The sequence below is a fragment of the Amblyomma mixtum genome, chromosome 1 (assembly GCF_055824585.1).
Source record: "Amblyomma mixtum isolate Tamu chromosome 1, ASM5582458v1, whole genome shotgun sequence".
Lineage (NCBI taxonomy): Eukaryota > Metazoa > Arthropoda > Arachnida > Ixodida > Ixodidae > Amblyomma > Amblyomma mixtum.
In genome coordinates this window covers 166323120-166430674 of record NC_143012.1, presented here as the reverse complement: position 1 = coordinate 166430674, position 107555 = coordinate 166323120, and the positions used below count along the sequence as shown (strand labels likewise).

At 48.2% G+C, this 107555-nt stretch overlaps 1 protein-coding gene across 1 annotated transcript; it reads right to left on the bottom strand.

Moving 5' to 3' along the window:
• Positions 1-17926: 17926 nt before the first annotated feature.
• On the bottom strand, positions 17927-94315 carry LOC149369693 (uncharacterized). Its single transcript, XM_089559298.1, has 9 exons — positions 93854-94315; positions 78884-79180; positions 58929-58976; positions 58124-58507; positions 53005-53252; positions 38535-38872; positions 32653-32864; positions 28035-28229; positions 17927-18170 (listed from the first exon to the last, which is right to left on the bottom strand). Exons 1-9 carry the CDS (start codon positions 94202-94204, stop codon positions 17928-17930), a joined length of 2316 nt encoding a protein of 771 aa, XP_089415424.1. The 5' UTR covers positions 94205-94315; the 3' UTR covers position 17927.
• Between the last annotated feature and the right edge of the window lie 13240 nt (positions 94316-107555).

Below are 107555 nucleotides of genomic sequence, written 5' to 3'. Positions count from 1 at the left end.
GTTTACATCTAAGGCAGAGAGCACCATATTTGTAGAAGACGTGCTGTCGGACCCCGCGTTTTCGCGAAAGTACATTGAGTAGGTTAAGAGACTGTGAGGCCCTTTTGAGAGCATTTATGGCCGGTGTGAATGCGAGCTTTCTGTTAAATTTAATGCCTAGAAATTTAGGTTCATTGTTTACAGGCAGTTCGCTTTCGTTTAGGTGTAACGTGGGGTCGGCTTGTACGCCTCGTTTAGGAGAAAACAGAACAGCCGCTGTTTTTTGTGTGGAAAACTGCAAAACATTTCTATCTACCCACGTCATTAGTTTGTTTATTGTCAATTGTATTTGCCTCTCGTATGTTGCAACCTTTGAGGATGTGCAGGCGTATTCGAAGCTCGTCAGCGCAGACTAAGTACACAGTAGACTTCGGGATTATTTTACTTAAGGAGTGTATTTCTATAATAAAGAGTGTCGAGCTTAATATGCACCGCTGAGTTCCTGTTTTCCTAGATGAGGTTCCTTGAGAGGGTTGAGCCTAGACGTACATGAAAAGAACGGTTGGAAAGGAAGTCATTCAAGCAGTTACAATATTCTATCGCGGATGCCTAGGTCGCCTAGGTCGCGGAGAATCACAAACCTCAAGTTTCATTATATACTTTCTTATACTTTCTTACTTTAAAACACCATTCATGAACACCATTGATTGAGAATCATTAGAATACCGTATATTATTATTGAGGTAAAATTTTTGATTATTTGACCCCTACAATCACAACGTTCACTTCCCCAAAAAAGGAGAGCATTAAAATCCCTTACTATAAGATATGGCTTTCCAAGTTCATAGATCAGTTCTTGCAGATCCTGGACAGTTAATGTAAAGTGGGGAGGAAGATCTACAAAACAGATTTATTGTTTTGTACCTCACGATGCCGACCGCTATCGCCTCAAGTTTTGTTTTGAGTTTGATTTCTTGAGCACGGATGCCGCTTTCAGTGACAATTTCGGCGGGTCTCGAGAGTCTATATGTGCGCAATAACGGCGCCCTCATTTCTCTACCCTCATATCCACGACAGCCACACAGAAAGCTGCAGCTCTAACTTTCCTGCAGCTTCCAGTGGTTACCAGTCGCTTTTATCCATGGCATCCTTGACTCAGTTCTCACAAGTATGGGTGCCCGTTGTTGTAATTCAGCAATTTTCTTGTGCAAAATGCTTTCAACTGGCGTCTTACAGAATGAAGAGCAAGAGTGTTCAACAACAGCCTGGCAAAAACCAGACGCTTCGAATGTTGGCAACAAGTGGCGATTGGCAGAGTGTTTCCCCGCGCTTTTGGCGAGTAAATCGCTTATTAGTTTAGCTTAAAGATGTATCGTGAAGCTTAGCTTCAGAGAGATCACTCAGCGCGCTGCCTCTGAGTACATCAGACTGGTTAGCCCAGTCTGCATAATACATTAGCCATACATGTCCACCTGAATACAAAGCAGAATGGCGTTGCGATATATTGGCTTCATGCCGAGCGAAGAATTTACCGGCTACCCATTAGCGGAAGATTTCACTCCATTTCCAGCATAACACCCTTAGACAAAAACAGAGAGGGAGAGAAAGTAGACTAGAATGATCGCCTACAGCTTTCACATCGTCAGAGCCTCTGGCCCGTTTTCCAGTTTTCTAAAAAAGAACCGGCACTATCGGCTAACGCAAGATTGAATTTCGTCTGCGTAAAGACCTGTGGAAAGGGGGTGAACAGCAGAGACAACAACCGAGTATAGAAGAATAAACAATTGTCCAGACACCTTGAATGCAGACCCAGAATGCCGCCGCAGAAGCAGGTCCTTGCGGAGCGCCATGGACTCGCTTCCTGAATTTACTTGCCAGGTATAGCCCTCTAACGTAGGACATCTCGTGAAGCTACGTGCGTCACCAGAAACATTTACTCATTGCCACGGATCCCGGCACTGTGTTCGTTCACGCCGATGAAAGCAGCCGGTACGCGTTTTTATGTGATTGTGACGCGAGATGCCATTATCATGTGATTGTGGCGCGAGATGCCATTATCATGTGATTGTGACGAGAGATGCCATTATCATGTGATTGTGGCGCGATATGCGATTATCATGTGATTGTGACGCGAGATACGAGCAGAGTTATCTCAGCTCATCGCAGCCACAGGCAACTGCTTCCACTTTGTTCCAGAATACAAAATCTACTACTCGCCGTACTGTTACAACCAGTCATCTGCATCTTCGCCTGGGGTGCCGTTTAAAACTGGTGACGTTCAGAAAAGCTGGAGCATAACTGAAGCTGACGCTTTTGGCGGGGTCATTGCCGATGTCGAACCTTCGTTCCGTGTTCGAGTACGGTCGGGTAGAAGTCCGTATTCAGGTAGCAGCCTTTGAAGACCCCGGCTGCTACGCGGGTCATCTTCAGTCGGAGTGGCTTCGGTGGCTTTGCGCGTGTTTTCGCTTCTTGGACACGGATTGAGATACTTCGGCGGCTCCCAGGGGTAAGGTGCGAAGTAGATCGTTACACAGCATGTCCACCAGGTGTCAGATAGTAGTGACGGCAGTCCGACAGTCGGGAAAACGACGAAAAGGCTTCCAAAAGAAACTGTCTAATGGGCTCGCCTGCATCCACAAAAATCTGAATGTCTCGGCGGCGGCGTAGCAACAAGTGTTCTCAGAGGTCGTCGAACAGAACGCCTGCCACGCTCAGTTTCAAGATGCCAAGGAACCGTCGAGACAGGGTGCCGAGGCAACTACAACAGTCTGAAACGAAGTCGAAGCAGCTGTGCGTGGCTGCGATCATTTCATTAAGTATGGCCGCATCTCGCTTCAAAAGCAAAACACAAAACCGAGTTCCGGCGACATTTAGCAAGCCCATAAAACAGTACGAAGACACTTGGCAGTATCGCCACCCATGAGGCTTAGGGCTAATCAGTTCTCAGCGCACAGGGAATAATGATACAAACAACACACTAGACATTATCCACACTGTTTCATAGCGCATAGTAGGCGGTATCTGCTCTGATAACTGCTTTCGTACGGTTGCTGCGATGTTAAACGTGATGTTGAATACAAAAGCATGGTAACGCTGAAAGCCTATTTACTATGAACGGGAGCTTCAGAGGTCTGTTCAGCATTGTTTGACCTATCCCAGATCATTTACACTGATGTAGTACTGAAGCAGTACATGGAAAAAGAAGCCCCAGTCACAGTAAGCACCTGTGACCTCCAAAATATTATTTCCCACCCCTTTAAGCTACGAAAGGCTTTGGCAACAAACGTGTGAAAACCTGCTGAAAAATCAGCCATTGAAGATTGACGCCTGCATGGTCGCAAGCTGGTATGGCTGCGCATTATATGACTGCTGCTGTGGAACCACTCATGTTGACATCCTAGTTAGTGATGCAGTTGAGGATAGTTCATTTTCGTTTAAACCCACCCAGCCTTCAGTATAATGCTGCACTAAACTCACGCAAATAAAATCCTTGTAAAAATTATCCTCGTAGAAAGTGCCACGCTCTAATGGTTAAGAAGAATGGTGAGCTGGACTGTTCAGTATGGATCGGTATTGAAGAAAAACCAGCACACAAACCGGGACGTAGAAAAGGAGCGCTGACAGCGCTGTGTGTGTCACGCCTTTTGTTCGTCCCATCTTGCGCTGTGGTGTTCCTTGCACGGTTAAATTTTTTTCCTCACGTCACTACCCATAAGCACAGAGGTAAAACGAGTTTGAACTTGCACCCCCGCAACCAGCAGAGAACGAAACATATTACGGGGTACTAGTATTTTCAATGTAGTGTCAGCCTCAGCCCTAGGCGCCACTCTCTTCAAGATGGTGTTGGCAGCGTATAGTTTTGCTTCGAAGATTAGTGCCCTCAAGATGGGCACGTCGGAAGGTTGCCACCAAAGCGGTAGTGAAATATGAATTGCACTGCCACACCTGTGCGCGAAGACAACAATTCGCTAATTCAGGAAGGACTTGAAGTCGAGCGAGGCTTACCTTCCAAGTAGATGCGCCAAGGACTGAAATTTAAAATCGTAACGTGAGCTGCGTTGAACGGCGCGGATATGTTCACTCGTCGCTGAAAGCGCGGCGGTGTGGCACAGCTCAAGATAAGCGGACGCCTAGAAAGGCTCGGATTGCCTCGGCTTTCCGACCATAGAGCAATATAAAAGTAAAGAGCGGACACTCGGGCCCTTTCGCGGCCGAGTTCGGCACTTCCCCGTTTCCGCCAGATGGCACTGAACGTGCAAATAAAAAAAAAGAAAAAGATTATGGTCTTGGCATGTCTTGGCTTCCTTCTGCGGAGTGACTGATGCGCTCATTGTCACCCTGACAGAATGCACGTAGTAGGTTCACTGCCGCTTGTCAAGCGCACGCGATGCGTGGCATAACGCCTTTGCGGCTTGTGGGTGACGTGTTCGCCGCGGCGCCCAGGCAAGCGATCAAAGCCAAACGCTTTTGACGAGCGTTGCACGTCGAAACCTGGATAATCTTTGCGTGCTCCGTAATCGTCACGCTGGTGGCCGGCTGCTCAGCTGGGCAATGTGACACCGCCTCCTCCGGGAGAGTGGAGAACGAACAAAACGCAATGAAAGTAGAGCCTCCAAGATTCCTGTTATGTCTATCATCTCTGAGGCCAGTGCGTTTCCCCGGGTCCGCTAGGTGCGCTGTGCACAAAAGTCGGCCGCTGGGGTCTACGGGAGTGTCCGCTCTTTACTTCTATATAGGGAGCGTGCGCTGCCCAGGTGGCACTGCAGTTATTCCACTGTTCGACTAAAAACTGCTGCCGTCAGTCGCTTGGGCCGCTACAAACGCGAGGGCACATTCTGAACGATTAGAAGCCCGCGTTTGGTTGATAGCACTATCTGCCTCGCTTCTGTAGACATAACCCCGATAACTGACACGCACCACGTGTGGCTTGGACAGCGCGCAGAAGCTCACGCCAATAAGCTCAGGAAGGTGGCGTGGAATAGCACCAAGAGCGCCCCCAGAACTGCTTGCTTCTCTCGCTATGCTGTGTGTTAAGGCGCTGCAGTCGACACGGCAAACTTGAGCTGCGGTTCCCTATTACTCTATGTTCCGACTGTGCACAAGGTTTGCTTCTTGCTGTTCTTCCTATCTGCACATTAACTTGGGTGTCCTTCAAGTTCAAGGTTCCAGCCTCCGGAAATGCTGAGCTACGCCGTTATCACAACATTTCAGAGAGCAGACTATTGTCACTGAAATACTAACGCTAAATGCGTCGGTCTCGAGAACCGGCGGCAGGATACGACCTATCGCTTCAAATAAAATATCAACAGGTGCACTCTTAACGCCATGCACCCCGCATTCTTGCATCAAGAAATGACAACATACAATTTTTTTTATATATTTATGAAGCATCCAGATGTGAAGTGAAAATGACCGCTTGTCGGATGGAAATCGGCATCTGTCATAAAAATGAAGTAGTACGCATATATTCCAGGTGTTTCATGGAAGGTGATCAGTAATTTTTAAAAATAGGGTTTCTGAGATGAAGGAAAGCTATTTGGGGCATAGTAATTGCAGTGCTGGCGGACGTTAAAAAACAGGCGAATCATGTTAACTAGTAAAGTTTTGAATTAAATTCTGTTAACTTTTCAAGTATTGTCTATAGGCGGCCGCTTGCAATTAGTGATTAGTAGCCGACTGTTAGTAATAACCATATCCGTTTTTAGAATATTGAAAATGCGAAGCTGCTTGTCGCTACGCGGCATAGTATTCTCGGTCTTCGCGGCGCGTGAAATCGAAACCGCGTGGCCGATGCGGGCACACAGCCACACCCACAAGCTCGCGTCACTCAAAGGGGCAGTCACGTGGCTTACTGTGTCCCGCCTGTCGCTTGCTGCCTTGCTTTCTAAGCGAAGCTGAGTCACTGGCTGCCGCACGTGGCGAAACGAGTTTCTTGGCCTAAACGCCCGGCTTATAGCTTGGACTAGTTACAGTGCTGAACTGTTTGCATCTTGCGATTTTTGTTTATCTGTGCATCAGTTTTATCCTGCCCATTCCAATATACCAAGAGCATGAACTGGCATCACCGACCTTTCTTCTAGCAAAGCACCGGCAGGTGAAGTTCTTGCCTTTCGGGCAGATGTAAAATGAAGTTACGCACGTTCTTATTTTATTTTTCATTTTTTCCGTGCAGATAATTTTTAGGCAAGAAATGCGCCCTCAGCGGTTGTTTTCCTTGCGCTGTCACATTAAACGGAGTAAATTATCTGCACATTCTTTCATTTCACGGGACGTTTCGTTTTTTTTCGGGTCGAAAATTGATGGTTTGATAATGCCTTTTGCTCGAAAGGTTTTTCCTGCGCCACCTGCCCTTCGTTGCCTTCGCTCTTCTTTCCCGTTTATTCCTTGAATTTTTTTATAGTTTTTCACAGGCTTTGAAATTTGTTAAAGCCTCCGGCGCGATTGCTCAATAACTATGGCGTTCACAACAATGGGATTAGTATCTAAGGAATTAGCAGGGTTAATTGGTTTCGAATTATAATTAACAAGGCAGTGACTCGTTCGTATTCAGCAAAACGTGAGCCATGCAACGGCACGTATAAAGTGTTCTGTGGTGATGTCTTTTTCCAAGCGATCATTTGTAAATTAAAAAGAAAAGAAAACGCAGGACCTGATAGTATGCCGACATGGGTTTATGGATTCTGTTTCCAAGCTATGCAGGTCACATTTACAAGGCTGAAGTACAAAAACATATGTTGTACCCCTGTCACACTAGCAAATATAATGTCATTCGAACCTAATGTCATTCGATGCATCGAATGTCATTTGGTCTCTTTCGGTGCTGCACGGAAAAAAATAATGTCATTCGAAAATGATGGCATCGACGATCAGTGAACAAAAAATAGTCCAACTGAACGACATCAGCGCGCATAAAAGATGTTTGAAATTGTTGTGAGTGTTTCAAAAGCGGGTGAGAACATTTGTGTGCCGTATTATAAGCTTAAAATGTTATTTGTGGCCATTTTTGCACCACTTTAGCCATCAAAAGTACAAAGCCAAGTACAAAGTCAACCACAAATCCGATAAATGTAAACAAATAAAATGGCTGACATGGCGGAGCGCGGAGCTTGGAAATGACTTCCAAAGGTGAACTGCTCAGTTACGTCTTTAAGTACCTTCGAGCTTAACGAACATGGCACGCCAACCGGCATGAACACGCATCCAGAAATGACCGACGGTCGCGGGAAAGACGCTGCTTCACGCTGATCCGCTGCTGTAGGCTGCTGAGACCGAAAGTAATAGCTATCCACGACAGCCTCTATAGTGTGAATAGATTCACTCCAACATTAACTTTTTTTAGCCTAACTAAATAAATGCACTTTCTAGGTTTGGCAGCGTGCACATTATTTTTTCGCGTCGCTTGTTCCTGCTGCGTATCAGGTGTCGAGCACGCATTCGGTTCGAGATTGAATGCGAATGAGTTCCCCTAACTCATTCGATTGCGAATGTCATTCGAACCTGATGGCATTACATGTTCCCGTGTAGCCGTCGATTAATTACATTAGGTGCTAATGTCATTCGATTCGAATGACATTAAATTTGCTATTGTGACAGGGGTATTAGTGACACTTAAGCGGACGGTAATGACGCTCAAGGGAACTAAATTAACCCGGAGCCTTTAAAAACTGTCCGACATATTCGACAGTGCAACCATGAGGAATAGAAATATCTATAAACATCTCTTTATTACACGGCCATAAAATTTTCAAGACTGGAAGAAAAATATGTGTCGCAGTCAGCAATTACGCTTTGTATACTATCGCGATGGAAAGAAACGCGGACAACGCGACGCCTATGCTCTCCGGGGTTCAAATTTCTTTACACGGCGATTTTACCTGGGTGGTAAGAAAAGGACCTTAGAGAGCGAAGAAATGAAATACGAATAACGAAGCGCCTAGGCTCTGCTTTGTTGGCATTTCTTTCCATCACTCCTGTACATTACAAAAGCATTACTTCACGTGATCGAAAAGCTGTCCTTCCACGGCGATGCACAGCAAAAAACGACCTTTCATCGTGCGGACAGAGCGCTCAATTGTGTCCTCGTCAAGGCCACAGTATTTATATGCTTCAGGTCATCAAGGCTGGAGGTCTGCGTCGTATAAACCTTATTCTTCACGTATCCCCAGAGAAAAAAGTGCAGGGGAGGTAAGTCTGGTGACCTCGGAGGCCAAGCAGTCGGTCCACCGCCTGGGAAAGTGTGTCCAAAACGTCCACAGCACGAGAGAATGAGTGTGGTGGAGCACTGTCATACTGAAACCACATCAACTTCAGCACGTTAAGCGGAAGTTCTGAGGCGAAGTTCATGACCACGCCATTTAAGATGCGCTCGGTGTAGCTCCTGCCCGTGAAGTTCCCGTCAATAAAGTAGGGACCTACAATGCGTCCTTGAAATATCCCGCATCATACATTTGCGGACCACCGAACCTGACGTCTTTGTTCTCGTACCCAATGTGGGTTGGCGGCCGACCAATAATGGGCATTGTGCAGATTTACCATGGAATCTCTGAAGAAGTACGCTTATCGGTCCACATCACGTTGTCTAAAAAATTTAGGGCTCTCCTCGGATTTGATTAGGCACTAGTTGCAGAAATCCAGCAGGCGCTGAAAATCAGACCCTCCCAGTGCTTCCTGCAGGCATGCCTTGCACGGATACATGTTGTGCTTTTTGAGAACTCTCCAAACAAAGGAGAAACTGCATCCCAATGCATCGCCTCACGCTGACCAGTGGGTTGACGATAACATAGGCCAAGACGCCAATTACAAACTCTTCGCTCAAAATTGGGCCACTTCTTAGACATTGAGGGTGCACCGACCTTGTTCTCGCAAAACGACCGAAGAACCTTGTGAAAGCGCAGCGAGAGTACACACGGTAATCAGGATGCGCATCTTCGTACAAACTTGCTGCTATAGTGGCACTCTTCTGCGCGCTCACGTAGGCGGTATCAATGTCAACCATTTCAGTGGTCGAAAAGTGGCCTCCAACAGTTGCGGCCATGTCAGCGCTCAACTGACGCGAAGGCAGTCTGCTTACAAGGTGACCACTCCAAGACATTTCCTAAGCTGTCTCTGCTGCTTTCATTCCTGTTTTATTTCTGAATACTTTGCGCCACATTATGCTGCGTTGCACGTGCTGTCGGTGTTCCTACGTTATCACTCTCGCCACTCATCAGCAAAGCATACGAAAACATACGAGGGCGCCGTCGGAGCACCTTATCACTTTTCATCGCCGCAGCGCGAGCGGACGCGCGCATTGTCACGGCGTTCCAGCCTGGGCGGGACAGTGCAGGCCACGTGACAAAGTGACTCGTTTGACTGACGTCGCTTTTAGTCCTGCCGCCGGCGCGTGGTTTTCGAATGGTGCTAGAAATGGCCCAAAATAGTTTAGCCACAGCAGCGAGGGTAATCGGGTTTTCCAAATTCTAAAAGTTGATATAAAAAATCCGTGATAAAAGCCGAGACTAACACCACTAACACACTCAGCGTCCCAAATAGAGAAATAAAAGCTGATATGGTTATTATTAACGGCCGGCTACAAATCACTAATTGCAAGTAGGCGCCTATCAGCAATAGTTAAAGAGATAACTACCGTAGTTTAAGTAAAAACTTTACTAGTTAACATTATACGCCTGTTTTTGACGTCCGCCAACACTGATATTACTATGCCATAAAAAGTGGTTCTTTACCTCAAAAACCCTATTTTTAAAAATCACTCATCACCTTCCCTGAAACACCTGGTATAGTACTTTATTGCCACAGGCCCATGAGGATGGCCATCACTGCACTGTGCAGCGTTTTTGTATGCGCACGGCATGTACCGTGCGTGCACTGCGTTCCTAAAGGGTGAAGTGTGGCTTCATCGTATTGGCTGCAGCGGTACATGTCATCTCACGGGTTCCAAGGGGACGAACGAGCTTGGATGTCGAGCTCAATCAGCCTCGAATGAATACTTTTCATTATCTATAAAGAAAGCAGTAGAAGATGTTTGGTACAAATTCAGTGAAACTTTTCTCGACCTTAGTTGCAAGCTGCCCGGAGCGGCTTATACGCGTTGTGGCCTTAATGATGCTGCTTGCAAAGCCGTTTCTCCTTTTGTTCTTCTCTTCCGATGTGGAATCTCTCGCAAGTCATTGTTAAGCTGAAGGCGTTCCCGCCGATCGCCTGTGATAGTAGCGGAAGCGAACCCGTATGTTGCACACTCGACTGCGCCAATACACGTGCAATCTTCACCAATACTAAGAATGTTTGTTATATCGAGACTTATGGCGTTAAAAGCGATACCTATAGTCCGTTTAAATATTGGCTTCCCCAATCAAATTAAAACGCTTGAGAAATCAACAAGTGCTTCATCACCTATATGCAACATGGGGTGTAATCAGCTGCATTCGTTGCAAAATGCTGTAAAACATATTTTCTTTGTCCTTCAAGTTTTATGCATGAAATTAAAATGTCGTTTGCAGTGAGTTTACTATCGGACAATTCTCATAAAAGTTTGTTTTTAGAAAAGGAAAGGCGCATGGGCTATTAGCCAAAACTGGTCTCGTGGGAAAAATAGCAGCCGTTGGTCCCCGCGAGCAGCGCCAAAGGAGCAACTGCGACTGCATGGGTACGCAAACTTCACGGAACAAGTAATTAGTCCTTGGCCTGAAAAGGACCAATTGAAGGACGCACGGCAAAGTTTGCTTCGCCGTTACTCCCCAAACAAACATGGCGCGGCCTCCAAAGCAGGACCCCTCGCTCGGACTGATTTTGTTACTGATTTTGTTACTGCCCTTTTCAGCGCATTCATTGGAGATAAATGGAGCAGTGGTCTTGCTTCGTCTCGCCTATAACAAAATATATGTGCGATAAAGTTGCTTTATTTTTCATTTAGAGTGACGATTCTGCCGCTTCTAGGCTTAAGAGATGCTTGATTTCTCGACAAAATAGTCCCCGTCGTAAGGCTGAACTTATCGTTGTGTCTGTCCTTGCTCACGCAGAACTAAAAGAGGCATTGTGAGCAATGGCGTAACGTCCCACAAAATACCTGCGTTTAGCGTAAGTAGGCGTGAATACGCTCATGGTACGCCGACGGCGTCGTTTAATACCCTTCCCTAACCATAGTGGGCACCATAGTGGGCACGGCGGACCTGGGCCGAACATGACACTTACGAGGACGCTCTTCTACGTTCTGCAGGTTATCCTGGGTTCCGCCGCGTTACGAACTGGACACGTGTGGCTCGATGACATCTGTGGCTGCGATGGAAATCAACTTCACATCGACAACGCATCAGACTCGGTGTCGTCATTTGATGACACTGTTCTTCCAGCGACTGCATTCATCCATCGAACTGTGACGTCATCAGAGCTCACGAGTATAAAAGCAGCGACACAAGAATTCACCTTCAGTGGGCACGGCTGACCTGGGCCGAACATGACACTTACGAGGACGCTCTTCTACGTTCTGCAGGTTATCCTGGGTTCCGCCGCGTTACGAACTGGACACGTGTGGCTCGATGACATCTGTGGCTGCGATGGAAATCAACTTCACATCGACAACGCATCAGAATTGGTGTCGTCATTTGATGACACTGTTCTTCCAGCGACTGCATTCATCCATCGAACTGTGACGTCATCAGAGCTCACGAGTATAAAATAGTATAAAGTATATATCTGTACGCCACGAGCGGCGACGTTTGGTTTGCTTTTGGTTTTGGGGGTTTGGCGTCCCAAAGCGACTCCGGCTATGAGAGACGCCGTAGTGAAGGGCTCCGAAAATTTCGACCACTTGGGGTTCTTTAACGTGCACTGGCATCGCACAGTAAACAGGCCTATAGAATTTCGCCTCCACCGAAATTCCACCCCCGTGGCCGGGATCATACCCGCGTCTTTCGGGCCAGCAGCAGCGCGCCGTAACTACTGAGCCAACGCGGCGGCACGCGAGCGGCGAGGTAGTGGCCGGGAAGTGTGAACGTGGCACCATTTCGGCGGTGGGGGATGTCGCTCACTGTTGCCGCCGAATGCCCAAGGGCGAACGAGCCATAATACCAGTGACAGCACTGCTCCCGTCAGTGCCGAAGCGGACAGACTGTTTTGCGTGAGGAAAATGCTTCGTCATCCGAAGCGACCGGCAACTGAGAAAGTGCATAAAGAAGCACTACGAGCTTCAATACGTGTAGAATGTGATTTAAAAGGCTTAGCGGTAAGCAAGTACAAGTAGTTTCATTTCGCTTCCGTTTGTTTACGAGCTTATGTGATGGTGTGTAAGCACTGGCGACAGCGAAACGGTGAGTGGCAAACATTTCATTCCTCGTCACCGTTGCCCGCAGTAACAAAAAAACTATGTGAACCATGGCCTCCTATAATTTTTTTCAACAGGCCGCGATGTGCAGCTGGCAGTTCCTACAAATACGACCGCGAAAAAAAAGTATACGAACAAGGATTTGAGGTCGGCAAGTACCGGCCGCAAGGCATACACGATTAGACGCTTGTTTTGGGGCCAGAAACGCAATCTAAACAGCTGCGCGTATGCTTTAAGGCTTTTCATAGGTTGTTGCAAAATCATATGACAGAAAAACCACTATACTTTGCTCTGAAGAGCAATGCGTTTTATAAAATAACGAGCATCAAACCAAAGCAATGCGCATGCTTCGTATATAAGGCGTGTATTTTGAACTACGCACCGCCTTCTGTAGTGGCCAGGTCATATAAGGGTTGGTTCCGAATCAAACGGTTGCTGGTTCGAATTTTGGTATACTAATTTGTGTTTATTTCTCTTTCCATTCTTTGTGTTACACGTCATAAGTGCTGCAGCCAAAACTATTTCCCTCTAAATTAGTCTAGAATTCACGCTTAGTTAGCATTTTTTCTTTACACGGCTGCTCCCGGGGACTAACTGTTCCACCCATATCCTAGGAGACCAACAGTTAGACCCTTTGCAATTGGCCCTAAAAACGACTAATGGTTGTGGCAAGTCAGTTAGCCCCCAAAAACACCAACCTCTAGACCCCTTTTAGTCCCTTTTGGCTTGGAGTGTAACAAGTTCACTCCGTCGGTGGACTCATTGAAGTCATCACATCACTGTCACGTGCTTATCGCATGACAGTGACGTTGGACTGAAACCTTCTATTGTTTGACCTTTGACCTTGGCTTCCATAGGGTAGTAAACCATAGCGGCACCACAAGCTCTTCATGGTTTGCCCTCTGGCTCACCTGAAGGTCAACCGGCTGTGCAGGGCGACCTTGGCTTTATATGGCGTAGTGAAGCTTTTGCTTGAAAAGAGCCCTTGTGGTGTTCGATGTCAGTGTGCGTTAAAGACCCCCAGGTGGTCGAAACTATTCCGGAGACCTCCACTACAGCCCCTCTTTCTTCCTTTCTTCTTTCCCTCTCTCCTTTAACTCTTCCCACGGCGCGGTTTCGGTGTCCACCGAGATACGTGAGACAGTTACTGCGTATTTTCCTCAAATTCAATTTTCTTTTTCAAGCCGGCCTAGGCTTCCGACTGCCTTCAGCGAAATCCGTGATTGCGGCTAGAAATGCTACACACTAAAAATCACCGATATATGGGCCATCCATGTCAAATCGTTTCATAAGGAGAAGCCTAAATATTTATGATGTGTAACCAGCGTAACTGAATTATTTCTCAGGCTGTATGAGAAGTAACCCAAATGTTTTACGCATGATTCTCAAAAGGACTGTTTTGTCTAAGTTAAATTAGGTATCCCATGTAATAGACGATTAAGAACCGCTAAAACAGAATTTTGTAAAATATAATGAACATTCTTTTTATTTATGGTCATAAGCAAAAAGCAGTCGCCTGCAAACAGCCTGCCACCGACATTCTCGGAAATAGCAGCCGGCAGATCATTAACATAAATTATAGAAAGCAGCGCCCCTAAAATGCCCCCTTCGAGTACACCTGACGTATCTGCAAGCGCCTTAGATTTGCGGCCATTATTCTCTACGTACTGTGTCCTGCATTGGGTAAGCAATTTTCCAATTAACAAGGCAAGTCCAACACATTCCTTACGAATGAGTTAACTGTGAGGATCTGTATCAAACGCGTCAAGAAAGTCTAAAATAACTATAACAATGTGCCCCGATTTTTCGAGTATAAGAGCAAATTTATTACCTCTCTTAACTGCATCAGAGTGGACATGCACATCCTTTCGAGGGCATGTTACACAGGTATATAATAATATCATCAGCCAGAAAGGAATTAAGAAAATCCGAAGCTATGTGTTCAAGTAATCTGCAGCAGAAGTGACAGGTCCCCTTTTCATGAACTGGTACGACGTAGGTCATCCCCCAATCCTCCGGTGTATCACATGAAACCAAACGAACTTACGCGACCTTGGTTCAGAACTCGGAAATAACTGCCCTGAAAACGTTTGAGAACGGCATTTGAGACAGACACGTACAAGCGCAAAAAAACACGGACAGAGAAAGAGACTTGGACAACACGAGCGCTTACTTCCAACTGAAGATTCATTGACACACAAGCACAATTATATACACCTTGCTGCATGACGTCAAACTGATAGCCCTGCCGACATCACGTGGCTGCTCCCAAAAACATTATTTCCTTTTTAGTTTTTAGTGTGACAGATGGTGCGCTGATGCAGGATGGACCGCCTTTTCTAATGAAATCTGTCTAATATTTCTGTAAGATCCTGACAACTATGTTTGGCCACAATCTTGCATGCGCTGAAGACAGGTTTACATGGTTTCTTATTAAGGCGGAAGCCTTTAATGTCTCATCGTTGTAAGCAGCAGTTGTCGACAGAAAATTTCACGCTTTTCAATTGGTGGAAACGGTCGTGACGTCACAGTGCGCGAATTTCAAACGGGGCCAATTGCACTTTGGCTAGAAACCATACAACCAATTGAAGGGATCGTATAGTGATGCTCCAAGTAAGTGAGACTGAGCTTAGTTAATTGCTTAATTACCCAATTAGCCTAATTAGCTTTACTAGTCAGGCCATATAAATAAATAAAACCGATTAAGAAATTGGTCGAGCTCAGGAATCGAACCCCGGTCTGCGGCGTGAGAGACGAGCACGCTATCCACTCCGCCATGCCAGCTCGATGGTTTGGAATGAACAAAGGCGCGTCTAGTGAATACGGTGTCTTCACTCACTCTCATCCTCCTCCATTCCCTTCCGGCGAGGTTTAGGTGTCCACCGACAAATGAGAGATAGATACATTTCCTTTCCTCAAAAACCAATTTACCGACGAGTGAGGCGTACAACCGAATGGGCGATGGCGTTCTATGGACTCCTTGGCAGCGTTGCAAGACGCTGTCGCGTTCCACTCTTAGGGGCGAAGCTTAACATCTTAACCACACATCAGTGACCACACTTTAGGTCAAAAAAATGCCCCCGAGATATGTGAGACAGTTACTGCGTAATTTCCTTTCCTCAAATACAATTTTCATTTTCTTCATTACGGCTTCTCTTTATCTATCTTCTTTCACTCCCACCTCCCTTTCTCTACGGTGCGGTTCAGGTATCCACCGAGATGACAGAGAATTACTGCGCCATTTCCTTTAATCAAAAAGCGTTGCGTTCAAAGGGCAAGGCATCGCGCCGAACGGGTGGTGGCGTTCCGTGGACTCCCTGGCAGCGCTACAACGCACTGTCGCGTCCCACTCCTAAAGGCGCAGCTTAAGCGTCATTAATTAACAGTTAATTAGTATTCAGGCATTAATCAGTAATTAACAATTAATTAGTGATTTGCAATCACTTAGTAATTAGTATTCAAATATATGTGACGCCACCAGTGCCACAGAACCACGAAGGTGGTGCGGAAAACGCTTCCGCCTCTACCCACTTTAGACAGTCAAAGTGCCCCCTGAATTTTTTCTTTTCAACACAGTCATGACAATGTTCAGAAAGATTACCGTGTCTATAATTGCCTACCTTGCTCCTGTGTTCAAGCAATCTTTCATTCAGACATCGGGCAGTTTGACCGATGTACCTAGAGCCACACGATAGAGGAATTTCATAAACCAAACCAGAAACACATGCTACAAAAGGATCTCGATGCTTGATACCGCATGGTTATTGAGGATTTTGAAAAGGATTCAGGATGAGGAAACAAGCTATAAAACTTGTTCACGCTTGTTGAGAAACCTCCGTATATTACTAAAGATTACTTAAAATGAAAAGTTTGGAAGGTTTTCTCGGGGTATTTTGGAAGGGCGGTTAGTTGCATAATGACGAGTCGATTACTATGAGATTTCCTGTACTATCTGTGATTATTCACCGAATGCACACCGTTTCCAAACAACATGCAATGTTTTATACCGCAAAGAAAATGTTGATTAGATTCGACCGAATGCAACGAGCTGCTTCAGCGCTGCCCGAAAAGGCGTGAAAAGTCCTCCCAATGCTATATTTTGCAGCCCTTTTCCTAAAAAACACCGCGAACTTGGACGACGACTATAAGAAGACACATAGACAGGAGCTGACTTGCAACCGAGATTTTTATTGCTTGGACCGGGAAAATGAATAGGTGCCGCCAAAAAACAAAGGAAAACACACTGAATCATGCACAGTCATCAATCGTACACATTTTAAAGATGGCACTCAATTAGCCAAACGATATATCACTTGCATGTCGTTAAAAAGTGCAATTTTTTAGATGAAAGTGCCAAAGAGGGGCTGCTGACAAGTTTCTGTTGACCGGGTGATTTGTTCGGCTTCGATGACTTCACGCGTTAGATGAATTTTGTGCTTACTGATCACCTTGGTTTTCTTGAAGTCTTGCTGGCAATTTCCGTTCTCACAATCTCTGCAATGAATGCCTAGATGCCCTTTCATGGTGTTATGTACTATCGGGGACAAAAGTGGTATACTCCACGCGACCGGAGCCGGAGCAACGGAAAACTGCGTTTCAACGCCATCTGAAGGCGGCATCTCGGACCCAGACAGCCAATCTGTGACCTTTATTATCAGCAGGCATGTCGCTTGACTCGTTTCTATGTTTCGTGCTTTTGCTCGCCAAAATGCCGAGCGGCGCCGCAGCAGTAGCAATCTGGTGGCCCTCTTTTCATTTCGTGTCTTCTTTTTTTCAACACGCGCTCGAAATACGTCGGAGCAATAGCGCAAACAGGACAAGGGACAAAAGAACGAGTAGACACACACAGCGCTAATGCGAGATACGGCTTGAGAGCCGGCGCGCGCACCGTCATGATCCGATCAAATGCCCGCGCGCGCGTGAGTAACTTCGTGTAAGCAGCGCATTTTTGAATCATTGAAACGAGCCAAGTGGCAGGCCTGCTTATAATAAAGATCACAGATTGGCTATCTGGGTCCGAGATGGCGTTGCAACGCAGTTTTCCGTTGCTCCGGCTCCCGCTGCGTGGAGTATACCACTTTTGTCCCCGATAGTACGTTGTTGCTTTGTTCCTTGAACCGTTCGTTTAGGCATATGCCCGTCCAGATGGGCCAGAAGGAAGTATGTGCAAATGCGGCTCAATTCCTCGGAATAAATCAGTTGTAAGTCCAGCAGCGTTGTGTGTGTGCTTCCCTGTTCTTGTCCTGTGCCTGTTTCACGGGTTCCACCTTTGCGCATTATGAGTAAACTAACCCAGCAATTTTCCCGCAAGTGTTCCCTAGAGTTCATCTTTTTCTTTCACAACTTGCCCTAGTATGGGCTATTGCCAGTACTTTAAGCGGGAAACAGTGTGGTCGCGCATTGCAAATCATTTCGCTGGGAATTGGTTCATTCATCAGATTTGCTTTAAGCATGCCTCAGTGTGAACCACTGTCAGCACATCAAAGCGGTGAAATGTCATCCTACACCGCAGTTCATTTTCGACTCCCAGAAGTTTTTGCTTGCAGATGCCAGCACCGGCGGTGTACATCTGCAAGTCCTTTCACCCTCACCCCCCCCCCCCCCCCCACCCTTCCTCGCGACCGCGCCGCTTTCAACTCTTCGTCTTGCTTCTGCGCCTCCGGGTAGGCATTACCCTTCTGACGGCAGCACTGGGGCTTGGCCGCGCTTCGTCCTCCTCGTCCAAGACGTCGCCGACCTTCAAAAAGGAGACGATGTGCTCCAGCACGTAATACCCAAGTCTGTCGAGCTGACGCCTTTCCGCGGCGCCCTCTTCTCCGTTTTCGGTTGGGTTGCACACCAACTCCGCTTTCACGATGCCGGATAACTGCCAGAACTGCGCCCAAGGAACAAACACGCAGGGCTGTCAGGTACACAAAGCTCAGTGGTCGGACGCAGTGAATGCACAGAATCATCACCATCATTATGGGCCTGATTACGCACCCTGCAGGACAAAGGCTGTTCCTATATCTCCCCAATTTACCCTGTGTCGTGCCTTCGGCGGCCACCTTATCCCCGAAAACTTACAATCTCACCGCCGCCTTAGCCAGTACCTCCGCAGCCGCTGGAGCTGAGGACCGAGGGTTTGTTTTATCGTTGAGGGCGGTTTAGCGTCCCAAAGCGACTCAGGCTATTAGGAAAACCGTAGTGAAGGGGTCCAGAAATCTCGACAACCTGTGGTTGTGCACTGATATTTATTAATTTGAACATACTGCTAATCCCACTTTGGATTCTTACAGGAGTGGGCTTCACATACTATAATATTAAACTGTACATCCGAGGCAAGTCTGGTAAACATACTCTGTCAGTGACGAAAGAACTGTGGAATCAGGTATAGAATCAAGCAAATTACAAAACCTTGTATTGGCCTATACATTAAGAAAAGAGTACACAGTCACCATCCACTGACCCGAAAGACACGGGTTAGATCCCCACTGTAGTGGACGTATTTAGATGGAGGCAGAATGCTACACGACTGTGTACAGTACGATCTAAGTGGAATTTATAGAGCTGCACGTGGTCAAAATTATCCGGAGCTCTCCACTACGGCGTCCCTCATAGCCTAAGGCGCTTTCGGACGCCAAACCCCTTAAACGATAAAGCAAACCGAAAGCAGAAATCAATACATCCTTAAGTTAACGGCGCGAAAATTCTATCACACCATAGGGGAATTTTGTGCGCTCCTGCTCACCTGACTTGTTCGGCGGGTGGCGAACTAACCGCTCTTCTTGCGGCCGTTGAGGATATCAATTAGCACCTTCCCCAGCAGCGGTCTACTTTCGCTGATACCAAAGTATCCTTCCAAGGCTTACAAAGTGCTGTTCGCCGTGGAACCCATAAACAACTCGTCGCGGAAATCTGAGAACTACATCATTTTTCCGTCAGTAAAGGACTCCACATTATGTACCAGTAGTTACCAGGGCACGGCGGCATAGCAGGCAGTCACCGCGCGGACGACGCAGTGCAAACTGCCAGCCACGACGACAGTTGCGTATCGATCCTCATTTTGAGAGCAGACGCTCCGGACAGGCTTCGCGCACTTGCGCGGAATATCACGCTCGCCGTGTGGACTTTTGGCTCCTTTTCGAAATCACGGGTAAAATACCTGGACCCTAAGCTACGGCTTCCACTGTGAATCAACTTTGCTGCGTCGCCTGTGGCTTGCTGAGGGTTTCACAAACCAATACTTCTTTGTAATCGGTATAGCTAATAGCTATGCATGTGCTTTAATTCTGCGGGTGCGACGAGACTATAGCCCACATTCTTCGTGAATGCCCTATATACAGTGCCGAAAGGCAGTCTCAGCCGGGCGCTGGACCGTCTAGGTCCACGCCCACTGACGGAAATTAAGATTCGCGGACACTGGCCACCGCGATCGCCGGCGGTACAGACCTCCCAGGCATTGATCCGATTCTTGAGAACTTGGTGCCTGCACGATAGGCTGTGATTGTACCGCATGCTTCCTGGGTTCACATACCAACTTCATTTTCCTGCTACTACCATTTCCCCATTTTTATATCCCTCATCTTTTTCCTCAGTGCAGCATAGCGAACCAGTACCTTCGTACCTGCTTCTCTCTTGCACCAACAAACTCCTTTGTATGCCTGATTTCAGAACCCATTTTATGTGATGGCATGGAGGCCTAGCAGGAGAAAAAAACCGGCGTCCGCTGGAGCGTCGCCATTTGTTAGTTAGTTAGTTATATTGATTTTTATGGCGCAAAAGCAACTGAGGCTATGCTGCGCCAACCTCAAGGTTAGAGTTTTTGTTAATGGTGAAGCTTTTTAAAAATACTTAGAGTTTGTTTAAAACGTTGGCTTCCTTGAGAAACCTAAAAATACATGAAATGTCAACCAGTGCTCGATCACCTAAGAGTAGCATGGGGTGTAATGGGATGCTTTCCCTGTAAAATGTTGTGAAATATTTCTTTCTTAGTTCTTCTAATTTTATGCATGAGATTAAAATGTGGTTCACTGTGAGTTCAGCACCACACATTTCACAGACAGGTTTGTTTTGTTTGGCTAGCAGAAAGTTGTGCGTGAGGTGGGTGTGTCCAATGCGGAGCCGACATAAAATAACTTCGGTAAAACGTTCTTGATGCCTACATGATTGCCATTCCCCTAAAATTGGTTTCACAGAATGTAATTTGTTGTTTACGTGATCTTGCCATGCGGCCTGCCACTTATTTCTGAGTTTACTGTTGATAAACTTTAAGCAATCCCTGTGCGGTATGCTCACTTGTTTTATTTGGCCATTCCGGGCTTGTGCAGCGCATACATCTGCTTTTTCATTACCTACGATTCCAACATGGCTAGGAACCCAGCAGAATTTAATGTTACGTTTTTGTTTTGTGATTTTAACAATGTTATGTATGATGTTACCTATTATGGGTTCAGCAGCATTTCTGGAGTGCAGTGCTTTGAGCATACTCAGGGAATCGGTGTAAATGATGCTATTTTTGATATTCTCTCTTACTATTTTTTCCACAGCTACAAAGATGGCATAACACTCAGCAGTAAAAACCGATGCGCATTCTGGTAGTCGCATTATCTGTTTGTTTTTTCCTTGGATTACTGCACTTCCAACGTGATTTTCTGTTTTTGAGCCATCGGTATAAAATTCAATGTAAGTGTCATACTTTTCTTGTAGTGCAAAGAATTCCTGTAATATGTACTCATTTGGCGTTTGCTTTTTATCTAAATGTGTCATTGTGAGGTCACATACTGAAGGCAGGCTGTACCATGGTGGTAAATATTCATTCCTTTGTGCAATATTCGGTAGGGCATCTAGTACTGTTAGCTCTTCACATTTGTCTTCAAAGCGCAATAGTAATGGTCTGATAGAATGTGGTTTGTTGATGAATAATCTTTTAGATGGACACTTGGTGACAACTGGATGGCAGAGATGTTTCGGAAGAGAACGGATTTTTAAGACATATGAGCATGCAAGGGCGATTCTTCGGTCCTCAAGAGCGGGCTCATTAGTTTCAACGTATAGGCTGGCTACTGGTGATGTTCTGTATGCTCCAGATGATAGGCGGAGACCAAGATTATGAATGGGGTCTAATCTTTTCAAGTAGGATGCTCTTGCCGAGCCATATACTATGCACCCGTAGTCCAGCTTGGAGCGCACCAGAGAGCGATATATTTGTAAAAGGCTTGCTCTATCGGACCCCCACCGCTTCCGTGAGAGCACTTTTAAGACATTGAGGGCTTGAGAAGCTTTCTTTTTAAGGTTGTTAATGTGTGGTAGAAATGTGAGTTTCTTGTCGAAAGTTAGGCCTAAAAATTTGTGTTCTTGTTTAATTGGTAGCGCAGTGTGATTCAAGTATAGACTGGGATCGACCTGTAGGCCTCGTCGCAATGAAAAAAGAACAGCTACTGTTTTTTGAGGAGAAAATTTAAACCCATTTATGTCTGCCCAAGCACCTAGTTTATTTAGTGTGATTTGTATTTGTCTCTCACAGGTTGATATGCTAGAGGACGTGCATGCTATTTGTAGGTCATCTACATAGACTGAATACATTATGGACTTGGGTATTACTTTAGCTAAGGAATTCATTTTTACTATGAAGAGTGTCGTGCTTAGAATGCACCCCTGGGGTACGCCGTTCTCTTGGGTGAAAGTCATGGAGAGAGTTGCTCCTAGGCGGACTCGGAATGTGCGGTTAGCCAGGAAGTCGTTCAAGCAGTTCAACATCCTGCCGCGGATACCTAGCTCTGTTAGGTCACGGAGGATGCCGAACTTCCACGTAGTATCGTAGGCCTTCTCCAAGTCGAAGAAGACCCCAATACAGTGCTGCTTGTGGATGAACGCCTCCCGGATGGTGTTTTCTAGGCGGACAAGATGATCTGTGGTGGAGCATGTTTTCTTAAACCCACATTGGTGTTTATCTAGTAGTTGCCGAGATTCAAGTACGAAGGTTAGTCTAATGTTTATTACACTTTCGAAAGATTTAGCAATGCAGCTGGTGAGGGCTATTGGTCTGTAACTGCTAGGACTTGTTGGTGGTTTTCCGGGTTTGAGAAAAGGTATTATGACTGCTTTTTTCCACTCGTCAGGTATATTGCCAGTTATCTAGATTTTATTAAAGAATTTTAACAGTGCTTCTACAGCAGCCTCGGAGAGATGTGCAAGCATAGCGTAATGCACGTTGTCTGGTCCCGGTGCTGTCTTTTTGCCAGAAGATAGTACCTTATTTAATTCTTCTAGTGTGAGAGGCTGGTTATAATCCTCATGAACACCTGCTCCAGATGGGAATCTTTGTTTCTCAGCTATTGCTTTGTGTTTTTGAAATGTGTTTGTGTAGTTGGATGAGCTTGAGATCTCAGCAAAATGCTCGCCCAGTATGTTGGCCTGTTCTTCTAAAGATGTTTGTGTCCCGGGTGCTGTCAAGAGAGGAAGTGTGAAAGGGGTATGGTCACCAGTAAATTTACGCACTTTTTCCCACATTTTCTTTGATGTTGTTGAGCTGTTTATTGAGGAGACATATTTCTGCCAAGAGGTTTTTTCTGCATTTCTTCGGACATACCGCGCTCTGGCTTTTGCCTTCTTAAAGGTAAGTTCTCTGCAGTGGGATATCGACGCAGAGCGCTCCAGGCTTTGTTTTGTTGTTTTTTTGCTAATGTGCATTCTTTTGTCCACCATACTTTGTGTTTCTTTTGTGCAAGTCCTGTTGTTTGTGGTATAGCGAGTGTTGCGGCCGATATTATGCATTCAGTAAACTTCTGATTAATTTCATCTGTGCTAAGGTCGTCACAAAATTCCTTTTCCAGAGTGGCACTTTTTGTAAAGAGTGACCAGTCGGCAAGCTGAATTTTCCAGCGCCGTGGCCTTGTGGGGATGATTGGAGTGGATGATGAGAGCCTGATGACGGTAGGTAAGTGATCGCTGCCCATGGGGTCATTTAAAACATCCTATTTAAAATCGTTAAAAAGTAATGGTGATGCGAAGGCTAAATCGAGAGAGCTCATTTTTGCTGAGCTTGGGCAGCAATATGTGGCTTTTCCCGTATTTAAAAGACAGACATTATTCGAAAGTATAAAATCTTCGATTGTTTGGCCTCTAGAGTCGCAGCGTTCGCTTCCCCAAAAAGGGGAGTGAGCGTTAAAATCCCCGACTACTAGATATGGTTCTGGCAGTTCATTGATGAGTTCCTGTAGGTCACGGACTGTTAATGTTATATGTGGAGGAAGATATACAGAACAGATAGTTATAGTTTTGTAGCTGACAATGCTGACCGCAACTGCCTCCAGTTTTGTTGTGAGTCTGATCTCTTGAGCAGGGACGCCGCTTTGTACGACAATCGCGACGCCTCCCGAGAGTCTATTTGCCTGCTCACGATCTCGTCTAAAAGTTTTATAATGCTTCAGGATGTTTATATGTTGTGGACCTAGATTGGTTTCCTGGAGACATAAGGCTACGGGTGACATTGACCCTAAAATGTTTTTTATGTCATCGTAATTTCTCAACAATCCTCTACAGTTCCACTGAACTAGAAAAGCCATGTTTATGTTTGGGGTAGGGACAATAAAGTGTTTACTTATTTTCTGGGCCCGTTATGAGGGCCCTGTCCTTCTTCCGCTCAAGAGAGCTGTTCCGCCGCTGTAAAGCAGGCGGGCTGGGGGTTAGATCCATCACCTCGTCAGAGGTGCTGGAAGACCGCGGTGAAGCCGCGGGCGTGTGGGGTTCTGGCCTCCCCCGACGGGGGGAAGTCCTGCGGGATGCTGGCCCATGGGCCGGCATTCCCTGCTTTGGGGTTGGCAGAGCAGCTTTCGCTGTCTCTGCCTGGGGCGTGGGTGGCACTGCCACAGGCGCGGTGGAAGTGGCCGCGGCAGGTGCAGGAGTGCTGTGTGGTGCTACGCCCCTGCGCACCACATCAGCGAAGTTTGGTTTCGCTGTGAAAGAGAAAGTGTTTGTGACTGCGAATCGCTTTCTTGCTTCTCGAAATGATATATTCTCCTTTGTTTTTATGGTGATTATTTCCTTTTCCTTCTTCCAGGACGGACATGCCCTGGAGTACGCAGCATGGTCGCCTTCACAGTTAGCGCAGCGTAGAGCTGCGTCACATTCCTCAGAATGGTGGTCCTTTGACGCGCATTTCGCGCAAGTTTTGCGGCCTCGGCAACTCTGTGATCCGTGTCCAAACCGTTGACAATTAAAGCACCTTCGGGGGTTAGGGATATAGTGTCTAACATTTACTTTGAGGTATCCAACGTCGATGGTTTCTGGCAATGTGCATGTGTTGAAAGTCAGGACCAGGTGTTTGGTATCTACATCTTTGTTGTCCTTGCGGATTTTGATTCGGTACACATCAATGACGTTTTGATCGGAAAGGCCTTCCAGCATTTCTTTTTCTGTGAGATGTAGAAAATCATTTTCGGAGATGACGCCACGGACAGTGTTGAGGGATCGGTGTGCTGTGATGGAGACAGGTGTCTCCCCCATACACACTATGTTTGCGAGTTTGGAAGTTTGAACATTATCTCGGAGTTCCAGCAATAGATCGCCGCTGGCCATTTTTGATACTTTGTAGCCGGGGCCCAAAGCTTCTGTTAAGCATTTCGATACGATGAAGGGGGATAGAATTCTGGCCTGTTTATCTTGCACTTCACTGTGGACGACATGGAATTTGGCGAATGTGGGTTTCTTTTTGGAAAAAAAATACTCTGCTTCGTTCCGCACTCTTTTAAGAGAGCGATCAGGTTTGGAAAGGGGGGGAGCCATAAAAAATTGATGTTTTTCGGTCATGGTGCCAGCCACCCACCATGGAGCCCAACAAGGGGACGCGACAGGAACTTGAAAGAAAGTCCTGCCCACGCCAGCTGTACACCTTAACTATAACCTAATATGACTCAACTCAGGGTAGTTGGTCACACACGGTTAACCCTCGCCGCCAGGAAAAAGAGGAAAAAACGAAGAAAAGAGGAGTATACAGGAGAGTTGTAAGAAAGGAGATAGGAAAGCGAAAGATGGAGAGGAGAACAGGAAAAGGCGACTGCCGATTTCCCCCGGTCGGGTCAGGCCGGAGGTGCCGTCTACAGGAAGCTGGGGCCAAAGTGGTGTGTTGCCTCCGCCGAGGGGCCTTAAGGGTCCAAACGCTCGGCATCGGCTCAACCACCAGGATCCCCTTTTCCCCGGACACGGCGATGCCACGCACGGCTAAGCGCGGATGCTCGGGTCCGTGGTGACGCATTGTTCACCATCATCCCCTTGCGGGGATGTCCCTGCGGATGCTCGGGTTAACCCCGTGGTGTCGCCACTCACCAACGTCTGCATGCTGCAGACGCCTCCCTGCGGGGACGTCGCCATTTGGTTCGTCGTTTTAAAGGGCTTAATTACACAAAGCCATTCAGGCTATGAAAGATACCATAGCGGAGCGCACCGGATAATTTCGACCACCTGCGGTTTTTTAACGTGCAATGACATCGCACAGTACACGGTCCTCTAGCGTTTCGCCTGCACCGAAAGCTACCGCCTTGGCCGGGATCAAACCCGCCTCATTCGGGTGAGCAGTCGAGCACCATGACCACTTAGCCAACGCAGCGCAGCGGCTCTTTGGGTGACCCGGGGTGTGACGTCAAGAAGTCACGTCACGTGCCGCCGATGTGGATGCGAGAGTGGCGGCAGCTGTCCGCTTCGCCTGGGCTTCGGTTATTGATGGGCGCGGAGTGTTACGTCATGCATTACGTGGCCCGGTGTAGGCGGGCGGCGGCAATGGCGCTATTTTTTGTACGATGACGAGACCCTAACCTATCGCATTAAAACACGTAATGGAAGTAACACCCCCCCCCCCCCCCCATGTTTTTTGCCGAAACCAAGCTTAGAATCCTGAGACACATGCCCACAATTTTTACGGGAGGTGAGAAGCTGTCCTAACTGCTGTCAACCAAACAGTAGTAACAATACCAGGCGACTCGCTAAGTAGGCAGCTCTGCAATCTTTTTCCGGAGACACTCACTCCGCAAACTTTTGTTGCCGATAGTACAGAGAGGGAACAGCTTCATTTGAAAAGGTTTTTCACAAAACTGCGCTGTGAGTAATATCGCTAGATCGCTGTTTTTAGGCTAAGCACCTCGTTTGAGAAGCTGCCTCGGATCACGTCAGCGCGAGGTTTCGACAATGCCATTTGCAATCACGGGATAACGATACCCTGTTCGATGACGTTGTAGTGGCCCGACTCAATCAGGTCTGAAGGAATACGGCCATTTGAGATGACAATAGCTAAAAGGCAGGAAAACCTCGAAGAACGGCAATTTCTGAATGTATGGCGTTTCAGGGGTGTATTTTAAGCAGGGGCAGCTTTCGCCTAATGAGATAATGCTACCACGAGATGTCTGTGCAAGTCGAATGTGCTAACCAGACCAGGCTGTCCTTCCTGCATCTCAATACTTTTTTAGTTGAAATGTCAGTTTTATTGTTGTTTTTTTCCGTACGACAGCTTGTCGCTCATGACCCAAGGGACACTTTCCAAAATTAAACTGACTGTATGCTACAGGAGATTTTGACGCCCTAAAGGAGTGTCAACGCACGAAACTCGTGTATTGACACTTATCTGCTTTTAAGTTGTCAAGAATTAAAGCGCACCAAGACGGCACAAAGTAGGAGAAAAAACGACATTATAGGCGCTATCAGTGCCATTATCATGTGACCATGCATGTAACACACATCTAAGGCATATTTTTGCAGCAACACTCTAGGAACAACGTAGTGAAAATGCCAGTACACTAGTTACCCAACAGAGCGAACTACGCCGTTCCGCTGCCGATCTTTCCTAGACTACTTGGCGGCGCCGCCGTAGCGTGACGTCTATTTTGTGCAATTATCCAATACCTTGTAAGCTAACAGGCATTCCAGAAAGGGGACGGCATTGCTCCTAACACTAAAAAGCTTCGTTCATAGTCTCAAAAAAAGCTGCACTACACAGGAGCAAGATGTTTGGTTTTAGCTTGGTTTGGTGTTTTGGCGTTTAATGTCCAAAAGAGATTACTATGAGGAACGCCGTAGTTGAGGCTCCGGATAATTTCTACCGCCTGGTGTTAGCAAGGAGATAAAAGCGGCTAGTTGGTATAGCATTGCTCTGTTGCTTGACTGCGCTGAGTAGTTACAAGGACAAGAAAGCCAGACTGGACGTGGAGCAACTATCAATTGAATGTTTAATTGAAAAAAGGGCACACTGAGGGAAATGAAAGCCTTCACTGGAAATGCGTGGCGCTGGTTTCCATTGACAATTATCTGGGCTGTTTGCCAACACGAGCCATCTCAGCCTCTCCTACACACACGCCAACCTATGCGAAGGTTGCTTAAGCACGTTTCCAATACCAATATCACCGAGTGAGAGGGCGTTTGTTGTCATAGAGCTCAGACAGTTCTTAATGGGGAAAAACACCAACACGCATGCTCAGTCATGGCTCGCATTTCCTTTGATATAACCATTTCATATTTTCAAATAACACTTTCAGTCGACAGTTGCGCCACTTCCAGTCGTTGTCATGTTTTGTCCACTCAGTTACTCAACGCAGTCATGCGACAGAGCTCCTGGGGTTCTTTAACGTAGATTCACATCGCACAGTACACGGGCCTCTAGCATTTCGTCTTCATCGAAGTGCGACCTCCAGACCACGGTGTGTACCACACCGTATGCGACCGACGCGGCTTCTTTGCCTAGGATCAGCGATATGATCACTCTGCGCACGCTTACCTCGTCACGGAGACGCCTGGCGGCCTCTCGGATCCTCAGCGCGGCATCTGCCTCACCCAGAGACCCCATGCGCTGGACAGCCGTGGAGATCTGCGGATGCCACGATACCAGTTCGAAGGCCACCGCAGCGCGCTTCATTGAAGAGCCAAGGACGAACCCAGCCGCGCACTGGACGAGCCCGTAGTTGCGCCGAACCTGCGAGGGTACAAAGAGGAAGGTACTTTGCCGCACACACTCGCCTTGACGGAAATACCGTGCGGATGAAGGGCCAGGCATGCCCGACGGCGGAGAACAGCTGGTTGAGGGATGTAAAGCGGCATAGTGTCCCCGTTAGTGCGGAACGGCGCAGCCGCCATCTCCTGTGGCCGCCTGTCGGCGAGCTAGACGGTATGCGCATTAGGACGCTGTAACCTTGTGTTGTGTTGGAATTTATGGCATATAAGCAGCGCGGGCTATCCTGCGTCAAACCTCGTTAAACATAGGGTCAAATTTGAAACATTGTCGCGCTTCATCTTAGATAGCAGAAGATAGTCCTTTCGAGCACAACTAAAATACACCGCACTGTTTTTAAAGGGACAATTATTACAACTTTATCCAACTATTGCTCTCAGTAAAAAAATCTTTCGAACTCCGTAGATGTTCGTCCGGCAGCAAAAGACGTTTATTGCTCAGGAAACAGGGTTTTAGTTGATACCGCCAAGTGATTAAACCCGAGAGGTGTTCACCCAAAAGAACGAGCATCCACCGCGTTGGATAGAATGGCGGTGTAGCATAGCCTCTGGGATCAGCGCCTGAAGTCGGTGTCGACGCAGACACCTTAGCTGCAGAATCTGCCGGTGAGGGCGACTTTTATTCCTTTTCAAAGTCGTTTCTAGTTTATAAACGTTTCGATTACGGCGAGAGTGGAATGCTTGTGATTAGAACGCGCTACCAAATTGCCACAGCTCCAATTGTATTCTCCTCACTGCGTGCTTTAGGACGGCCAGTCTTCAAAGAATGCGCCCTGCAAGCAGCGTTGTCCAGGAGGGCATTGCAGTGGATCGCCTCAAAACACATTTAAATGTTAGCCAATCAGAATCTTTTTGAAGTACGCGAGAAGGGCAAGTCGTCAAGCGTGTTTTTGGTGAGGTCATGTGGCTAATGTAGATGTGGCTGGTGAGGGAACCGCAATGTCTGCTCTGCAAAGTGCTACGGTCTCCTCCATCGGACTGGTCCTCATGATCGAGGAAGGCCTGGCATTGGCAGGGCTTAGCACGGGCGTTTTATGGCACAGGCTCGAAGGGGGGAGGGGGCGGGCGATGCAGATACTACCCGTAAGCAGTGGTAGGCTGTGCCAACTGAATTTTTAAAGTTCTGGGACTTACTGCACGCTGTTACAACTCGTCAGCAGCCGAAGCGATCGTTGTCCTGTGAAGACAAGACTAACGAACAGTGTACAGCAGATAACAAAAAGCAGACATAAGGTCGACGAAAACAAATGCCTAACCGGTTCCTGTTTTCGAAACAGCCACCTGGCGGAGCAGCGGCGTATCACTTAAGAGCTGCTCCACTGCGCCAGTAGTATGAGGATTCCCGCAGTCGTAGAGAATGCCCAATGCAATATATATGGGAGTATAGTCACAATCTAGTTGACGGAGAAGGAGTACTTGCAAGGGAGGGATCTCTAATTCCATCCAAATGTACAGGAAAGGTTAGGTTAAGAAATATGTGGAGGCCAAAGAAAGAACAGTATCCTTGTCAGCGAAGCGATACTCATTGATAACCCCAGGCTGCTGAAGGGTTTCATTAAAGCTATCGCGTGATACCCTTAAAGCAGTGTGTGCCCTTAGTTTTGTTGATTCCGCTGGAATAGTTTTCCTCGTCTTTCATTTGATGGTGACAACACGTAAGGCTGTTTAACAAATAGGCACTCCTCGCACACATTTAGACCCAGTTTTCCTTTTTACGCACGCCTCCCTTTAATCAGCGTCCTTTCTGCGTGTCTCCAACCACCTGAAGGTTGCCTTGCGATACAGGTTAAGCGCTTGCACCAACATGGCGTCAGCGGTGATGATGCGCAAGTTCAGCTATGAATTGGAACACAACCAGCTGTACTGCGCCCACCGTGCCGACAAGACTGCCAGTCTGGAGATTATACGTAACCGCTTGACGTGGTGTTCCAGGCGAGAAACAGGCATCTAGAAATAGTACCGGCGCTGACAGCCACCATGCCCCTGACAGGGAGTCTCAGGCGATTCGACATAAGCTTCCCGGCACCACATTTCGGTGCGAACTCGATAACTACAGGTATCTCTCTGAACAACAGCATCTAGGAGAGCAGTTTGAACTGCAAGTAACCTAGGAAGAGAGAAAAGGGCGAGGGAGCGGGCTGCTCTCATCTACCAATTCATCTATCATCCGTGTTGACCGCCAGTTTTGTCCTGCATGACGCCCCTGAGGTTTACTCACTGGCGCATCTTGCATAAGCTGGCCCAAAACAGACGACGGCTTGAAATATTAGCTAGAAGCGAGCTGCCTGAAAATTTGCAAATTATGTCCTCCTTCGAGTGCAGTTGACTTAAACCGGAGACGACTCATCGCTTCCAGTCAATCTGCTCCTGCGCAGCATAAACATAACAAGTGCTTATTTTCTACACTTCGGTACCATCTGAATTGCTGGTATGTTGGTCAAGTTAGCCACAATCAGTCGTGCATGTCGAACTGCCTGTTCTTCACGTGCCTCAACACTGGGAACAGATGCTTTGTTTGGATCCTTGTTACGTATCGCTTTCATCGTGTGGGAAAACCGCCACGGCTGCAGCGGACTGCATGAGTCATTATAGGCGACGTGGGGTCAACTCCCCGTTTAGCCACGGAAGCGGCGACAGTAGGCCTGACCTGAAAGCAGCCAGAGCTGCTCTGCCAGTGCACCCTCAACAAGAGGACGAAGATAGCTGCCAAGACCTGCAGTAATCGACCATCCAGAGGGGACTCGAGGGTCAGCTGGGTCCAGTCACGATGCTTGACAGCAGCATCCGCCTTCAAAGGAGCAGCTGACGCCGAGCGTTTTCCCTACCCCGCGTGGCCTTGCACTGATGAGGAACACGTGCGACCTACTGCAAAGAATGGGAACGCCGCTCGCGGACCTTCCGGTGTCTGCGCCACGTAGGTGGCATCCTTCTCTCAAGCTAAACACGTGACGAGGGCGCGTTCCCTAAGGACAGAGTGTGTGCTAAGTGCCACAGTGAACTTTTCAGGGCACGCCTTCTTCGGCAGGCCCGGCCTCCATCTAGGGATTTCAAGGAAAGAAAACCCTATAAAACTCGGCACCGAGAACGGCGCAGTAGCTCCTCTCATCGTGGCTCTTTTACTGAGACACACTCTCAGCTGCTGTATGTGCATAATGTCATTTCCTGTATAAAGTTCTCCTTGCCCTTCTCGTAACCCCGTCTCCGATCTTGCTCATGCCCTCTACGGCCCGGCCATGCCACCTGAATCGCAACATCTGGCACTGCCACTGGTCCCTGTTTAGAAAGAACGTAAATGTTGGATGGTTTTTGTATTCAGTAAGTGTGCTAACGCGCAAGTGCTGCTTCTAGCTGACGCCAGGGGCTTGATATATCCTTTTCGTACTCGAATGTCTTTAATTTTTCGTTTGTCGGATCCTTGTGGTCGCATAAGGGGTCCGAGACTTCTCAGCCACAGCTGAATCGCGCTTTCTGCGCCAGTGGACAGAGCCAGTCACGATGTCGAGAGTTGCGTAACCTACGATCAGTTAAGACAGTCTAGACCAACATACCTGCCACCAAACACGAAATTGCGTAAGGAACAATCGGTATCATGGAGACAGTTGCCGACCAATGCCTCTCCTCACGAGAACCTCCTAAACAAAATCCACCTATCTGTGTACCGTAATAAATGCCCACTACACGGGAACCGCCCCTAGCTATACAACTGAGCACTGGCAGGCTCCAGGACACCGGCTGTCCCGATTAACCATATCTGTACTCTTGAGCACTGGGAGGCTGCGCTGACCAGCATGAACCTTTAAAACCAGCTCCGGCTTATCGACAGGGCGGGATGACCACGCCTGTCACACAATGAACAATCATTTTTCACTCGTTCGCTCACTCACTGGCTCGCTCACTCAGTCATTCGCCCACTCACTTCCTCACCAACTCACTTGCTCACCTCACTCACTAAGTGGTTCACAGGCACTGGTGGAAAATGCCAACAACGCTGCGCCTACGCCTCCGAATTTTTTTCATCACGGTTTATTTGGATAGCAGCAAAGACAACAGAGTGGTCCACGATACATTGCATGACGACCCTAACGTTTTTTTTCTTACCACTCAGATAAAAGTGTGATGACGAAAATTGGGACTGCGGTACGCGGCCGCGCCGTTGTTCTAATTCCATTTCATTACGATTGTACGTTGCACTAAACCTTATAAGCAAGTGCTTTTCAAGAAAGGCAAGAAAATCATGTGAAACGTGTGAGCCTCAAGTTACTGGACACGCGCCACAGGCGAACGTGCACCATCAAGAGCCCTGCTAAAGAATCGTAACGGCCATATCAAATTTAGCACGCATGCAAGAAATTTGGCAGACACCTGAACGACAAGCACAAGCTGCTTACCAGATTCATGGCATTCAGTCCAGCTTCATCACCTGGCCACTCCCTCACGCCTAAGAACGTAAGCGTGTAACTGCTATGCAGAAATCTGGAAAGCTTTTGCAAAACCAGTTTGTCTCCTTCGCCGAACAGTGCCAGCTGCAGGCTGTGCAGACGCCGGCTTCGGGCAATCCAGTCAGAAAGCACTTGCACATCTTCCTCGTTCACAGATAACCCTGCGAGGACGGGGACGAACTTTTTTCTGGCCGATTTTTGAAGCAGCACCAATAGACATTTCACCGTAATTAGCCTGCCACTCAGTACAAAGCTCAAGAAGTACTACAAGCTGGCACAAAAAGGCGGAAACTTCCAAACAAATGCGCTAATGAACGAAGACAAAAGGATTACAGAAGGAAATTCAACTACACACAGCGCACAGTTTAATATTTTAATTACAAAACGATGTGCTATGTATTCTCACATTAATGAGCAATCTGCGTCGCGCTAATACGGACCGGAACTGTGATTTCCTAATATGTTCATGCTTCATGCCTTCATGACGGAGCCAGCGTTTTGTAAAAGTTGACAATTTACCTCCGCTTTAAGCGTATTACGGGATAGCGTTATTGGGTCCCTTAAGCGACCTGGCAGCCTTTTTGCTTATCACCCTACTTTACGTTCATGAGTCGCGGGAAGTCCTCATGCCACTTCTGGCGGAATAGCACAGCGGTGAAGCGATGCACCACAGCCCCAGCAGGTGGTTGTTTCAAACTCGGCCACCGTTAGGGCTTGACAGAGTCAAGGTGCTCTTTGCGCGAAACCATTCGCGACCAAACATTAACGGCCACTTGCCACGGTAGGCAGGCGGTACAATCCGGATATTTCGCACACAACACCGAAACGGACGACTGAATTTTCTCTGGAACGGGAGAGGGAGGGGAAAACACTACCGCATTAGTGCACTCTTGTTTTGACAATGGAGAAGAGACTCCTGGCAAAGATCCAGCTTAGCAAGCAATAGATAAGAGCGGGAAGTCAAAAACAAAAATATCTAAGGTCCACGACAGAAAGCCTCAAGTTCTGCGGAGCGAATTAATTAGTGCCGGCTCACACTCCTGGTGGAGAACGGAGCCAGCGTGTGGTCGCTGGTGGCAGTCTCCCGTTTTGCATGCGTATCCTGACTAAATTTCTCCACATTTTCAGGCTGCATGCGGCTCTATCGAGTGAATGAGTGAGCGAGCAAAAAAGCCCATGAGCCAGTGAGCCAGTGTGAGCTAGTGAGCCAATGAATGAGTCAGCCAGTGAGTGAATGAGCCAGTGAGTGAGCGAGTGAGCCAGTGAGTGAACCGGTGAGTGAGCGAGCGAGCCGGTGAGTGAGCGAGCGAGCCGGCGAGTGGACGAGTGAGCCGGTGGGTGGACGAGTGAGCCGGTGAGTGGACGAGTGAGCCGGAGAGTGCGCGAGTGAGCAAGTGAACCGGTGAGTGAGCAAGTGAACCGGTGAGTGAGCGAGTGAACCGGTGAGTGAGCGAGTGAGCCGGTGAGTGAGCGAGTGATCTAGTGAGTGAGCGAGTGATCTAGTGAGTGAGCCGGTGAGCAGATGAGCCGCTGAGTGTGCAAGTGAGCCGCTGAGTGAGCAAGTGAGCCGGTGAGTGAGCAAGTGAGCCGGTGAGTGAGCAAGTGAGCCGGTGAGTGAGTGAGCTGATGAGTGGTGAGCCCGTGAGTGAGTGAGCCGATGAGTGGTGACCCGCGAGTGAGTGAGTGAGCCGGTGAGTGAGCGAATGAGCCACTGAGTGAGCGACTGAGCCCGTGAGTGAGCTAGTGACCCGGTGAGTGAACGAGTGATCCAGTGAGTGAGCCGGTGAGTGAGCGAGTGATCTAGTGAGTGAGCGAGTGATCTAGTGAGTGAGCGAGTGATCTAGTGAGTGAGCGAGTGATCTAGTGAGTGAGCGAGCGAGTGAGCCAGTGAGTGAGCAAGTGAACCGGTGAGCGGGTGAGCCGGTGAGTGAGCGAGAGAGCCAGTGAGTGAGCGAGAGAGCCAGTGAGTGAGCGAGAGAGCCAGTGAGTGAGCGAGAGAGCCAGTGAGTGAGCGAGAGAGCCAGTGAGTGAGCGAGTGAGCTGGTGAGTGAGCGAGTGAGCCGGTGAATGAGCGAGTGAGCCGGTGAATGAGCGAGTGAGCCGGTGAATGAGCGAGTGAGCCGGTGAATGAGCGAGTGAGCCGGTGAATGAGCGAGTGAGCCAGTGAGTGAGCCAGCGAGTAAGCGAGTGAGTCAGTGAGTGAGCCGGTGCGTGAGTCGGTGAGTGAGACAGTGTGTGAGACACTGTGTGAGACAATGAGTGAGACAGTGAGTGAGACAGTGAGTCAGACAGTGAGTGAGCCGGTCAGAGAGCGAGTGAACCAGTGAGTGAGAGAGTAAGGCGCTGAGTGAGCGTGTGAAAAGGTGAGTGCACGAGTGAGCAAGTCAGCCGGGGAATCAGCGAGTGACTGAGCAAGTGAGCCAGTGAGCCTGTGCGAGCCAGTGAATGAGAGAGTGAGCCAGTGAGCTAGTGAGTGAGCCAGGTAATGCGTGAGAAAGGCAATGATTGAGCAAGGCAATGATTGTGCAAGGCAATGATTGAGCAAGGACATAATTGAGCAAGGACATAATTGAGCAAGTCAATAATTGAGCAAGGCAATAATTGAGCAAGGCAATAATTGAGCAAGGCAATAATTGAGCAAGGCAATAATTGAGCAAGGCAATAATTGAGGCAGTGAACGAGTGAGGCAGTGAACGAGTGAGTCCAGGGGCATGAGCGAGCCGTGGGAATGAGCGAGAGCCGTGGGAATGAGCGAGAGCCGTGGGAATGAGAGAGAGCCGGGGGAATGAGAGAGAGCCGGGGGGATGAGAGAGAGCCGGAGGGATGAGAGAGAGCCGGAGGGATGAGAGAGAGCCGGGGGGATGAGAGAGAGCCGGGGGGATGAGAGAGAGCCGGGGGGATGAGAGAGAGCCGGGGGGATGAGAGAGAGCCGGGGGGATGAGAGAGCCGGGGGGATGAGAGAGAGCCGGGGGATGAGAGAGAGCCGGGGGGATGAGAGAGAGCCGGGGGGATGAGAGAGAGCCGGGGGGTTGAGAGAGAGCCAGAGGGATGAGAGAGAGCCGGGCGGACGAGAGAGAGCCGGGCGGACGAGAGAGAGCCGGGCGGCTGAGAGAGAGCCGGGGGGATGAGAGAGAGCCGGGGGAATGAGAGAGAGCCGGGGGAATGAGAGAGAGCCGGGGGAATGAGAGAGAGCCGGGGGAAGCTCGCTCATTCCGGGGGAGTGAGCGAGCCGGGGGAGTGAGCGAGCCGGGGGAGTGAGCGAGCCGGGGGAGTGAGCGAGCCGGGGGAGTGAGCGAGCCGGGGGAGTGAGCGAGTCGGGGGAGTGAGCGAGTCGGGGGAGTGAGCGAGTCGGGGGAGTGAGCGAGTCGGGGGAGTGAGCGAGTCGGGGGAGTGAGCGAGCCGGGGGAGTGAGCGAGCCGGGGGAGTGAGCGAGCCGGGGGAGTGAGCGAGCCGGGGCCATGGGCGAGCCGGGGGAGTGAGCGAGCCGGGGGAGTGAGCGAGCCGGGGGAGTGAGCGAGCCGGGGGCATGAGCGATGCCGGGGAATGAGCGATGCCGGGGAATGAGCGAGCGGGGGAATGAGCGATGCGGGGGAATGAGCGAGCCGGGGGAATGAGCGAGCCGGGGGCATGAGCGAGCCGGGGGCATGAGCGAGCCGGGGGCATGAGCGATGCCGGGGAATGAGCGATGCCGGGGAATGAGCGATGCCGGGGAATGAGCGATGCCGGGGAATGAGCGATGCCGGGGAATGAGCGATGCCGGGGAATGAACGATGCCGGGGAATGAGCGATGCCGGGGAATGAGCGATGCCGGGGAATGAGCGATGCCGGGGAATGAGCGATGCCGGGGAATGAGCGATGCCGGGGAATGAGCGATGCCGGGGAATGAGCGATGCCGGGGAATGAGCGATGCCGGGGAATGAGCGATGCCGGGGAATGAGCGATGCCGGGGAATGAGCGATGCCGGGGAATGAGCGATGCCGGGGAATGAGCGATGCCGGGGAATGAGCGATGCCGGGGAATGAGCGATGCCGGGGAATGAGCGATGCCGGGGAATGAGCGATGCCGGGGAATGAGCGATGCCGGGGAATGAGCGATGCCGGGGAATGAGCGATGCCGGGGAATGAGCGATGCCGGGGAATGAGCGATGCCGGGGAATGAGCGATGCCGGGGGATCGAGCGAGCCGGGGTAATGAGCGAGCCGGGGTAATGAGCGAGCCGGGGTAATGAGCGAGCCGGGGTAATGAGCGAGCCGGGGTAATGAGCGAGCCGGGGTAATGAGCGAGCCGGGGTAATGAGCGAGCCGGGGTAATGAGCGAGCCGGGGGAATGAGCGAGCCGGGGGAATGAGCGAGCCGGGGGAATGAGCGAGCCGGGGGAATGAGCGAGCCGGGGGAATGAGCGAGCCGGGGGAATGAGCGAGCCGGGGGAATGAGCGAGCCGGGGGAATGAGCGAGCCGGGGGAATGAGCGAGCCGGGGGAATGAGCGAGCCGGGGGAATGAGCGAGCCGGGGGAATGAGCGATGCGGGGGAATGAGCGATGCGGGGCAATGAGCGATGCGGGGGAAACAAGCTCGCTCATTCCGAGGGATTGAGCGAGCCGGGGGAGTGAGCGAGCCGGGGGAGTGAATGAGCCAGTGAGTGAATGAGTGAGCGAATGGGAGAGAGAGCGAGCGAGTGAAAAATGGTTCTTTCTGTGATTGGCGTAGAGCTCATTCCGGGCCCTAAGAGCATGGGCTGTCCGCTACGCTTTGTCTATAAGCCAGAGCTGGTTTTTAAGGTTCATGCTGGTCAGTGCAGCCTCACAGTGCTCAAAAGTACAGTTATGGTTAACCAGGGCAGCCCATGTTTTGGAGCATGCCAATGCCGTGCGGTATAGGGAGGGGCAGTTCCCGTGTAGTGGGCATTTATCAAAGTATACAGATAGGTGGATTTTGTTTGGAGGCTCTCGTGAGGAGAGGCATTGGTCGGGAACTGTCTGCATGTTACCGATTGTCTCTTGGGCAATTTCGTGTTTGGTGGGGGGTGTGTTCGTCTAGACTGCCTTCACTGATCGAGATTTACGCCTCTCGACATCGTGGCCGCATAGTGAAGAGTGAGGGCGGTTATACCAGTGACCACTACTGGCACCGTTCACTGGCGCAGAAAGCACGACGCAGCGAGGCTCAAAAGTCTCTGACACCTTACTCGACCACAAGAACACTACAAATGAACAATGAAAGCAATTCTGGTACGGAAGGAATATATCAAGCACCCGGCGGCAGCTAAAAGGAGGACATACGTGATAAGCTGATTTAATGAGTACAAAAAGAATCGAGCATTTGTGTTCATCTGAAAAAGGGGCCTGTGACAGTAGCGGTACCGGATCAAAACAAGCTATCCATTCGCTGCATAAAGGCCCCTGAAGAAAGGCAGGTCGACATCCACGACTGATTTTCGCTAACATGGCCAAAGTACCAGCAATTCATGACAATTCAGTCCGAAAAAATAAGCCCTTGTCATGCTTATGCTGGGGAAGAGCAGATTGGTCAGAAGCGATCAGTCATCTCTACTATCAGCCTCAATACACTCTAGTTACAAAAGCTTAATCGACAGGTGATCCGGTGCAAATCAACTGCACTGGAAGGAGCACATAACTTGCCAATTTTCAAGCAGCTCGCTGCTAGCTAATATTTCAAGCCCTCACTGCTGTGGGCCAGCTTATGCCATATGCACCAGTAAGCAAAAGTCAAGGGCGTCACACAGGCCCAAACTGGCGCAGGCAACTCTAACTACCACCTCTGAGCTTTGCGCATTAGTAGAAGATAGCCCCTCTCTATCTCTCAGGTTACTTACAGTTCAAACCGAGCTCCTCGATGTTGTTGTTCAGAGCAATGCCCTGAATAATCAAGTGCGCGCCGTAAGGTGTTGCCGGGAAGGTTATCTTGAAACGCCTCAGACTCTGTGTCAGGGGCAGGTAGGCTCTCAGCGCCGATACAATGCCTTCATGCACGTCTCTTGCCCGGAAAACCACCTCAAGCGATTGCAGATGATCTCCACAGTGGCCGTCGAGCCGGCACGGTGAGCGACGTGACTTATACAGCCGGTTGATCGATGCGCCAGGGTTGTGTTCCAGTTCATAGCTGAACTTGAGCATCATCACTGTCCACCAGACGTTGGTGCGAATTGTCAACCTGGAACCACAATTCAGCCTTAAAGCGGTTCGAATCTTGTAGAAAAGACACCGATTCAAGATAGATAAGTGTAGAAAGGAAGCCTGGGTCTAAACATATGCGAGGAGTGCTTATTTTTTTAAACAGCCAGATGTGTTGTCACCGTCATATGAAAGGCTAGGAAAATTATTCCAACGGAATCAACAAAACTCAGGGGACACGCTCTGCTTTAAGGGTATCACGCGATTGATTGCGCTGATGGGACCCTTCAGCAGACTGTGATCATAATTGCGTAGCACTTCGCTAACACGTATATTTTTCTTTCTTTGACCCCCCCACAATGTTTGACCTAGCCTTTTCTGTACAATTATATGGAATTAGAGATCCCTCCCTTGCAAGTACTCCTCCGTCAACTAGATTGTGACTACACACTCATATATATTGAATTGGTCATTCTCTGCTTTGCATGCATAGACTGCGGGTATCTTTATATTACTGGACCAGTGGTGCAGCGGTCAAGCGATGCACCACTGCTCCGCCAGGTGGCTTCTTCAAAAACAGGCACCGGTGGCTCTTGTGAGGCTCAGGTTGCTCTTCCCGATCAACCTCTCGCTACCACTTATTAATTTAACTGGCACCTACCAGCGTGGGATGATTGCTCACAATCCGGTGGATCTCACAAAATTCCCCGTATTGTCTGAAAAACCGGCGCCGCGCAATAGCAATCTCTTGAGCGCACGTCGCTAGAACAGGGGAGAAGGAACCCCCGAAGAGCGCCTAACCTTGTTTGTGCTGCTGCCCTCTCGACATCGCTCGACGACGCGGCGCCTACTAAATGACGCGTCGCTGTATCTTAGAGAATGTATGGATAATTTCTACTCAATGCTGGTGGACAGGGCGTAGCATTGGGCGTGCTAAGTGATGCCCTCTCCCCTTCACTCGTGCGCCGGCGGCAGCGCAACGCAAGATGGATCTGTGTGCTTCTCGAAGCCAGTCTCCGCGCCTGACCAATGGGGACGCGCGCCCGGCGCAAGAAAGAGAAGGGAATCGGACAGCTGGCACTGTGTTTACAAGCGTGCCTGCCTTGACGCGAAGAACGAAGAGACGCGGAACTCGCCTATACATGAAGGGTGTTGACCACTGTCTGTCAGCCCGAGCCACCGTTGAAACTTCAGAAAAGCGCACCCGCTTGACTCTCTGGTCAACACCACTCGGCCAGCCACGCACCAGCGATGCAGCGTGCGCCAACCTGTGGTGTTGTGTTGTGTTGGGTTTAATGGCGCATAAGCGACTAAGGCTATCATGCGCCAAGCACAAGGTATAGAATATTGATTTATATAGGATGTTATCAAAAAAGTCTAAAACAACGGTGGTGTAAAGGGCCTAAAATGTTCATTCGTGCAACCTGGTAAAAAATAAGACAAGATGTTAGAAGTGACTTATGGTAAAAGCTTTAAAGAAGGTCAGGTAACCTCTGCAACAACCCTTGGCTGCGCAAGGACGTCAAGGCTCCCGACAAATCGAATAAAGACCTCAGCCTTCTTCTCACGACGAGAGAGTGGCTGAGGTGTCGTTCAAAAAATTTGTTGTAAAAAGATCACCATTATTACCCCTACAATTTGTCTAAAACACCTGCTATGTTCAAACATTTAAAAACCTGCGAAATGTCAACAAGTGCATGTTCACCTACGAGCAATGTTGGGTGCAATGGTATGTGTTCATTATAAAAAACTGTAAAATGCTTCTTCCTCACTCTTTCTAGTTTTCTGCATGAGAATAAAATATGGTTTATTGTTAGCTCGTCTTGGCATAATTCACACTGTGGCTTGTCTTCTTTTGTTAGTAAGAAATTATGTGTGAGGTGCGCGTGCCCTATACGAAGACGACAGATAACCACTTCTTTGAAACGCTCCTGGTGGGTGCAGGACTGCCACTCACATAAAACTGGCTTTAGTAAATGTAGCTTGTTATTTACCTCATTGTTCCAAGATGACTGCCATTTTTCTCTCACTTTACGCTGTATTAAGTTCACGGAATCCATAAAGGGCATATTTACTTTCTTTATTTCCTTGCCACGAGCTTGAGCAACGCAGAAGTCTGCTCTCTCGTTTCCTTTTATTCCGACATGGCTCGGGACCCAGCAGAGTTTAATGTTCTGTCCTTGACCTGTGGCTATTACTGTGTTATGTATGATGTCACCAAGCATCGGAGTGGTTGCATTTTTGGAGTGGAGAGCTGTAAGTACACTGAGAGAGTCTGTATAAATAATACTGTTCCTGAGGTTCTCTGTTACTATCTTTCTTACGGCTATGCATACGGTATAACATTCTGCTGTGAAGATAGATGCACACTGTGGAAGTCTTATTATTTCCTTCTCATTTCCTCGTACCACTGCGCTTTCTACGTATGTATCCGTTTTTGAACCGTCAGTATAGAAGTGCGTGAAACCACTGTATTTTTCTTCCAGTGAAAGAAATTCTTGTATTATATGTTGCTGTGGAGTTTGTTTTTTGTGAAAGTGTGCGAGGGTAAAATCGCATATCGCAGGAAATTTGTACCACGGAGGCAGTGGATCTCGTCTTAGTGCAATGCTGGGTAATGTGTTCAGCACGCCGAGATTCTGGCAAATCTCTTCAAAACGCAATAGCAGTGGCCTGATGGTTTGCGGTTTGTTATTAAAGAGTGTTCTAGACGGACACTTTGTAACTATTTCGTAACAGATAGGTTTTGGTAGGGAACGGATTTTTAGAACGTATGAGCATGTAAGTACGAGGGGGTACCCAAAAGAAACCGGACTAAATTTTTTGGTCGGCACAGCTTCTGTGGTACCGCGCTTTGCCACTAGGAGCGCATAGAACGAACATTCCAGAGTCAGTAAGCCGAGTGCCGTCGTTGAAGGAGGTAAGACTAGTTTAGGCAGAGTTTTAGAGTGACGACTGTTTTGTGTGAATGTCGTTTTTGCAATGGCTGATTTTCGTGAACAGCGTGCTGAAATTCTGATTTTTGCTCAGAAAAAGTTGAATGGAAACGCTTGAAATATTAAGAAAGACGTACAAGGACGATGCTATGGGGACAACTCAAGTGTTCCTGAATCGAATCCTGAATCAAAGCAACAATCAAGCCAATGGAAAACTTCAAATTCACCTCGCCTCAAGAAAGCTCGTCAGGTGATACCAAACCTCAAAACAATGCTGATTTGTTTTTTCGACGTGAGAGGAGTCGTCCATTGATAATTTGTTCCGCAGGGTCAGACAGTTAGCCAGGCTTTCTACTTGGATGTTTTGAAAAGATTGGGCAACAGTGTGCGGTGGAAGCGGCCAGATTTGTGGCGGTCGGGTGACTGGTTTTCCATCATGGCAATGCCCCTGCTAACACAGCCCTGTCTCTACGACAATTTTGGACCAAAAAGGGCATGACCCCTATTCCTCAACCCTCATACTCTCCCGACCTTGCCCCGTGCTACTTTCTTTCTTTCCTAGAATGAAAAAATAGGTGAATGGAAAGCGTTTCGCTGATGTTGCTGAGGTGAAGAAAAAAACGACGGAGGCACTGTCAAGCATCACAAAAGATGAATTTAAACAATGTTTTTAAAAATGGAATGAAAGATTCGACAAGCGTATAATTTCAAGTGGGGAATACTTTGAAGGAGATTGAAGGTCTGTGCTTAAAATGTGAACAAATAAGTTCAAACAAAAATAAGTCCGGTTTCTTTTGGGTACCCCCTCGTATGCTTCTTCTATCGGTAAGAGATGGTTCGTTTGTTTCAACGTAAATACTTTTTATGGGTGACGTCCTGTAAGCGCCAGTGGAAAGACGCAAACCCAAATTATGCACTGGATCTAGTCGTTTCAGGTACGATGGCATTGCTGATCCATACACTATGCAACCATAACCTAAGCAGGATCGTACCACAGAGCGATAAATCTGTAAAAGGCTTGCCCTGTCCGAGCCCCAGTGTTTGTGCGAAAGGACTTTGAGTATATTCAGCGATCGAGAAGCTTTCTTTTTCATCGCATTTTTGTGAGGAAAGAAAGTTGGTTTTCGGTCAAACGTTATGCCTAAGAATTTGTGTTCAGTTCTTAAAGGTAACTCGGTTTCATTTAGGTGTAGTGCGGGTTCTGTCTGTAGGCCCCGTTTGAGTGAGAACAGAACGGCCACTGTTTTCTGTGGGGAGAACTGGAAACTATTCCTGTCTGCCCATGTTGCCAGTTTATTTATTGTTAGCTGGATTTGTCTTTCACATGTGGATATGTTGGAGGATGTGCGTGCTATCTGAAGATCGTCAACATAAACAGAATACATAATGGACCTTGGGATTATTTTCCTAATAGAATTCATTTTTACGACAAAGAGTGTTGTACTTAAGATACACCCCTGAGGTACTCCATTCTCCTGGGAAAAATTCTTTGAAATGGTTGACCCCAGGCGTACTTGAAATGGCGGTGAGATAGGAAGTCTTTTATGCAATTTAACATCCTGCCGCGGATGCCAAGCTCGGCAAGGTCTTGAAGAATCCCATGTTGTTTCATATGCCTTTTCTGTCAAAAAAGACTGCAAGACAGTGTTGTTTGTGTATAAAAGCATCTCTTACAGTATTTTTAAGGCGAACTACGTGATCTGTAGTGGAATGTCCTTTTTTAAAACCACATTGATGGCTGTCTAGAAGTTCACAGGATTGGCGGACAAAAGTTGGCCGTATATTCAGGACACTTTCGAAGGATTTGGCGAGGCAACTGGTAAGGGCTATGGGTCTATAACGGCTAAGAGAGGTTGGTGGTTTCCCGGGTTTAAGAAACGGTACAATAATAGCTTCTTTCCAGGCTTTCGGTACTTTCCCTGACACCCAAACTTTGTTAAAAAAACTTAAAAGTGCCTTTATGGCAGGTTCAGAAAGATGGGCTAGCATTTGGTAATGTATTTGGTCTGGGCCGAGTGCAGTATTTTTACCGGAAGAAATTACTGTTTTGATCTCTTGCATTGTAATTAAATCATTGTAGGGTTCATTTGTACCACAGCTTGTTAGCAGTCTTTGCTTCTCCGCTGTGTTTTTGTGTTTTAGAAAAGCTGCTGTGTAGTGTGATGAGCTGGAAATGATAGAAAGATATTCACCTAATATCTGCCTGTTCTTCTAAACTCGTCTGTACACCAGCAGCTCTCAGAAGGGGAACTGTGAACGGAGAGTAGTTGCCATTTAGCTTTTTGACCTTCTCCCAGATTTGTTTAGACGTGGTCGAGCTGTTTATTGACGAAACGTAATTTTTCCACGACGATTTTTCGGCACTGCGACGAATATATCGAGCTTTCGCTCTCGCCTTCTTAAATTTTATAAAGTTCTCCTGTGTAGCGTATCTCCGAAAAATGCCCCAGGCCTTGTTTTGCTTCTTTTTTGCTTCTTTACATTCTTTTGTGTACCAGTATTTGTGATTTCAGTTCACTATTCCAGAGGACTGAGGAATAGCTTGGCGTGCAGCGACAATAATACAGTTTGTGAACAATTCGTTAAGTTCGTCTATACTCATGTCGTCAGAAACTATTTTATCTAGGCTGGCTTTTTCACAGAACAGTGCCCAGTTGGCCAAGTGCAGTTTCCACTATTCAAGTTTAGTTGGGATTATTTCGGGTGAATGTGCTAAGCTAACTAGTATTGGTAAATGATCGCTTCCATATGGGTTATCTAAGACATCCCAATTAAAATCTGTAAAAATAGAGGACGAACTAAAAGATAAATCTATACAACTCATTTTTCCTGAGCTAGGAGAGCAATAGGTTGGCTTGCCAGTATTTAAGAGACAAATGTTATTGCAGAGTATAAAATCTTCAATCACTTGACCTCTAGTGTCGGTTTCCTCACTACCCCAAAAGCAGGAGTGGGCGTTAAAATCTCCTATCATTAAAAACGGTTCTGGTAATTGGTATAAAAGGTCTTCTACGTCATGGGTTGTTATTTTAAGATGAGGGTCAATATATACGCAGCACACTGTAATTGTTTTAAATGTGTGTAGGATGGCTGCTACGGTTTCTAATCTAGTTTTAAGTTTGTGTTCGCGAGCTGCGCCTCCATTTTTAACTATTATGGCAACGCCACCCGAAAACCGGCTGGCCTGCTCTCGATCACGGCGGAAGACCTTATAGTGTTTGAGAAAGTTTTCGTATTTATAGCCTAAGTTTGATCCTTGTAAACACAAGGCTACAGGTGAATGTGTGGCTTTGATGTCATTTAGGTTGTGTAGGAGTCCTCTGCAGTCCCAATGTATGAAAGCCATCTTATATTATGTGGATAGTGAGAAAACTAGGTTTTTTCTTCGGGCGCCCTGATACGGGGCTTCTCTTTCTTTTGTCGGTCTAGGGAGCCCCGCCGTCTCTCCGACGTCGACGGCACAGGGCTGCTTGGACTTGTGTCAATCGTATCCTCAGATACGCTGGACGTCCGTGCAGTACGCACGACTGTGTTCGTGTTGGGCCTCTCCGCGAACGAAGGGGCCTTGGGGCCCGCCGACCAGGAGGTCCGCGCAGCCTGCTTCGTGGGTGGTGGCGCAGCGCTAGCTGCTGCCACCTGGGGCACGGGTGGCCCTGCTCCAGGCTCACTGTGTGTGGCCTGAGCAGGAGCCGGAAGCCGCTGTGGAGCCGTGCCCTGTTGCACCACAACGGAGAAGCTAGGTTTGTGTATTGATGAAACTTGCTTCCATGCTTCCTTGAAAGAAATGTTTTCTTTTACTTTGATTGTGATAATTTCTTTCTCGTGTTTCCATACAGGGCATAAACGTGAGTACGCCGGATGGCTGCCCTCACAATTTATGCACAGGTGTTGTTCAACTGTACAGCTATCAGCATCGTGTTCATGTGAAGCACATTTCGCGCATGTCAGTTGGCCCCGGCAGCTCTGAGAGCTGTGGCCGTAACGTTGGCACTTAAAACAGCGTCGTGGGTTGGGTATGTACTGCCTGAGTTGAAGCTTCATGTAACCGATTTCAATAGATTCTGGAAGTATGCTTGATGCAAATGTCAGGACAATGTGCTTCGTGGCAATTTCTTTGTCATCTCTCCTCATTTTGATTCTACACGCGTTAGTTACATTTTGTTCCTTCAGTCCTTCAAGAAGTTCTTCTTCGGTTACATGCCTAAGGTCGTCATCTGAGATAACTCCTCGCACTGTGTTCAAGGATCGGTGTGGGCTGACTGTCACAGGTGTGTCTCCAAAAGATGTTAATTCCACTAACTTTTCATGCTGGTGGTTGTACAGGAGTTCTAGTAACAAGTCGCGTTGGCTAATTTCTTTATCTTATAGCCCTGGCCTATGCTTTCTGTGAGAGTTCTGGAGACAAGAAATGGTGAAATCAGTCTAGCAGTTTTTTCTGCATGTTCAGAGTGCACTGCGTGGAACCGTGGGAAGTTCGTTGGGTTTTTTGAAAAGAATTTTGTTGTCTCGGTGCGCCCTCTTTTACGAGGGAGATCGGCAGTAAAAAAATGGGAATCCATAAGAAATATTTTGTGTTCGGCAACGGTACCAGCCGCCCACCATGCAGCCCAACATGTGGACAGGACAGGAGGCTTCAAAAAAGCCCTGCCCATGCCAGCTGTACACCACCGCTATAACCCAATATGGCGCAACATAGGGTTGTCAGCCACACAAGGTTAACCCTTGCCGCCAAGAAACAAGGAAAGAAGGGAGGAGAATACAGGAAAGTTGTAAGAAAGGAGATAGGACAGTGAAAGATAAAGGGGAGGACAGGAAAAGGCGACTGCCGACTTCGAGTTATTGATCAATTCGCTCTCGCCCTACCATAAGCTTGCCGTCCCGGTTAGCTCAGTTGGTAGAGCGACTGCTCCGGTGAAGCGGTGGTCCCGGGTTGGAACCCCGGACCAGGACGAATTTTTCTTTAACTACGAAGTTTCTGAGAAAGCTAATCTGACCTAATCTATTTTTCGACCGTGTGTGTCAAATTCTGTGTAGTTCATATATTCTTGTTGTAGTGGTGAGTATTCATGTAATATTTGACTGTGGTGTGTTTTTTTGGAAAGTTTGTTAATGTGAACTCGCATAAGTGGGAATGCTGTACCATGTGGGCAGGGGGCCGTGCCGTATGTCGACATCAGGAAAGGTATCCAGTATTCCAAATCTTTGGCAACTATCCTCGAAGCGGAGAAGCAGAGGTCTGATTGACTGCGGTCTGCTGTTGAACAGTGTTCTTGGTTTGGTTGGTTTATTGGGGTTTAACGTCCCAAAGCAGCTTAGGCTATGAGGGACGCCGTAATGAAGGGCTCCGGAAATTTCGACCACCTGGGGTTCTTTAACGTGCGCTGACATCGCACTGTACACGGGCCTCTAGAAAAATTCGGCCGCCGTGGCTAGGATCGAACCCGCGTCTAACAGTGTTCTGGAGGTGCACTTTGTAACTATGGGATAACACAGGTGTTTCGGCAGGGAACGGATTTTCAGGGCATACGTGCATGTGAGCACAGTTCTTCTGTCTGTAAGGGAGCGTTCATTCATTTCGACATAGAGGCTGTTTACGGGGGATGTTCTGTATGCGTCATTTCGGAGACGTAAGCCAAGGGTTATGATGGACAAGCACGGGTTATGATGGACACGATGCACCCGTAATCTAGGCAGGATCGCACTAGAGCATGATAAATGTGCAAAATGCACGTCTTATCGGACGCCCACCATTTTCGTGAAAGCACCTTAAGGAAAGGGAAGCTGTCTTTTTCCGGTTGGTTGTGTGTGGATGGAATGTGAGCTCTTTATCAAAAATTATGCCCAGACATTTGCGTTCTTTTACTGGTAATGCGGTTTCGCTTAGACGTAGGGTGGGTTTGTTCTGTAGGCCTCGTTTGAGAGAAAACATGACGGCCACTGTTTTCTGGGGAGGGAACTGGAATCCGTTTCTGTCTGCCTATGTCGCTACTTTATTTATTGCCAATTTTACTCGTCTCACATTTTAATACATTTTTTAACGTCCAGGGCGTCTGAAGATCGTCAAAGTAAACTGAATACATAATCGATTTTGGTATTATTTTGCCTAAGGAATTCATTTTCACGAGAGTGTTCCACTTAAAACACACCCCTGAGGTAACCCATTCTCCGAGACCATTCTTCCCGTTAGCTAAGAGTGTTGAACCTAGGCATACATGAAAGGAACGGTAGGATAGAGCAGCCTGTTTGCCGGCAGATAAAACTCTCCTTATTTCTTCGATTGTGATGTCTACTGAACGGTTCATTTGTGCAGCCATTTGATGGAAGGCTTTGTTTCTCAGCTGCGTTTTTGTACTTCAAAAAGACCGTTTGTAGTTTGAAGTACTTGAAACGCTCGAGAGATGTTCACCAAGGATGACTGCTTGTTCTATGTTTGTGTTCTAGGGCCTGTATGAAAAGGAATCATGAAGGGGGAGAAGTTGAATTTGAATTTATGAACTTGCTCCCCTACTTTTTTGGATATAATTGAATGTTTATGGACGATATGTAGCTTCTCCAGGACGCTTTCTCAGCATTCTGATGGATACACCGTGCATAAGCTCTCGTCTTTTTAAAATCATTAAGATTCTCGTGTGTTGAGTACCTGCGAAACATACCCCAGGCTTCAATCTGCTTCTTTTTCGCCTCTCTACATTCTTTGTTATACCACTCTTTATGGTGCTGTCGAACCACTATCGAGGATTAATGAATAGCAGGACATGCCGCAGCAATGATACCAGATGTAAACGTTTCATTCAGTTCAAAAATACTGAGATTATCTGTAAATAGTTCATAAAGAGAGGCCTTTTCCCCAAGTAGCTCCCAGTAAGGTACGCGGAGCTTTCAGCGACACGGTTACTTGGAATGACTGCTGGTGGTGATGACAATTTAATTACCACGGGAAGGTGATCACTTCCGCAGGAATTATTCAGAATCTACAATTTAAAATCGGTCGAAACAGACGGTGAGTTAAAAGACAGATCTATGCAGCTCATTTTTCCAGAGCTTAGAGACCAGTACGTTGATTTTCCTGTATTGACCAAGTATAGATTCTTGGACAGAATAAATTCCACGAACTCATAACCTCTAGCATCTGTTTGTTCAATTTCCCAAAAACCAGAATGGGCATGAAAATATCCAGCAACTACGTGTGGCTGTGGTAGCTGTTTAGAAAGTGCCTATAGGTCATGTAGTGTGACATAATTGTGGCTCGAGGTATATGAACATATTGTAATTGTTTTAAAATGTAGAACAGTGACGGCAACAGCTACATATCTAGTTTTAAGCTTGACAGTGCGAGTTGCAACACCACTCTGTATTATAATAGTGACACCTCCCGAGAGCCTAATTTTGTGCTCTTTGTGACAGTGGAAGACTTTATATTTTTTTAAATATTCCTAAGCTGAGGGCCTAAGTTTGTTTCCTCTCGGCATAAAGCTACTGAAAAAAGTGAGCTTCAGAGGTCCTTTACCTCACTGTAGTTGTTTAACAGTCCTCGCAAGTTCCATCTAACTAGGAATACCATTTTTACTGTTTTTGGGGGGATAGGGTCAAACACCTAGACTCCCGGTTTATTGGGGCCTGTAATGTGCGTTCTTGGTTTCCTGTAACGCTCAAGTCAGCTGTGCCGCCCCCGCATTGTGGATGTGCTGGGGGATGTGTCCATTGTCTCACGGCAAGCGCTGGAGTGCCACGAAGAAGCCGCGGTTGTGCGAGCTGAAGACCTCCCCGATTGGGGGAAGTCTTTTGGGCTTCCGACTTCCGGGCTGGCAAGCCCTGGCAAGTCTGCCGGGGCCGCAGATGGCCATGCCGCAGGCTCACTGTTTGTGGCGTGGGCAGGTGTCAAAGGCCGGTGTGGTGGCCCGCCCGGTCGCACCACATCGGCGAATTTCGTTTGTGCACTGAAGGAGAACGTGCCAATGGTATGTCAAAGTCGCTGACGTGCTTATCTGCATGTAATGTTTTCTTTTCTTTTTAGAGTGACAATTTCTTTTTGGTTTTACATGTAGGGCAAGAACTTGAATAAGCGGCATGATCTCCTTCACTGTTGGCGCAGCACGGTGCTCCTGCACAGTTCTGTGAAACGCGCTCATGTGAGTCGGATATCTCGCATGTTTTGCGGCCACGGCAACTCTGTGAGCCATGACCATATCTCTGGCTGTTGTAACATCGTCGCGGGTTCGGGACGTAGTGGCGGACATTCATTTTCAAGCAGCCAACTTCTAATGCTTCTGGGAGTGTACTTGAGTTAAAAGTGAGGACAAGATGGTTTGTTGGTATCTGTTTTCTTTCCTGTTGTGATGCGGTAAACATTGATGACATTTTGGTCCTTGAGACCTGCCTGCATTTCTTGTTCGGTGAGTTTGAGAAAGTCGGCATCAGAGATTATACCCCGGACTGTGTTTAGCGATCTGTGTGCAGTAATTGACACTGGTGTTCCGCCCATCTGAGGTTATGGTGGATAGTTTTAAATACTGAGCACTATCTTTAAGCTCCAGTAGAAGATCGCCACTAGGCATTTTTTTTTAGCTTGTAACCGGTGCCCAATGCATCGGTCAGGCTTTTTGCAATCAAGAGTGGGAGATTGTTCGGGCATTTACTTCTGTCTCGTCGCTGTGCAGCACATGTTTTTGGAAGTACTGAAGAGTCACACCGCTCCGCTCTCTTTGTTGGGGCGATCATTTTGTTGCAAAGGGGGAGCCATAAGAAAAGTGTATAGTTCGTCCACAGTGCCAGCCGCCCACCACGGATCCCAACGAGGAAACGAGACAGGAATTTGCAAGCAAGCCCTGCCCTCGCCAGCTGTACACCGCAAATATAACCACATATGACGCACCTCCGGGTGCTTGGTCACACAAGGTTAACCCTCGCCGCCTATGAAAAGTGAAAAAATCGGAAAAAGAGGAGGAGACAGGAGACTTGTAAGGAAAATATAGGAAAGTGAAAAAGATGAAGGCCAGGACAGGAAAAAGCGACTGCCGATTTCCAACCGTCGGGTCAGGCCACAGGTGCCGTCTGCAAGAAGCTGGGGCCAAAGTGGTGTGTTGCCTCCGCCGAAGGGCCTTAAAGATCCAAACGCTCGGCATCGGCTCAACCACCAGGATCCCCTTTTTCCCGGACATGGTGAGGCACGGTTAAGCACGGGTGCTCGGGTCCGTGATGGCGCACTGCTCACCATCATCCCCTTGCGGGGATGTCCCTGCGGATGCTCAGGAATCCGTGGTATGTGCACTCACCGGTATGTGCACGCTGCAGATGCCCTGCCGGTGGGGGGAGGGAAGTGGGGTAGGGGGGGGGGCAAGGTTTTTTCCTTCAGAAAACATTCACGAAATCGTGTTCGTATATGACGCCTTTCATTATGTTGAGTGATCGATGAGTAGTTGCAGACACAGGTAGATCTCCGAAGGGCAGTATGGTTGAGAGTTTGGAGTATTGTACTTTGTCTGGGATTTGGAGGAGCAGATCACCACTGGCAGGATTCGTCACCCTGTAGCCTAGGCCCAAGGCATCAGCCAGACATTTAGAAACTATGAACGGAGGCATTTTACTACCTGGTTGATGCGCATTTTCACTATGTGTGACATAGTAGCTAGGGACAGTTCTTTAGTTTTTTGCAGAAATTCTGCTGTTACATCGATCCGCAATCATTTTTGCGGGCGATCGTTTTTTGGGAGAGGGGGAGCCATGAAATGTATGTTTATTTTCGGTCGCGGTGCCAGCCACCCACCAAGGAGCCGAATGAGGGGACGGGTGAGAACTTCAAAGCAAGTCCTGTCCATGGCATCTCTGCGCCCCAAATATAATAAAATATGACGCAACTCAGGGTAGTTGGCCTCACAAGATTAACTCTAGCCGCCAGGAAAAAACAAAAACTTAGAAGTGAGTACGAGACAGGAGAGTTGTGAGAAAGGGATAGGAAAGTGAGACAGAGGAGAGGACAGGAAAAGGCGACTAACGATTTGGTGTGTTTTTTTCGTGCAAATGCAGACAGCCGCACTTGAATACGGACTTTGCTCAGGACTGGAGTGATACTCTGCAGAGGGTTGTGTATGTAACACAGCGCTAGACACGGGACGAAGGAAGAACAACACAGCACAACACAGCACACTTACATATGATGTACCAACTTGACAAGCCTCCGCCTTAAAGAGGGTTGCGGTAGGTTTCGGATCAAACAACTCCGCAGCCTAGGTAGACGCCCAAGTCATTAGGCCACTCGTCGTCTCCCACGCTCTCTCCCGCTTTCCCTCTCATAGAGGCATTTCCGTCTCTCTACTTTCTATCTCTCGGCTGAGACAGGTTGCAGGTGGCGCTGTGGACGCCAAAGACGACGGCGGCAAATGAGGGTCGAGCTAATTCAAACTAACATTCACAATCCTTAATGAGCTTTACAAATGCTTCACTTTGTGGCAGGGTTTCACGAAGCTTTCTTTACTGGATAAATACGGCCTACTACAATGCGATTGGTCGAAGCAGCTGTCGAATGCGCATGCATAACGGTCTAAAAAAATGTCCGCAAATGCAGCTATGATTGCTTACGTGTGAAAAGGCGTAAGCCCGCCCGCTCACTTCGTGGACGCTGTCGCCGCGCGCTGCGACGTGACGTAACATGATGTCATGCACCTCCGAATTCTGCCTCTGGAAGGCTTTATGTAGCCTCCGCCGCGGCACCTCATTTGATCTGCGCGCCAACTTGGTGAGGGCAGTCGCCGCCCTACTGCGGCCAACGCCAGTCTCGCCCACCAGCTGCCGCATATGGTCGGATTCAGATGCGCTGACCTTATGGCATCAGGTCATTCTGTACTTTACATGCACAGATACCTGGGAATCCTCATACCGGTCCTGGCGCAATGGTGCAGCTGTTAAGCGGTGCGCCACTGGCCTGCGATGGCAGGTGCTGCCACCGGTGGGTTTTGTGGAATCGAGGTTGCTCTTTCCGATCAATTTCGCGCGACCAATCATTAATTTAACCGCTGCGCACACGGTTGAATGAGAATGCCATCTTTTTATAAGTGCCATCAAGTGTTAACACATACACACAGACGGGCTTTGCTCAAGGATGTAAGTAAGGCTGACGCCTTAGAAGTGTACAGCTTGCAAACTCTGCGTGTGTGTTTTTCGAATGTACTTCTACGCTTTCCTCTTGATCCAATTAAAAAAGCCGGACATGGAGAACCGATGTAGCAGACAGGTCACTCACATGCCGACGTTCAGCTTGCCCATGAAGCCCGCGCGCTCTACAGCCTGGAGCATGCTAGACATTGTCACCATCCCAAGGCGCGGAATATGCAGCTCCTCGAGTGTGGCGCACTTGACAGCTGCGAGCAGGAGACGATGCATCTCGTTGGGGGAGAAGGCGAACTTGACGGCGAGGCGCCGCAACGACTTCGTCGCCGCGAGACCGCGCGTTAAGTGCTCGACGTGCCAGCTCAACCGCTCCGCCTGCACCTGCGAGTGAATGAAAAAGGCTTGGTGTTGCATCGTTTCTCGAATCTCATCCCTCGGTAAACTTTTATATTAAAATATTGCGCTTCGTATCAGTGACTTTTACGCAGCAGTAATGCACAATTCCACAGAATGCCCTTGAGACTAACGTGGAAATGCAGCCGTCGTACAATAATGAAGGTGTTTGATTGTTGGGCTTTAAGAATGCTTGGGCGTTTGGCGACAAGTGTTCAGCGTTGTGAGGCACGAACGTAAAACCTTGGAGGACATTATATGATTTTAGCTGTGACAGTCTGAATGCATAAGAACTCGGTTGCGAGCCGCCATGCACGCCCACACATAATTTAAGTTGAAAGAGGATTTGCCTCTCCACTATGCTACCTTCCAACCGAGTCAGGTCGAACCTGGCTCTTATGTGTGGTAACTTTGGCAGGTGACAGCGTTCTTCCGGTTGCAGGCACCTTCCGGCCTCTCCCATAGAAGAAGAGGAATTCCCTGTCTCCTGTTTCTCGCCTGCCAACCGTGGCAGGTCGCAGCTATCTCTTGCTTTTAACAACCTAGGAAGGTTTGGCTTGGTTTTATGAGTGTAACGTCCCAAAGCGACTCAGGCTATGAGGGTCGCCGTAGTGCAAGGCGCCTGATAACATCGACCACTTGCGGTTCTTAACGTGCACGGACAACACACAGCACACGGGCCTCTAGAATTTCGCCTCCATCTAAATGCGCCCGTCGCGACCGGGATCAAACCCGCATCTTTTGGGTCAGCCCCCGAGCACCATAACGACTGAACCACCGTGGTGGCACTAACTTTGGGATGTGGCAGCCAACCGTGACAAGCTGCAGCTGGCTATTCCATGTACCATTCCTCGCAGGCGGCTTCTGCTAAGTTGCGGGTGGCAAAATGAGAGCATAACAGTATAATCGCAACGTCGGGCTTTATGAAGTGGAAAGTTTTCTCGTTACGTCTTCGCGGGCGGTACAGTGATGCTACAGTTCTTAGTAGCGCCCGTGTTAGTAGCGCCCGTGTGTGTGTCTGTCTCTTCGTTGTGGATCGTCCCGTGTTTGCGCAACCTTCACCTTAACAGTAACTGGCTCATCTAAGTTTAAGCATAAGTGTCATGAATAAATGGCATATGGCACCATAAGGTATGTTCCTTGATGGATTATAGCATCGGAGCACTACACTATGCAGTAGCGCTGTTCTACAACTATACTACTACTACTGCAATTATATCATAATACCTGTGTTAGAAGGACTTTTAAATGGCGTTTGTGTCCACTGGTATTCGACACGTCGAGTGGCATTCGGACCCAACAGGGCTCTGCGGTGCTTCAAAACAATTTCCAAACGCATTCGCTCGCTGTATAGCAATGGCTGTCCTGCCTTCTTGTTTATATTCGTCCCTCCGCTGATTTTGAGTAGTAAAACCACGCGACGACACCTTCGGCTGTCAAATAACTGCCGGCATGTTCCGTCGAACAGAAACTGGTCTGTCACAGAAGACAGACGACGACACCTAGCAGACCAACTATCATATTTAGATACAATTCTATTCTGAATACTGGACAACTAGAAAGTACTGCAACTAAGCACTAAAATTTATTTAAAAGATCCCGTAAATTTAAGAATTTACGGCGCGACCCATTCGTAATGATTGTTGTAATTGTATATGGCTTAGCTAAACCGCTAATCATTATCTTTATTTGAGAATACAAAGACAGAGCTCCCGCTGTTGCCTTTGTCCGATTTTTTGGTGTAATAACCCGCCTATTTTGACATGGAACTTTATGCATTCGAAAGCGCGTTTGGACGCTCTGCTTGGGCGAGTATCTTGGAACTAGCCAAAACACACTTCCTTCCAAAAAAATCAAATAGGTTTCATTTCATATATTTATTTTATTTAAAAAGCATTCTGTTTGCTTCAGTATAAAAAAAAAATTCAGTGCCACTGTGCAGCGGGCGTCTGCGTAAGGGAGGCCCGGAATCAATCGTAATTGCTTAGTGCAAGTGTAGTTGCTGAAACGACTTTGTGCGTAGTTTTAGCAACGGCCAGAAACGAAGCAGTGGCTTCATATTTTAGATATTACATTGCGAACATGCGGATAGGGACTACGATTCCTAAGCTTATGAACCCCGTCCCTTGTGATTACGCCTTCACATGTTTTCCGATTTGCTAGTTCCTCCCTTTCCTGCCAATCGTAATCTTCCAAATTCTTGTTTTTGTGCATTTTATTGTCCTCTTCTACGATTTGCATTGAGGGCTACAGGCCTTGCTTACGCCTTTGCTTATTTACAGGCCATTTTTTTTTTCGCTTTTAAAACATGACCTTTATTAAAGAAAAGCGTATCAACTAGTTACCAATCACAATTCAACACATTTTTGCTTGTTTCTACTTTTTATTTGTGCCAAACTTTCATACCAACAAAAATAAAGGATTATTTCATGTACCAGAGAACAAATCCTCTCAACAGGTGTTAGACGTATGTTAACCTACATTGTTTGCCACATGTACTGTTTATTAAATTCAAAAAGCGTGCGTTCTGCTCGCATATTATATTTATTTGTTTTATATTTTTGTTATTCTATGGTAACATTCTAGGCCATCTTGAACTAACAAAGGCCACGTTAACGGCCCCGCACCTTACGCGAGTGTCTGAAGCCGGTTTGGCGAAGTCTGTCAGGAAGCTCCATATTTCTTGCTTCAAAGGTTTTGGGCGCCGAATATGATGCTTTTTCTCTGGCTTTGCAACAATACTTTGGCGCCTTTGCGTTTTCAGTTCACTTGTCTCTTATTGGCATTGCCTTCTGAACTGCCGACTAATTCTCCGGGAATTGCAAACCCCTTTCACATGTTTCGGCCATTCCCCCCTCTCTCTTCCAAATCTCACAACCCCCCACCATTTTGTAGTTCAAGTAACAAATCACCGCTGGCCATTTAGGTTACTTTGTAACCTGGGCCCAAGGCGTATTTCAAGAACTTGGATAATATGAAGGGGGACAAAATTCTTTCTGGCTTTCCTTCAGCTTCGATGTATACAACATGGTACCTTGGAAAAGTTACCTTCCTTTTTCTGAAAGAACTCAGTCGCCTCGTTCCGCCCTCTTGTGTGAGGGCGATCATTTGGCTGGAAAGGAAGAGCGATGAAAAATGTGTTGTTCGGCTCTGGTGCCAGCCATCCCCCATGCAGCCCAACGAGGGGACGGGACAGAAACTTGCAAGCAAGTCCTGCCCACGCCAGCTGTACACGACTATAACCAAATATGGGGCAACACATGGTAACTGCACCGCACATGGTTAACCCTAGCCGCCAGAAAAGGAAGAAAAACTAAGAAAGGAGGAGACAGGAGAGGCGTGACAAAGGAGATAGGAAAGTAAAAGATGCAGAGGAGAACAGGAAAGGGCGACTGCCGATTTCCCACGGTCCGGTCAGGCCGGAGGTGCCGTCTACAGGGAGCTGGAGCTAAACTGATGTGTTGCCTCCGCCGAGGAGCCTTAAAGGTCCAAACGCTCGGCACCGCCTCAACCATCATGATCCCCGTTTCCTCGAACGTGGTTGAACCGCGCACGGCTATGTGCGGGTGCTCCAGTCCTTGGTGAAGCACTGCTCAACATCATCATCCTGCTGGGATGTCCCTACGGATGCTCAGGAACCCGTGGTGTCGCAACTCACCAACATCTGCATGTTGCAGACGCCCCTGGGGGAGATCATGAATGGCAGTTTACCAATACCCCTCAAAAGAAATGTACATAACAGGTGTGTATTACCGGTGCTCACATATGGGGCAGAAACGTAGAGGCCACGGACAAGGGTTCAGCTTAAGTTACGGACAACGCAGCGAGCTATGGAAAATGACAAGTGTAACGTTCGTGGACAGGAAGACGGCAGAGTGGGTCAGAGGACAAACGCGGGTTAATGCCATCCTAGTCGAAATCACGAGGAATCAGTGCGCTTTGGCAGGGCATGTAAGGCCAAAGCAACATTACCAATGGTCGTTAAAGGAAATGGGCTGGATTCCAAGAGAAGGCAAGCGAAGCGGGGGCCGGCAGACTAGTATACGGGAGGTTGAGATTAAGAAATTTGCAGGTTACGGTGGCCGCTGCTGACAGAGGACATGGTTAATTTTAGCAGTATTGGGCAGACCTTTTTCCCTGCAGTGAGCGTAGTCTCGATGAGGACGATGATGACGAGAGCCGAAACGCGTTCACTCTCTTCTCCTGATGGGAGAGAGTGAAAGCCCGGAACGAGCGCCCCTGGTTGCTATGGCACCGGCCAAGCGGAGCGTGGCTCCGGCAGAGAGGAAGCCGGTTTACACAGCTGACGCGTCAAGGATGATAGGGAGGAAACAGCCGTTCTGTGGGGATAGGCAGGAAGATCTGAGTGAAAGAAGAAAAAGCGGTGCCGCCGCTTCCTGAGGGTATGGTGGCTCACTCGCCGCGGAGGCACGGGAGATGGCGAGGCTGTGGCCTGTCGAGGTGAAGTGGAGGATCACTAGACCAGGTGGTAAAGTATCGCGTAACAGCAGCCGAAGCAGTCGCAGCACCCGCATGAGGCTTGCGAAAGTCGCAATGATTCAGCTGAGGAGTTCCATGCCGCGTTAATGAGATCCGAATAACACGAGACCCCACGGATGTTCGCGAAAAGTGTGCACCGTGAAATGCTCGTAGATTCGCGATGCCGACGGACATGGATATTCTCCATTCCGACGTGAACGTCGAAAGCCTGCTGACATCCGGGCTGAATGAAAAAATCCCCATAGTTAGCGGTGGTGCTAGCTCATAAAGCGACAAATAAATTATAAGTAGAAAGCCTGAATGTTCTTAATAATATAGCAAAATGGCGCTCGCAGTCTGAGGCAACCATTTCCACTTACTGGTAGTAAATGCCGTTGCCTCATCGTCCAAATGATATCCACCAGGCTGACATCCTTGATGGTGGCGTTCTGGGCTAGGAGCTTGGAGAACGACTTCGCATCCATGGCATCTATATCGAAGCCTTCGACGCTAAGAGTTGCCACCGTTGTATTTGCCACCAGCGCCTCGAACACCAAGTTGGCCTTTCGGCGATGAGAGCGATGGCGACACATCACGGTCAGCGAGATGGGGGCCCATGGATTGGCTAGCATCCGCCTGAAGCTTGAGCCGTATTTGTGAACGGAAAAAGATGAGTCTACAACGAGTCTAGCGAGACTGGTGTTGCAGGCCAGGGCAGTCATAACCGCTCCCGGGAAGTCGACAGCGTGCGCTGCAAAAGATTTCTGTGAAAGGAAGGACGGTTAGCGGCACCGGTTCATGGCAGCTGCAGTTAGCATGCGGAAAAGGCAACAACGTTGGAGAGGAACGGGGATTTGTGCCACCACGTAGTGAACCGACGCTCTGCAGAGGTAAAACATGTTCTTACTATGACATTTTCCTTTTTAAAAATTTTGAACAGTACTTCGAGACATGCAGAACCACGAAGCAACTGCTCCAAATATTACGTCTCCATCGACGCGCAACCCTACGCCGGCGGATGAACGACGATCAATCCAAGCCTACAATGAAACAGCGCAAGCGTATTCGCACATAATTTATACAGTCCGACGCCTAAGTTGCAAAAACCCAGCAGGCAAAGCAGAAGGTACTCGTTCATCAAATAGCAACGATTGCAATGGGTGTCCAAGCTTAGTGCCTACTCACTTGGTTGCGTCGACGACCGCGCGCCGCACTCTTCGAGATGTCACTGTCCTGCACAGAGACACACAGGAAAGCAGGGTCAAAATTTCACGTTATACCAGTTATTCATGCGTTAGCATGGGTCTGTGCAAGCGGAAATGAGGACTGTCGTCTGTCAGTACCCAGTGGCAGGCGGCAATCTGCCCACCAAGCTGCGATCTTAGTATGCTACCTTTACCATCTTGGTGTACTACCTGAATACAATGAACCTCATGATGACACCTCGTACATATCAATCTTTCTGTGAGTTAACCATGAATGTAACGAACATAGTGTGTTGACCTCGGATATAACAACCTTAAGTGTACCAAGGTTTCAAGGTTTATTTTTCAGTCACGTACATGGCTTAGGAGAAGCAAAAAAAGCCGCAATTGCAGCTTGACGAAACTCCCAAGCCCCATGTTGCTTCAGTAGAAGTTTGGTGAGGGAAAAAAGAAAGAAAAAAGGCTGAAAAGAAACGAAAGGAAAACGATACACTGCGTAGAAAATGCAATGGCCAACACTTTTGGCTCCTTGCAAAACACAAACTATAGGGCCAGACACAAACGACCTAATTACAAATGATTTGTAAGGAATTAACATGTAATCGTGGATGAAACCAAAAGCATTTCGCATACTACGCTGTACACACACGCAAATACAACACAATAGAGAAACAGATTTCTAATGTAGTTCACCGTTACAGAGCAAATAGCAGCACTTCTGAACCCAAACTTTTTCAGTAGAGAAGAAAGGAGGTATCGTAGAGACTGCAGACCGTTAGTAATTTCCGGACGCGGTACGTGCCAGTGTTCATGGTGTCTTGTTATCCGGGGCACTGGGTTGACGTTCATATTAGTCATATGTAATAAATGATTGGCCCAATCGTGAAGCTGTGATTTATAAATGTGTAAAAGCCGAAACTAGTGTAGAACATTGGCCAACAACAACACTGGCCTGGAAAATAATGATTGTGTAGGAGATAAATAATCTACATTAGATATAACTCTAAGGGCCTGTTTTTGTAAAGACAAAAGTTTCTGAATATTAGTGTATATAGTGTTACCCCACACCAAATGGCAATATCTGGCGTCTGACTCGAAAAGAGCATGGTACAGAATAAGCTCTACTTTATTAGGAAGCCTCCGCTGGCATCATAGAGTTTCTTACTATTACCTAGAGGGAAAGCTGGCGGCGCTGCACATCAGCCGCCATGGACGCCCAAAGCATCATGGGCGGTGAGCTACTTGTTGCAGCACAGTCGTAATTTTTCGGGAACATGGAGTGGCACTACTAAAACGTTTCATTTCGAAAACGCTGTTCGTGTGTGCGCAGACGACTTTCGCGCGAACGCAGTGGGCAAAACCCATAGTAGTGAAAACGCGACGACACACAACGCCAATGAAAGGTTTCACTTTTCCGAAATGCTATTAAAAAACACCTTAAAGTGCGCCTGTTAATTATGAAATATTAGTTTTTTTAGTGTTCATCACTTGGCCAATAGGAAAGCTAGTCATCTTTTATTTTGGCAAACTTTGCACTTAAATGCTTTTCTGCTCGTTTGTTGCAATCATTAGGCAAGATATTGAATGTTAGGACGTTTGTAGTTATCAAACAGCTTTATTTTTCTATTATTTTTTGGCCAAAAGTTGCAGTTCCGCAAAAAGTAGCTCACCGCCCCATGATGCTTTGAGCGCCCATGGTGGCTGATGTGGTCTCGAGGGGTCGCCATGCAAACTCCCATAGACGGGCTGCCAGCTTTCCCTCTAGGTAATAGTAAGAAACTCTATGGCTGGCATCTTCTGATTATTACTACAGCTCGAGCTATGCTCATTGAAAAGAACTCCCCACGTTTTAACTGCACTGACTATTTCAATTCGATTACCAGCTAAGAATAAGCTCGCACAATAGCAAATCTGCCCATTTTTTCCAAAAAAAAACACAGCGCTATTCTTCTTCGTGTTGATTGGCAATGTACTGCTACGAGACCAGCGGTAAAGCTTCTCCAGCACTTCATTGGCAAACTGAACTAAACTGTTAACATCATTTCCCGAAAAGAAAATACTTGTGTCATCTGCGTAAATAAAAAAATCTATTCCACTGTGTATTTGCACTATATTGTTTATGTATATTTGAATAATAAAGGGCCGAGAATACTTCCCTGCGGGACACCATGATACATTTCTATGCATTTTGAGCTGCAATCCCTGACTGAAACCACCTCGAATATAAGAAAATTTAGAGTGTCACCCAAGGATATCATGAACGTTTTACTGCTAACGCATTTAATGATACACAAAGGATCGCCTGAGAGTTCTAAGTTGCAAAGATCAGCCATCGTACAGACGATGCAAAGAGAACGTCCCATTACTCCCAAGTTCTTTCGGAGCCATTTGAAAGATCATTACGTGTAATATGTCCCCTCACGCACCGAAGGGCCATTGACAGTAGCTGGATAAACAACGTCTCCAATCGGTACCAGACATATGCGGCACAGGCGCAGCTCAATACGCCTTGATATACTGTAGGGTGCTCACTACTGACTATGAGGTCTTGTCACAAGGCGTATGCATGCGGCGCACGCTGAAATCTGGATAACGAACGCGGCGGTGCTCCTGGGTATCACAGATGACTCCCCCTGACTGCGTATTGAACGCAGTAAAGCTTGTTTCTGGCCGGCAAACGGTTGTCCACTGTTAACTAATGCTGCTCTACTTTATTCTTCTCGAGTATAAAGCAAACACTGTGGAGTAGTAACCAAGAGAAAGTGGATGCGCCAAGAAGGCGAAGGCGATGAAGACGATGTGATTGAAGTGGGAGCGTTCTTTGTCTACGCTATGCACCTTGCCAATACCCCCCCCCCCCCCCCGGTGTGTACGTGCCATTCAGCCTGACTACAAAATCATCATAATCATCACGAACGGCTGCGTGTCCCCTTTGGTTCGTCAGTATGACACAGTCGACAAACGCCGGGCCCGAACGCGATCTCACCGACCTGTTCCTCCTTCGCAGCGGCCGGGAAGTTTTCCGGGTTCCTGACTCGCCGCCCGGCACCTCCCTCCAGTCCGAGAACGACATCAACGCCCCCTCGGCGGATCCGGCCCAGGCCCTCCTTCGCGCAACCTTCACAGCCTTGTCACTACAGCTCCGGGAAATAAACGTCGCCGAAGAAGACAAACAAAAGACGGCTTTTCGCACTCCTTCTGGACTGTGCGAGTTCAGACACATGCCTTTCGGGCTGCGCACTGTGGCCAGCACATTCCAGCATGCCATGAACGTGCTGCTGGGCTCTCAAAAACCACGCTTGCGTGGTCTACTTCGATGATATTTTATTCACGGCGAGAACAAGGATGACCACCGACGGCATCTAGACAGCGTCTTTGGGAGACTTAAAAGCCCGCTTCCGGTTAAACCAAGGATCTCTTATCTCGGTTACAATACTTCTTGGGAGGGCATTCACCCATTTCCTGAGCGGATAGCGGCCGCCACAAACTATTCCACATCCACCACTGCAAAGCAACTACAGCCGTTCCTTGGCATGGCTTCCTGTTTCCGCAAACTTTTCATACACAGCAGCTCCCCTCAGAAATGTGTTGAGCAGGGCGAGACTTTTAGATGAGATGAACGGCAACAACTAGCCTTTCAAACACTAAAAGAAAGATCAGCCGACTTGGTGCCCTTTGCTAAGTCACTTTCACGAAGGCTGGCAGACTGAAGTGCACACCGATGCCAGCCACGTCGACCTCGGAGCGGTCCTACTCCAGCGCGACCCCCAGGGTGCCGAGCACATCCTTGCATACGCTAGCCGCAAACTGCCACCAGCGGAAAGCCATTACCACTCCAACGTATTAGAATGCCTCGCGGTGGTGTGGAGTGTCGACGACAAGTTTCGTCACCGTATCTTTGGCACCAAGCTCACCATCGTCACAGATAACTCCGCCATCGCCTGGATGTTCACAAAGCAGCATCTGAAGCACAAGTTCGCTCGCTGGGTAATTTCGCTCCAAAAATATACATATGTCCGGCAACAGGCCGGGGCTCTTAACCGCATTGCTGATACCTTGTCGCCAAACTCGGATGCTCACGGCTGCTCTCGAAGCGCGTCCAACGAGACGTGGCTGTTATTTTGTTAGCAGGACGTAACGAAGGCTCGACACGAGTACAAACACTTGGCGGCAACTCTAAGTTTGTCTTGCGGAGTGCTACTTTGTACCGCCGCCACTGGCTCAGCAATCGCAAAGATGAGCAGCATCTTCTCGTGCTGCCTGCACCTCCACCCGGGTAGGTCGTTCACGCCATCTACCACTCACCTACAGGAGGGCACATCGGTCAGCAAGCAACGTTGCGAAAGGCGCAGGAGCGCGTCTGATGGCCCAAAATGGGCAGCAGCGTTTGGGCTGCGAAGTCTGCCAGCAGCACAAGCATCTTCCGGGATGCCAGCCTGGGCTTCCCACGCCCATTGCATTGCCTGCAACTATTTTTCACGCCATAGGGATCGATCGCAATGGGCAACTGCCAAAATAACAGCGGGAAACTGGTACATATTACTAACTGTCGTATATCTTTCCAAATTTGTAGAGATTGCTGCCGTGCCCTCTCTCGCTGCTAAGTATGTCGCTGACTTTATGCAAGATCGCTTCGAATCGAAGCACGGGCTTCTCCGAAAGCTAACACCGGATCGTTCCACCAGCTTTCGGAGCCGTGAACTCCGTGCCTATCTGCGCCGGGCAGCAGTCCAGCACCACTTTGCGTCGGCGAGCCATACGCAAGCGAATGGCCTCACGGAGCGGACGGATCAGACAGTTCAATACCGACTGGCTCCCTACTGCACCAACACCAAACAAGGCGAGGCGGACTGGATCCAGCATGTCCGGGCGTCAGCGCACGCAGTCAACACTTCCCCGCAAAATTCTGTTGGAGCAATGTCTCATAAATTTGTGCATGGTCAACAGCTTCAACTCGCATTTTCATGACACTTGGAAATCCCTATTAACGTGGGAACCCTCGTGTCACGACAGGGAACTTTCCAGAACATCAGGTCGGAAGCGCGTCAGAGCGCGTCTCTTGAGCAAGAGATGCAAAAGCGCAGCTTTGACTGCCGACATCGGCCAGCACCTTGCTACGAAGTTGGCGACGAGGACTGAGTGCGGCAGGGCCCCCAGTCGGCGGCGCGGAAATTGACCACGAACTGAGGGGCCCTACGTCAGCACCGAACGCTTAAAGAGAATACGTGGCGTGTGTGAACTTCCACTGCTTTTCTACTGCTTCCAATGCTTTTTAATGAAGTTTTAAAAGCCACTGCGTGAGCCGATGAGATTGGGGTGTGTTGCGCACGCTGTCCCAATAACACACATAATAATAATAAATAAATTATTTATTTGAAAAATTACATAGTACAAATACGAGCCTGCCCAAGCCAACAATGGAAAAAAGATGCTTTCAGGTTGCTACGAAACAAAGTCACTGTCATGAATACAGTAGCTAAGCGGTGCTCCTTCAATGCGTTTTTTTTATTTTACAGAGAGTCTTCACGTAAAATTTGGTAAGGTATTATTTACCTGTTCACAAGGAACCCGAGGAAATCAATTAGGGAAGTAATACTAGTCATTCAGAGATTTGCGTTATGTGGTGATGCAATTAATGCGTTAACTTCAAGGCTTTGAAAATTCTCCTGTTTTCTCTCGTACACTATATGCCAGAGCTTCATCTCGTTCCCTGCAAGTTGATTGCACTACATGACATTCGTGAGATATTCTTAAGTTTTGACTCGAAGCAACCTGCAGGAACCATAACAGCACCATTGGGCACTTGCAGCGTGACTTATCGATATCACAGTAAGTGCTTCTCTACAGGCTAAATAGTTTTGAGGACCACAGCTCCATATTAAATAAAATTAAAATCTCTATAACAACGAAACTACATAAGAGCAGGTCCTTAAAAGAATTTGAAAATTATGGGCCTGTTTCAATAATGCCAGCAATGAAAAATAATGCCAGCAATGAACAATAATACCAGCAATGAGCACAGACAAATGTGTTCCAGATGGAGATTTTTTCTTAAGAACAATACTTCGTCAGAAGCATAGGTCGGATTAATTCAGGGTAAAACCATTACCTCATTGTTGGAATAATGTTTACAGGCATTGGAATGAATTCGAAAAATTATTGTTCTATCTTAGCTCGAGTAGTTCTTCAGTGATCATCGTAAGTGTGAAATCTTCTTTAACGGTCTACCGCGCGCCTGTGTTTTATCATCCCTGCTTTTTATTTATTTGCTCGTGTTTTGCCTGTTTCCGGACTCGTTGCACCTATCGGACTGGGTGGTCTGGGTTTAATCCTAAAACAATGTTATGAGTGCACCGAATTCCTTTCTTTCAAATTCAGTTTTACACGAAAAAAATGTCACTTTCCACCTTATTTCGACACATTTTGCTGGATATTAAATACGACTTTGAAAATCGTGGGCAGCCAGGAGTGAGCGAAGACAAAAGATGCATTTATTGAGTAGTGTAATTGTGCGTTTCTAGGCATTTAACCGCCACGTAATGCAAGGGCGTGGCGGTTACCGGCAGGCTCCAGTGCTTCAAGCTTTTTCCACTAGCGTAGCCCCTTCTGCTCACAGACTTATCGCAGTGCCGCTATTTGGCAAGCAGTTTTCGCGTGGCATATAATGACGCTACCACTGTTTGTAACAACAAATAGCCACCATCAGCTAGAAACTATGCACAAGCTTGACGAAAAAATCATGTTCTCGCTTCCACGACGACCAAGCGGCACTTCCATTGCTGCCATGGTCAGGAGGACTACGTTTTCAATGGCATTGTGGCTCGTTCTGGACTCTGGTTCATGTCACCTTCTCTTTCCAAAGCGCCAAATTGCCCTTGCGAAGTGCCTCTTGCTTTCACCGTTCGTTCCGTGATTGCAAGAGAGCGCAAGGTCTCGCGAGGAACAGAACCACTTATATTTATCCCCTTAAGCGGAAACCTACCAAACATGAGGACGACAGACATAAAATTAGTTACACTTGCCTAAAAACCAAGTTTTTGTGACTCCTCTGCTGCCTGAGCTGTATTTTTTGTCGTTCTGAGGTTTCTTGGGCAACATAGTTTTTAGAAATAAACGTCTAACTTTTTGTCATACAGCTGGATCATTTAACTGCTTTGCTGTAACAAGACCCTCATTCGAGGGTATTACATAGGGGTGGGGGGGGGGGGAAGAAGCGGGTACAAGGCATTGATTAAATGTTATAATAATGCACTAAAATAAAACAGAAATCACAAATATTATTGAAAATAGGCATCCACAAAAGAGTCAGAACAATGCAGCAAAATTTTAGGAATAAATAAAAGCACGGCAAGAAAAGGACGAAGCCACAAAAAGTCCGCTGAAGTACAAATCAAACATAAAAAATAAAAAGAAGACAAGGCGGAAGAAACTACGCCGAAAAAAAACGACCTTTTTAGTAGTTGAAACGTTACTCAATAAGGTGTTTGAACTTATTTAGGTCAGATTCTGTGGCAATATCTGATGGTGAAGAGTTCCATTCGGTATTGTGCGCGGTGAAAAGAATAACCATAATGGGATGACTGGCAGTTGATGCGTTTAACTTGGGAGGATGACCACGACGTGGGAGCATAACTTGCGGTGGCTGAAAAAAATTCCCTATGAAGGGAAGTATGGTGATAAGCTTTATAGAAAAGTTATAGGCGCGAAATTTTACGGCGCAGTGCTAAGTAATCTAACCCGGCTTTAGACTTTACTGAGGTGATGCTAGTGTAACATGAACAATCAGAAAAGATGAATCGCGCAGCACGTTTTTGCAGGGCTTCCATGTAACTGATGATATAAGTCTGATTAGGATCCCAAATGCCAGATGCTTATTTGAGTTAAAGTTTGGTTTGGTTTTGGTTTGGTTTGTATACGCTAGATTTTTTTACATCTGTTGCGGAATCTTTTAAATTATGTTTGAGAAGTCCGAAAGTACGATTAGCGGAGGAGAGAGTGAGATTAATATGATGATTACATGATAAGTCGGACTGAAGGTAAATGCCAAGGTACTTGTAACTTGCGGTGAATTCTACGCTATTGCTATCACAAGAGTAGGTGGTAGGAATACGTGGCTTATTGGTGAAAGACATGGCCTCATTTTCGGAAAGATTTAACGGCACTAACCAATTAGAACATTATGTGCTTATCGCTTCTAGATCAGACTGCAGTAATCGGCTATCAGTGTTACAGGTTATACATCGACAAAGCACACAGTCGTCAGCAAATAGTCTGATTCTAGACATCACGCAACTGAGCAAATCATTAATATAGATGAGAAAAAGTAAAGGTCCCAGTACACTTCCTTGTGGAACTGCAAAAGTAACATTAGCATAACATGAGTTAGAGACGTTAATTGATGTGAACTGGATCCTAGATGAGAGGAAATCTGCTAGCCATGTAATAACCTTCAGGTAACTGTTCAGCTGTGAAAGTTTAAGCAGCAACCTTTGGTGAGGAGCGCGCGATCAAATGCTTTAGAAAAATCTAAAAATATTAAATCAACTTGAAAAATAGCGTCAATCAGTGAATGTGTGTCGTTAATAAAACCGGCAAGTTGGGTGTCGCATGAGTAGCCTTGGAGAAAACCGTGTTGATGATCGAAGATAATGTTATGATCTTCAGGATAGTTCATGACTCGAGTATGTTTGATATGCTCGAGTAATTTACAAACTGTACTTGTTACGGAGATGGGACGATAGTTAAGAGGAGAAGCATGACCACCTGATTTGAAATTAGGTCTTAGCTATGCGCCAGTCGTAAGGAATGGTGCCAGTTGATAGCGACGGCAAAAATAATGCGGTTAACATGCAACAAATACTATGTGATGTATTCCTTAAAATTTTATTATTGAAGCCCACATGATCAGCGCTAGAACATGTTTTAAGATTGTTTATTACAGATAAAACACCAGGCTCGCTGATGACTATCTCGTCCATGGCTAGTCCCACTAATGCACTTAATTCAGGCAAGAAAGTAATGTCTTCATCTGTGAAACCCCGTTACAAATGCATCGTTAAGAAGTTGAGCGCACTCGGATTAAGGGATACGAACACCAAGAGGATCCGTATGAGTGATGTCAGGTCGAATTACTGGGTTTACCGTACGCCAAAAGCGGCGAATATTATTTTTCAACATGGAAGACAAGTCGTGAGAAAAAAGTTGAGCCGAGTATATTTTAAGAGTACCTTGTAATCCTTTTCACACACACTGTATTTATCATGTCAACTGACAAGACCGTTCAGTTTTCTCTGCATGTATAGTTTTTCTTTTTCTTGTTCAGCCGCCGAAGACGGGTGGTAAACCAAGGAGATCTTTTATCACAGGTGTCACAAAATTCGGCGCATATTTGAAACAAAGGAACAAAAACAGCGCCGCGCGGACGCATCTCGCCAGCGCGGGTCGTAAAACGGGGAAGAAGGAAACCCCGGAGAGCTACTAGCCTTTTGTGTGTGCCTGCCCCCTCCACCACCTCTCACCGGAGGGAATGAGTCACCGATGACGTCAATTTTTCTAGAATGCCGGAGATGCTTCTACTCCTAACCGGCATAGAGGGCGTAGCTTTGCGTGCGCTAAGACATGTCCCCCTCTTCTTCACTCGCACATAGGCGGCTGCGCCACGCCAGAAATTTCGAGATGTTCCTGGAAGCGACTCCCGGCTTTATACCAATGAGGACGCGCGGCCGGCGCGAGAACGAAAGGGAGACCGCACGGCCGATACTCTATGTGCGCGACTACTTTGGCGCGTGGAACACACAGACCTGGAGCGCGCCTATATAAGAAGGGCGTTGACCGCTGTCATTTTAGCCCAAACCGCCGTTTAAGCTTCATCGAAGCGCGCCCGCTCGACTCCCGGGACCACACCACTCGCCCAGCCACGGACCGACGAGGCAGCGCGCGCCAGTCTGCGGGATGGTATCGTCGTGGACATCTGGTCGCCGGACTGTGGCAGTGCCCGGTGAACAAATTGTGTTTTGTTTGTTTGCCTCTCTCTTGTGTTAGTGCACTTTAGGTGCAATATTTCCTTTGTATTGTAGTCTCTCTCCAGAGTAGCTTTGCACAAGTTGCGTTATTTTGTTGATCACTTGGTATGTGTTTGTAGTAGTGATTGTGAAATCCTTTGTATCGTCTCATTGCTGTATAAACTTTGTTTTGTTAGTCAACCTTTGGCTCCGGCCCATTCTCTGGCTTGCGACCGGCAAAAGCTGGGCACCAAATGACCAAAACCCTCTTGTCATTTGGTAGCTGGCCACGCGGAGTCGAGGGCATCACCTTTGAGTCCGAGACCGCTACCCCCACACGCTCTAAGGGTGTCTGGGAACGCGACGCAAAAATGTGTGAAGTTGGGTGACATTATATTCTGGCGTCCGCGGACAGGGCGTTTGGTGCTTGTAAGCGCGGAAAGCGGAGAAAGAGTCGAAACGTGTTCACGAAGAAGTCGTAAAGAAGTGTTAGCAGAAGAGCGATACTGTGAGGTGCCGCGCAGAGGTGGTTGGTTACGGTTTGCCGAGTTGAGTTATGCTCGAGGCTTAAACAGGTGTGACTCCAAAATGGATCTAGGAGATATCGTGAAGTTGGGTCGTCAGCTGGGCCTGGAAGAATCCGAGATTGCGGATTGGGGGAACCATGAAATCGAAGGAAGAGAGAGAGCACGCAATTATAACGAGAAGCGCAAAGTGAAAGGAAAAGTGTTCAGCTCACAGCTCTAAACAAAGGAAGGGGCAAGAAAGGTAGAGTGCCAGAGCCCCCGCCGAAATGCTACCGGTGCAAGAAGATAGGCCCCTATGCCTCGGATTGCCGTAGCAACTTAGTGAGCAATAGAATGCCTGTTTGTTTCAAGTGTGCAGATAAGGGGCACAAATCAGCGGCGTGCCCAAGTCTTGGGAAGCCAGTCCCACAGGTATCGCATCCCTGTGCCTCTTCGTATAACAGCGAGGAGGAAGACTTTAGGGCCGACCGTGCAGAACAGGCGCACTGGGAGAAACCTCCAGTGTTGTGCACAGTTACGGGCGTCAAACCAGGGTCTCTAACTGAGGGAATGCCAGTTCTCCCCGGCAAAACTGGAGGAAAGTCTGTTTTCATTCTGAGAAGCACCGGAAGCACCGGAGTTTGCATCAAAAGGGAATTGGTTAGCGATGAAGAACTTACTGGAGAGATGAGCCCTGTGTATTTCGTGGATGGTTCCGCTGAACTGTTACATGAAGCCAGAGTGCACGTGAACACTCTGTACTTAACCGAAGAAGTGACAGCGCTGTGCATGGAGCGCCTGCTGTATGACCTCATCCTGGGTAACATCAAGGGCGCGAGATCGCCGAACGACCAAGAAATTTGGGCCACCGGTGTGGTTGACGGGACCGTCGCACCCCATACGGAATAAAGTTCGGTAAGCGATAGGTCTACAGTAGAGAAGGCGGCGCAAGCACAAGCTAAGACTAAGAAAAGGGGTGTCGTTTGTTAGCCTCTAGGGAAAACATATGCAGTAATAACGAGACTGATCGTTAGAAACAACAGAAGAGGTTGTGACTAGCTCCACGGATCAAAAGCCTGGTTATGGAACAACCCGTTCCTACAAGTGAGATAGAAGAGAGTGAAGACAACACCGGAGTGCCAATTCCTGAAGAAACTGAAAGTGTAGCTGCTACCGAGGTAGTATGCACTGAGGAGAACACCATTCTGACGCTGCATTAAGAGTGCACCTTAAGGAAGTCGTCTGATGACTTTGATGAAGCAGTTCGGACCTCTATCGAGAATTCCGAGCACAACACGTCGAAGTCTTGCAGTGCTGACTACCAGAAAGAGTGGTCAAGTGGCACTGAGTGTGCAATCTCTGAGCTAACTGCAGCTGAGGAGAGCGCACTCGATGAAAACCGGGAAATCATTGCCAGTGAACCCTCGAGCAGCGAAGAGGCCTTCGCCGATGTGGAAGACGGCGGTGCAGTATCGAAACAGGCGGAGGGAAAGTCTTGTGACGACTGCACTGAACGTGACGCACTGGAGGAAGAACCAAATGAAGTAGAATTGGGAAATAAGGAGAACGTGCCTCAAATCACTAATGAGTCCCACTATGGGCACTGTGCTCGAGGAGTCGTCAAAAAGAAGAAAATATCAGAAGGAGAAGAAACTTCAGCCCAGAAATAACAGAAAGGGACTGAACCAGTGGCTTCGTCGCGGGAGCCCATCTCGGATGAAGCAAGTGAAAATCAACCAGTCTTGCCCTGCAGAAAAGTTTGGAAGAACGTGAAAAGGAAGAGAACCGAATCGAGCACCGCCGATAAAAGTGGAATCTAACCGGACGAGCCTTAGGAAAAATTCAGGAAGAGACTAGGACGAATGAGAATTAAGCTGAAGATAGCTGAATCGAGTCCAAGCGAGCTGCACAAACATTGCAGCAAAGTCAGAAAGAAGCCGAGACGAACGAGCCCAGCGTTCAATAAGGACTCCGCCTGGAGACGAAAGCGCAAACAGAACAGCGCACACCGAAAAGAAAGAAGGCACGAGAAGCGGAGCCGTCATAAGCGATCTGGCGTTATATTTCTTCGCAACAGACGCGCTGGCCACAGGAAAAGAGGAACAGTCCGAAGATTGAGCCGAAACACAGAGAGGAGTACGAGTAGGAAGCAGAGTCAGAACAGCGTACGAAAGAGAAGCGTCAGCAAAAGGCAGAAAAAGAGTTGAACCCGCGCCCGGAAGAAAAGCCAGAGTTGCGTGCGAAAGAGAACCACGAGCGCGACTGAAACCTTGAGTGAAACAGTCCCGTTCCGAGTTCACTGTTTAGGCCAAACTTGGAAGTATAGGTGAAACTATGCCCTGTACTTGCGTGCTCCATGTTTGTAATGATGAGTAAATGTACTGCCGAATCGCGGCGTGTGTTGAAGTGCATTCTCGCCATTGCATTGTAACCCTTAGCAAAAACTAATACGTTTGGAATATACGGAGGGCTATTTAAAATGTATTTTAAACATATTTTGTATTCATGAATGCACTAAAAATATGTTGGAAATACATTTCTGAAATTTCATGCTTGGTATTCGAAATATATTTTTAAAATGTCACAAAAACACCTCATTTAAAGCATACTTCGAGCACTTTTCAAATACATGAAAAATATGCATGCAGTTTTAGCATCTTGTCAGTGTATTAAAAGTGTATTTTCGGAAATATGAAATTAATTCATCGAAAGTATACTTGAATTCTAGAAAACGGGCAGCCCTTGTAAACGTATATGTATGCAGTTTTAGCATCTTGTCAATGTATTAAAAGTGAACTTTCGTAAATACGAAATTAATTCATCCGAAATATATTTCAATTCTAACAAACGGGCAGTCCTTTTAAGCGTCTTTGCACACTTCTAGCTGTAATGAACAGTCGAGTGCTCGAAATCGCGTTTCGGGAAATGGCATTTGCGTGTCGTCGATGTATTTGAAGTGTACTTCCGTAAATACGCAATTAATTCGTCCAAAGAACACTTAAATTCTAGCAAATTGGCAGTCCGCATTAGCATGTTTGCAGCGCACTGTCGTTGAACAATCTAATGCTCAAAACCCAGTTTCGGGACATCGCATTTTGGTGCTGACCATCTATTTAAAGTGTACTTTCGTAAATACGCAATTAATCCGTCTGAAGTATATTTAAATTCTAACAAATGGGTTGTCCGCGTAAACATATTTGCATTACACTTCAAGCTACCGTGGAACAATCTAGGGCTCGAAATGACGTTTCAGCGAAGAGTGAAAACTTTCCCTTTCTTGTCATCCTTTCGTTTATGGTAACTTCTAGCAGGAAGGTGATCACCACTTATACCCCTGCTACACGGGCGCTTCGAATGCCTTCCAGCCGAATGTCATCTAACAATGCTACACGTGTTCTGTCTAAGGGAGTGCTTGAAGATAATATTACGCCAATGAATATTAACCGCGTCAGCATGAAATTTCCCCGGGAGTGCGCCGATGAGGACGACTGCACTCATACTGTTGTTTACATCGCTTGTTTACATACCATAACACGCAATCTGCGCTTTGGTTCTATTAAACAATCTGTTTTCTTTTTTACTGGTTGTACTCGTGATTGTTTACGCAGTGCGACAATGTGTGGGAAGCGATGATGCGATCGCACGCCTGAGAAAGCCGGGTTGTTGGCATCGCGCAGGACTGGCGCTTCTCGCTTCTTGTCCCGGCTTTCTCCGACGTGACCAGTACTTTTTTTTAAACTACTTTATCCAGAAGTATGCCTGGCGACTGTTCGCTTTGACTGAAACGGCCTAACTTGTTATCCACAAGCTAGCGACGGCGACGACTGCTGCTGGCCGTAAAGCACGGCTCGGCAGTCTGGGTCACACCGGCGATTCCCGTTCATTGTACGCGTGCCCTGCGATATAAGCAATAGTTGATTTCAGGTCACTGTTGCCAAAACGACACCTGGTGACCATTTGCATTAGCTAAAGCTTGTGATTCGCTCTTCACAACCGCCGAAATCACAGATCCAACCCTGCGAACTCGCTGGGCCTAGTTGTCGCTGAAGGGAACAGAGCCGTCGTCGATTGAAACTGATTTGGCAAGCGCTTATCGCTGGTGAGTGTTCAGGTATGCACACGTGAAATATAGCCGTTCGTTTCGCTCATTTAGAAGCGCGAGCATATACACACCGCCGCCTCATCACCGCGCTCTCGCTCAGCCGCCGACAAGGCTGACCGTCCGCCGACCGGATTCGTCGGTGTCGTTGGCCTGAAAAACGTGTCCCTCTAGAATTATATTATAGTAAACTAGATATTTCACTATAATTACATGCTGTTGTTCAGCGTGATATATACTGTCGTTGTCGGACTAGTGTGACCGCCGTCGTCGTCGTCGCTGTACACTGAAAACGAGCTGAGGCTTTCGAATGCGTTTCGAAAGTGTCGTGCAGCACCGCGGCAGTCCGTCGAGTCCGAATGTCATTCCTATTCTCGAATGTCATTCCGCTCAATGTCATTCGAACATTTCTGTGTGAGAACGTGATAGCATTATACCAGCAAAAGCGCCTTGGGTACTTCTGGGTCCGAATAAGCCAGCGGAAAGGACCCCGTGTGGCAGGGCAGACCGGCTCCCTTACACGCCCATGTATCTGTTGGCTGACAGTCCGACTCCTGACCTGTGCCTGACGCAAGTTTCAACTAGCAATTCGGTTCTCAATTAATCCCAGATTCGAACGCGACCAGTAGGGTACTTCTGCGATAATTTGGCAGCCCACAGTATTTGCGCAAAAAAAGGCCTCACCGTGCAAAATAGTGCGTCGCTTCGCTGGGTATATATACGGCAAGCCAAGTATAGCGCTTGTCGTAGGATTTGTTGTTTGCTGTGTCGCTGTCGTCTTGGTATGGTGTGTGTAGGTATCTGCCGTTCCCATTCAATCACGTTACCTTATAATATCAGACTCCTGTTGATTAATGATAAATACCCGTGTACGATTTGTTCTCCAGTTAAAGAATTAACCCGTGTCATTCCATGGAGCCGCCCAGTAGACTTCTTTTTAAGCCCGAGTAAACACATTTTTAATGTATTAAATGTATATTTTTAGTATATTTCTAATGTATATTTTTATTATATTTTTAATGCATTATAAATATGCTAAGCGGGCAAAAATGTACTTTTCACGTATTTTTAAGAACGTTTAAAATATTATTCCTAGTATACTTAGAAAGCATTCGTATTGCAGTTTAAGCATAGGGACAAAAAAATGCGAAATAAATATGAAATTAATACAATACGTTTGAAATGCATTTTTAGCACATCCTCTTTTTCGCTAAGGGAAAGATTGCATTTTGTTATGCATGTGAAAACATCATTGTTGATGTATGTATTTTGGCATTCAGTTTGTGAGCGGATACATGTGCGCACGAATTTTGTGATTTGTGAATATCGTTGCACAATATTCTTAATGGCAGGGGCAGTGTCACGAAATTCGGCGCATTTCTGAAAAAAATAAACAAAAACAGCGCCGCGCGGACGCATCTCGCCACCCTGGGTCGTAAAAAGGGTGAGAAGGTAACCCCGAAGAGCAACTAGCCTTGTGTGTGTGGCTCCCCCCAACACCGCTCGCCGGAGGGAATGAGTCAGCCATGACGTCGATTTTTCTAGAATGTCGGAGATGCTTCTACTCCTAACTGGTGGAGAGGGCGTAGCCTTGCGTGCGCTAAGACATGTCCCCCTCCTCTTCATTCGCACGTCGGCGCCACGCCAGAAATTTTGAGATGCTCCTGGAAGCGACTCCCGGCTTTTGACCAATGAGGACAAGCGGCCGGCGCGATGAGGAAAAGGAGACTGCATGGCCGATACTGTGTGTATTTGGGCGCCTACTTTGGCGCGTGGAACACACAGACGTGGAGCGAGCCTATATAAGAAGGGCGTTGACCGCTGTCATTTTAGCCCAAGCCGCCGTTTAAACTACATCGAAGCGCGCCCATTGAGTCCGAGACCGCTCCCACCTCCCCCCCACGCTCTAAGGGTGTCTGGGAACGCCACGAAAAAGTGCGTGAAGTTGGGTGACAACACCTAATGGTTAACATGGGAATGAAATGGACGATGTGATCACTGAGGGCAGTTTTAAAAAGGGTCCAGTTCTGCTCTATAGAGCAAGAGCAAAAATCACGCCAAATTTTATCTGAAATCTTTAATATTTATTTGTTAATTGCATCAAAATTGGCTTTGCCGTAAAGCCTTATTTTCTTTATAGTAGTAATCTTTTTACCGGCATGAAATTTAATTCACCCAGTGTTAACATCGTACTCAGATATGCCTTCGCCATGAGTTATGCCTGAAATTCTATCAGGTTTGGTTTGGTTTGGTTTATTGGGGTTTACCGTCCCCGAAGCGACTGAGGCTATGAGGGACGCCGTAGCGAAGGGTCCGGAAATTTCGACCACCTGTGGATCTTTAACGTGCATTGACATCGCACAGTACACGGGCCTCTAGAATTTCGCCTCCATCGAAATTCGACCACCACGGCTGGGTCGAACCCGCGTCTTTCGGGTCAGCGGCCGAACGCCGTAACCACTAAACCACCGCGGCGGGGCCTATCAGGTTTGTTTGTGAGAACTAAGTCAAGTACATTGGTAGAGGCTCTAGTTGATCGCGTTGGTTAATTAACGAGTTGCGTTAGTGATAACAGACTGCGTTGCTGCATCTGTGGCCGCTATGGAAAGTGTTGGCCAATTAATGCCTGGAAAATTAAAATTTCCAAATATAATAACAGCTGAATTGGGAAAAAGTGTACACATTTCACTCACCACCCGATGATATTCATCTGAAAACGCACCTGATATGTCGGGCGGACGGTAGAAAAGACTGAGCACCTCCCGAAATGCAGCACCCTTTAAATCCAAGCTCATTCAAGGAAAGAATCGATAACGATAGGTGTGGCAATGAATTCTTCCTTTATCGCGAACGGCTTCAGAGTAATCGCGCGAGATACTTAAAGGTGCACTGAAGAGGATTCTGAACATGTCTTTTTGCCGCGGGAACTCTATCCACACGTTCCTAGCATTCTTAGAAACAGTGACTTATTGCCCTGTGTGGCCGATTTCCCCAATTAAAACGAATTAACGTCCGGCTCCCGCCTTTTTTTTTAATTCTGCGGAGTCGACCAACGCGTGGAGCGCCTTTCACCCAGTCCCGTAGAGGCTTTGCTTTCGCTTTATTTTGTTTTTTAGGTTTCTATGAATAAATAGTTTCATTCGCAGATAATATAGCCGCAAAATAAGCCCGAAGAAATAAAAATACGCGCGGACTATTTGCTACTACGGACTACTACATATTACTCCGCCGATGGCAGAGCGGCAAGCCGCAACGGGACTTGGTGAAAGGCGCTCCACGCGTTGGTCGACTCCGCCCACCGTACGAGGCAGAATTCAAAAAAAAAGGCGGGAGCCGGACGTTAATTCGATTTAATTGGGGAAAACGGCCACACAGGGCAGTAAATCGCAGTTTCTATGAAAGCTCGGAACGTGTAGATCGAGTTCCCGCGGCAAAAAGACAAGTTCAGATTCCTCTTCAGTGCACCTTTAAGCTGGTGTTCTTTAACTTATAGGTTCGGCTCATAACCAAGTCAACTTCCCTCTTATTAAAGAATTTGGCTATGATAGGCCGCTTTGTCTGGGAAGAAAAGCGGCCCAGGCGATGTGCTCTGGAAAGAACAGTAAGCCTAAGTTTTTCTTTAGAAAAGTCATTTACGAGACGTTCAGACTCTTCCCATGTTACCGACTTCTCTGGATCAGCTATACCGTAAAATAGAACATTGCATAGCATAGAGCCATTTTAGAGGTCGTTAATTTTTTCTTGCGCAACTACAATATTCTTGTCACTGTTTGCCAAGGACTCAGCAGATGATGAGGTCGCAAATTTCTGCCCTAAATCGTGAACTCGCTTTTTAGTTCTCCTCAATCAATTTTTAAGTCTGCGTGAATCCGAAGTACTTTGCTGACAGATTCTTGAAGGACTGGACTGCTATCTTCAAGGCGTAAGATAGAACCGGCCACAAGGTCAGGCTATAAATATGATACAAAAGCGCGGAAACTTTTCAGAACATGAGGTGGCCGTGAAGATGTTTCTCAAAGTAGCTTCCGCCCACAATGGTCTGCTCATGTTCGGACGTTGCTATACCAACGGAAAGGATTGCCACTCTTGGTTCCCTGACCGCGGGCGCATTTGCGCTGTCGGCGCCTCAGGCGCTCACGCATGATCTCACGCCACTCGCTTTCCTTGTGCGAAAGCTAAAGTTCGGATCAAGCCGCTTCTTTTCAGAAGTGCGTCTAGAAATGCCACAGTGGGTGGGCAGTGGAATGTAGATACAAACGGTTTTCACTGAAAAACAAAACAAAGCAAGCGAACACTGCCGCATTTAAGACCCGGTTGTGGCTTCTTTCTCGCCCTCTTGATGAAGCAAACGCCGCTTGCATTTGGGATGCCCGCTGAAAGCAGTAATTCCGGAACTGGTAGAAAATCCGTACCCTTAGCGCTACTACCTTTCGGCGGAACGAGCAAACTACCGTCTTTTTTGGCAACATGAGGTTACGCCTAAAGCGTACCCTGAGGCTCATAGCCCGGAATCACGACGCGTGCAACACTGTGCTAAAGGGCCTTTCATGTACACTAGTCACCGGCTGCGCTCTTCCTGCGTATAAAGGGAGCGCGTCAAGTCTTGTCTTATCATCCGTAACGACAGAGCAACCGTGCCCTGTGGAAGCAAAAAATATACAAGAGAAATGCGTGCCGAGTCGCCGATAAGCAGGATGGGCACTACAGAGTTCTACGTTAGCGCCGTTCGTTATTAACCTCCTACTCAAACAAACATACACGAAAAAAGGGAGGAAGCTTTTCTACTTTTTGTCCACGTGTGTTCACTTTAATGCATTGCAACCGACTCTCTTCCATATCGTCAAGTTCAGTTTACCACTGCTGTGACGTGTCCGCCCACTGTGACGCGTCTGCCCACTGCGACGCGTCTGCCCACTGCGACGCGTCTGCCCACTGCGACGCGTCTGCCCACTGCGACGCGTCTGCCCACTGCGACGCGTCTACCCACTGCGACGCGTCTGCCCCCTGCGACGCGTCTGCCCCCTGCGACGCGTCTGCCCCCTGCGACGTGTCCATCCATTGTGATGTGTCCATCCATTGTGATGTGTCTATGCATATGACGTGTCAACGGAAAGCGGGTAAAAAAGAAAGCCGTCGCTTTGCCGCTAATGGATAGATTTCGAGAGTCACCAAGAGTGCTGAACATGCGAAGCTGGCTCACGTAGAACTTGTTCTAAGAGGCCTTAGGCATTAGGGCGCTATCTATTGGGAGGTGTTCAGACTTTCTGCAGCAGTCGAGTTGTGAGTGGCAAGGAACTATCGAAAGTGGCTCCAGTGCGGAGGGCCTTACTTTGGTGGCGACGTCGACTTCGACCATTTTCAGCATCTTCAGGGTCCTCGTGCTCGTCAGGCGCTCCGTCAAGGCATCCAGCGAGGCCCGCGATGTCACGACGACAATGACTTTATCCAGCACCAGTTCCACGAGCTGCAGCGTAAGCAGGCGCTGAATGGCAGCGAAGGCATTCGAAGTGTCCTCGGCGCCGAGCTCGCATGCCCAAAGGCGCAGGCAGGTCAGTGACGTGACCGACCTCAGGGCATCGGACAGAAGTAGCATGAAGCGGTGGTTTCCAATCGAAGAAAGGGCCAACTGCGAATAAAAAAATGTTCATTGGCTTAAAACTTGCAGGCATCGCAAAAAAACTGGAGAGAGGACAAGAAAATGATAGACTGGTTTGGTTTTATGGGGTTTAACGTCCCAAAGCTACTAAGGCTATGAGAGACGCCGTAGTGGAGGGCTCCGGAAATTTCGACCACCTGGGGTTCTTTAACGTGCACTGACATCGCACAGTACACGGGCCTCTAGAATTTCTCCTCCAAAGAAATTCAACCGCCGCGGCCGGGATCGAACCCGCGTCTTTCGGGTCAGCAGCCGAGCACCATAACCGCTGAGCCACCGCGGCGGCGAAAATGATAGACTCAATGCCTTCAGTACTTAGGAGTAAAAGTTAGCAATGACACTACACACAAGCTTGCGAGCTAGAAGATTTAATGTAGAAGATTTAATTTTAATGTACTTTGCATTTCAAGTACGCACAGGCAAGCGGGGTGATTTCTTGTCAATATCAATCCTGTTTGCCCCGTGTCAACTCGTTCCGCACTGGTTCCGCATCTGCTTGCTTCAGTTGCCTCACGGCACCAAAATAATGTATATTTTAATGTTCACTCCTTAATCCTGCGGTGTCTGCGTGACGCTATTACCTGTATTTTGATAATATGATCGCGTATGGCGCACGTGCTTTGTGAGGACCTAAAAACAAAGCTCCTGAATTTAACTGAGGCGCTGGAAGAAATTTCCCGGGGTGGCAACCTATAAGTAGTAGTAGTAGTAAAAGACTTTTATTCGACCATAATTTATAGACCGAGCATGTCGACCGCCTGGGCGACCAGAAGCCGCTGTTCTTCTTCCCCTTCAGTGCCAAGCCAGTTGAGCCAGGTGGTGATGGATAGAGAGGGTGGGGGGAAGGAACCCGACTGCTGAGCAGCCGGGCAATAGAAGAGGCAATGGGCCAGGTCCGCATAGATACAGGGGCAGTTGGGACAGGAAGGGTCCGATCGATAGCGATAGAGGAAGAGGCGGGACGGGGTGATAACTGCATTCATCTGAATGTGCCGAAGAAGGCGAGACTCCGGCACGGTGAGTGATGGATGAGGGGGAGGGTAAAGGCGTTTGTCGAGGCGGAGCTCAAGGTAGACCTCTTTTATGGTGCGGCGAAGGGTGAGTCTCCCACCGTCCTCCGAGGGCTTGGGCCAGGGGATCAACGGTGCCCGGAAAAGTGTGTCGCGGGCGAGCTGATGGGCCAGCTCATTGCCGTCAATCCCTGAATGCCCAGGGACCCAGCGGAGGAAAACGATGGAAGGCTGCAGTGCGGAGACCACTCGTTCGACCTCCTGTTGGAGAGAAGGGGTCAGGGTGCGTTTTTGTATGTGGTGTATAGCGGCTTGTGAGTCTGAATAGACTGTGTACTCTTGGAGAGAGAAAGGAGGGCAAATGACTGGAGGGCATGCGCGATGGCGAGAACCTCGAGGGACAATGCGTCTGGAGGGTGTAGATACGGCCCGCTGGTGTGGGTTTCAGGAGCAGGGAGGTGTGGATGGTTCAGGACGTAGCCGCAGGAACCTCGAGGAGCCACGAAAGAGGCATCCGTGTAAGCTACACCCTGGGTATCAAAGAGAGGGGAATGGTGCTGCGCGGCCGCATGACGACGTCCGGTGTGCAGGACGGGGGACATGTTGGTCGGGAGGGGAAGGATACGAAGATTGGGAGCGGGGGTGGGAATAGGAGAGGTAAACGGGTAGATTGGAATGGGCGAGATACCCGCTTGAGTCAATAACCACTGACCCTGACGGGTAAGGGAAAGCCGGGCAAGCTGCGAGTCACGGTGGAGACTGAGAAGAGAACGAAGAGGATGGAAGAGGCCTGTGGCAAAGAGCTTAGTGGTAGAGGTAGTGATAGGGAGGTTGAGAGCTGCCTTGTAGAGGCCCACAAGGGCAGTCTCGAGAGCGTTAAGTTGAGTCTGAGTGAAGGAAGCGTAGGGTGCAAAGTACAAGACCTTGTTGAGGGCCAGCGCGTGGGCAACTCGGCACGCCTGAGCCTCGTGGAGACCTGAGCGTCGAGTGACCACGTGTCGCAGGAGGTGAGTTACAGAGTGGCAGGTGGTGACAGCGCGGTGGAGGCCTTGCACATTCTTAGCCGGATGCAAAGGGAAGCCAAGAACTTTGCACTGTGTGACGACAGGAATGGGAGAGCCAGAAAGGTGGAGAGAGACGAAGTGGTTGTGTGAGCGCTGGTAGGAGGAATGGTTGAGAAGGAGAAGCTCGGATTTCTCAGGAGCAGGAGAGAGGCCAGCGGTATAATATTCTCTGGAAAGATGCCGGTTGCACTAATGTAGGGGCATTGATGTGGACGCCGCCGCAGTGGTGTCTGAGTGAAATTTGTCGCTCGTTGCTTACCCAAACGAATTCCCACAATTACATCTTCAGTTCAGTACGCGACTCCATTTTTTCGTTTCCGTAATCGACAGCCAGCTTATACCCCAGCAGGAAAAAGCCCCTCCCACCGATATGTTATGAGCACTACTCTGCTTTTACAGGGAAAACTTGGTGTTACTTATTCATGCGTAACAAGACTGCAGAGAATCATATAAGGTTCCCGAAATAGGCCTATGACTACGCATAGTAACAGGCAGTTTTCAGCAATACCAGAAAGCTTAAAGCAAACAAAAACATATCTTGAGCAGAACTCACGAGACAATACTGATAAAACTATGAAAGCAGTTACGTGCTCACGCTCTAATAAAGCCGACGATGTGGCGATCATGAATATGTGGACACCACTCTACCGGCGCCCTCGTGTGGTCTGTCTTCATCCTTTGTCGCGCACCGGACTTCGTCCTCTTCTGCTCGGTTCTAGGGTCGGTCGGCTGCGCTCTGCCCAGTGTGCTCGCCAAGTACTGTTCTGCCAGGGAGAATGTTCTACCGGCGTCCGGTGACATTTTGCTACCTTAACCATGTTACCACTGATTATATTGGTTGTTGGCAATGATTTCGCAATACAGTTATTTTCTCTTCATAAATTTGAATCCATCAAAAAGGCCTTTAGGCGCAGTTTAAATCCCTCGATGAAAAGGGAAATAATATAAGATAAGCGTAAAATAAAAGGACCTTAAAAGCAGACTACCACGGGAACTCCACAGTTTGCTGCTTTAAACAAGAAGTTATCTGTAAAGTAAAAAAAAAAGGTAGGCATTACTTCTATTCTCACAGGCTCGAAGAACTCATGAGATCGGATGCACAAGAGTTTTGGCGCCACTTAAATCCAATGATGCAGGAAAAACGAAGGCAAAGAATAATAACGCATAATAGACACCAGCACAATTTCAACAAATTTTAAAATTCACTTTAAGAGTGTGATCGCGAAACTTGAACCTGAACCTGAAATCCGTTCTGTTTGGAGGGATAGTGATGAATAACTTAGGTGATTTAGTGCTACTTAACCGCAACATGAAGAAGTCTGTTTGACCTTACGCCGTTTCGAAAGTCTTTCTAAAGCGCTATGCCGAAGGTTCATGTGCTTTCAGGGGTACCTCAATACTGTTTTAAGCCGTGCGTTGTACTCAGTCTATGTGAATGACTTCTTGAGTGCTGCTGAAATGCATATATCTATAAGCTAGGTTGCGGACGACTGCATTGTTTTTAAAGAATTAGTGTTGAATAATGACCGCATAGCATTTCAGAAGTCAACTATGCCATTCGCGGGCTGGTTTGAGCATTTGGGCACGGAGATAAAGATAAAAATGTGCTGCTACGTATGACTAAGAAACAAAACATAGAGGGGCTCAACGCTGCTGAACCAAATGTTGAGCGATAGTTCTGGTGATATGAGATACAACGCTGGTTTCAATGCTTTATTATTACCTAGCCCAGCCGGGAGCGTTGGCTCTGGGCGGCCGGGCGTTGCATCGAACAAAACTAGCCTTCCGTTGAACGCATCAAAGTGCACTCGAGTTCTATGCAGAACCCACTTTCATCACCTGCGCATGCGATGCCCACAGACACTTTCCCGCTCAGCTCGGACATGGTGTGTGACGTCACGGAGGGAGTACGCAGCACACCTCAACGTTTTTAGATCCCTTTCAGTTTGCAAGCTCCCCCGCGCCGCGCCCGAGAAAGCGGCCCCCGTCCGCTTCCACTCACCACGCGGCGCTGCTGTCGCTGTCGGCCCGGAGGCGTATTCGCCAACTGCAGCCTGTACAGCCACAAGGCTTGAAACCACGGTGAATTGATCACGGTGACTTAAGATTGTCACAACGGCTTACCTAAAAGGGATAATAAATCCTCTTAAACGGCGTTATATGCCACTAAGCATCACGATTTGCGACCTAAAAGGGAAAGAATGAAAAAAAAATGAAATTAAAAAACAATAAAATTACAGTACAGAGAGCGGTGTCGAACGTCCGACCTTCCATACGCGACACGTGCCTCTAATCCACTGCGCCATAGCGGCGATGTCAAGCCGTCTTTGTGAATGAATATTTATAACTGGCCTTAATGTGGCTGCTACCTGCCGGTGGGCGGCGCTGTCATCGCTGGCTGTACCGGCTGCATTTGGCGAACACGCGGCCCGGAGGCGCCGGAGCGCTCGCGCTTGGCAGTTGCTGTGACAGCCTGTTGTCATCCGCGATAACATTCGGAGCGAACACGTCGACCTCAAATTTGCTGTACTTTTGGAGCTGTCACGTTGAAACTTCGGTCTCATGGTTAAAGAACTGTTTCGCCTGACTAGTAAGGGTGAGATAAAGAGCAGGCTGATGCCAGTTCGCAAAAAACCAATCGTTTGCATTGCGCTTTATCGCATCACGTTTGCGACGTTTAGCGCTGATGATATGCGTGTGTTGGAGTAGAGCTATCAATATTTCTTCGGGAGAATGCACGAAACATTAATGAAAGGATAAAACTAGCGATGTTCCGCTTCTAATCAGTCACGAAATTCCGCGCTATATTATCAACGAAGCACCGCACATGCGAGCAGCATTTTGCACGTTCTTTAGAATTCCAATTTCAGTGAACACAAGTATAAATGCAGACACACTTAGCTGGATGCAGGGAGGGAATAACTATAGAAGAGCTTTTTATTTGAAATGATAGCACAGACAGCAGCAGCGTACTGCACTTTCATTTTTAGAATGTTAATTTCATTGAACACAGACAAGCATTAAATGCAGACACACTAAGTCGGAAGCACGGAGGGAATGGCCACTTGAAGGCGAGCTTTTTTATTTGCAATGACAACATTTTCTCTGTTCTCTAGCCGACGGTTCACGTCTCTCGCCTAGAAGTGGACACGTGTCACTATGACAAAATGCAGCACTTGGCATGTAAAAGTGGCCATATGCTCTGAACATCCAAGCCGAACAAGGTTTTGCAATTCAAGCTCGTCTAGCAGCTCCCAAAAAACGTCCCTTTCAAAAACGGGACCTTCCTTCAAAGAAATCGGGATTGCTTTGTTTACAATGTTGGTAAACTCTAGCATCTTTTTGGTGGGATGTTTTAAGCACCCTTGCTTGAAGCTTTTGTATACTGTAAGATAAGCGTCACTGCCAACAACTGGCACAGGACAGCTGATATCTTCCATGCTGATATCTGCTGGCTGCTCCAAATCAGGCGGCGGCGACCATGGCGTAGACGCGAATGGCCACGCTGGTCGGGCAAACAGCGTGGCGAGCGCCACCGCACGGAAGGAAACGGAAAGGCGACAATCCGCGCACCGCAGCTTTCAAACTGAAAGGGATCTAAAAACGTTGGCACACCTGGCATACTCATTTCGGCGGCGGCGCGCGCATCTGCTGGGAAACCGCTACCATAGTCCTCTCTGAGGCGTGCGCGGCGTACGTACTAATACCCTCTCCACAGCCGCTGGCACTCGCGGCGTACGCGACTGGAAACACGTGCACTCTTTAGAAGTCAAATTGCGGGGCAAGAGGTCATACGCTGAAACCCGCCGGAGGGGGGTCAGATAGAAATAGAGCTGTCGCTCCAAAAAGTGGCTAGGCTGCATGATTATATCCTTCACTTGTGCCCCGTTTTAGTGGTTGAGAGCTAAAGGTTCGTAGGAGTGATCCTCACGAACCATTTTACTTGGTCTTCACACCTTTTATATTTGCACATCGGCATTAAAGAAGTTGTGTATTATTAAAAGAAAACATAAAAACGCTCCCATCAGTGCCTGGATAGCTGCGCATAATACTTATGCAAAGTTTAGGCTTGAATATGCCGCAGCGGTGTGCGATCCGCAACATAAAAGAGATTTCGCGCAAATAGAAAGAGTTCAGAGAAAAGAGGGACATTTTATTTGTGGTAAATTTAGAAGGGCTTGCTTACCGACTACGCTAATGCTGCGAAAACTATGGGCAGACTTTGGACTTCGCAGGAAAGTAAATCCCTCTCATGTTGCTTCACAACTACGCGTATGGAAACCTCATTGTAGGACGATCAAATTTCTTCAAGTGCAGCTTTTTCCCGATGACAGTCGCAGCTTTGAGCTCTCCTTCAAATCGACTTGAAGCATTTCGTAAAGAGCTGTAAGATCCACATTATGCATCTTCGTATTGCTGTCATGTGTTTTGCTGTCCTGTTTCTCGCCGTTTTTCTTCATTTAATTGCAATGCTCCCTTGCTCGGGCCAAGCATTTGAGGTTGAGGTTCCCTCACTTAACTCTGATCGGCAGTTCGTTCACAATCATACACTTCGTATATTTTTTCTAATGGCATTCTCGCTAGATAGTTTGTAGCACTTTTCCACGTGCCTCTTCCACAAGATGGTAGAGAGATGGCAGGGAGATAGTTTCTTGGCACACATAAAGTGAACAACGGAGAGGAAAGCCTAAGGGTGCTTCCCAAAGTTTCGAAAAGAGGACCTGTCTTCGCCCGGACAAGACAAGTCCTCTTATCGAAATATTGGCAAGCACCCCGACACTTCCACATCATGGTTACACAATGCCCACAAGCTGACCGATGTCCAAGATGACTGTATGACCATGAAAGGGGGATCCGCTAGGTGGCGCCGCCCTGGTTACCTGGCTGACTATCGTGCTCCGTTTTTCACCTGCCCCTGGCCTGATCCAGGGCCTTGCCCGTCCCTGGATTGACACTCCATCGCGTCAGGAAGACATCCGAACCACGTGGACACCATTGGCATCACGGCCCGCTGGCGAGCTAGCGCTCCAAGCGCCTCCAAAAATCTGCTGCGGCGCGGCGCCTCACTAACCCTAACGCGCCGCGCCTGCACCTCTGGCATGCAGCGTCTCAACAAGCCCCTGAAGCCGAGACCCACCCATACATCGCCGGTGTCAACTTCTTCCGACGCGGCCTCCGCGGGGCCTACTCCAACCACGCTTACAGCCTTGTCTCAACCGGCTGCGTTCAACACCGGCCACACCACCGCGCCCATTCCCGTCGGGTTCACCGACGCTGGGAGCTCCGAATCGACAGCCGCAACGCAGCCGGCAGCGTTCGTCACCGCCGCGGCGTCCACTGCTGGCCAACTCCACGCATTAAACGAAGCCAAGAGCTTCGGGCCCACAGACGCATCGCAGTCGACTGCGTTCGTCGCCGCCGCAAGTGCCGCCGCACCTACTCGGACCACACTTCCCGCTGACAGCAAGTCCAGCACCCTGGTACCTGCGTCGCAGATTGCGGCTCAGGCTGACGACACAGCAGACATGGACCTTACGGCGTCCCCGGTCGACGGCCATCTCATTCCGGCCCCTGAGGTCGGCTGGACCACCATCGGTGCCTGCCGTAAGCCTGCCTCCGCCACCCGGCCCCGCACCGAGCTCATCACAGTTGCCATCCAGCTTCCCCCTGGCACCCTCAACCCCAAGATACCGCTCTACGACGTGCTCGCCGCAGTCGTCTCCGCTGCACAACTGTCCTCCGAGAGCAGTGCGGAGATTACCCTTCAGGCCAAGCCAGCCCAAAGCCTCGTCTTTTTTAAAAACTCATTCCCCTCTCACCGCCCACCTCCTGCTTTCTATCACGCATCTTCAGCTTCACGGTAAGCCTATCACCATTAAAACGTATGCCCCTAATCCTCCCATCTCATGCCTCGGCGTCATCCATAACGTCGGTGGCCACTTCACCCCTGATGACCTCATGCATGATATCGAATCATTCAAAACCGATATTCTTGCTGCTCGTATGATGGACACCACTCAATCGGTGCTCATAACTTTCGCTGGAACCGTAATCCCCCACTTTGTGTATTTCAAACGCGTTGCCTTCCGGTGCCGTCCCCATAAGCCTAAGCCTCCCACCTGCACCCGTTGTCTCGCTCTTGGACACCGCGCCCACCAGTGTCCACAGCACAGCGTTCCGGCAAAGTGCCGTCGCTGTGCTGCTCCTCTATCCGCCGACCCTTCCGCTCATGTATGTGCCCAGCCCTGGTGCGTTCATTGCCAGGTAAACACCCACCCCTCCCTCGACCCCACTTGCCCCTTTCTCCTCGATAAACAACGCGAGTGTGCCAAAGCTGCGTACCTACGACGTCTAGCTTTGCGCCGGGCCACGCAAGGCCCGGCGCAAAGCTAGGCGTCGTAAGTACGCAGCTCGCACATAGCTCGCGCACAGCTCGTACGTACGCACACTCGCTTGGTTCAGCTAGAGACATCGGTTCTGCAGATTCTTACCACCCTCCAAGCACAATCCAAACAATTAGAATCCTTCACTTTTACGCTCCAATCCCTGCATGAGTCACTGCCCCCGGCCAAAAAGAAGGAACGCGTACCCTCACGAAGTTCTACCTCTAAACTATCATAATGGCTTTTGGCGAGGACCTCGAGATTGTGCAGTGGAACTGCCGAAATCTGTGCCATAATAAGACCCCCCTCCACCAGCATCTACTCGCCCGCCCCTCCCTGCCCCATTTTCTCCTTCTCCAGGAGACCCGGACGGCCCGCGCTGTCCCAGGCTACCGCGCCTACCATGACACTACGGCCACACCACTTGCGTCTATTTATGCACGTAGCGACGTGCTCGTGGAGCCACTTGATATCCCCTCCGTCCTTCTTAAATATTTAGTTGGTGTGGTCTCTTACCACCCTTCTTCCCGCGCCTCACTCGCCCTTTTGTCTTTCTACAACCCCCCTGTTACCTCCTCTTTATTTTCCGCCCTGGGCAAGTTCCTTCACTCTCTTCCTTCTAACTCCCATCTCCTCTTTGACGGCGACTTTAATGCCCCTCACACACTCTGGGGCTACCCTCAAACCCTCAAACCCGGCCGCCTCCTCCACTGTCTGGCCCAGGAACGCCACCTCACCCTTCTCAATACTCCTGGCTCCCCTACTCGAGCGGGCACTGCCTCACAGCGCCCCACGACACCCGATCTCACTTTCTCTCGGGGTTCACTTTCATTTCACTGGCAAGTGAGAGCCGAAACTCTTCTCAGTGACCACTATCTTGTCCACATTTCCACCTCCCTTTCCCACATTCCTCGATGCCATCCGGTCACTCATACTGACTGGCACGTCTTCAGCGCTAATCTCGCCTCTGACTCCTTTCAATCCTACGACGACTGGACGTCGCGCATCACTGCAGCGCTCACGTCCAGTAGCCGTCGTGTTCGCTCTTGTCACCCAGACCCAGATACTCACCTACTCCGTTTATGGCGTCGCCGTAAACGTCTTCAACGCTCCTTCCGCTGCCAACCCCACAATGCCCAACTTTCTTCCCGGATCACTGCTCTGCGGGCCGAGATCGTCGCCCACTGCGCCTCACTCGAGCACTCTCGTTGGAGTGCTCTTTGTGACCGTCTTGACTCTGCATTGCACTCGCGATCCACATGGTCTCTCTTCAAATCCCTCCTTGGCACTAAGCCTGCCCTTGCTCCCACTCTAGCTAAAGCCCTCACTCAAGGAACTCCCTGCGATGTTTTTGATTAGCTCGCCTCTCTCTATCTCCCGCCCCCTCTGGCACCCTCCTACCCGGTGTACTGCGGTGGACCTAACCCCGATCTGGACCAATCCTTCACTCTCCGGGAGCTCGAATCGGCTCTGGCTGCTAATGCTACACGCTCGGCTCCCGGTGAGGATGCCATTACATACACCACACTTCGCAACCTTCCTGACTGCGCCAAAGAATTCCTCCTTAAAACCTACAATGATGCATGGGCCAGCGGCTGCCTGCCCAGCTCCTGGACCTCCTCCCTCATTTCTATGATTCCAAAGCCGGGCAAGCCTCCCTCTCTCTCTAACCTCCGCCCAATCTCCCTGACATCATGTGTTGGTAAGACCCTTGAGCGAATGGCCCTGACTCGCCTCTCTAATTTTCTCGAGACGAGGGAGTTCTTCCTTCATTCTCTCATCGGCTTCCGACGCCACGTCTGTGCACAGGACATGTTTCTGGTTCTCCAGCACACGTTTCTGTCACCTACCCCCACTCAAATTCACGCACTTGTGACCGTCGATGTTCGCAAGGCCTTCGACGGTGTTTGCCACGACCACATCCTTTCCCAACTCGCTTCCCTAGACTGTGGCTCCCGCATGAACTGTTATATCCGCTCATTCCTCTCTAAAGGTGTCGCTCGCTTTCGAGTCGACACCTATTTGTCCGACCCCCACAACCTCTCCCGAGGCACTCCTCAAGGTGCTGTTCTCTCTCCTACCCTTTTCAATCTTGCTATGGCCCCTCTCGCCTCCCAGCTAGCTGAAATTCCCGACCTGCATCATATATTTTACGCCGATGACATCACTCTCTGGTGTTCGTCTGGCTCTCCCGGTCACGTACAGGACACCCTGCAACGTGGCCTAGATCTCATCGACTCCTTCCTCAGCACTGCTGGCCTCTCTCCTGCTCCTGAAAAATCCGAGCTCCTTCTCCTCAACCATTCCTGCGCTCACACAACCAATTCGTCTCTCTCCACCTTTCTGGCTCTCCCATTCCTGTCGTCACGCAGTGCAAAGTTGTTGGCTTTCCTTTGCATGCAGCCAAGAACGTGCAAGCCCTCCACCGTGCTGTCACCACCTGCCACTCCGTAACTCACCTCCTGCGGCGCGTAGTCACTCGGCGCTCAGGTCTCCACGAGGCTCATGCGTGCCGAGTTGCCCACGCGCTGGCCCTCAACAAGGTCTTGTACTTTGCACCCTACGTTTCCTTCGATCAGACTCACCTTAACGCTCTTGAGACTGCCCTTGTGGGCCTCTACAAGGCAGCTCTCAACCTCCCTATCACTACCTCTACTGCAAAGATCTTTGCAACAGGCCTCTTTCATCCTCTCCGTTCTCTGCTCTCTCTCCATCATGACTCGTAGATTGCCCGGCTTTCCCTTACCCATCAGGGTCAGTGGTTACTGACTCAAGCGGGTATCTCGCCCATTCCCTGCGCCCCGTTTACCTCTCCTATTTCCACCCCGGCTCCCAATCTTCGGATCCTCCCCCTTCCGTCCAACATGTCCCCCATTCTGCACGCCGGCCGTCGTCATGCGGCCGCACAGCACCATTCCCCTCTCTTTGATACCCAGCGTGTAGCTTACACGGATGCCTCCTTCGTGGCTCCGCGAGGTTCCTGCGGCTACGCCCTGTACCACCCCCACCTCCCCGCTCCTGAAACTCACACCAGCGGGCCGTTTCTACGCCCTCCGGATGCATTGTCCCTCGAGGTCCTCGCCATTGCGCATGCCCTCCAGTCATTTGCCCTCCTTCCCTCTCTTCAAGAGTACACAGTCTATTCAGACTCACAAGCCGCTATACACCACATACAGAAACGCACCCTAACCCCTTCTCTTCAACAGGAGGTCGAACAAGCGGTCTCCGCATTGCAGCCTTCCATCGTTTTCCTCCGCTGGGTCCCTGGGCATTCAGGGATTGACGGCAATGAGCTGGCTCATCAGCTCGCCCGTGACACACTTTTCCGGGCACCGTTGATCCCCTGGCCCAAGCCCTCGGAGGACGGTGGGAGACTCACCCTTCGCCGCAGCATAAAAGAGGTCTACCTCGAGCTCCGCCTCGACAAACGCCTTTACCCTCCCCCTCATCCATCACTCACAGTGCCGGAGGCTCGCCTTCTTCGGCACGTTCAAATGAATGCAGTCATCACCCCGTCTCGCCTCTTTCTCTATCGCTATCGATCGGACCCTTCCTGTCCCAACTGCCACTGTATCTATGCGGACCTTGCCCATTGCCTCTTCTATTGCCCGGCTGCTCAGCAGTCGGTTTCCTACCCCCCCCCCCCCTTCTTGATCCATCACCACCTGGCTCGACTGGCTTGGCGCTGAAGAGGAGGAAGAACAGCGACTTCTGGTCGCCCAGGCGGTCGACATGCTCGGCCTGTATATTTTGGCCGAATAAACGTCTTCTACTACTACTACTACTATGACCATGAAATCACCTGCCTCGTATGACGAAGGTGAAGGGTTCGTTTCCCATTGCCTTCGCGCATCCACTGGAAACCAGCGGGTACAGTCGTCCACTTACTCGTCTGCAGCGCTGTAACGGCGCGCTCTGCTCTGAATTTATTGCAGTTGGCACCGCGAGCCTTGCTAAATACAGCTCTTTAAGAGATTATAATCCACTCATAATCAATGGGAATGTGCATGCCGTATACGGTCGTGTCTCTAGGGCTAGGCAACTGGTAAATGGCGAAGTGTACTTCCCGGTGCGTCGTTCGGGTGCTCTAGACAGATCTATGGACGGCTGTGGAAGCTTTACCTCTGGTTTTGGGTTCAGATTACCTAGAATTAAATTATTAGAAAAATGGACCTGTGACCACACCTTGAGTACACAAACACCTTGCGCTCCGATGGGCCTGTCTGTTATGCCACTTTGGTCTCATTCCGTCAGCGATTACCCTTTTAAATGCTGTGTAACGGATGGTTCTTCTTGGTGAGCAGTGCGTAATTTTTCAAGTTTTTAACATCACTTTTCTTTTGACGTAATTTAAGCTTGGTATTTTTTTTATGCTTCCGTTGAGCTCGAGGTCATTAAGTAGAGCCTATACGGGAAGATTTCTAGCCCAATACCTCTTCAGCCTGACAAATCTGCAGTGACTCGATCATCACCCGCCGGTTTTCTTGTCAGTGGTTTTCTGTTAGGCTTCCGTAACTGCCCCTTTCGTTATCGCATGAATTCTCATTTCCTCTGCGCCACAACTTCTGACATAGCATCGGTCACATAATTCGGCGCATATTCGAAGAAAACCGGCGCCGCGCGGAAGCAATCGCGCCAGCGCGTGCCGCTAGATCAGAGGAGAAAGAAACCCCGGAAAGCGCCTAACCTTGTGTGTGTTGCTGCCCTCTACACATTGCTCGCCGGCGCGGCGCCAAAGGGATGACGTCAGCGCACGTCGTCGATTATTCGAGGTCATTTGAGTAATTTCTACTCAATGCTGACGGAGAGGGTGTAGCCTTGAGCATGCTAAGTGATGCCCTCTGCCGTTCATTGGTGCGCCGGCGGCGACACATGCGCAAGCAGGATCTGGAAGGTGCTCGAAGCAAGTCTCCGACGCCTGACCAATGGGGACGCGCGCCCGGTGGGAGAACTAGAAGGAAATAATACAGCTGATAGTGTGTGTACGTGCGCGCCTGCCTTGGCGCGAAGAACGAACAGACGCGTAGCGCGCCTATATACAGGTATTAAGAGCGTTGACCGCTGTCTGTAAGCCCGAGCCGCCGTTCAAGTTTCAGAGAAGCGCGCCCGCTCGACTCCCGGGTCAACTCCACTAGCCGAGCCACGGACCAGCGAGGCAGCGTGCGCCAACCTGTGGGACGGCTCAGTCGGGAGCCGCTGTTCGTAGGACTGTCGCAGTGCCCGGTGAACAAGTTGTGTTTTCTTTGTTTGCATATATCTTGTGTTAAAGCACTACAGGTGCAACATTTTTTGTTGTACTTTAATCTCTCGAGCGTTATTTTGCATTAATTGAATTGTAGCGTAACTCATTGTGTGTGTGCTCGTGCGAGTGATTGTGAATTCCTTTGTATCGTCTCTTTGCTGTGTGAACTTTGTTTTGTTTGTGAACCTATGGCTCCGACCCACACTCTGGCTTTCGAACGGCGAAAGCTGAGCACCGAACCACCAACCCCTTTGCTTTGTCACTTGGTAGCTGGTCTCTGGTTGAGCTTGCCACGCTCAGTCGAGGGCAACACCTTTGTGACCGAGACCGCTATCCCCACACGCTCTAAGGTCATCTGGGAACACACGCAATAAGTTCGCGAAAAGGCTGACAACATCAGAGCTATGTTAGAGGCTGTAGATAGTCTAATACAATTTATTTTCTCATTTCACTGTATTCCTCTAATTGTTAACGACATATCTCCTCCTTGTTAAGTGTTATTTTCGACCATGCCGAATTCTCTTTCTTTCCGACTTTCCCGTTCCATTTGAAGATACAGATTAACAATTCTATGGCCGCTACACTTCACGTGCCTAACCCTCCACATTCTCCACAATGCCGGAATATTAAAAAAAATGTCTATTTTATGTTTGGCACACGCATTCAACATCCTCTCCAAATTCATTATCCTCTTTTTGCAGAAGGCGTAATTAGTAACTGTTATATTGTTTCGTTCGGCAATTATTAATAGTTCTCCCCTATTAATGCAGGAATTTATGCCATCATTTTCTACTTCCCGCCCAGCTTCATGCTTCCATACTGCTTCGCCTCGGAGTTGCTGAGGAGTACTGTGCACTGCCGTCGTTGTTCTTTCTCAGTTCAACATCTGAACTAGACGGGAAACCACGACACGCATAAGTCTACAAATGCGTAACGGTTCTCACCTCAGCGCTTCCCAAGCAGCGGTGTTGAGTAAGAAAGTAGTGCAGAAACACGGCAGCATATTCTCGGCAGTCTTCATGCCTCGCAGGAATGTTGGGCACACAGTTGTCGAGCGAGCGAAGCGCGAGTTTTCCTGGGGCAACCTCGGACACCTCGGCCGCCAGGAAATAGAGCAGGTCATTGAGCGCTGGCAGATTCCTGGCGAGGTGACAGACCCTGTCCTCAGTACCGGTGCAGTGGGTGGGCAGCGCAAGGGCACGTCCACCTGGTCGCAGCGACAGCAGAGCGGGAGCTTTTGGCAGGCCTCCGCCAGTGTACTTTCGTACTGCCTTCGGAACGGCGCGCCGAACCATCACTACCTGTGAGCAGTCAGAGAAAAGGAACAGCTACGTGGCTTTCCGTGACGCTACGTAAGAACTGCCTTCTACACAGGCCCTCAAAATAAGGAAAAATTGCGCAATGAGGGGAAGGGGACGAGCAAAGGCCTTCATTGCTTGCACTTTCTTAACCGCGGAAAAACATTTGTCCGGCTGCCCGCAAATATTCGGTTGCATGAATTATTTACGCGCCGACATGTTCGCTTCTTTCGCGACATGTTCGCGTTTATAATGCTAATAATTCTCGAATATTAGCGTAAATCAGTGGTACTCTATGTGCACCTCACTTACATAAGAATTTACGTAACGCGTTTATTGTGATAGTTTTATTCTGCAGTTAAATATACCCTGCTTGCAAGTTGTCCGACAGCGGTGGCGGTGGATAAATGCTTAGAGGAGGCTCTGAGCGCCTCTTTGTGGGATTTACAGGGATAGGGACGTTATCGGCCTTACAGCGGCTGCACACCTGGACTGCACGGTGAAGGAAAGTGTCAAGGAATTCGGGAAAAGGCACGATTGCGATACTCGCTAATGGTTTCTTGCTAGAAAGTAGCTATAGAAATTTAGAGGACGATTACCATAGGCGGTAATCGTAATAATAAAATTGCCGCCTGCTCAGATACGCAGCCCCTGATCCAGCTGTGAGAGCTGCCAAACAGAAGTGCAGCGCAGACGCCTACAGCAAGCAGCTGTGAAAGCCTGTTCATTTTTCAGTTTGGATAAACTATCAACAAGCAAAAACAAAACTTTACTAAAGCGCACGAATTGCCCACAGCAGCGTCGCTGTAATAACGCATTACCGAGTATCGTTTTCTTTATCAGCTTAAGCATGTTTATAAGCTGACGACTTTGGATAGACATGCACTTGCTTGAACAGTAAACTTTAAAGAGATTGCTTGATTGCTTTACTTCTATTCATTACTGGAAAGAGGTAGCTTGTGCTGCCCCCTCCCTCCAATTAAGCACCTAACGGATTGCAGATAACGCCGTATCAGCGAAGGGTGCTAGAGTTCGCATGCTTACTTTGCATTTCCAACTCTGGCTTTGCTTGGTTTAGTTCGGTTTGGTTTATTGGGGTTTAACGTCCCAAAGCGACTCAGGCTATGAGGGACGCCGTAGTGGAGGGCTCCGGAAATTTCGACCACCTGGGGTTCTTTAACGTGCACTGACATCGCAAAGTACACGGGCCTCTAGAATTTTGGCTCCATCTAAATTCAGCCGCCGCGGCCGAAATCGAAACCCCCGTCTTTCGGGTCACCACTGAGCCACCGCTGCGGGGCAACTCTGGCTTTGCATCGTTCTTCTGCGTGTTCGGTGGTGGTGCGCTTTTAGCACATGAGCAGCTAAGGATGCCATGCGTTCAACTCAAGGTTAAAATATGTGTTTGTTACAGTGACACAAATTAAGGAGCTAAAAGAGATAATTTGCTGAACAGCTATCCTTCCTCTAGGGCACAAAAGACAGTTGAGACATCTCAGACGCGCATTCTCCTAAAAGTTTAGTTTAGTTTATGGGGTTTAACGTCCCAAAGCGACTAAGGCTATGAGAGACGCCGTAGTGGAGGGCTCCGGAAATTTCGACCACCTGGGGTTCTTTAACATGCACTGACATCGCACAGTACACGGACCTCTAGAATTTCTCCTCCAAAGAAATTCTAGCCGCCGCGGCCGGGATCGAACCCGCGTCTTTTGGGTCAGCAGCCGAGCACCATAACCGCTGAGCCACCGCGGCGGCCATTCTCCTAAAAGTAAGCTGAAGTTAAATGGGATGCTTGGTTTTGTTGGTTTGTTGTGGTTTAACGACCCAAAGCGCCTCAGGCTATCAGGGACGCCGTAGTGAAGGGGGTCCGGAAATTTCGACCACCTGGGGTTCTTTAACGTGCACTGACATCGCACAGTACATGGGCCTCTAGAATTTCGCCGTTATCGAAATTCGGCCGCCGTGGCCGGGATCGAACCCGCGTCTTTCGGGTCAGCAGCCGAGCGTCGTAACCACTTAGCCACCGCGGCGGGTGAATGGGATGCAATTGTAAAATACAGTAAAAGGCTTTCTTCGTAGTTCCAGCTCTGAAAATGCAATTATAATGGAGTTCACTGTGATCAGCTCTTCAAATGATTCATATGCAGGTTTGATTTGTTTAATAGTTCGATTTATGAATTTACACGTCCCAAAGCCACTCATGGTATGAGGACAGCCTCAGTGGTGGGCTCCGGATAATTTAGACCACCTGGTGTTCTTTAAGGTGGACTGAGGTCACACAGTATAGGTGCATTCACAAACTCCAATCGATCGAAATGAGACCGAAGCGGTCTGGGTCTTTATGAGGCATTTTTACATCATTTTCTTGTTGCAAAAATGTGCAGCGCATACGTTTGCTCTCTCATTGCTAACAATTACTACGCGGCTCGAAACTCAGCAATACATTGTTATGCCCTTGTGTCGTGACCTTTCTTATATTTTATAATTAATTTATATTCAATATACTACTGACCCTTAGAATTAATTAAGGGTTGGGTGAGCAGGTACTGACACTTGTTTGCAATTCTATTTCGGGCTCCTGTTCGGAGCCAGGACGAACGACACAGTAGCATGGAAGATATACAGAGACGTAAACATCAACATTAAGTAAAACAAAGAACTGTCCTCTCGGCGCGCTCCAAAAACTTATCAAAATCATCTATTGAATACTACACGAACTCAAATCTTCCCAATCGCGAAGAGTGCGTAAAATATGAGAACCAAAACGAATTACAATAGCAGGAAGACTATTCTGATCTATTTATGTGCATCTTTCGAGCCTTTCCAGCGCGTTTAAAGTTTACTAAACTTGAGTAATTTAGCCTAAAATGGTTATATCATGGAACATGAAAAAACTAGCGGAAGCACTAGCCGAAACATGAAGGCTACACATTGTGAAATTTCAGTGAGTGAACAGGTAAGCTTGGTTGGAAATAAATCTCACAGCCTTACTTTCAAACACTTCGCCCATGTAAATGTTAATTTTGAGTGCGGAAACTAAACTATATTTGGATATTAAAAACATCGACCGAATAAGTGTGACGTGAACAAAATGCTTAGTTTCAAAAATAAAGAGCTGCGAGAGCCTCAAAAAAAGAAGGTCCTGTATTGCTTTGCTCGTTACCTGTTGCACATGCGTAGCCTATGCCAAGTAGGAAAAAAAGACGGCTCCCAGATGGTGGTGCTCGATAACAGTTGGAATGGTACCTTATATGTAAGAGTAATCTCGCTTTGTTTTCTTTTGGGGACCAGACATGTAAATAACTTTCTCTGAATTGACTGACAGCTGCCAGCGGTTACACCACAAACGCTGGTTAATAACATACTAGTCGAAATCAAGACGAAGAAATGAGCTTGGGCAGAGCAAATAATGCGAAAGAAAGATAACCGATAGCTTCTAACAGTAAGGGGACTGGGTTCCAGGAGAAGGCAAGCGTAGCAGGGTTCGGCGAAAGTTAGATGGGCGGATAAGATTAAGGTGTTTGCGGGAACCAGGTGGGCGCAGCTGCCAAAGCATAGGGTTAATTGGAGAGACATGGGAGAGGCCTCTGCCCTGCAGTGGGTGTAGTCAGGCTGATGATGATGACGTCAGAGGAGAGGGCAAGACTACACTGTACGTGAATGAATGCTTTTAGGACTGCATTTTCAAGTAGGGCGAGATAGCCACTTTTTGTGCATCCGTTTTCAAAACCGCACTGATTAACCTCATGAAGTTCTTGGGATTGGACAATAGAAAAACCGAATATTCAGAACACTTTCGAAAGACCCACCGAATCAACTTGTGAGAGCTATGCGACAATAGAGAGTTATAACATACGGTTAGCGTGTTTACATTACCATTTACCAGGCTCGCTAGCGTCATCTGCGCACGCGCGCACATTACCGGGCCTCTAGCGCTTTACGGAATCTGTTCTAGCGTTGCGAAGAGTTACCGTTCGCAAGTAAACAAACATGGCGGCGCCCTGCAAGGCCGCTCGGACCAAATACATCATCGCCGCAGCAATATTTGGTGCCGTTTATTGCTCTAAATGAAGGCATTCGCTTTTAATTCTCATACCCTCACTCATACGTCGAGCCCATGTTTTTTAGATAATTTAGCGATTTTCGAGCAGTTAAGCCGAACTATCCGTGTGAATAGCGAAATAGCAACAACACAGTAGTTTTTGCGCAAGCTTTAACAATTTCCTCCACTTTGATAGTTTTTTTTTCCTTGAAAAAGAAAAGCATTCTGCTAACGATTGTCATATTGATCACTAAATGCAGAAAAAAAGGTTTTTCCAGTCGAGTTGAAGCACTTTGACTTACTGTCACTAGATGGGGACATTATGTTTTCATCCATGCATCCAAATATCCAAAGGAGCCGCGCTGCGCACGGCAAACGAATGTCTAGCTGCGTTTTGAAGCGAAAAGCTTCACTAGGCTAGTCAACACCGGGTCTGGCGTGCGCCGTGATCAATTCTGGCCACAGCTGCGCCTGCGCGAGTTCGGCGGGTGACGCCACTGGAGAGGCGCAGGTGATCGGCGGAGCCGCGCTCGGCAGTGGCTCCGCCGGTCGACCTTCGCCGTCGTTCGCGCGCTCTGCGCGTGTTTACCGAGTGCGCATCGGCGCGCCCTCGGCTTCCTCGTATGACGCTACTTGCAGCCGCGTGTTTACCACAGCTACTACGCATGTGGAAGGAGGGCTATATAACGCGCTTGCCTACACCGCTGTCGTGGTGCTCCCAGTGCATTGTGCGCGAACTGCGAATGCCATGACGTCAAACCAAGCGTAACTAAAGCTTTTCGCGTGTATATCCAGGCTTAACCAGAGCTAAGCCACTGCCAATTTTTTTTAAACAGTTCGCAACGCAGTGAGCGCAGCGTACACAAGCTTAGTGCGCCCTGTGTAATAGAATTGTCCAGTGGGCAGGGTAATTTTAAAACCGCTGAGCCGGCAGTTAGCAGAAAAACAGTGTGCATCTTTATATGCAGAGAAAAAGATGATTAAAGTGCTTATAGCATCTCACTGCAAAGAAACGCTTGCAGTGCGTTGAATTGAGTTGAGTTGAGTTTATTGGCGCATAAGCGACTAAGGCTATCATGCGCCAAGCTCCGTGTATAGAAAATTCTTCTAGATAGATGTTGTACAAAAGTCGAAATGAACGGTGGTGTAAAGGGCCTAAAAAGTTAATTCGTGCAAGCTAGTAAAAATATTGTGACGGACTAGAAGACGACGAAGCGGGCAGTAGCATGGGCAGGAGCGCTCGTGCTAGGCTCGCAGACATTAAATCATATCATCGCCATCGGTCATGCAGTCCTTTCTTCATCGCTTGCCGTCACGTAACATTTGGTGCAAGGTGCTGGGTACCTTCTTCATACCGGTCCCGGAGCTTAGGAGCCTGGTGTACACCGAGGTCTTCTGTGGAGAGCTCACGGCTTCGCGCCTCCCGGCGCTTCCCCAGCCTGCCAGGTATGCCCCGACGCCGCCGCTCTTCACCGCCCCGCCCCATGCCCCGACCAGAAGACACGACGACACAACGACCACACAACGACCGCCGCAACTGCCCTGTGACCCCACTCACCGCCCACCTGAGAACCTAGAAGACCCAACGACCTACGACCCCACTGAACCGAGACCGCCGCCACTGACCAGAGAACCCATTGACCACCGACACTCACACGAGAAACAAGTACCCCAGCTCCTGCCGTTGGGTGTGTCCACGGGCCTCGACGTTGACTTCCAGAAACCGGTGGCTCCTCAGTCTTCGTGGACCTGGCTTCACCCGCTATCATCTCTTTCATCGTGACGGCAAGCCCTACATCTTCTCTTCTCTGTTCATATGTTCTGCCACGCCCATCGTCACGTCCTGCTTGTCATCGTCTGTGGCATTCTTCTAGTTCGCGCGATCGGGACGATCGCTTCGTGGCCCCGAGTCATGTGACGGACTAGAAGACGACGAAGCGGGCAGTGGCATGGGCAGGAGCGCTCGTGCTAGGCTCGCAGACATTAAATCATATCATCGCCATCGGTCATGCAGTCCTTTCTTCATCGCTTGCCGTCACGTAACAATATGACAAAATTTTAGAAGAGACTTATGGTAAATGCTTTAAAAGGGGTTGGCAACCTCAGCAGCCATCCTTGGCTGTGCAAGGATCTCGAGGTCCCCAACCGATGTAATAGTGACCTCAGCCGTCTTCTCGCGACGGGAGGGTGGCTGGGGTGCGTCAATAAATTGTAAAGCACAGGGTAAAAATTTAGAGTTTTTCTAGTACATTGGCTTCTTTTAAAAAGTTAAAAACACTTGACTTATCAATAAGAGCTTCTTCACCTAAAATCAATGACGGATGAAAAGGGATGTGCTGGTTGTAAAACGGGGTAAAAAACTTCTTTCTGAGTGTTTCAAGTTCTATGCATGAGATTAAGATATGAGTTACTGTCAGTTCATCTCCGCTTTTTTCACAGGTAGGTTTGTCTTTTGTTAGTAGAAAGTTGTGGGTAAGGTGTGTGTGTCCAATACGTAAGCGAAATAAAATAATTTCAAAAAAACGTTCCTGATGTGTGCATGATTTCCATTCCCCTAATGTTGGTTTTATTAAGTGTAGCTTGTTATTTATCTGACTATTCCATGTGCTCTGCCATTTGTTCCTCAGTCTACTCTGAACTAGCTTCATACAATCATTGTGTGGTATGCTTATTTTCTGTATTTCCTTGTTGTGGGCTTGAGCAGCACATGCGTCCGCTGTCTCGTTACCATCAATTCCAACATGGCTTGGAACCCAACATAATTTTATGTTATGTTCTTGTGTTACGATCCTTGTTATGTTATGTATGACAGTACCTAGTGATGGCATGACCGCATTTCTGGACTATAGTGCTTTCAGTACACTGAGGGAGTCTGTAGATAATACTGCTTTCAATGTTCTTGCTTATTATTTTCTCCGTAGCAAGAAATACAGCATAACACTCGGCTGTAAAAACTGATGCACACTGAGGAAGCCTTACTATTTTTTCCCAGTTCCCTTCCACTACTGCACTTCCAACATAACCTGTAGTTTTCGATCCGTCTCTGTAGAACTCGGTGCAGCTATCATATTTTTTCTTTAGTGTAAGGAACTCTTGTATCATGTGTTCTGCTGGAGTTTGTCTTTTGTTGAACTGTGTATGACTTATATCACAGACCGACGGAAAACTGTACCAAGGGGCAAATGCGTCGCAACGTTCTGTGACATTTGGTAATGTTTCTGATAAGTCAAGTTCTCGGCAGATCTCCTCAAACCGCATTAGCAAAGGCCTGGTTGCTTGGGGCTTATTTGTAAATATTATTCGAGACGGGCATGTTGTGACGATTGAATAACACACGTGTTTTGTTCGCGACCTAATTCTAAGAATGTATGAACATGTAAGTGCTTTTCTTCTATCTTCTAGTGATGGCTCATTTGCTTCAACATGAAGGCTCATTACCGGAGACGTTCTGTATGCTCCACAAGAAAGGCGGACACCTAGATTATGAACTGGATCTAATCTTTTTAGATATGAAGGCCTTGCCGAGCCGTACACTATACTCCCATAATCTAGACATGAGCGCACTACAGAACGGTAGATATGAAGTAGGCATGCTCTGTCCGATCCCCAGCGTTTCCTTGAGAGTACTTTAAGGATATTCATTGCACGGGAGGCATTTACTTTCAAGTTGTTTATGTGCGGCAGAAATGTAAGTTTTTTCTCAAGTGTTATTCCTAAAAAATTATGTTCTTGTTTTACCGGTAGTGTGGTTCCATTTAGGTGTAAGTTCGGATCGATCTGCAAGCCTCTTTTAAGCGAGAAAGTAACAGCCACTGTTTTCTGTGAAGAGAACTTGAACCCATTTTTGTCTGCCCAGATTGCTAACTTGTTTAATGTGAGTTGTACCTGCCTCTCACACGTTGACAGGCTGGAGGACGTGCAAGCAATCTGAAGGTCGTCGACATACACGGAATACATAATGGAGTTGGGAATTATTTTCGCTATGGTATTCATTTTCAGGACAAAAAGAGTGGTACTTAGGATACAGCCCTGCGGTACCCCATTCTCCTGGACAAAGCTCTTCGAAGGGGTTGCACCCAGGCGCACCTGAAAAGACCGGTCTGACAGGAAATCCTTCAGGCTGTTCAACATCCTACCCCGGATGCCAAGATCTGCCAAGTCGCGTCGAATCCCATATCTCCATGTGGTATCGTACGCTTTCTCCATGTCAAAGAAGACTGCCAGACAGTGTTGTAGATGTATGAACGCCTCTCGAACTGTGTTTTCTAAGCGGACGAGATGGTCAGTTGTCGAACAACCTTTCTTAAATCCGCACTGGTGGATGTCAAGGAGTTCGCGTGATTCAAGAATGAACATGAGCCTAACATTGAGCACACTTTCAAATGATTTTGCTATACAACTTGTGAGAGCTATGGGCCTATAACTATTAGGGGAGGTGGGCAGTTTTCCAGGTTTTAAGAACGGTACGATAACTGCTTTTTTCCAAGCCTCCGGCATCTTTCCGGACACCCATATCTTGTTGAAAAATTGACGAAGTGCTCCTACAGCAGCTTCGGACAGGTGGGCAAGCATTTCATAATGCACATCATTCGGGCCAGGTGCTGTCTGTTTACCGGAGGACAGTACGTTTTGGATCTCCTGGATTGTAAATATTGTATTATATGTTTCGTTCGTGCTGCCAGTCGTTGGAAGTTTCTGCTTTTCAGTTGTGTTTTTGTGTTTTAAGAATGACTGTGTGTAGTGTGAAGAGCTTGAAACGTCAGAAGAATGTTGTCCTAGTATGTCAGCCTGTTCATCTACACTTGTTTGTGTTCCAGGGGCTGTTAGAAATGGTACTGTAAAGGGAGAGAATTTGCCGTCTAATTTACACACCTGTTCCCACATCTTTTTTGATGTAGTTTAACTGTTGATGGATGAAACATATCTCTGCCATGAGGCTTTTTCAGCACTGCGGCGAACGTACCGAGCTTTAGCTCTCGCCTTTTTAAAATTTAAGAGGTTCTGGTGTGTCGGATACCTTCGAAACTTACCCCAAGCTCTATTTTGTTGTTTTTTTGCTTCCTTGCAGTCTTTTGTCCACCACACTTTGCGGTTTTGTGACACCCACCACTCCTGAAGACTGCGGAATAGCTAACTGTGCGGCAGTTACCATACAATTTGTGAACAATTCGTTTATCTGGTCAATGCTTAAATTATCTAAAACTATATTTTCTAAAGTTGCGTTAGCTCTAAAAAGTGACCAGTCAGCGAGATGAAGCTTCCAACGTCGCGGTTTTGTTGGGATGATTTGTGGTGCAGATGTTAAACTAATTCGTACTGGAAGGTGATCACTGCCATATGGGTTGTCAATGACATCCCATTTAAAATCGTTAGAAATAGATGGCGATGAGAAAGCTAGATCGAGGGAGCTCATCCCTCCCGAGCTTGGGCAACAATATGTCGCTTTTCCTGTATTTAAAAGACAGATATTATTTGAGAGGATAAAATCTTCTATTATTTGGCCCCTCGAGTCACAGCGTTCGCTTCCCCAGAACGGTGATTGAGCGTTAAAATCACCAACTACCAGGAATGGCTCCGGTAGTTCATTTATCAGACCTTCTAAATCTTGTATTGTTAATGTTATGTGCGGGGGAAGATATACAGAACATATCGTTATGGTTTTGTAGCTAACGACGCTAACCGCAACCGCTTCCAGTTTTGTGTAAAGATTGATTTTTTTTTTGCAGGGACACCGCTCTGAGTGACAATTGCGACGCCTCCTGAGAGTCTGTTTGCATGCTGGCGATCGCGTCGGAATGTTTTATAATGTCTCAGGATATTTGTATGTTGTGGACCGAGGTTGGCTTCCTGAAGACACAAAGCTACTGGAAGCATTGACCCAAGAAAATGTGTTATGTCATTGTAATTCCTAAGCAATCCTCTACAATTCCATTGAAGTAGGAAAGTCATGTTTATGTTTTTGAATGAGAACTGAAAGGATTTACTTGTCTTCTGGGCCCGTTATCGGGGTCCTGTCCTTTCTTCGCTCATGAGAGCTATTCCGCCGCTGCAAAGCGGGCGGACTGGTAGTTGTATCCATCAGCTCACCAGAGGTGCTGGAGGACCGCAAAGCCGCGGATGTGTTGGTGTCAGGCTTCCCCCGACGGGGGGAAGTCCTGCGGGATGCTGGCCCATGGGCCGGCACTCCCTGGCTTGTAGTTGGCAGAGCAGCCTTGGCTGTCTCTGCCTGGGGCGTTGATGGCACTGCCACAGGCGCGGTGGGAGTGGCCGCGGCAGGTGCCGGAGCGCTGTGTGGTGCTACGCCCCCGCGCACCACATCAGCGAAGTTGGGTTTTGCTGTGAAGGAGAATGAATTGGTAAGCGCAAAACGCGTCCTCGCTTCTTTGAATGAAATATTTTCTTTGGTCTTTATTGTAATAATTTCTTTCTCCTTTTTCCAGGACGGACACGCCCTGGAGTATGCAGCGTGGGCTCCTTCACAGTTCGCGCAACGTAGTGCTGCGTCGCATTCCTCAGACTGGTGATCCTTTGAAGCGCATTTCGCGCAGGTTTTGCGGCCGCGACAACTCTGTGAGCCATGGCCGAATCTCTGACAGTTAAAACATCTTCGTGCGTTGGGTATATACGGTCTTACATTTATTTTCAGGTAACCGGCTTCAATGCTTTCAGGCAGTGTGCTGGTATTGAAAGTGAGGATCAGGTGCTTCGTGTCTATTTCCTTGTTATCCTTCCGGATCTTTATGCGCTGAACATTTATGACATCTTCATCAGTAAAGCCCTCAAGCATTTCTTTCTCGGAGAGGTGGATAAAGTCGATTTCAGATATGACGCCTCGGACAGTGTTCAAAAATCCATGTGAAGTGACAGAGACTGGGATTTCCCCAATGGACGCAAGGTTTGAGAGTTTAGAGTGTTGGACAGTGTCACGAAGTTCGAGCAGTAAGTCACCGCTGGCCATTTTGGATACCTTGTACCCAAGGCCCAAGGTGTCTGTAAGGCACTTTGCTAATAGGAACGGGGATATCAGTCTTGCCTGTTTTGCTTCTGCTTCGCTATGGACAACACAACATGAAATTTTGGGAAAGATAGCTTTCTTTTCAGAAAAAATTAATCTGCATCGTTCCGCCCTCATTTGAGAGAGCGATCTGGTTTGGAAAAAGGGGGAGCCATAAATAATTAATGTTTTTCAGTCCTGGTGCCAGCCACCCACCATGGAGCCCAACAAGGGGACGGGACAGGAACTTACAAGCAAGTCCTGCCCACGCCAGCTGTACACCCCAACTACAACCTAATATGACTCAACTCAGGGTAGTTGGTCACACACGGTTAACCCTCGCCGCCAGGAAAACGAGGAAAAAACGAAGAAAAGAGGAGGAGACAGGAGAGTTGTAAGAAAGGAGATAGGAAAGTGAAAGATACAGGGGAGGACAGGAAAAGGCGACTGCCGATTTCCCCCGGTCGGGTCAGGCCGGAGGTGCCGTCTACAGGAAGCTGAGGCCAAAGTGGTGTGTTGCCTCCGCCGAGGGGCCTTAAGGATCCAAACGCTCGGCATCGGCTCAACCACCAGGATCCCCTTTTCCCCGGACACGGCGATGCCACGCACGGCTAAGCGCGGATGCTCGGATCCGTGGTTACGCATTGTTCACCATCATCCCCCTGCGGGGATGTCCCTGCGGATGCTCGGGTTAACCCCGTGGTGTCGCCACTCACCAACGTCTGCACGCTGCAGACGCCCCCCTGCGGGGAGCTTGCAGTGCTTGCGTATTTTTGTTTGTAAACAATGCTGGAAACCTTCCACCATCAACACTGGTTTTCGCATTAGAGTAACTTGGTTTGGTTTGGTTTGGTTTATGGGGTTTAACGTCCCAAAGCGACTCAGGCTATGAGAGACACCGTAGTGAAGGGCTCCGGAAATTTCGACCACCTGGGGTTCTTTAGTGCACTAACATCGCATGGTACACGGGCCTCTAAAATTTCTCCTCCAAAGAAATTCAACCGCCGCGGCCGGGATCGAACCCGCGTCTTTCGGGTCAGCAGCCGAGCACCATAACCACTGAGCCACCGCGGCGGCCCAGAGTAACTTGTTACGGGAGAGACGGTATGCTAAAACATCTTCTAGCGTGCGCAGCGCTAACCGAAAAGTCCGGCGCTCGATAACACGGTAAACGGTAACGTAACCACGGTAACGGTATGCATAACACTCTTATAAATACGGTTTCAGTCACGTAGCAAAATAATTTTTTTTTCAAGCCTCCGACACTTTCCCTAAGTCCCATATTTTCCTAAATAATTTTCCTAAATAATATGGCGCAGGCAACGAAGTTCTTAAAACAGTAACTGAAAAGAAATACCTTGGTGTGATTATTTCTGACGATCTCAGCTCCAAAGCCCAAGTACAAAATATTACCAAAAAAGCCATGAGTAGTTTATACTTCCTTAAACGCGCCTTGCGCTTTGCAACATCAGATACGAAGTTACTCGCGTATAAGGTCCTTATCCGCCCAATCTTAGAATATGCAAACGTCGTCTGGTTTCCGTATATGCAAAAAGATGTACACATGCTCGAATCAGTTCAACGAAAAGCGGTTCGCTTTATCTACCACAGATACCGGCGTACTGACTCTCCCACGGAGCTGCTTTCCCGCGCAGGCCTCGACACATTATCAAGTCGCGTAACACTTCATAAACTCAAGTTTTTATATCAATTAACTCATAATGCATTCAACATGGATCCTGCTACTTACATTAGTTTTAACCGTTCTAGAGGCACACGTCACAAGCATGATTTTACGATTAATGAATACTTCTGTGCTAACAACACATATTATTTTTCTTTCTTTCCCCGAGCAGTAAGGGAATGGAACGCCCTAGATAAATCTATAACTGCGCAGCATTCCTTAGAAAAATTCATGGAGCTTGCAGTCTCATCAGTTTTGTCATCAAGCCAGAATTGATGACCATCCATAGTCTGTATTGGTTTTATGTTGCTTTTTTTTTGCTCACTCGATTATGTACCAAACGTATGATTGTATTAATGAATACTTTGATACGTGTTTGAACACATGTTTTGAAGGCCAGAGTTGGCTTTCTTCCGTTTTCTGTTTTTCATTTGATGTGATTCCGCATATGAATGCTGATTTCTTGTCTTTTAAACCTGATTGCTGGCTTTTGTTTTATTGTGTTGTTAACTTGCATCTTGTTATTTATAAATCCACTCCTGTAACAGTCCCAAGAAGGGACTAACAGTATGTTCAAATAAATAAATAAATAAAAGTGCTTCTCCTTCTATGGCAGCTTCAGAGGCGA

Excerpts from the sequence above, each read along its gene's own strand:
- LOC149369693 (XM_089559298.1), bottom strand. The coding sequence starts at position 94,204 with ATGGTTCGGCGCGCCGTTCCGAAGGCAGTACGAAAGTACACTGGCGGA. Across the intron at positions 58,508-58,928 it reads GCGGTCGTCGACGCAACCAA|AAATCTTTTGCAGCGCACGC; the intron begins GTGAGTAGGCAC and ends TTCCTTTCACAG. Across the intron at positions 53,253-58,123 it reads GGCAACGGCATTTACTACCA|GTGCAGGCGGAGCGGTTGAG; the intron begins GTAAGTGGAAAT and ends ATTCACTCGCAG.